At 37.4% G+C, this 101,524-nt stretch overlaps 2 protein-coding genes across 7 annotated transcripts in view; one reads left to right on the top strand and one right to left on the bottom strand.

Moving 5' to 3' along the window:
• Positions 1 to 5,219, top strand: part of PGRMC2 (progesterone receptor membrane component 2) — a 14,098-nt gene extending 8,879 nt beyond the window's left edge. The window contains exons 2-3 of the mRNA XM_054563267.1: positions 2,661 to 2,816; positions 4,004 to 5,219. Of these exons, the coding sequence (XP_054419242.1) occupies positions 2,661 to 2,816; positions 4,004 to 4,101 (254 nt within the window). The 3' untranslated portion in view covers positions 4,102 to 5,219. The remainder of the gene's footprint in view (positions 1 to 2,660; positions 2,817 to 4,003) is intronic.
• A 20,102-nt stretch (positions 5,220 to 25,321) lies between these two features.
• Positions 25,322 to 95,347, bottom strand: LARP1B (La ribonucleoprotein 1B). Of its 6 annotated transcripts, XM_054563280.1 has the most exons (20): positions 94,843 to 95,338; positions 86,434 to 86,492; positions 85,762 to 85,821; positions 83,785 to 83,959; positions 80,840 to 80,980; positions 76,144 to 76,287; positions 75,740 to 75,905; positions 71,795 to 71,939; positions 68,396 to 68,570; positions 62,996 to 63,168; positions 60,521 to 60,886; positions 46,597 to 46,677; positions 45,589 to 45,712; positions 34,362 to 34,531; positions 33,803 to 33,909; positions 32,379 to 32,536; positions 31,841 to 31,985; positions 28,968 to 29,077; positions 28,162 to 28,289; positions 25,322 to 26,620 (listed from the first exon to the last, which is right to left on the bottom strand). In XM_054563280.1, the coding sequence occupies exons 3-20, from the start codon at positions 85,801 to 85,803 to the stop codon at positions 26,384 to 26,386; spliced, it is 2,787 nt and encodes a 928-aa protein (XP_054419255.1). In that variant the 5' UTR covers positions 85,804 to 85,821; positions 86,434 to 86,492; positions 94,843 to 95,338; the 3' UTR covers positions 25,322 to 26,383. The 6 variants fall into 6 exon arrangements, 4 of the variants coding, with proteins under 4 accessions (XP_054419255.1, XP_054419265.1, XP_054419273.1 ...); XM_054563290.1 differs by lacking the exon at positions 46,597 to 46,677 and having other exon boundaries at positions 25,323 to 26,620; positions 94,843 to 95,337; XM_054563298.1 differs by lacking the exons at positions 25,322 to 26,620; positions 28,162 to 28,289; positions 28,968 to 29,077; ... (2 more) ...; positions 45,589 to 45,712; positions 46,597 to 46,677 and having other exon boundaries at positions 94,843 to 95,347.
• Between the last annotated feature and the right edge of the window lie 6,177 nt (positions 95,348 to 101,524).

Consider the following 101,524-nt stretch of genomic DNA (forward strand, 5'->3'; position numbering starts at 1 on the left):
GTTTGGAGAGTAGGGAAATAAGTTAATCACCAAAACACTCTTTTCTGTTCAAGAGTTAGCAAAGCGTTTTGTATCTGTTCAGCTTGAATTAGTAGTTGTTGACACATTCATTCTTACTAAGTTAGCCATCTAAAAGTACATGTTTTATGAAGTTTTGTTTTTATATTCATTCATTGCTGAGGCTTCCTTAGGGAAGCTGGCAGAGAATTTTACTAGAGAAGATATTGGTATATATTAGTATCTTCAAAGATGGGGGGTTTCTGATTGCTACTGTTATAATGCTCATCTTTTTTTTTTTTTTCCTCCTCTTTACCATTCAGATGTATTTTATGATTTATACTCTGAAGTACTCAAAGTAGGCTGAATTGTAGGCCAGGGTGATAAATACTACAAAATGCTAAGAAACACCGTTGGTGTCTATAGCTTTTTTTGTTAATTCTCTTCCATTTTGATTTAATAGAATGATTAGATAAATTCAGTAGGAAACATAGAACCATTAAATGACAACTGTGATAGTCACCTAATATTAAGTAGCAATATGGAAAACTTGAGGATGGGAAAAGCAGGATAAAAAATACAGTACTTTACTGGAAATACCACCTTTATTTATTAATGTACCAATACCTAATAATGCTTTTAAAATTTATTGTTAGTGACACTTCTGGTTGCATGCAGGAAACTTTTCAGACAATTAGTTTCTTACATTCGATGCACTTTACGGTGCAGTGCTTTCTATAATTCAAATTAAGGTTCATAACTCTTTAGATTTTTATCTATTTAAAATGTTGAATTCTACTCTCAAGGGTACAAATGCTTTTTGACCTGTAACCTTTAATTCCCTAAATGTTTCAAATGTGAATATGGGTATAATCATTTTGCTAACTTAAAAATCAAGGAATTTCCGTTTTTTTCTACTTGTTTACTTCTCATTAGTTCGACAGTAGCTCTCTCACTGACCACTCTGTTGCTCAATTGAGCCAATAATTACGGTTTTAAAATTATTTTCTTTTAATTACCTGTCATGTATGGGTAACTTTCAGACTCATGAAAAATATTTTTTCTTTTTAAAAATTATTTATTTTGGAAATATTATTTATGAGCACGTAATTCTTAAACCAACATTTTAAACAGAAAAATCTCCATGTTCTGCAGCCTAAGATGAAGACAGAATGAACACTTAGAAGGTTATTATAAAAGTAGTTTTTTCAATAGCCAGACTTTACCAGTTATATGAAGTAAATGTTCCCCTCCATTCCCCGGAAGCCTTGCCACTGTTAAGTGTTTGATCTGTATTCTTCCTGGTGTTTTTCATGTATATACAGAGTGTAAAATGTGCATACGTGTATATTCTTTAACTCAAAGTGAATCATCATATATGTACATTATACATATATACATAGATGTATGTACGTGTGTGTGTGCACACGCTCTTCTGAATTGCTTTTTCCAGTAAATACATCATAGACGTCTTTCTACGTCTGTACATATAGTCACCTCATTCTCTTTGATGCTGTATACTATTCCATTAAATTAACATGCTATAATTTTTTTAACCAATTTCTTGATATAGAAAATTAGGTTGTTTCAATAATAGTTATTAGTATTTGTTTTCAACTGAAGTGTCTTTTTAACCTCTATTTAGATGGAGATTTTGGTTACCATAAATGAATCTGTTTAAAATAAAGGGTCAAAACATAGTTTCTCTTTGTTTGGAACGGCAGCTAATTGGTGTGGAAGAAACTGGTTATGCCCCCACCTCACAGGCACAGGCACTGTGCGGGGCATTGCGGAGCCGGCGCAGCCGGGAGGGGCGGTGGCGCTCTCAGGGTCAGACTTGGGGCAGGGCTCGCGGGCAGCGCCGGGACCGCCATTCCTTCCCCGAGAGGGTGCTTCCCAGTTCCTTGGACAAAAGGATGATGATTTCATGTTGGTGAGGACTGTTCTTTATAGCCATGCTGATTCCCAAAAGTAGTGACAAATGAAAGCCATTACATTCTTTAATGACTTTCCTTAGTTTATGTAGATAATTGTGAGCATATTATAGTCAGCAGGTGATTCTTATTTTGAAAATGGGATGTACTTCTGAGGAAACCATTTATTCAGCAAAGATGTGTTGAACATCACCTGGGCCGGGCACTGAAGCAGTCACTGGGAGTACAAAGATGGACTCCGTCTCTGCCTCACAGAATTGCAGCCTGCACTGGACAGGAGGAAAAAAGGGTTTTAGACCCACAGTTCACTTGTGTCTTTGTATAGTACTTACCCAGTGGACGTTCTGTCAGTTAATCTTTATATGCCACAATTAATTAACAGCAATCAGTAAAGCATCACTCGGAAGCAAACTGGCTTCCAAAGCTAATGGCTCAAATTTCCTATTCTCCCTAATACCTCGAAGTCTTCATCTTTGAATACAAGCCTTGGGGTATCTGAAATAATTGAAATTTAAGGGTCAGATTATCAGTGAAAAGTTTTACTTTGGTCAAAAAGCAGATTTCCAAGAAATTTTTTCTCATTCTCCCATCTAGTATCTGTGCTTGTTTTGAAATTAAGGCTGTGTACCATATACGAGTCATTATGAGGTTTCTTTTATTTTACTTTTTCCTTTGAGACAGTCTAGAATATCGTTAGGTAATCTAAATTAATTTCTTTTTTCCCTCCAGCGGGTCCATATGGAATATTTGCTGGTAGGGATGCCTCCAGAGGACTGGCGACATTTTGCCTAGATAAAGATGCACTTAGAGATGAATATGATGATCTCTCAGATTTGAATGCCGTACAAATGGAGAGTGTTCGAGAGTGGGAAATGCAATTTAAAGGTACCTTCATTTTGTTGGGTTCTTTGGAAATACTAAATTTATGGCCAAAAAAAAAAAAAAAAGAATGCTGTTTCACATTCTTTCTGAGCCTAAGGATGTCGTATGTTTTCATCACCATCATTATTTGATATAATATAATTGTTACATAGGATTTATAAAATCTGTATTTAAAAATGGACTTGTTACAAACTATAAGTCTAACAAAAAATGTCACTTTACTGGTATAAGGCTTGTTTATTAAGGTACAGTTTTTTAAAATTACAGGTTTATATTTATAACTGAACTGATTACTACTAATGTGATACTCTAATTATAACTCACTCTAAATGATTGTCTTACCTTTGAACTGTAAGGAAAAAATGTCATTTCTCTGTATTACACCCTCATGACATCAGTTATTACCACCTGTGAGATACTCTGGACCTGGGTGACCTAATGGACCCCTTCTGGCTTCTTTTTGCTTGTGCTGGGTTCTACAGGATAAAGCAGTCCTATCTTCTCTTGGTCTGTCAGTTAATTCAGTTAACCTCGGTTCACATTCCTGACCAAGAAACAACTGAAGGTGTATCAACATGGAAATAAGAATCTTCTACATTAAACACCTGCTGACATGAAACCAAGCAGTGGAACAGATCTAAGGAGAGAATGTGATAGAGGAAAGAATAGGACATTTTATTTCATCTCCATTCTATATCAAGTTCAATATACTTATAGATTTTAAATAACTTAAAAGTGCTCTGTGTTGCCAACTTGTTTCTTTAATTGTAATACTTTGGGCTATTAAGATTTAAGGAACTATTCAGAGACTCACAGTGCACAACAAAGACCAGTTTCAGATTACGTCTCCAAACCTAACCCAAGAGCCTGGGATACGGAGCTCTGAGGTGGGTCCCGGACATTCATATATTTTTAAAAATTCTAAGAGATTCTGATGCTGCATCCTTGATTAATAAGTGGTAGTCTGGAACAGTCTCTTGCAAAGCACAATTCCCAAGCTTTGTAAGTTCCCTAATCTTGTTTTCTTTTGTTCAAGCTTTACATGAATACAAAGACCAGCCAAGGTGAGCAGTAGGAAAAATTTAGTTTATTCTGTGTGATTCCAGGAGAGGCAAATGCCTTCCCTGCTGTATAGTAGAAGAGTGAAACAAACTTGATCACTACTGATTTTCTTTTGATGTGTCTTTCAGAAAAATATGATTATGTAGGCAGACTGCTAAAACCAGGAGAAGAACCGTCAGAATATACAGATGAAGAAGATACGAAGGATCACAATAAACAGGATTGAACTTTGTAAACAACCAAAGTCAGGGGCCTTCAGAACTGCAATTCTTACTCCTTTTCACAGAATGTCCAGCGTCTTTGGGTTTGGTTCACCTGCTGCAAAAAACATTCAACAGATTGTGTACAAACTAAATGAGTCTAAGAAGATTTGAATACTAGACATTATTTATGCTGCCAAACTCATTTGTTGCAGTTGTTTGTAATGTCTGGTTGGGGCTTCATGATCCTGAAAAGGAGACAGGGATTATTTTTTTTTTAAAGAGCAAGAAAGTTACTAGGTTACTTTTTCTTTTAGGAAAAAAAAAATCAAAGACAACCAGATGTGTTTGCTACTTAAGTGTACAAATCTCAGAAACAGCAAGGGATTCCCGTTTCCTGTGCTGTGTTTTGTTCTAGTATTGGGGGAAGGAGGAAATCTGGGCAGAAGAGGCAGGGTGTGCATCCATTTGAGTAGTTTAGGCTACTGAAACATTACAGAGTGAATCCCAAAACTTTTCTTGTTGGGTTTTATCAGGGAAAGGGGGGAAAAACCCCTTTATTTCTAAAGAAATCTTTGGATACTAGGAGACGGGATTTCAAGTGGATTTAATAAGTAACCCCAATAGTAAGATCATTTGCAATAGTTTCCGTCCTGTTCCTTCCACTAGATCAAATCAATATTAATTGTGCCTTATTTCACTTACATAGACTTGAATTATTTTTAGGGAAAGCCCATGTATGAATTCAGAAGTCACTACAAGCAGCATTGAGACCGAAGTTGGAATATTCTGTTAACCATAAACCTTGATGTCATTCTGTGTATATAGAATGTAAAAGGAACATTCAGTGTTACTGCCACATGTTAATACACACAAACTCAATTAGCATTGTAATGGCCAAATGCAATTCCCCCATGCTTTCCTCTTTTCAAAAAATTGAAAACCAAATCGACAACTCCATCCCCCAACAGCTGCCTAATTTTAGGATTCTGACCCTCACAGCTCACTGGTGTGGGTGCATGGGGCCGTGGCGTGACTGTTGTATGGGTGTGCGTGAATGTATGAGAGCGCTTTGGAAGGGACTCTGCAGATACTGTACATACCAGTACCGTTTTAATAAAGCATGTATAATAAACCAAAATAAGCTTGAGTTGGACTTTCTGTACGGACTGTACGCCAGGGCATGATGACGTGGCAGTCAAGACTGAGCACTTGATTCCAGATAAGGAAGAGTCTCGGAACTGAAAAAGCAGGCACTGGTTAACCAAGCTGTACACATTGTACCACAGTCACTGTAACTAGGAAGAAATTCCACTTTGTGGGACACTCGTAAGAGATCTGAGATTATTCAGGTAAGAATCGATATATAAAAATGTACATATTTTTACTTCATATTTTGATGCCAACTGATTATTCTAGAAGTAATAGCACCCCAGGTGGTAGTTACTGGACTCAAAACAGTAAAGGCTGTTATACCAACAGGTATTAAAACCTATTGTTAGTTGGAAAACAAAAACGTGTCAGTTGCCCGATTTCATCATGACTGTTTGGTTCTTAGTCGGGGACAAGTTACACCAAAAAAGACATTTTATTTGTAAGTCATCAGTTAAAGTCAAGTCTCTGCTTTATGAGTAGAATTCATGCAAAAGCCATCAAAGAAAGGGGAACTTGTAACTGCAATAATAAGCTAAAGTATGTAAAATACAGCAGGTCGTCAAATAACATTTAATGTCATCTCATGATAAAGGAGATGTAGGAGCTTCACTCTTGTTTATATGTTAGCCTGTGGTAAAAATTGGTTTCATTATATGTCATTTAAAGTGGTAGAACCTATCAACGATGTTATGTGAGGACTTGCTGTACTACATCCTATTATATTCAGTCTCGGAATATTTTGTACAAAGTGATGAATTTCAGCCAAATCTTAGCTGAAGACTGGTTGTAAAGACAAGAGTATTAGTAAATGCTTTGTGTGTTTTTATGTAAAATATTTTCTAAACAAATTTGTTAAAGTACATGTCCTCTGTATTAAACTGATATATATATATATATATGAATCATTTGAGCCTAAAGTTCAGAAATAAACTTGTGAATACAGAAACTCTAAATATGCAGTAAAAATTATACAGTATGTTAAGAAAAAAGTAATTTTGTGTTTTGGACTTGAAATAAACCGTGTTCTATAGACAACTCCTCATTTTCAGTTGAGTGTTTCTGGTTCTCAGGCAGTATGTTGGGCAGGTGCGGAGTAAGGGCATGGAGCTGGGCAGGTGTTGCTATTGTTTTCCCCCTTCGCCACTACTTCCTGCCTGATTATCTGAATGACTTGGGGAGCTAAAAATATAAAACCTTAGTCCCCAATCCAAACCTACCACCCACTGAGCTAGAATCGAAAGAGAACAGATCTCAGAAACTCTGTGGGGAGTGCCTTGGGTAATTCTTAGGATCAGGCATGTTTGAGAAACACCACACTAATCTTTCATATTGTGCATCTCTGTCATCCATGTGAAAGAGAAATGGAAATGGAACTTACTCTTGGATAATTTTGATTTGGCTCCCTGTTAATTTCATTTTGTAATTATTCCCTAAATTATTTTTGTAATCATTCCCTAAACTTACTTTGAGTCAAAAGTCAGTTTCACATAAAAATCTAGTATTACTGAAAATAAACTTTTATTCAAATTTTTACATTTTGATAGCATCTCCAAGTTGGCATATTTCCCAAATAAAATCCTGTGTTGTACTAGACAGTTTCTCTCTTCAAGGAAATGAACCCATTCAGATACAGATCAAGTTTTTAAAACCTTGACATATTCTAAGGCTGCTCTTTTTTTCCTGACAGTAATTCTACGTGCCTTTTTATAAATCTGCATAATCTGACATGATACCTACCTCTACTGCAAACCTAGAAAACTAAGATTAATTTATTGAACCAGTACTGGAGAAAAATGGTTCTCCAGTAAATTTGACATTGAATCAGACTTCGTATCCAAGTATTCCGTTTCCCTCTTGGTAACTGAAAAGTAAAACAAATTGCTGGAAATATATGCCATTGTTATGGTAACAGTGTATAATCTTACAGGGCCATTATGGGTCAGAATAAACTGGCAATGCCACAATAAAGGACTTAGAAAATTTTTAAGTTGCTTTGAGCAGAGTGGAAATACGAGTCATAGAACACTGTAGTGATGGGATCTTTTTTCTTTAATGAATTTAAAGCAAATCCTCCCAAGATAGCTCTTGAGTATATATGTTTCATTGAAGTCAGCTATCAATTTTGTAGGTGATAATAATCACAGATTATGATGTATTTGTTGTGGCAAGAAAGTTCAAATGAAGACCACCCAATCTTTCTTTCCTGATTTTAGGGAAGACTCATCGTCCCCAGGCAATGCCAGAAAAGCCTGTCTCTCCTCTCCTCTCCACACTCCTGTGAGTCAGACTTTGAGACCCAGGGCTAGATTTCAGCTTTGCTACATTTGTTCTACCATCACTAGAGACAGAACGTTGGGTAGCCTATGATTACTCCACTCAAGAGAGCACTCAAAGTGCTATGAACACTGGTTTAATCTCCAGAGGTTTTTTTCTATCTTGCTGTATCTGCATAGGACCCAACTATACCAAATCATGAAGTTTGCTTAAAGAAGACTGGTAAATATTGGCGTATTTCTTTTGAAAACATGATTTTAATGGCTATGTGGTGTTGTTCCCAAATACCATATTTTGCTGTGTATAATGCACACTGTTTTGCCCACATTTTTGAGGGAAAAAAGGATGCACATTGTACATAGGCAGTACTAATTCATATCTATATAAATGTTTTTATGCTTACACATTAAAAGCTTAATCTAGAAAGAAGAATGATATCTGTATGCAAAATAATGCTCTGGAATACGATAATCGGCTTTGTTTCTAAATATAAATCACTGAATTAAAAAATTAAAACATGATTTTTTTCCCCCCTGAAAGTTTGGGCCAAAAACGTGAGTGCGCATTATATACAAGAGCACATTTATACATGGCAAAATATTGTATAATTTTTAGTGAAAGTGCAGGAAATTCCATATAGGATATGGTACCAATTTGTTTTAAAGAAAACGGGGGGAAAGCAAAGTCTGGAAGATAAATCAACAGAATTTAAAAAAAATATATGCTTTTGCCTAGTTATAAAGTAATACATGTTCAGTGTACAGAAAAGTATTAAGAAAATAATCAGAAGTCAAGAGTAAAGCAAAGTTAACCTTTTCCTACATCTCTCTCCATTCCCCCTCCATTTTACAGGATCATCACATGTTCTCCAAGGCTTCAGACGTGAGCTCTCCATCCAGTCATGCTGGACCTCTATCTCTACCTGGAACCCCAAAATGAAGCATAATGTTACCTCCAAATTGGCCCCTGCTCTTGACACTCTTGTCAGAGAGCTACAGGTAGGTCCCTGTCACCCTGCTGCTTGTCATCAAATTCATAGTCCCTGTTGGCGATCGCAAGCATAAATTTGACCTCACTGACCTACCTAAAGGCCTTGCTTGAGTGGCTCCCTATTTCCTGAAGACTCAGTACAAGGTGTAGGCCCTCTTCTCATTTCCCACTGTATTATCTGCTGCATAAAACAACTCGCACCTTCCATAATGTACCCCTAGCTACTAACCCACTCCATTCTTCAGTCTGGATTACACTCTTCCCCACACCTTCCCAAGTTAACTGCCCTCTGGGAAATTTGCTCAGTTTCAGAGACCCAGGCTCACAGTGATTCCAGGCCCCCATAATATGAAAGGTCCTGGCATTTCACTGAATCCACTATGTTGTGTTGTAATCATCTGTCTCCCCCATAAGCCAGGGACCAGAGGATACTCCTACTTTAGCCTGATATTTTTCCTAAGCCTAGTACAATGCTAGGTACCTAGTACTTGCACAAAATGTTATTAAATTTGTAAAATGAGTGGTAGACCAATATTGATAGCTTCTAAAAGGGGCTCCAAGGAAACACAAGGGAGCAGCATAAGAGCAGCTTTTGTTTTTGTTGGGTTTGCAAGTCAGAATTTGAAAGGTTTTAAAAATGCCATTAATGTTTATGTTGAATCATTATTGCTTAAGTAAAGAATTTATCTGCAGCCTAAAACTTTAGCCCACATTTTATGATGTGAAAGGACTCAAGTCTTTTTTAAATTAAACCATTTCAAGGAATTAACAGATGTTGTGCTACCAAAAAAAAAAAAAAAAAAAAAAATTGGAAAGCCACTGGGCTAAATGATTCCTAGTACCCTTTCAGTTTGTGACTCCAGCTCAAGGGTAGAGCCGTGCCATCTTCCACATACCTAGCATTATGATAGGAGTTGCCTTCATGACATATCCTGTGCACTCTTCCCTTCCTCCACTTTGCAGTGGGGTAAAGGGACATTTTCAGTATCTTTTTAGGTGGTATATAATTTTCTAATTTAGCAGCGCCATTGGAATAACCTTTTGTTAAAGTGATAGTCCTAAATCTGAAAAGTGTTTACTAGCTTTCCTACAATTTATCAGGAACAAAGTATTGATACATTTAGGAACAGCAACAATGTCATATTAAAGATCAGTTAAAATGTCAGGAGCCGTAGATCACATTTATTAATATTCTCACATGCCTAGCTCATAGTTTATTGAGAATGTGGACTCGCATGGGGTGGAGGTTACCCTGAAGTCATTTGCATAACTTACTCTCTGCATGAGACCTCAGCGGTGGAACTGTGGACTGTGGTACATTGAAGCTGTCTCATCACTGGGCACCTTCACTGCAGAACAGTAGACACATGGGGAGTAAGTCAACTTTAACTAGGAGCAAAATCGAAAATGCTACATTGCAGCAGTGAATCCAGTGCTGTTTCACAGATCTGTCTACCTTGTTTTAGTTAGCTTTATTTCTGCTGCCATACAATCGTTCAGAAACATCTCATAACCCAACCTAAATGAAGCAAAACTAGTGAGTAGAATAGCTAAAGTGTATTGCAAATATACTATTCAGAGACTGAACCTCTAAAGGAAGTTAACACTTCAGTCATCCTAAGTGAAAAACATCACAGACTCACACGTCTAACATATTCTCGAGCAGTCAGAAGTTAGTTCAAATTGGAATTCACTTATGATGGTTAACCATGTGTCAGCTTGGCTGTTCCATGATGCCCAGTTGTTTGACCAAACACTAGACCAGATCATCGCTGTGAAGGTACCTACCTGTATGTGTGATTAACATTTACAATCCGTAAAACAAATTACCCTTCACAATGTGGGTGAGTCTCGTCCAGTCGGTTGAAGAGAGCAGCGAAGACTGAGGTTTCCCAAAAAAGGAAGCAACTCTGTGTCAAGACTGCAACATGGAACCGCTGCCTGAGTTTTCAGCCTTCTGACCTGCCCTGTCAGTTTCGGGCTCAGCGGCCACATCAGCACCTGGATTTGCAGCCTGCCAGTCTCAAAAATTTCAGACTTGTCAGCCCCTACAGTTGTGTGAGCAGTTCCTAAAAATACTTCCCACACTGCCTATACTCCACAAAGAGTTAGATCTAGCTTCAAAAATTTAGATGTATCTATAGTCATATCTATGTTTATGTTCAAAGATTTAGGTCTACCTAATCTATTGGTCTGTGTCTCGAGAACCCTGATATACTACTATTTCCTATTTGTAAGTACATAAGAGATTTTAGTTTTACTCCCTTTTTATAATTAAATGAAAAATTCTGTCTTCAGTACTTAATACTTGATCTGATAAAGCCACCTGGACTTCAGTTTCTGAACTCGACATTTCAGCCCTGAAATGTAATACTTTTACCAATATGTCTCCCATTGTTCCAGATAAAGTCTGAGATAACTTTTCATCTACTCTCTGAAATAAGATTTCATCAGAGGTCACAAGACTGCCCAGGAGGGGAGATGAACCCAATCCTCCCGCCTGCAATGAGAGCAAACTCAATGTAAAATTAGTGGTTTTATTCAAAGTCACTTAAATTTAACCTAGTGTTGACTTCTGGAATATTTTTTTTAGATTGTAAAGTTAACAGAAATAGCATAAAATAACTTTCTCTGGAAGTGGGAACCCCTTAAATATTGCAGCTAATGTAATGTGGAAATGACCCTGCCCAACCTCCAAACTCTAGTTCCTGTCCAACGACAGCCATGGTTTTCAGTTTAGGTGCAGCTTCCTGGCCTTTTTTCTAAATATTTACGTTCGTACAGCTGTACTTATGGAAGGAGTGCAATGTTAAGTTCCAGAATCTGCAGACAGACTTCTGGGTTTAAATACTAGCTGTGTGACTTTAGGCAAGAGACTCAACTTGCCTTGTGCCCCAGTGCTCAAATCTGTAAGAGAGAACCATAGTACCCAATTCACTGGGCTGTTTTCAGGATCAAGTGGGTTCATTTCCGCAAAGCACTTAAAAACAGTGCTTTACTGGTACACAGCAGACACGATAAAGTATTAGCTATTATCATTTCCCCTCTCCTTTTTTTTTTTAAAAACAAATAACATCCTACTGTGTGTTACTTTGCAAACATGTTTAAGTCATTCATGTACTTTGAAGTTATTTCCATAATATTACAAATAAAATCTACCTTTTTAAAACTACTTTGTTTCATTTTCAATTCAATGATTTCAAGCAGCTACTTAGTACGTAGAATATCTACATTTACCCCTCAAAATTCTTTTTCAATATGATTCATTGAACTAAAGTGGTGGTGGGGGGGGCAGCGCTTGATAAGCTGAAAAGCAGAGAGATATTTGTACAGATATCTTCCCTGGGTCTCAGTGAGTCACTGCCTCACTGCCTTAAATGAACTGAAGCTGCATGTGTGTTTAAAGACAAGGGGTACAAATGACGGGCCTGGGTGAAGGTGATGTTGCCGCTGCAGACCTGCTTCCTTTTGAAGTTCCCTTTCCAGGGCACGTTCTCCTTTGGACCCAGATAGGATTAGGGCTGCTGCGCAGGGGAGGGGGTGAAAGGACAGCCACCAGGGAAGGAGGGGGCGCCGGGCGGGCGGGCAGGCGCTTCTCTGATCTTCCCGGCGTTGCCCTCGGGCTGCTCCTTACGTGTAAACACAGCACCTGAGGGGGAACCTGGCAAGCAGCAGGCATTCAGCAAATACTTTCTGCTTAAATAAATGGATGGATTAAACCTTTACTTTCCACAGCAGGGCAAAACGTATTTCACACTTTGAAAAGGTGGGGGAAGGGTTTCTAGATCATCAACATCTTTTTATGCCTCCATTCCCTCCCTTAGATGCTCTCAGAGTGCAAACGTGTTTCACGCCTCAGGGGAGGTGAGGGATCCTCACTCTGTTGCATTCTGTATTATCGACATTTATGTGTCTCATCCCTCCCTCTCTTAGATGCTCACCCCGTTGCAAGAGCTCTTAGAAGTAGAGATGGAAGCTTTGTGTATCTAGCCCTAGATAGTATCTGCTCATAAATATGAAGGAATGAAGAGCAGAGCTGAGTGCTGTCCTAAAGCAGCACTTCGTCCTTAAGCTTAGCTCCAGAAACACAAGCACCCAAGGATGCTCTGAAGGCCCTGACCTGAGGTGAGGGTCACTCCAGCCTCCTTCAGGGCAAAACCACCTTCTGGAGGCTTGGTCAGATCGAGTCAGTTTCCGAAGTTTGTAGGAATTGGGGACCAAGGCAGATGTGCCTGGGGCATTTGGGCCTTTTGCCATCCACCAGGCTGGGAAGGACTTCCACTTAACCAGATGGTCTTTGAGCTGATGCAATTGTGTTCCAGAGGTCATAAGAGAAAAGTTGGTGGCAATTGCATCTGGAAGAACCAGGGCCTTGTTTCTGTTTATGTGGGAAAGGTTTTCACAACAATCTGCCTTCTCAAGAAGTGTACACACAGCTTGCCTGACCAGGCCCCAGCGGGAGATGGAGCCGGAGCTGTGGTCAGGCGGGAAACACATTTGCACTCAAGAGAATAAAAACATCACCATCAGGACGCTCATCAGGACGCTCACCAGGGCGCTCAGAAAATGACAAACAGACCGTGCCTTACAAGAGAAAAGAAAAGAAATCCCGAGTCCTGGTCAATTTTCAAATGGATCCCAAGACTAAATGAACCTTGCGTTTCTTCATCTCAATGACGCTAGTAAAGGATAGGACATTCCAGTGGGCCCAGCACAGAGACCGAATTTTTCCTTTTTACAAACAGCCTTGTAGACGTGTCAGCAAAATCAGGATGAAGGTTAGAGCGGTGTACTTACGATCAGTGATTGCTTCCTCTGCTCAAGCCTCGTAGTGCCCGCATCTGTGTAGCTCAGCTGGCAGAAAGGAAGTCAGCAGCAAGCAATGGGCCCTTCCCCCAGATGCGAGTTCCCAGAGCATCCTGGGGAAGACGGGGCTCCTCTGTCAGGGCACAGCCAGGCAATGCCAAGAGAGCAAAGGGGACAAGAACATTTTTTAAAAAGAATTCTTTTCCTGCCTTTACTCTGAACAGCACAGACTTTTGCTTTCCTAAAAACCGACTGTGTCAACTCCAAAGCCTTAGGCGTCCGTTCCTCAACGGTTACAAGTTCCTCCTCGACCCCGCCTCATCTCATCCTGCACAAAGCGTTTAATATGGGAGCATTCCCAAGGCTGCTCCACCCTGGCTTCCTTTCTGAACAGTAATGCCCAGTCAGCAGGACTTTCCTTGCAGTTAGGTTCAGCAGGCACCTTTTCCTGCTGAAACAAACCATGTATGCTAAACTTCGCGTGAAGAAGGGGTAATTTCAAAAAAAGTCCTACCTATTTAGGATTTAGATCAATTATGGCCCTAGGTTAAGTCGTACTCTTTATAGGCCTCCTCACACAAAGCAGGGCTAAGTTTATGGAGCTCTAAAATGAGTGTCTTACCTGGGGTTTTCATCACGATGTTGAAGCAGCCAAGAAATAACTTGCTGTAAAGAGCCAGGCAGCCCATCCCCGGAAGCTTTCCGTCCGTTTGTAACAGCCCTCGCAAAGCTGTGAAAACTCTGTCCATCACAGTCCCTTTGTAACTGTAAGGAGAGGGCACATACTCCATCCATGTACTAAGAATACAACAGACAGAACTTCTTCCCTTTCCTTGTAACCCAACTTGATCTCTATTTTGAACTTGCATTTCCCTTGGCAATGGATGTAGAATGGCTCCAAATTCTTTGCAGCTCCTCGCATCAGGAGGTGAAATCTATTTCCCCACCTCTCACACCTGGACTGGCCCTGTGACTTGCTTTCACCAACATGGTATCCGAGAAGTGCCATGTGACTTCCGAGCCCAGCGTCAGCAGGCCTCACAGCCTTCGTTCCTGCCCCCTTGGAAAGCTCCCACCCGTTGTGTGAGGCAGACTGGGACGAAAAGCTTGTGGAGAGGGCCAGCTATCCCGTCTGAGGCACCCGGCATGTAAGTGAGGCCGTCTTGGATGGTCCAGCCCAGGCAATCCCAGCTAAACCCCGCCCAGTGCCAACCCACAGAAACTGTAAGCAAATGAAGGATGGTCATGGAGTACGGTAGGGTAATGAAGGGATGTAAGGAAGCCCCGTTAGGGTGCTGCATTGGAACCAGCACTTCATAAGACCACCAGAATCAGGGTTCTGGTTCCAACTCTGCACTGAAAAGCAGCCAGTGACCCTCAACAAGGCCCCTGCCTGCCCAGGGCTGTTTATTTCTGTTTGCACTGATCTATGAAGACTAGACTAGACCCCTGCGCTGCGTGCCTCAATGAGTGACAATGCCTGTGGCAGTCCTTGGCGTACATGGAAGCTGTTACGACGCACATGACGACCGCCATCCACCCACCAGAGCTATGAAACTGACCGTTTTTATGGCCAGGTCCTGCAAAGCTGTTAAGTAAGGTTTTCTGGTCATAAAAGGTCAGCTACTCCCAGGGTCATCAGTAAGGGTTTGTCTCGTTTTCGTGGACAGCTCTTTAAGCCATCACGCTTCGTGTCAGCCACCACGAGGAAGTTGTGCTCTGCCACAGACTGCTTCAGGTCCCCTATGGAGATGAAACTCGCAGGCACCGGGAAAAATTCTCATTCTACCTCCTGAACGTGAAAGGAAGTACACCATGGCTTATTCACTTACAAGGGTGCCTTTGGCGGGTGAAATGGCAAGGGCTACTCAGAGCAGGGGTCCTTTAAAAAAGACAAAACAAGCAAAAACAGCAAAGCCCTCCCCATGAGCTGTTGGTTTCACTTAGGAGCAGCTGCCAGGACTCTGGCAGCACGTCGTTTGGGTCCTGACAAGATTCACACGCGATCCACAGAAGGTAGATAGAACCCTCCTCATCTCTGCATGTTAATTAAGGAGGACAGATGGCCCTGTGATTATTCAACCATATGTAGGTCAAGACTAAATGAATTAATAAGCAACTTAATTCTCAGCTGCCTCCAAGAGCTTATGGGGCATCTATGAGCAAACAATTGCCACAGTATCCTGGGAAACACGAGACGGGAGCTGGGAGAGAGATTACATCTCCCTCATTGCATGCTGAGGTCCACAACCTGGGAAGGAACATCCTGGTTTCTCTGCCGCACACTGTCTTCTGTATTGGACTTGGGATGTTAAAACGAGTAGGTTATCTTAGTTTCCCGCATGTGAACCGTATAACTGCAACCCATAGATCTCAGTCTCTCTCACTCACGTTAGGCTTTCCTTAATCGATCATGTTAGGGCTGATAAGCAAAGGTAGTGGAGCCTCCAGCCATAAGGAAAAATGTAACAAGACAGGTAACACATGCCTGGGACCAAAGGAGGAGCTGGAAAACAAGTTCTGAACGGCCTCTGAGGAGCCAGGGCTGCCAGAGGCAGAGCTTAACTCTGGACCTGAAAAGGCAAACAGCAATAACTAGGGCAGGGGGGAGGTGCGGTGGGAGGGAGGGGGACCAGGAAAACCATGAGCAAAAGGCAACAAGCTGTGCAAGGTATGCGAGAGATGGCAATCCAGCCAGTATGACCAGGTGATGACAGGGACTGGGAGAGAGCAGCAGGGCGCCCTGGGGGCTGCAGTGCTGGGTCCTTACAGGAGGAACCAGTCTTTCCTCTTCCCAGCATTCCCTCCCAAGTCCACAAACAGAAACTAAACCCTCCAGGAGTCTGTACGGTGCTGGGAAAGTGGTTTCCCCCTCCTCTCTGCTCTCCACTCTTCCCGTGCAAGTGAGTGACAGTGAGGCCCGCAGCCCACTAAGCTGCCTGCCCCAGCCCCTCTCCCCCTCCCTCTTACCAGACCCAACTCCCTGTAGACCTAAGGGCCTCTCCCTCTTCCTCTCTGCTTCCTCTGCTCATTGGCGCTGAGGACAGGCCTGCATTTATCCAGCTGCCTCTGGATGGGCAAGGTTATTTTTCTGAGCAGAGGGCTGCGTGTCACACCCGGCGGTCAGGTCCAGGGTTACTGGGGGGTACTACGTATTTTGCCCCTTTCTGTCCGACTCCTGGGTGTATGTGAGTTGGTCTGCAGCACTGAAGGGGAAAAAAGAAGCATAATTTCTTATCTCCTGCTTAAAATCCAAACATTGAGCTGCTCTAATGATTTGTCTTTACAGCAAAAACAAAGGGATGTTAAGATCAGCTCACAGCCCTGGCGGGTGAGGCTCAGCTGGTTGGAGCACTGTCCTACAGACCGAAAGGCTGTGGGTTCAGTTTCTGGTTGGCACACACCTACGTTGTAGGCTTGGTCCCCGGTGGGGACACATACAAGGCGGCAGCCAACTGATGTTTTCTCTCCGCCTCTCCTCCCCCGCTGCCCACACCCCTGCAAAAACAATGAAAAAGAAAAAGGTCCTTGGGTGATAAAAAAGAAAAAAAAAGATGAGTCAATAGCAATACATCTTGATTTGTCAGCCTTGTGAAGCTTAGGAACTTTATTTAAAAAAAAACCACTTTTAAAAATACACGTACAGCACAAAATTCAAAAGGGATAAGGCAAAAAGTCTTCTTCCCACCTAACACTCCAGTTACCCAGTACTGCCCATGGGCAACATGATCGCTTTCGTATTTATCCTTCTATAGTTTGTCTACAAGCAGATAATGTATATTTTTAAATCAAAAGGTAGAATTCTAGACACAATGCTGTGTGCCTTGATTTTTTCATTTATTGTATCTTGGAGATTATTCCTTAAAGAATATCCCATTATTCCACATCAACCATTAAGTTACTGCGCTTCAGAGAATGCCATCTTATAGCCATACTATAACAACCAGTCTCTTATGGATGGATAGTCAACTTGTTTCTAATCTTTCTCTATTGAAAATGCTTTCATGGCTATACTAGAATATACACCTTTGCATATGTGTAAGATTATATTCGTAGGGTAAATTCCTAGAACTGATATTGCTAGGTTGAATAGTAAATACACTTAAAATTTTGAAAGCTATTTCTAAATTTTCAACCATAGAACTTTCGTACCAATTTATACTCTCCAAAACAATGGCTAACATTTTTCAAAATATTGTTCTCTTTCTCAGATCCGTTCCTAAATGCAACTGTAGTGTAAATCTGAATTTTAAGGTAGCTAATGAAGTAATAAAAGGTCAGGTGACATCAGGTACTGTTTTAACTGCCTCTGCCCTGTTTGCCAGGCATGAATTCTGCATGTTCCATGGACTTCCTCAGCTTCCTTCTGTTCCAGGCACGACTACTGCCATTCATCTGGTGGCTTAATAGGTCCACACTGTACTCACAGGTATTCTATTAGGTAAAGAAACTGCCATACTAATGTCTTGAATTCTCTAAAGGAAACAAACATTCATCTGGTGGTTGGTGACCTAGTTAACTCTCTGGTATCACTTTGGAGCTACTTAAAATAGAAGTCATGTGGAACACAAAGAGGGAGATTCATAAGGTACATGCTATTTATGGTACATATAAAATAATTACACCAACTTAAAAGCAATCTTTTGAGTAACTTTAAAACCTGAGAGCTATTTTAACTTCACGGTTGACTGGAATCAATTTAAGTTCAAGCATACTTATGCTTCCTCCTCATTTTTCCTTTAAATACGGCCTGGCCATCCTTCCTAGTGTTCTCCCAGAAAAGGCCCCTTCCCAAGCTGCCCTGCCACGTAACGGAGCTTCTTCCTTTGGTTCATGCCTCACATTCCAAAACTATCTCTTCTCCTCCAAATGGAGTTCATTCTTCTCTGCACCTAATTTTTCAAGATGATTTACTCTTCACCTGACAGGCTTGTTTCTTCACCTTCTAGAAATACTTAAGTTTTTAATAATAATAGTAAAAACAGAGTTGTGACAGATTGTAATTTACACGTATATTAAATGCTGTGGTGGAGTTAGGGCCCACAGATTAACCTCGCTTGCCTCGCTTGCCACTTCCCTGCCTTCCATCAGTCTTCAAACATTTTTGCTTGAAAAACCCCCAAAGTGATTTTCATAAACTTACATATTCCTCATGTTTTGACATGTAAAAATTTTCATTTTAATAGCTGCAACGGTCATAATTTCCAACGTCATTATAAACACTGATACTTGTAAGTAAAATTATAGACATTAACATCACTTTTTAAGTGAATCCAGTAAAACTCAAATGTAACATTTAAATCCACTGAAACATTTGAGTTTTAAAATGTATGAGTAAGGTCTTCTTCAACATTTAGAAAACTTACACCTTTCCCTTTTCTCCTTGAACTCACATTTCCATTCCACTTTCTCCACTTTTTATCCTAATATGTTTTAATGTTTAAGTCTTATTGAACACCAAATATGTATCTGCAACAAAAATAACTATATTAATTTAAGTATTTGTTTTCCTCTGACCCTAAGTGGTTCTACTTGATGTTTTTTTTCTTCTGGATTGAGTGATAATAATTGTTAATACACAATTGATCAAGAGAACGTATATACACATTTTTAATAACTATTAAATGCAGGCACTAAATTTTTTAAAAGGTAATACTAGCTCCTGTAACAGATAAACCCCAACTCTAGATGGCTTAAAACAAAAAAGATTATTTCTTGATAATCACAGAGTCCCAGAAGGGAGTGGGTGGTGGGTTGGGGCTGGCCCTGCTGACTTCAACACGGGGGCTTGCGTGGAGCCAGAAACAGAGAGGAGCAGGAGGGAGCTGGCTGTAGGTGGGCCTGGAAGTGGGCCCTTTGCTTCCTCTGCCCGGCGATGCCGAGCCCGTTATCCCGGCACACCTGGTACCGCAGCGGGAGCGGCAGGCAGTCTCACAGTGGACACCGCAGGGAGGAGACGTGGGCTGGATAAACAGCTTGAGAATCTCCACAAGTTTATTGGAAATGCTTGTCTTGAAAAAAATCGTGATCCAACTTTTTAAAGAAATCCAATGAAGGAATATTTTAGGCTGCTAAAAATGTCTGTCTGGCAGCTGTTTAAAAAAATAACTCATAAATAGGAAACAGAAAATTTTAAACATTTTATCAGATGATATGAGACTCAGTTATTTTAATACATATTTTGTTTGAATTAAGAAAAACATGTTCTAACTTTCTCATTGAAAAACACACTGAACACCAAACAAAAACACCCAATGCCTTACCCTTAGAAATATTTATAAAGAAGAGAAATTCATCAAGTCTTATAAGTTTATGAGAGCTCACTGGATCATTACACAGGGCCTCGCCTTTGTGTGGCTTTCACTTCTCGAGTGATATTTGGGGTGGGTAAGGGCAATGCCTTCCTTTTACAAAATGGGAAGAAGACTTTTAGGAACTTGAACATATTAGAAATCAACTTTGGGAAACAATACATAGGACGTGGATTATCTGAAAGTTAATTCCTTTAAAATGATCTACATGTGTGGAAGCTTCTCGGAAAGGATCCACGCACTCCTGGCGTACCTGCAGCCTGAGCACCGCTGCGCTACCCCGCGGGGCCTCGCCACAAAGGCGTTGCCAAAAGTGTGTTTTTGATAAACTCGCGAGGTATCCTGTTGCTTCCCTTGGTCCTCAACTACATACCCTGTTTATGCAAAAAGGGAGTGTGTGGCAGTGAGGAGGCCACTGCAGGGCCACTGAGCGCGGAGAGGCCGTAGGTCAGGGGCAGGCAGGTTCTCGCAGCCTCTGCTTTAGGGGCTGATGTTCGTCATGTGGCAAAAGTAACAGACAGTAGTGATGCTGGGGAAACGTGACGTACAAACTGTTCACTGAATAAACAAAAACGGAGACATTATAGTAGTGCAGCTGCATCGCTGCTTCATAGGAATTCCTACCTGTCCACTGTCTGGTCCGTAGAAAGGGCAGCAGCTGAGCACCCCACTGTGTGTCACATGGAGGTGAGCCACCGCCTCAAGGGCAGGTAAGTGTTCAGAACTTGATTATCCTAGGACCACCGGACGAGTATAAGGAATCCAACTTTTCTTCACTAATTACAATGTCATTGATTTCACATGAAGATTTACATCCCTGATGATGATAACCTGTCCAGTGCTTGGTCTTACTAACAGCTCATGTTCACTGAGTGCGGAGGGCACGCTGGACAGTGTGTCACATGCTTTACATATAATCTCCAGGACACTGGAAGGTAAGTGCATTTTGTAGATCAAGGACTATAACTTAGTGAGGGGAGCCAAAATTCAATTCATGTTTCTAGCAAACAAGTCAAATTTGGGATCATAAACCCTAGTAGGAACCTGATCAAAACTAAGGATTATCTCCCCAAAGAACCCATGGATGTACCAAGTTCTACATACTCAATTCTGGGGTCTCTCAGACCCTACCTTCTCAAAGCCCTTCTGTTGACTCATTAAAAGTCAGCCTTACCTTAGATTATACTCAAGGGCATTCAGGTGGAAACCAAGATAGTTTACCATTAACCACCACAGTACCATGATCATGTTCATGCTGTAGAAGGTCTAGTCTTTAATTTATCTTAAAGTATCCTGAGAAAGGTATTCAATTTTGTGGACTTGGAATATTATCTGAAAAAGAAAACCAGAATCAGAACAACAAACAGCACATTCTGTTGGGTTTTTTTGTTTGTTTGTTTTACTGAAACAAATACACATGTTGGTAGAAACCACTCTATTAACCAAATCATATCCTACTTGTCCTAGTTAAAAACAGGCTCATTGTAAAAAATATCATTCCCAAGGGTCTTCCCGTTAATTGGCCACGTAGCAAATTTCCTTCAAGCTTTAATTTTTAGAGTATCTTATTATTTATGAATAGTACTATAATATCTTCATTCACAATAACTCTAAAGTAATACACAATTTCTAAGCACATCCTAGATAAAATGTTCAGTTTAGCTTTTATTTTACCTTAACTAATTATGGGAAACCATTTATAAGAGTTAACATCTAGTATTAAGCTTCTCACATTTCAGGCAGGACCTGTTCACTGACTTACTATGTGATTTAGCTATACAGCTTAAGTTAGCCAGCCATTAAACGTACCTTACAATTTTCGTGTGTTTACATCCCGAGGGTTCATCAAAAATAATGCTAATGAAGCACTTCAACCTCTTAAGTGAAAGGACAAAAAAATAAAGCAATAGTATTTTCACCTTTAACAGTACACAAACCTTACTGTTGTTACTTTATTAGAATAAACTTAGTAAAGATTTATTTACTAATAACTAAGCACAATGTGGCATTGCCCTAACAAGGTAGTCAGGACTTGTTAGGAATGCAAAAGTAATGGATATAATTATATATCACCACAAGATGGAGTTAGAGTTCTCCAACACACACACACATAACCACACACACACACACACACACACACACCCCTGTCACACACACACACAAACACACCCCGCTCCCCCATCCCCACCCCCCCTTTCTGTCAAAACACTACAGATCTGACTTATTCCATTCTGCCATCTAGTGGCAATATAATTAGGCATTATGCTATTGAATCCGTCTTCCTATACAAGAAGAATAAAGACATGCAGTTGACAAGAGCTAAGAAATTAGGTGAAAGGCAAGATTAGGCACAGGACAGAAAGTGGTAATACTTAGTATAATGGCAAGAAGCATGAGATAACGTCAGAAAGGAGTATCAAAGTGGCAAAAAAAAAAAACCCCAAACAAATTAAAACTCTCTTCCCAGCTTCCAGTGAGAGGCATGGACCTTTGGAAGCCTCCCTTCATCAGGTGACTAGCACCGGGCCCAGCAGCTCGGGCCCAGCACTCGCCGACACTGTGGCTTGAGATTTACATTTGGAATTTAAGGGGCATACTTTTAAAAAATTTTACCAAAAAAAAATATACATACCATGTCAAATGTAAACAAACAAAATTAGAAAGCAAAGGGTTAATATTTCTGATAAGTAAAAAATAATATAGTTAACAAATACTATCACTCAGTAGTGTCCAGATGAAAATGATGACAGTAACATTAAAATAATACATTTGCTGCTCAATCTGTCAAAGAGAAAGATGTATATAATAAGCAGTGTTGGTGAGGATGTAGGAAAACAGATGCTGGTGAAAGTATAAACTGTGCGATCATCTTAGAGTACATTTATTTAGAATTTCAACTTCTAGGAATTTAAGCTCAGCAATAACTTGAAGTTTATACACAAAGATTTATCTGTAGGGATATTATTAAACTGCTGATTATGAGTCCAAACTTGGTCACAAGCTAAAGTTCAACAATAGACAACAGCTAAATAAAGTGTGTGCATCCACCTGCTGGAATACCATGTACTGTAAAAGTCCTGGTGTAGAGATATTAATGGCATCAGAAAAGGCTCACCTTATTATGTGAAAAAGCAGGTATTTATGTTCTATGTATAGCATGATATCAACTTTGTTTTTTTATGTCTCAAAAAGGTTATTTTCTTCATTTTTTTTCCTCCTTTAAAAAGGTTTTTCATTTTCTTCTATACGCTTTTCTAAATTCCCCAATGTACACGCATTAATTTTATAATCAAAATAATATGATATACATTTCTTGGCACCCGACCAGATGGAGGCATAGGTACATATGCTTTGCTTCCTCGCACAACCTAAAGAAGGATACCAACCAATTTAAAAACAAAAAACCAGACCACCAGAAAATCGAACTGTATGGAAGTCTGACAACCAAGGAGTGAGAGCAGCGGCATTCACCCGGACTGGTGGGAGGGCTGGAGACAGGCAGCCAGGACAGAGGGTGCATAGTGAGGTGGAGGCTGGCGGCCCGGGCAGGCTAGGCCACAGCGGGCGGACCGGTGGTCCCACATTTGCGTGTGGATAAACCAGGAGGAACAACTGGGGAGCCAGGGCTCCAGCGTGGGGAGATAAAGCCTCAAAACCTCAGGCTGCAAAAACCTGTTGGGGTGGCAGCAGCGGGAGAAACTCCCAGTCTCACAGGACAGTCTGTTGGAAAGACTCACGGGGTCCTAGAACATACTCAAGCCCACCCACCTGGGAATCAGCACCAGAAGGGCCCAATTTGCGTATGGGTAGCAGGGAAGTGACTTAAAGTGGGGTGAGAACCCAGCAAGTGACACTCTTCTCTCTCTAATTTTTCCCCCACATCTAACATCACAAAGCAGCAAAGAGGGTTGCTCCGCCCTGTCAAATACCTAAGGCTCCACCCCTTACAATGTATCAGGAGCACTGAGACAAAAGAAAGAACCAATCAAAACTCCAGAAAAATAACTAAACAATGAGGAGGTAGCCAACCTAACAGATGCAGAGTTCAAAATACAGGTAATCAGGATGCTCACAGCAATGATTGAGCACAGGTGCAAAATAAAGAAGTGAAGGCTATACAAAGTGAAATAAAGGAGAATATATAGGGAGCCAACAGTGAAGGAAAGGGAAGCGGAACTCAAATCAATGATTTGGAATAAAAGGAAGAAATAAACATTCGACCAGGACAGAATTAAGAAACAAGAATTCAAAAAAATGAGGAGAGGCTTAGGAACCTCCAGGACAACTTTAAATGTTCCAACATCCAAATCACAGGGGTCACAGAAGGAGAAGAGCAAGAAATTGAAAACTTATTTGAAAAAATAATGAAGGAAAACTGGCAAAGGAAATAGACATGCAAGTCCAGGAAGCTCAGAGAGTCGCAAAGAAGTTGGACCCAAGGAGGAACACACCAAGACATATCATTATTAAAGGAGACAGTTACCTACAAAGGAGTTCTCATAAGACTATAGCTGATTTCTCAAAACCTTATAGGCAAGAAGGGGTTGGAAAGAAGTATTCGAAGTCACAAAAGTAAAGGATCTACATCAAGGTTATTCTATCTAGCAAAGCTATCATTTAGAATGGAAGGGCAAATAAAATGTTTCCCAGACAAGGTAGAGTTAAAGGAGTTCAACATCACCAAGCTCTTATTATATGAAATGTTAAAGGGACTTATGTAAGAAAAAGATTAAAACTATGAACAGTAAAATGACAATAAACTCAAAACTATCAATACTGAACCTAAAAAAAACAAAAACTAAGCAAACAATTAGAACAGGAACAGAATCCATTTCTGGGAGGATTATCAGTGGGGAGGGGGCAGGGAGACAATGGGGAAAAGGTACAGGGAGTAAGAAGCATAATTGGTAGGTACAAAATAGACAGAGGGAGGTTAAGAGTAGTATAGGAAATGGAGAAGCCAAAGAACTTACATACATGACTCATGGACAGCAACTGGGGGGTGGGGAGGGAATGCTGGAGCGAAGGGGGGTACAAGGTGGAGGGGAATAAAGGGGAGAAAAAAAAGGGGCAACTGTAAAAGCATAATCAATAAAATATACTTAAAATTAACAAAATTACTAATTTATTACATCATAAAACTCTTGATTACTATTTTTTCATATAAAATATGCAATTTTTCCAATCAAATTTGCACTTGCATTTTTAGGTGAGTGCAAAGTCTTATATTAAATACAGGTTTCAAATATATGTGTTCAATACAAAAGAGGATATTGAGAAAAAATTTCAGAGCATTTCAAGAGATGACTTAAAGCATGGTTTGGAAATTTCTCAGAGAAAAACCAGAACTACATATCCACTTAAGAAAACATTAAAAAATGTATTATTCTAATTCATTAGTGGTTTTACATTATCTAGCCAATATCCCTTTCCAAGTAAAATTTTCTAAATATTCAAATCTAAATATAACATCAAAATGACCCCCCCAAAGATAAAATATTATCACTTATGCAGGAAATAACCTAATGAAAATCTCTCTTCAAATAGCCCACTTATCCAAACAAGATTATATGTATTTCAATGTTGCTGTTCTGTAAGAACAAGACACCAGAAATAAAATGATAAATTAGTTTATTAAACCAATACAAGAAAATATATGTGCTAAATAACAATGGTTATAAGTTTATAACTAAAACTTTATTCACAAAATATAATGGTCTTCTAGAAGCAACATTTGAATATTACAGCTTTTCAACTATATTCTAAACAATTAAAAATCAATTCAAATAATTTAGGGTAAGTGCTTTATTTCTTAATTCCCACAAAAAACTCAAACTATCATTTACATCAGTTGCAACAGCAATAAAAATCAGAAATCACTTTGCTGTAACTCTTGAAAACACGAGCATAAAACAAAACTAGAAGAAACAAAAAGGAAAAACTAAGTACCCCTCTTAAATGGAAATCTGTTTGTGACAGACCCACCTGCAGATGTACAAACAGCAGATGCATTCAAAACAGTGCAAGATTTAATTAATTTAGGACAAATTTCAACCGATTCCAGTCCAGTTTTTACTACTTTTCAATTATTTCTGCAGGTTAGTGTAGAGTCACAAAAAATCACTCCTAATATGTAACCAGCTAACGCCAGTTCACATCACTCCACACTAACAACTGTGGAAATCATGAGGTATAACTAGTAGGAGAAAAAGCAAAATCTAGCATTCAAAGTGTGTATATTTTAATTTAACTGCAATATATTTCCACTCCTGTTTAAAAAAAAAAAAAGGTTTCCTTTAAACTATGTCTAAAAGCAAATGTACCATTTCATATTCTTTTTCTGAATTAAAAAAATATACGTAATCTTCCTTTGTTTTTGATAAGTTCAAAATGAATTGATAGTGGGGTAATTGGATTATTTTAAAAAGTACTACAGAAGAGATGAATACAACATACTATATCTTCTTTAAGAAGTATGAGCTGAAATATTAGGCATTCCTTGTGTTGTTTTTGAACATATTAGGGAATGCTGTTCTTGTAAACAATGGTTTTGAAAAATAAATACTGAGACCAAATATATTACTAGAGGATCTCTATAAAAGGTCACCAAAACTATCGTTTGCTTTTAAAATTTATCTTGCTATGAAAAAAAGTGCTACCACTTTTCTTCCTTTTTCTTTTTTCTAATTATCACAACTAAACATCAGAAGATTTTCCCAACTAAATACTGATGTAAATGTTGATTTCAAGGGCAAACAACTCTCATAAGCATCTACTTCTCAGACACTTCACCGTTTGTGGAGACTGAGGCAGCACTTGAACTGTCACTGGGCGCTGGTGACGTATTCCTTCTGCGAGAATTTATTGGAACCTGAGGCTGATTGGCAGATGGAGGTTTAGCAGCATTTGGTGACTTTGTGGAGGGATTAGATGGAAGTCTATGACGATTACTCTCTGAACCAGAAGCAGATGAATGTCTTTTTCTTCCGAATTCCTCACTAATAGGGGGCTGCAAATTATGACAGACAGACATGAAAGAAAACATGGCAACAATTACACTATTTTTTCCTCCCTCTAAAATCTAAGGCCAGACTTTCCCAGTAAAGGGGAAACTGCTGGCACTTCAGCAGCTTTTTATTAGTATAATAAAACTTAACAGCAATTTAAGGTATTAAACTTAAAAGTCCTTCCCATCTAAACCAGCTTGCTAGTATTTTTCATTCTTTTACTCAACACACATTAAGCTTCTCTTATGTTTTAGGGCTTGAGCTACACTGTAGGGCATAAGCATAAGGCTGGGTTCCTTGCCTCGGAGAAAATGTTTGAGAGAGGCTATTCTCTGTCCTCAATCACCTTCTGTTAACTGCAAAGCATTTAAAACTCTAAAGCCTTCCTCAGCCCTAACCTCCTATCCTAGGCTTGCTTAAATGGTAATGTTTAACAAACAGAAAAATGAAAGCAGCAGGGGGAAAAAGAGATATCAAGTCAAATAACCTTTAGCAAGTTTGAAGGTTTATCTTGGATTTCTAGGGTAAAGGTACTGGAGAGCATTGTTGATGGTACTAAATTTGAACACTTTCAGTCGTTAAGTACCCATAAAGCTCCCCAGCCACCTCAGGCTGCACGCACACAGCAGGCAGGCGGTAGAAAGGCATACTGCCTTCAAAAACAGTCAGCCTTTTGGGCCTTCTGGTTACAGAGATTTGAGAATGATATGCCATCAAACATTTTTATTTGAAGACAAATTAAAATCATAACCCTTTTCGCCAATAGTACTATTTAAAGGTGGAGGCCTGAACTCTTAGCTTCTGTTCAGAACGGGCAAAAGTCAATATTACAGAGCAGGGACATCTTTGTGATAGATCTGGCCAGGCCCCTCTAGAAACAGAGCTCTCAATTCCATTAACTCCTCCTGGGTCATCAAATCCCTTTAGACACAAAACTTCCAGACAAACAAATCATACCACTAAGTAGAGGGGAACCTAGCCTTCCTTTCACCTCTCTTTTCTCTCTCCTTTGTCCTTTATCTTCTTAAGGCTTATCCTATTCCTTTTTTTTAAATGGTTTCCTTTTCCTTTTGATACCACATTGTTTAAAGCCTACTCTGCTGTTTCTATGTATGCATTAACATTCTTGCCTAATTTTATTATGTAGGGAACCTTAAATTCATGGTTTATCAGCCTGTGTTGAGAAAACTAGAGGATAAAAGGTGAAAATTTTTCAAGCTGCTAGTGAGAAATCAGCAATATAGCCACATAAAAGTTACTAAATGTATAATATGTTTAACTATACAGGCATATCAAAACTGAAGTGAATTGATAATTGCATTGTGGTTATGTAAGATGTTAACATTTGGGGATTTTGGGTAAAAGAGTACATGGGAATTCTCTGTACTGCTTTAAAGTTTGATTTCAAAACTAGAAAGTTAAAATTTCAAAATAAAAAGTTAAAAAATGAAAATAGTAAAACTACAGTTAAGAAAGTCACTGATAGCTCAAAACATAAGGGAAATTAATACAAAGAACACAGAAGAAAGGACTTAAAACTTACATCAACGCGGAAGTCTTCTAACCTCTTAAAGCTACAGAGGTATTCCTGAAGTTTTGGGTCAATAGATTGTGTCTTTGATTGAGAATATTTTAGATATGCCCAAAACTTTTCTAATCCATACAGCTGACCTAAATAACAAAGAAGAATACACATGATAAGTTATATAGAATTTTTTAAAAATGATTTATATTGAACATGATCCTGTTACAATAAACCATTTATCTTCCAATATACACATTATCTAGATCTTGAGAATAACACATTTTAATGAATAAAGGCAGCTAACACTGACTGAGCATTTGCTGGGTAGTTTATTATATAGTAAAGCATATACAGCCCTGGAATGTAGGTGCTTTTGTGTACACTACTGATGAGTCAACAGAAACTTACAAAGCGGCCCTGGGGCCCAGGGCCACAGAGCTACGAGGCAGTGGGAGTGGGATTCAGACCCCGCCAGGGCCTGGCTGTTGCCCACCCACCGCACCGCTCCGGGCCCACCCAGTGATGGTTCACAGGGTTTTCACGTAAGACGACATCAGTGGGTAGCCATGTGTGCCAACTGAATAATGACAAAATACAGCTCCGTAGAGGAAACGTTTGGGAGCAGCTATTTTCCAGCCTCTCACAGGAACAATCTCTTAGTTACCACACAGGGGCCCCATCCTTCATCAAGCACCACAAGAGAGCCTGGAGGTCTTAAGTGGTCTGCCCTGAAGGGGAAAGTTATAAATTCCCTATTTATTGATAGGTGCAGGTTTACAACTAACAAATAGAATAAGCTACTGTTCTGTTTTTTTTTTTTTTACCAGATTCATAGTCTTTTTTGGTTTCTTCTTGGAAATCCTTAAAAATTTCTTGTCTGAATTTTTTTTCCAGTCCATAACTATAAAACCTGAACAGACATTCTAATCCATACCTGTGGAAAAGAAATAAAAATGATTATAATAAAGTTTTTGCTATGACAATGCTAACATCTCCTATTTAGCAGCATTGATGCAAGCAAACATGGCACATGTTGTTTTAACCTTCACAATAACCTTATGAGGGTATGTACCCTAATTTTCCCCACCTTATAAAGAACCTAAAAGCTTAGGGGGATGACAATTTGCCATGGTCACAATAAATTAATGGGCTAGGACTCAAAACCAGGTCTCATTACAAAGCCTTCTGGTGCTGAATCACTGTGCTATACTAAGAAATAGCTAAATCCAGTGTAGCAAACAGACTCAAAATTATAAAAGTGTTAAAACAAGGTGTTAGAAACATACAGAGGAACAGAGAAGAGAAACTGTTCTCTGTAGGAACGGGACCAGAAAAATATTACAGAATCCTGAAGAACAAACACGTTGTTTGCTTAAATAGAAATATATGCTGAAATTAATTATAACAATACCGGGCTTTCAAACTTTTCTAAGTTCAATAGTAAGAAAATTATTTTAATTTGTGACTAAGTCTATACAATACTCATATATATTACATCTTTACATAAAAGCTTTAGTTTTTCAAACTATTCTTAAACTTGTATGCATGTATGAATTCTCAAACAATTTAACCTTACTATCTTCAGTGCTGTCTTACTATATTTGTTAACATATTTTTAAAGGCTAGTCGGAAGCACTAAAATGATTTCACAAACCACGGTGTGAATGAATACATCGAGATCAGAAATGGCAAATTTTGCCTTTTGTGTCAGCTCTGGTAAACTAGCTAGCAGTAGCTATTAAAGTTGTGATAAGAAAGACTATAAATCTGAGTTCAAGAACAGTATTTCAACTGGTGGGACTGATTAAAGATGTCAGCAATGAACAGAGGAGAGGAAAACAGAGGTACAAATGCCACACATCTGTCACTCCTCCTCAAGATAAAGATTCTAGATGAAAATTAAATGGGCTTTGTTTTTATAAGTCAGTGCAAATGTAATTTTTTCAGAAAAATTTACTTTCAGCAAGTTTTTTCCTCTTGAAGATCACAGTATCTGATTAACAATATATACTTATTTGACATTTATAAGAGGAATCCATTTTTAGAACTGGAAGAAGGGTAAATTTAGGAAATATTGAGAGGAAAATTATCCTTTTTCTTCTTTCCATCATTTCTCCCTTCTTCCTTTGCCCAGGAATAAATAGCTTGCACAAGTCCACGTTATGTTCCTTCTCACCTTCTTGATCTGGTCTTAACTCAGCCTTAGAGGCACTCTCACGATTCCCCCTGAACACTTCCCAAAAAAGCAAAGTCCAACCTGGACAAAAAGAACAACTGAGCAAAGCACAGGGAGGAAGAGAGCAAGCAGTTCAGTGCCACCGCGGCCCAGAGGACTAACAGTAGTGAAAAAGTGAGATTGGATAGGTAAGTGAGGGCATACGAGAGGCCTTACTTTTCCTTGGCTCACACATGTACTAATCTAGGGATGTATCCAAAAATACTGGATTGGCCAAAAAGTCCACTATGATTTTTCCATAAAATAAAAGACACAATTTTCATTTTCACCAATAACTTTATTGATTTGGATATTTTGAGTACGTTGGCTATCTCCTACTATTGGCTTCTGGTGGGTAGAGGCCAGGGGTGCTGCTAAGCATCTTCCAGTGCATAAGACAGCCAGCCCCACAGCGAGGAATTATTTGGCCAAAATGTCAATAGTACCAAGGAACTTGGCAAACCACTTCTGACACATTTGATCAATCACAGCACCTTCTCCACACACTGCATAAATCCTTTCTTTGCATTTCAGTTGCATTTTTACCTTTCTTGAAATAATAAAGCAAATATACCAAAAATGTTGTTGAAATAACAAAGCAAATATGCCAAAAGTGTTGCGTATCTTCTTTCGTCTTCAATATTAAAATGGCTGCACAAAAATTCACCAATTTTGATAAGTTTTTTAAAAAATGCCCACTGATACGACAGCTGTTACAATACAATTGAACAAAATTGTTCGGAATGAAATTAAAGACAACCAAGCACTACTAGAGCCATCGTATGGAAAAAATGTAGCACTGACTAACCCAGTACAAGGGAAGTCTGCAATGGTGGGGGCAGGAGAGCGAAATACCTCTCCTTCGAATTTCATTTGGCCTTTATGCGAGCCCCTAAGATGGTTCCAAATGATCCCACCGCCTGGTGTTCACAAGCTTGTGCACTGCCCTCCTACACAGTGTACTAGGGTGGGTCTGTGAAGCACACAATATGGCAGAAGGGAGGGTGTGTCACTTTAAAGTACAGATTATACAAGACACTGAGGCTTCCCTCTTGGAAGTTCTCCCTCTTGTGTAGCCCACTAGCTCTGAGTGGAGCCAGCTGGAGAGGCCTGCGTGGTGAGGAACTGAAGTCTCCTGCCCACAGCCACGTGAGGCAGACTGAAGAGCATGCTCCAAGCCCGAGTCGGGTCTTCAGGCACCGCAGCCCCATCCAACAGCTTGACTGCTATTTCACGAGAGAGCTGACCAAGAATGACCCAGCTACGCGGCTCCTGGAGTCCTGACCCACAGACTAGTAAAAGTTTGCTGTTTTAAGATTCTGAGGTAGGGGCAATTTGGTTATGCAACAGGGGAAAATTCGTACAGCAACCCCCTCCAGTTACATCATGCTACTTTCACAGTTCAAAACAGGGCTACTTTTCATTACTAGTTTTTATTTTTTAAAAACTCTCTCCAAGGGTAAAAATACAAAAATATGTGACCTGTAATTTTCTTTTGCATCTTCCCAAGCAAGTTGCTTGAACTCATCGTACATTTTTTTATTGAAGTGGTCTCTCAGGAAAAAGGACCAGAAACGAAAGAGGGTGTTCATTTCTTGGGACTGGCCAACTCCCAAGCGCTTCCTCTCTGGAAAAAGTTAAAATATTTTAAAATTAAAAATACTTATTAAAGTCAAGACAGCAGACATTTTACATAACTTAAAATAAAGGAAGATGAAGCATATTAATTAATACTCAAAACGTATTTGGGTTTCTTCTACATAAAGGACAAATATTAATCTATTTTCTGACTCACTGCTCAAAGTTAAGCATTTGTCAATAACAACAAGAAGATAGTAAACTTTATTTCTTAACGCGTCTAAGCTACAAAATACACAAATAAGTATATAAATATATTTAAATATTTAATTATAAATGTAACAAATAAAAGAATCTTAACCTGATATTTAATATCACAATTTGAATTTTTTAGAATTACGTTTTAATTTTAAATAGAGCTGTGTAAAGGCAAGCATCTTACCACTTAGGCATCTTCGACGATACTTGTGGTACACTTGCTGGGTAAAGCCATTTTCCTTCAGGAGTTCGTGAGAAGGGTGCTGGAACTTGGGGAATGAATGAGGGGTACATCCATAACTTCCTACCAGTTGTGGACCTTCTGAAGGCGAAGCATTTGAACTGTTGTTTGAGGAGGGGGAAAAAAGCCTTCAAACTAAAGTATCAAGAACCAAGTGTTTTAATGAATTTGCACTATTTGTTCATTACTGAAAATATAAGGAATGGAAGATATTAGTCCCCAAAACTTCCCTAAACTAATGTCATACAGATCTACATATGAGTTGCTATTTATGGTCATCTTAATAAACCATTCCACCAGAGAATTTTCCCTATAGTAGATATTGAAAAAATTTTGTCGAAGGATGAATAAAAGTGTAACCTTCCTATGGTGCACTTAATCTTCAAACTGCAGGAAAAAACCCTTTTTCCGCTGTGGTTAATTAATATTTTACATGTAAATTTCCAAGGCTAATACCACTTTTCTAACCAAGCAAAACTAGGTGAAATTTAGGAGTCTCTTAGTAAAGGATAAGCCTGCTTTGAAATGTCTCTATTAAGATTAGGAATCATGTAAACCAAATAAACCAGAGAAAAACTGGAGGTACGTTTTAGGAGAAGTTCTATACACAGCTCCATTTGTTCACACAAGGTTACATAAGTGCCTCCACATGCGGGAAGGCAGTCTCGTTAACCAGGCCATTTATTGAGTACCACCTATGCCAGGCACTGAGATTCTGCCATCCATGACTTTACTGTCTGAAGAAGACATACACAAAACCTTACACAATGCCTGTAAAAAAACATTTGGCACAGTGCCTGCCTGGGGCATTACTGAAAGAATATATTAGGTGATAGTTAGCAAAATAATTTCACTATAATGACTGTACCAATTACTGACACACATCACAAAAAGCCAGAAAAAAAGACCTTTTAAAAGAAGGGGCAGTGAGAGATAAGAAAAATGAGAGAGAAAGAATTCCTGCCACACAACAGAAGGGAAGTCACCTGCTGAGAAATATGGGGTACAGATAGGCTCAGGAGCCCCACTCCTGTGAGCAAGTCAATTAGAGATCAGTGAAAAAAACTGCAGATGACACATATCAGAAGCAAAGAGTTCCTTTGATGGGCTCATCAGCATACTGGACAGGGCAGAGCTGGGGAAAGAATCAGTAAACTAGAATATAGGTCAAATTTATCAGAAACAGAGTAGAAAAGAGATTCATCATCCAAGAACAGTTACTTTTCCCTCTTTGGTTTCTTTTTAGTATTTTCATTGTTCTATTATTTGCTAACAAATTAATGTTTAAATATTTCCAAATGTCTAATTTGTAACTGTTTCAACAAACTTAAAATCAAGAACAAAGCAATGTTGGACAAGTACAGTACCTGACAGAGGATGCTCTGGGCCCATGATCTCTGGAATCCATTACCCAACCAACATGACACTCCAGAGGGGGATTTGTACTATGTCTTGTTTTTCTCTTTCTTGGACTCTAAAGAAAAGTCAAACATCGCAATTACTTTCAGTAGTGTGAACTTCCCAAGTAAATTAAAACCCTCTGACTGTAAACCAACTCAAACATTTTCATACTGTGGATGACACATTATGAAATCACATGAAGTCACAAAACTCAAACGTATCACATACAAGTTACAAAAACTTAACAAACAAGGCCCTTGGCTGGGTTTCAACCCAAGGATTAAAGAAAATACAACTTAGTATAATTCTTCATTACACCTTCTGATGATCTTTAATTATACTCCCCAACTGTAAAGAAGTTATTCCTTAACCTGAGAAAACATCACTATGGTAAAATACCATTTTTTAACAAATTCTTACATTCTAAAATATTTATCTTTGAATGTGATAGAAACTAAAAAGACTCATTTCGTAATGTTACAGGGCACAAAGCACAAACTTTAGATTCCTGGTTGTTTTGTGTACCTTTACATCAATGGCTTTTGGTTCTTTAACAACAGGATAAAATCTTGGTGTTCTGTTTGGATCTTGCAACCTGGGTGTTCTAGGTATTTTGGATATCCTTGCAGGATAAATTCTAGGAGATTCTGGAACTGCTGTTGGCAGTGAAGAGGCCATTGTTGCCGAAGATACTTCTGAAACAACAAAGAGCTTCTGAGCTAATTCATCAGTTAGATCTGCAAAAGTAAGTAGTGTAGCAAGGTCTCATGGACAAAACCAAAGGGGAAGGATTGAGGGAGGGAGGGGGGAGGGGGCAGGGGAAAGTGGTGGGCGGAAGGCAGAGACAAATGTATTTGAAAAAATAAAGAGAACAAATTAAAAAAATAAAATAAAATAAAAAAAGTTCTTAAAAGTATTTAGATTCTAGGATAATATTTTGAGAAAAAGGATAATTCTTACATATTCTCAAAGGATTTCTTCTTTAGAAAATTTTAAATATATAAAAATAAAAAATAAAAAGATACTTGTCTACACATTACCTAGCTTTTCTAAATTTTAATTTTACTGTCTCTGACTTTTTTTATTAGGAGAAAAAATAAAATAAAAGCTGTCTCTAGCTTTTTTTATTTGTGTGTCAGCCTGGAGCCCACTGTCTAACCTTCCCTAATCACATTTTGCTTTTCCTCCTCAGAGATAACTTAGGGTCTTAAATTTGATATTTTTATCTATTATTATACATGTAATAACATTATTTTGCATAATTAACTTTATATAAGTGACATCATTTTGAAAGCTTTTCTGTTAATATTTTGTGACTTCAATATTCAAGTTCTATTTACTTAGCTTTGGTTTATTCATATTACTGCAGAATATTAAGCTGTTATACAGATATATTAAAATACATCTATTCTCCTGAAGATCCACCTTTATGTTATTTCCAAATCTTTGGTATAATGAACACTACTACTATAAAGACTGTTGAACATGTCTCCTGGTACAAGTGCAAGCATTTCTCTAGGGTTTATGCCCGAAATGGAAATGTTGAGACAAATGGCAAAAGCATTTTCTGATTTACTGCAAGCTGCTTTCTGTAGAGGCTTTACTAATGTATAATCCTGCTAGCAGAATGGAAAAACCCCAGCAATTTCTCCTGGTCAACATTGGGTTTTGTTCAGACTTCTAAGTACTCTTCCATCTCATAAGATTTCAAGGATATTTGTATTTCCTTTGTTATTAGTGAGGTTGGGCATATTTTCTATGTATCACTCTAAATTTCCCCTTCCGTGAGCTTGCCATTCACATCCTTTGACTGTTTTTCTACTGAGCTGATTCACTAATTAGTTTGTGAAAATCCGATGGTAAGATAGTAAGTAAGCAAGCACGTGAATCAAACAGGGGCATCAAACATGTAGGCTCCCTTTCTATGATTTTCCTTCAGACTTAACAACTTTAGATTCCCACAATAGCCTTTTGTTCATTCATTCAACAAATACTGAGTGCCTACTATATATGTCAAGCACTGTTCTAGACACAAGTTTGTAAACTCAAAAATGAAATTATCCCTCTATTACCTAATCTCCTTCTCTTGCTATCTCCCCTCCTAATCCATTTTCCTTATGTTCCCAGAATGATTACTCTAAGAAGCAAATTAAGTCATTTTGTATTTCTGTTTAAATTCTATCAGTGTTTCTCCTTTGCCTCATGTTGAGGTCTAGGCTCTTTATCATGAAGTGTAAGACTTTCCTGATGTTGCCACTTCTGCATTTTATCCATTTATTGTTTAATTTATTAAACTGAAATTTATTTTCTTACATATCATCCCATTAGATGCTAAGGGGACCTCCCTGAAAGCAAGGACCACAGTCTCAGGTTAGTACACCGGTGCCCACAGTAGAACCTAAGAAAAAGTATGCTCCCACCAAGTGACTGATCAGCTTAACTAATCTGTGTTAACGGTGTCTGTCCTTGCACATTAAAAAAACAAAAAAACAAAAAACCCTCAATGATAAAAATATAACCCTATACTGAAATATATGTAAAATCTGGTGCCTCTGTTAAAGATCTAGGAGCAATAACAACCTAGAAACAGTAGGGTTCCTAGCAACCAGACTATAGTCTCTAAATTCCATTTCCCACTGACTTGGTCTCTAAAGGAAACAAGGTCTGGAACACAAAGTATAACACAAGCCTGGGAAATCCTGAGCCAGGCAGCAATGAAGTTAAAAACGAAAATGCTAGCTTAGGTCATGAGGACACAATAGAAAACTTTAGGGGATTGCACCAGTAAAATGAAGTGATCTGGCCACTGAAAATAATGACTGCAATGAATTAAACATATCAAATAAATAAGCTCCGTAAGTTCATAATGGCACTTTAAACTGTAAAGGTTAAAGTTCATATTTGTAGGTTGCTGAGGCACTAACTCACTATTCTGAAAATTGCCCTTCCTTTCCTGTAAAAATTGAGCATCAGCGTAACCACAAAAAAACTGATTGAAGAATATTCTTTACAGAACTGAAGGTAAGAGATACAGAAGGAATGACAGAAAAGGAGTACTGAAAGTCCTCACTTGACATTATTGATAGGTTCTGCAACTTTAATCGAAACAACATATAACGAAACCAATTTTAGCAGAGGCTAGTTGATAAAAACAAGAGTTAAGTTCCTATGGCATCTCATCAACATTATAACAAAATGATGTTGAATGAAATGACATTATTCAAGGACCTGCTGTATATTGCAACTTAAATGAAATAGAAGATATAGGGAATATTCACAATGACTGCTTATGATCATTTGGTAAAATGTTGAAGGGAAATTCAATACCAAAGACATGACCCAGGAAAGAAATAATTGATAAGATGGGCTTCATTAAAATTAAAAATGTCTGCTCTGCAAACGGCTCTGTTAAGAGAATGTGAAGACAAGCCACAGAGAGAAAAATATTCACAAAAGACACAGCTGATAAAGCACCATTATCTGAAATAAACGAAGAACTATTAAAACTCAACAATAAAACAAACATCCCAATTTAAAAAAACCAAAGATCTGAACAGAAGACATCAAGATGGAAAATAAGCAATAAAAAGAAGTTCCACATCATATGTCATCAGAGAAATGTAAATTAACACGAGATACCACAACACACCTATTAGAATGGCCAAATTCCAGAACACTGACATCACCAAATGCTGGAGAGGATGTGGAACAATAGGAACAAACTTTCTTTCATTGGTGATGAGAATGCAAAATAGTACAGCCAGCACGGAAGAGTTTGGCAGTTTCTTAGCAAAACTAAACATACTCTTACTATTCAATTTAGTAATCGCCCTCCTTAGTACTTACCCAAAGGAGCCGAAAACTATGTCCACACAAACCCTGCACATGGACGTTTATAGCAGCTCTAGTCACAATTGTCCAAGCTTGGAAGCAACCAAGATGTCCTTCAGTAGGTAATAAATACATTGTGGTACATCCAGACAATGGAATATTATGCAGGGCTAAAAGAAAATGAGCTATCAAGCCATTAAAAAAAAAATGGAGGAGACTTAAATGCATATAACTAAGTGTAAGAATCTAATCTGAAAAGGCTACATACTGTATCGGTCCAACTATCCACCGTTCTGGAAATGGAAACTATGGACAGTAAAAAGATCTGTGATTGCCAGTGGTTGAGGGGAAGGAGGGATGAATAGACAAAACAGGGTTTTTTAAAAGGGCAGTGAAACTATTTTGAATGACAAGGATCATGGTAAATACATGCCATTATATTACATCGAAAACTCAAGGGATGTACACCACCAGGAGTGAAACCTATGGATACTACTAACTTAGAGTGAAAATGCTATGTATGATACTATAATAATGGGTACATGCCATGTAAATTTGTCCAAAGCCACAGAATGTACAACAGAGAGAAAACACTAATGTAGACTATGGACTTTGGGTGATTTTGACTTACCGATGTAGGTTCACTGATTTTAAGTCTGATGTAGAATGTTGCTATGGGGAAACACCCTTCACCAGATGGGTGATGGCCACACAAGCTGGGGACAGAGAGTACATGGGAAATCTCTGTGCCTTCATCTTAGTTTTGCTGTGTGGCCTAAAACTGACCTAAAACAAAAAGTCTTAAGAAAAAAAAGTTGAAGGGAAACTATGATGAATGGATCAGGCTGATCACATCCAAACCTAATAATCAATCAAAACAGGAGTAAAAGGGAGCCTGTAAGACATTGTGTGATACAATAGGCAGGAAACAACTTCTCTGAAGAGTCTAGCCAACAGAAAAAGAAAAATCCTGATTATACCATATCCTCTATTATCTAAGTAACAGTTCATAAGAAACAAAGGAAATAGACATATTAAATGATATGAGGATACAATGAAGTAAATCGTAAGAAATCCTATGCAAATTAACCTGTTTCTTTGACAAATCATTGGCACAGAAACACAAAAGAAGGGAAAATGATTATAGATTAAGAGTGACTTCATGGTCCTATCAATCAAATACAATGTGTGCACCTTGTTTGGGCTAGATTCAACCAATCTGGATATATTTCATACAAGCAGGGATAACCAAACATAAACTGGGTAGTAGATAATATTAAAAATTAATGCAAATTTTATGTGAAAATAATGGTATCATGAAAATTTATATATATATTAGTTTGCAACATGCAATGAATATTTATAGAACAAATGGTATGTTTGAGATTCATACAAAACAGATGAGGAACAAGGTACAGATGAGAAAAAGAATATGAAACGATTAACACTTGTTGAAATTAGGTGAGATAAGGACATGGGGGTTACAAAGCTCTCCCTGCTTTAATTTATATCTTGACACTTTCCTATCAAAAAGTACGATTTCAGTTTTGCATTTACGTTGTATCAGGTATAGCTTGGTGTGAATTTTACCCATCTTTAGAGTGAGTACTTCTGTTATCTCAAAAGAAATATTTTACAGAATTTTGACCGCATATCATAGACCAATTTACAGTATCTTGACATATCATCAAAAAGTAGTTGAGACAGTAACAGGTATAAAATATTTATAGATAAAAATTTAATTACTAGAAATGTAAGTAATTAAGAAACGTGAACATATTAAAGTTTTTTTTAATCAACTATAAGCCTCACATGGCATATGAACATCTAGATATTATAACTTTTTAATCAAAATCATGGGATATCTCTTGTACATGAATGTTCCAAATAGCATTTTTCAAAATAGTCAAAACAAGAAAAAATCCAAATATTCATCAACTAGATAAACAAAATGTGCCACATCCATGCTATAGAAAACTACTTAGCAATAAAAAGGAGCGAAGTACTGACATAAACCATGACATGGATTAACCTCAAAAATACATTTATTGAAAGAAGCCAGATACATGATTCCATTCATATAAAACCTCTAGGAAGCAGAAAAACATACACACAGAACACAGACCACTGGTGACTTCAGACTGGAGTTCAGTGTTGAGGCTGACTGCGAGGGATCACAAGGAAACTTTTTAGCAGGATGGAGCAATCCTAAAACTGAACTGTGGTGATGGTGCACAACTATACAAATTTACTGAAATGTATCAAGTTACACACTTAGTGTGGGCTAATTTTATGATATGTAAATTATGCCTCAATAAAGCTGTAAAAACCCTAGGCCATCTGCCCCTCAGGGAACCTCAATTGTGATTCTTTATTACACAGTTTCTGCTAAAAGTTTATCAGGGAAGTCTGATATTTCAGAGGACTAGGCTAAAGCAGTGATTTTCAAAGTGCATTTCCCACCAGTGGTATCAACATGACCTGGGAACTCGTGAGAAATGCATGCTCTTTGGTCCCACCTCCACTTACTAAACCAGAAACCCTGGGTACAGAGCCCTCTGATTCAACAAGCTTTACAGGTAAATCTGATACTTGCTAAAGTTTAAGACCTAGTGGACTAAGGGGCGTGCTAACTATTCTACTACTTAAAAGATTTTCCAGTCCTGGCTGGTGTGGTTCAGTGGACTGAATGCCAGCCTGCAAACCGAAAGGTCACTGGTTTGATTCCCAGTCAGGGCACGTGCCTGGGTTGTGGGCCAGGTCCCTGGCTGGGATGGGCAAGAGGCAACTGATCAATGTATCTCTCACACATGGATATTTCTTTCCCTCACTTTCTCCCTCCCTTCCCATCTCTTTATAAATAAACACAATCTTAAAAAAAAAAAAATTTCCAAAGCTTATTGCGACCAAATCAAATTGCACAATTGTATACCTGGGCCATATGAACTTTGCCCATAGTCCTCAATGGCTTTATAAACAGGAATTGCCTTTCTAAAACAGAACACAATAGTATGCTGTTTGTGTTCAATGAAGGCTGATAATAAAAATGCTACATGACAAATGACACTTTATTTTTTTAATAAATAAAATGCAAAAATTTCTGTAAATGCCACGTTAATATTTTTGGCTTTTCTGGTCATAAAGTCTCCGTTGAAACTGCTCAATCCTGCCATTGTAGCACAACTGTAAACCATATGTAAATGAAGGGTGTGGGTAGATTAGATAGACCATGATGTTCCAGTTTTTGCCTATGGATCATAATTTGCCAACCACTGAGCCAGAGTAGTCAGCAGTTATGGGTCCAAATAACAAATTTGCACTTTGTCTGCAAAAAAAAAGCCCCACACCAGGTGGGTTGAAAAACAGAATAAGCACTGCAGAAGAAAGAATAATCCACTTGAAGACAAAGGAGTAGAAATTACCCAAAACATAGAGAAAAAGAGACAAACAAAAAAAAGAACATCAGTGAGCTACAGGACAACTTCAAGTAGCCTAACATACTTGTAACTGGAGTCTTAAAAGAAGGCAAAAGAAAAAAGTACAAAAATATATATATTAAAAAAAATCAATGAATTGATTTATTTTTAAAAGCTTTATGTAATTTACATACCATACAATCCATTTATTTATATATTTATTTAATTTTTATCCTTACCCCAGGACATTTTTTTCATTACTTTTAGAGAGGAAGGAAGGAAGTAGGCGGGCGGGGGGGAGGGAGGGAGGAGGAGAGAGAGAGAGATTGGTATGAGAAAGAAACATAGATTGGTTGCCTCTCATTTGCACCCTGACCAGGGACCAAACCCACAACCGGGGTATGTGCCCTAACCAGGAATGTAACCTGTAACCTTTTGGTTTACGGGACAACACTCAAACCAACTGAGCCACACCAGCCAGGGCAAAATGTTATTTTAAAATAATGGCTGAAAGTTTTCCAAATGTGATTAAAAATACATAAACACAGTGATCCAAAACTAAAGTCTGAAGCACAAGAACATGAAGAAAATTACACAAAAGCAACCACAATTAAACTGCTTATAATAATAATGAGAAAATATTAAAAGGCGCCAGAATCAACAGCCTTTAACTAATCTGAACAAAGAAACAACTGGAAAAATTAACCTAGCCTCAGGAACCTGGAGGACAACCACAAAAGGTCTTAGGAGAGGAGAAAGTGTGCAGATTTAAAAACAATTTTTTTTTGAAGATGTAAGAGCTCAGAAACATCATACTCTAATTGCTGAAAACTTTAAAAATTCTTCCAAGTGGCTAGAGAAAAATAACTCATTTGTGTAAGGAAACAACCTGAATGATTACATTTTAAAAAAAATCAGAAACCACGGAGGCTCGAGAGAAGTGACTGACCATTTTTAAGTGCTCAGAGAAAAATGCTCTGTCTCCAGAGTTAAATCACCAGTGAAAACATCCTTTTGGAATGAAAGTGAAATAAAGACTTCATCAGATGAAGGACTAAGATAAATCGCAGCACAATTATTCTTAAAAAATTGCTAACGAAAATAACTCAAACAGAAGGAAATGAGACTAGCAGGAAATTCAGAATACCGCAAAACAGAGTAAGAACAATAGAAACAATAAAAAAATTTTAATATATAAGCATAAATATAAAATTTAAAATCTATATATTTAATAAATATGTATTAGACTATTCTCCTTTTAAGTTCTTTAAAACATACCAGATAATTAAAAGTCAAAAATATAACACTGTCTCATGGAATTGTCAATGTACATATATATTCCACTGAAATGATTATAGCACAAAAATACCTATATGGAAATAAGGTATCTATATTCCTATTGAAATAGTGAAATACCGATTCTAAATAAACTGTGAAAGTTAAGTGTGTATTCTGCAACCCCTAGAGCAACTACTAAAAAAATTATATGAAATGGATATATGGGGCCAAACTCACAATAGATAAATTAAAATAGAAATTAAAAAATTTACAGATTACCCAAAGAGGGCAGAAAAAGGGGAAAAAACAAAAAGCAGAGAATAAATAGAAAGTGAGTAGTGAATAGTGGATCTAAATCTAAACATATCAATAATTACATTAAGTATATGCAGTCTAAACACACCAAATTCAAAGACAGTCAGACTAAACTTAAAAAATAACCCAACTATATGTTCTCTATAATTAACTCACTTCAAAGATAATGAAATAGGTTAAAAGTAACAGGATAAAAAAATATATATATATACACCATACACCATAAAAAGAATAATCAAGAGAGAGCTGAAAAGGCTATATCAAAATCAGAAGAACTAGATTTCAGAGCAGAGAAAATGACCAGGAGAAAAGGACAGTTTATACTGATAAAAAGGTAAACTCGCTAAGAAGACACAGCAAACCTGAGGGTATTATACACCTAACAAAAGAGCTTCAAAGTAAAGCAAAAATGGCTGACCCTAAAGGAAAAATAGACATATTTACAGTTATAGCTGAAGACTTCAATGCCTCTCTCAGGAACAGAGGTAGCAGACAAAAAAATCAGCAGAGAATCATTAATACCACCAATCAACTGATTCTAATAGACATGTATAGAACAGTCAGTCCACTTAAAACAGCAGAATAAATATTCTTATTAAATGCACATGAAACATTCACCAAGAAAAAAACATATTGTGGGTCATAAAATAAACCTCAACAAATTTAAAGTAATTTAAATTATACAAAGCATGTTCTCTGATAATAATTGAATTAAACCATACATCATTAAGATTGGTTACAAAAAGACAGGAAATTTTCCAATTATTTGAAAATTAAACAACCTATTACTAAACAACCCATGGATCAAAGAGGAAGTTTTAAGAGAAATGAAAATATTTTGAAGGGAAGGAAAATTAAAATAAGACATATCAAAATCTGTGAAATGCAGTTAAAACAATGCTTAAAGGAAAATTGACATGATTAAATGCCTTTAACAAAAAAAGTCTCAAATCAATAATTTAAACGTCCCTCTGGCCAGTGTAGCTCAGTTGACTGGGCATTGTCCTGTAAAGCAAAAGGCCACCAGTTCAATTTCGGGTCAGGGTACAAGCCTGGGTTCAGTCCCTGGTTGGGGCGCCTACAACAGGCAACCAATGTTTCCCTCCCTTCCCCTCTATCTAAAAAATAAATAAATAGAATCTTTAAAAATATATCAGGAAAATATCCAAACAGAAAGAAATTAAAAACACTTCTAAATAACTGATGGGTAAAAGAAAAAATACACAATAATTTAGAAAATATTTGGAATTGAATGAAAATGAACACATACCAAAATCTGTGAGATGCTCCTAAAACAGTGCTTAAAATTTATAGCATTAATTGCTTATAACAGAAAAGAAGAAGGCTTAAATCAATGATCTAAGCTTCCGTCTTAAGAAACTAGAAAAGGAGTAGCAAAATAAACCCAAACCAAGCAGGAAGAGGTATTAAAGATGAGAGCTGAAAATAACACAACTGGGGAAAATAAAATATAGGGATCAATAAAAAGAAAAGCTTCCTTTAAAAATATGTATCAAATGCAAAAATTTGAGCCCCAATATGATTAAGACTTTGCATCAAAATAATACTTACAGAAAACTGAGGACCAGAAAACAGACTGAATGAACCCATGAGGATGCAATCAGTAAAATCCAGAATGTGAAAAATTCTACAGGATAAACAATCCTGTTCCTTCAACAATAAATTGCAGGGAAAAACAACAGTATAAACCTACGACTGAAAGAGCCATATCAACCTACTGCAATGTTTGGAACTTACATGGATACTAATCTTTTTTATAAAACGTGATGAATGAGGAAATTTGAAAATGAGTTATTTGATATTAAGAAATTACTGGGTTACTTATGTTAAAAGAGATAGTCCTAATATTTTAAAAGACATTTACAGAAATATTTAAGGACAAAAAATATGAATAATATGATTGGGAGTTTGCTTCAAAAGAATCAAGTGCGAGGTAAAGAGAAATGAGATGAAGCAAAACTGACTATAGTATGATAAAGTAGCTAATGATTAGGTAGTCTAAGTATATGGAGGTTTCTATATATAACTTGCTCTATTTTTGTATATGTTTGAAGATTTCCAAATTAAAAGCTTTTCTTTAACCTGAATTCAGAAAAGACTATAACAAAATCACTTACACTTGCCTGAAAAAGATTAATTTTGCGATCATTCCAAATGTACTTACATTTTTACACAAAGCTAACACCTTAAAACAAAAGAATGAGCTAGTAGTATATTCTTAAAAATCAGCAAGTCACTGAAAAATTTTCTTTAGTTCAAGAAGAAAAACATTCCCACAATCTCCAAATCAAGAGAGACACATAAAGAACCAACTGATTCTGTCTCCTTTTAAGTAAGCATCTGGGTGTGGTCTAGTGTTGTAACACATGGCTCCTATGTCACCTCTGTAACTACCCATCTATCCACCAAGAGTAAGGTGGGCGCCCAGGCGGGTGTGGTTAAGTTGGTTGGAGGGTCATCCCGTACACCAAAAGGTGAAGGGTTTGATCACCAGTCAGCGCACATGCCTAGGTTGTAGGTTTGACCCCTACTCAGGGTGTGTATGGGAGGCCACCAATAAATGTTTCTCACATTGATGTCTCTCTCTTTCCATTTCTCTCTAAAATCAATAAACATACCTGTCTTCATTAAACAAAAACAAACAAACAAAAAAAAGGTAGGATTCAAACTCTGTCCATTTACTACAAGCCTATCTTACCAATTTTACAATCTTCATTTTTACATCTCTATAATGTTTTGAAGTTCACCAAAAGATTAAAGAATTGAGTTTTAAAATTCTAGCCTTTTATCAGATACCTAAAGGTTTTCAATAAATAAAGGAGCAAACCTTAAAAATAATTAGAATTGCTTTAGTAGTATTCAGACACTTACACAAAAGCATATTTACATACCTTGCCTGGACTGCGAAGGTGCTACAGGAACTTCTTGGTTTGGCTCAAAAGGAAGTTCAGGTGTTAGGTTTTCAAACTGCTCTTTACTAATGAGATTTAGCTTCTTAAAGTTCTCAACTTCTTGCTGAAGTAGAATGGAGGAATCTAATTACTAAACTGGCTGACAGTGTAACCAACAGACAACAATTGATACCAATCTCAAAAAATGAGTTTTTAAAATAGATTAATTGCAACAGAATAAAAAAGATGTTCTAATAAAGAATCTAGCATTCCACTTAACAATATTCAGAGTCTAAAGAGCTACAGAGAACCCTGAAATATTAATATATTTTATAATTAAAATACATTATAAGAGCATACATTCTAATCATTATTTGCTGAGCATTGACACACTAGACCACTAGGGTATTATAACGGTTACTAAGTAGCCTAACACATGTTCCCCACTCATAAAGAATTTACAAGTTAGAAAGAAGGAAATGTAGTACATACAAAAATATTAGGCAGTACATGAAAAGTGATAACATTTGGCCTAAGAATTGAGATCAGGGAAGTATCACAGAAGAAATGAGACAAAAGCAGCTTTTGAAGAATGAGATTTTAGAGAAAAAGAAAAGCGTGCTAAATTAGGCAACGTGAGCAAGGATGAGAAGCTTGGCATAAGCAATCATTGATTAGAAGTAATCCAGTGAAAGAGAAAATCTGTGTAGACCCAGAGGCAAAAAGGCCTGCTAAGCTGGAGTAAGCTACTAGATTTTTAACACCTGGCCAAAAGTTTTCACTTTATTTTCTACCTATTTATTTTCAGGGAAACATGTAATAAAAGATAAATCTAGATGGCCCCAGAGATTCCGCTGCAAACCATTTTTATAAGGTGAGCTAGCAGCAAAGAGGTTCAGCAGGTCTGAGCTGTTAGTGCACAGGAAGCAACCCTGCCCCCCACCCCCCGCTTTAACTCTTGTTACACGGTCCCTTAGCTCTTCCCTGCCCTGACCTCCATGTACGTACAGCATCAGGGAGGTGGAGGCCATTCTCTACTGGAAGGCCACTCGGCCATGCTGTGTGAAGACCATCCACATCTGGCCTAAGCTGTGGAATAAAAAAAGAGAGGAGCTGCTTGCACTCTACTATTTCTTATAATTCCCCCCCACCCGAAAACCCTATGTCCCATCTACACCACTCAGTGCTAATGGGTCTATGACAGAGGGTTTAAGCAAGTTTTCTTTTAAAAAAGCAGGAGTTGTCAGCTGAAACAAATTAAATATTACAAAATGGTTGTAGTCCTTTGCTCTTAAGAGCTAATGGAACAATGTTTTCCTTCTGTCTTCAAACATGAATTGTTACTTGAGCTGTGACACAGTTTACTAGAGCCAGTTCACATTCAAACTAGGAGCTGTCTTCTTCTTATAAAAACGCCTTAAATGATTACTTCATTTCTTAACTTGTTTACCAAAATTACTTTCCTAAAAGTCTTCAATAAGCTCTTTGAGCTAATTCAGAATCCTTACTCCTCACTGTCCCTTAATCTTGCTACAGAGCTTGCTATTAGTGACTCTCACTTCAGTAAACATTTATGTTTATCACATGCCAGAGATAAATAACATAGCTTTTACTCTGATGGAAACACCAACGGTATGTTTGTTTTCAACTTTTAAAATTAATTCATTAAGATAATACATATACACAGAAGCATGCACACACTAGAGAAGTGCATAAATCGTAAGTATACACCTCCACGCGTAGTCAAAAGTGACTGTGTGACCAGCATTCAGGTGAAGATATTACTAGCACCCTAGAAGTATACTTCCTGTCCCTTCCCGTCACTATTCTCCCACTCTCCCTAAGGATAAGCAGTATGTTGACTCCAACACTATAGGTTCATTTTGCCTGTTTTTGAAATGTATAAAAATGCAATCATGATGAATGACTTAGTTTATGTAAAATTATCTTTATGAGATTCACTCACAGGGGTGTCCAACTGGTGGCCCACAGGCCACATGAGGCCCTGGATGGCTATGAATGCAACCCAATACAAAATCAAAAATTTACTTAAAACATTGAGATTTTTTTTGTTTTCATTAGTGTTTGTATATTTAATGTGTTGACCAAGACATGTGTTCTTCTTCCAGTGTGGCCCAAAGACACCAAAAGGTTGGACACCCTTGCATAGTTTATGGTTCTACAGAATAGTTAAGAAACTTGGCTAAAATAGACATAAGTGCATGCAATGTCTGCAGAATGCACATTTATCCTTATCTCACACAACACACACACACACACACACACACACACACACACAAACTCGAAATGTATTGTAGTTCTAAATGTGAAAGTCAAAATAAATTTCTAGAAGATACTACACCTCCATGATATTTAAGTAGGGAAGGGCTATTGAACAAAACAAACAAACAAACAAACAAAGAAACAGAATAAGGGAAATGATTGACAAAAATGTGAACAAATTTCTTTTCACCAAAAGACAGTGTAAGATTGAAAAGGCAAGTTATGCAGTTGACATTCTTACAAATCAGTAAGAGAAAGAAATTCTATAAAAATGAGCAATAGAATTGAATAGTCACCTCACAAGAGAAGCTATCCAGATAAAATATATTAAATATATAATATTTTCACCATTATTAGTAATCAGAGAGATACCAATTAAAACCACAATGAGGTAACACATTTACCAGAGTGGCTATATATTTAAAATTTTGGATTTTTTGAGATAATTATAGGGAACATATTCCCTAGGATGTATAAATGATCAAATTTAATAAATATTAAACTGTTTTAAAAGAAGATTGTATCCATTTAAGCAGTGGAATCTGTGGATCAAAGCACTGTGAAGTCCTTGGCTGAAGGCTGAGCCACATGCTTGGAGGACAAGCTCCCCTGTGCCATATCCAAAAGTGGCTGCTATGGGGCTGAGCTGAAGAAACACACTAAACGTCCAACAGGGTTGCAAGATGGAGCATCCTGACCCAGAATACAATAGAAACCTCTTGTTAACCATGCATTGAAACCCAGATATGATTTAAAATTTAGGCCATGCTATAGAATAAGGCCATCATCCTATAGTAAGACATAATTTAGATTCCCTAGCAAAGCCTAACACAAAACCTGACAAGATGTTGAGAGGGACAGAGTCTTTTAGTTGTCAAGTCTTTACAACCCTATGAGGTAGAGAGGACAAGAATGATCCCCATTAAATGACGTTCAGAGAAGATACTTTTTGGTCCAAAATTGCACTTAGTGGAACTTGCACATGGGCTGACTCCTGGTCAGGAATAGGCCCCAGCTTTGCCAAAAGAGTTCTCAACTTGGTGTTCTTCTCTGGTGAGGTGAGGGGGAACTTTGGGTACTCTCTTCTTGCCAAATCAGTTAGTTGCCACTGTGTCTGCCTGCCAGGTGATGATGTGGCATCTCCTGGTGAATTTGTACATCATTTTCATTTATGTACCAAAGACTCTGCACAAGTTCCTCTCACCGTCTGCAACAAAAGGACCTGCCTTCATTTGTAAAGGGAGACGCAGCAGGAAACAAATGCAGACAGCACCTGTGCACATCGGTAAGGGGGATGCAGCAGAAGACAGCAACATGGTCAGCAAAGTCAGAGTGGGTAACAGTCCTCTGGTCTCCCAAGACTTAAGGGCTCCGCAAACTCCAAAACACTGCCCAGGTCAAGGCAGAAGAGAGAGAGCCCACCTCCAGTGTAGCCTCCCAATAATGTGCCTCTAGATAGCCTGGACCACCCAGCAGCTGGAGATGTTTTCTCATGCAATACAAAGCCAATAAATCCAAGGAGAACTCTGGGACTTGACACTTAAACCACAGGCGGTAGCTTCACGTAATACTCCAAGGACCAGACAAAAGCTGCACACTGCGTAAGAGCAGATGCTGAGCCTGAAGATGAGGTTAACTGCCTGACCACTGAATTCAGAAGCACCCAAGTTGAAGGTTTTTTTTTTACCTGAAATTCTGAGGAGGGGAAAAACCCTGAGTGCATCTGGGTTTCCACACAAGCAACTTGGACAGAGGATACAATGACTAAGGAACTGGTTGTAATGGTTTCTCTCCCTGGTTCTGCAGATTCAAACTGAAAGTTTCTACTTATGGGGAGGTATCTGGAGAAAGGGACTTGGCAATTCCTGGGCCTCACAAGCCCAGAGGCGGCCCAGCAATATGAGTGATAAGATGCAGAGGCCCAGCATCCCTGGGATGGAAGTCCTATAGGCATATTCTCAGTTAATAGAGCCTTCAACACCGTACAGGTTCCTAACACCCTCTGCCCCCCCACCCCCGAGAAGACCACTGGACAGGAAGACAACTGGGTACAAAAACACAAAGACAGGTTCAACCTACCTTGACTTTAGCCCAAGGAGCAACAACCCTGAAGCTTCTAGAAGTAAGTCGGCTTCAGCTTGCTCCTTCTAGTCCCACATAGCCCCGTTCATGCTAGTTTTCAGTATTGCTATGATATGTGTCATACAGGAGACTGTGTTAAGCGTACATGGGCAGCAACTACTAGAAACACAACACTGTTAAGCATATTAGAACCCCTGCGTGTCCTACTCCTTTCCCTCAAAACCACCCCAAACCTGACTTGCGGTCATCATTCCTGGTTTTTCTTTGTATTACCTTCTATATATGTATATAGTTCTGAAGAACACATTGTTTGATTTGACATATTCTTAAGCTTTATGGAATCATACTCTGTATGTAACCTTATTTAACTTCTTGCACTCTGCACTGTTTTCTAGATTCATTAGTAAAGATGTGCATAGCTGTCATTCATTTTCACCAGTATATAATAGCACATTACTATACCACAACATATCCAGCCAAAATGAATGACATTTGGTTATTTCCAATTTGTGAATTAATGAACAATTCTGTTATATTGTTATATTATTTTTTTTAAATTTTTTATTGTTGTTCAATGTTATATATTATTTCTGATGAAGAACACTTTTAAGTTCCTCTAGGGCAGTGCTGTCAAATATATACATAATGAGAAGCACAATTTTAAATTTTCCAGTAGCTACACTAAAAAGTTTTAAAAAGATGAAATTTTAGTATTTCATTTAACCAAATATATTGTTTCCATATATAGTAATGATAAAAATTGAGATTTTATATTCTTTGTTTCTTACGAAGTCCTTCGAAATCCATATTGCACATTAGAGCACATTGCATTTTAGTCCAGGCACATTTTGAGGGTGCAATAACCACATGTGGTTAATGGCTACCATGTCTAAACAATGCAACTCAAGAGCATATTACTGAGCAGAGATGGTGAGCACAGGGTATGGTTTACATTTTTTATTCCCACACAGGTTAATAAAATTCTTGTTCCAAATACTCTCAGGCACTTCTGGCTGATATTTTAACCTTGCTTATGTGAGTTTTATAAAATAGTTCATTAAAACTCTTAATTGCACCTTCTTGATTAATGCTAAATACTTTTTCATGGTTTCAATAATTTGGATTTCTGCTTTTGTAAAATGCTTGTTCATGCCTTATAACAAGTTTTTTTTTTTTACTGAAATCTTATTAATTTGTACTTCTTTATATACAAATTAGTGCTTCAACACCCACAAATTGTTAATAGAAAACAACTTTGTGCACTATGTGTCCACTTTTTTTTTATGTTTAATGAAAAATACTTTATGGTGCATTTTTTATCTTGCCCTTTAAGATTATGCTTTTTTGTCCACTTAAAAAATGTTCCCCACTCTAAGATCATGAACATCTTTAGCTGTTATCCCTTGACACTACAAGGCAGAGATCTATAATTTTGCCTCTTCCCTACACAACTTTTCCAGAACCATGTATTCAATATTAAAAACCAGATCTTCTCTTTGATCAGCAATTCCACCTGTTATTTACCAAGCATGCATATATACATACAACTGTTTCTGGTTTTCCTATACCATTCATACAGTCTACCTTATACCTTTACTCTGCAAAAAAAGTTGTTGTGCCTTTAGGAGTGTGAGGAGTTTCTTTTCCCTTCCATTTCCATATAAATTTTGGAAATCAGCTTATCAAACTCTTAAGAGTTGAGGGAGGGAGGGAGGGAGAGAGGGAGGGGGCAAGGGAAAGTGGTGGGGGGAAGGCAGAGACAAATAAATGTAATTGAAAAAATAATTAAACAAAAACCAAATCTGTTAAAATATTTACTGGAATTGGAGTTTTGAATCAATTTGAGGAAAACTACCCTCTTTACCACAAACATTTTTATATTTTTCTCCCTATTTATGTCTTTACTAACACCTTTCAATTATTATAATACTCTCCTTAAAAGTGTACTATATCCTTTTAAAGATCTACCCCTGGGGTAGGCGGAAGTGCCCCTCATATATGTCCAGATCCCAACTCCTATAACTGTGACTACATTAAATACATGGCATGAAAGGATTTTGCAGTAAGTATTTCTAATAAGTGGCCTTAAGATAGGGATCTTACTGTGGATTATGCAGAGACCTTTCTCCAACCTCAGGCATAAGAGATGCAGAAGCAAATGTCAGAAAGATGCAAAGCAGGGCTCCTCCACCAGTTCTTGCTGATTTAAAGACTGAAATTTCACCTAGAATGCAGGTGGCCTAGAGGGGCGGGGAGGCTCCAGACAACCATAAAGAAAAATGAGACATCAACTCTACCTGTAGCCATAAAAAACTGAATTCTGCAAACGAGAATGATCTTGGAAGTGATTCCCCCATAAAACCTATAGTAACAGCCCAGGCAGGAACACCCGCATTTCAGTTTTGTGCACCCAGAGTAGAGAAACCAGCTGACCTTACCTGGACTACACACCTACAAAAATTAACAGTAAATCTGTTCTTTTAAGATGACAAATATGTGGCAATTTCTTATGGCAGCCATAGAAAATACACAGATTTTTACTATTGTTTTCCATTATTAGAAATAGTATCTTTTAAGATCTTATTTTCTAACTCCTGCTTAGTACAATTTCCTGAATTTAAAATAATTACCTAGAAAACTTATTAAGCATTTACTAATTCTAATCAGTCACCTGTAAGATACTTTAGGATTTTCTATTGATGTAAGTTTTTACTTCTTCCTTTCAAGCTCTTATCTTTTTGTGTTACTGGTCTAACAAAGATATTCAATATATTAGAAAGATTTGACAGCGATGACAAGATTAGCTACATTTCACCATTCAGAATGTCCTGTTTGTTTTGTTTGGGATTTTGCAGAAACACTTTATAAAACTAAACATATTCGCTTTTATTCCTATGTTGCTAAAATCTCATGTATGCATGTTGACTTTATCAAATGAGTTTTCTGCATTTATTAAAGTGATTATAACCTTTCTTCAATCTGTTCATAATTGTATTGACCAATTTTTTTTTAATGTTTATGGACGCTTTATTCAGATGGCTGGCAATCTGAGAAGACAGTGGGTTTGTACCCTAACAGACCATCTTTGTATTGACTGACTTTTCTAATGTACAACTTGCATTATTGGAACAAAAACTTGGTTACTTATTTTAAAAAAAAATACAGTGCTGATCTTGTTGCTAATATTGTTTTACAGTATTTGTACCTAGGATTACCTGTAATGCTTGATTCTCATGAACTGCTCATTCATGTTCTCTTATCAGTATAAAGGTTATATTCTTCTCATAAAATTAGTCAGGTATTCCCTCTTTTCTCCTCACTCATTCAATAGCTATTTGAGTCCTTATTATTAGCTTTATTCACTGGAAATATTTGTGCATGGCTACACTTATTCCGATATTTAGAACTTGCTAATAAAGCCAGTTATCTTCAGGCTTAAAGATTTTAAAAAATTGTTTAAAGCAACTATTTTCCAGTCAGTTTATTAAGTTATATATGTCTAGAAAAGTTTCCTATCTAAATGTTCAAATTATTGGTCTAAAATACTTTTAAAATTTTATCATCAGTAATTGCATTCTATTTTCATTGCAGAGATAATGTGTATTTTCCTTTTTGTCCTAAATTTTAGTATTTTCAATGAATTAAGTGTTGGTATGATTAATCCTCTACTGTGTTAAATCTAAGTAATTAAATTCTACTCTTCAGTTTTTCTTTCTTTTTTTTTTTCCTTCTTGGAGTTTCTAACTTCTAACTCCTTGGAAGCTGTCAGAGATTATATTATTGTTCACAGCCTGCATCCCCTAGATTATGGGATTATGAATATCTACCCACTGTAATCACCTTTCATGTCTTTTGAGAATATACTACAGCCCCAGCCCATGGGCATAACAATGTGATTTGTTTTTAGCCAATGGAATGTGATCAAATGTACATAAGAACATCCAGGCAGCTCCTCTGAATACAATTCTGCACTGCAGCTTAGCCTCTTGTTGATCTCCTCTGCTATGTGAATGAACAAGTGCGGTAGTTGGGCTGGTCTTTAAGGATGAAACCCCAAAGTGAGAAGACAGAACTCTCTCCTCGCCACCCCCCGCCGCCCCGTCTTTAAAATGAGAAGACAGCGCGCGTGCACACACACACACTCACTCACTCACTCACTCCCTGTCTGTCTGTCTCTCTCTCTCTCTGCTGCAACAGTTAACCCACAGCTGCTGTCAAATATCTTTAAGCTTTTGAGATTTAGGGAAAATTTTTTATACAGCTAAGGTAATATTGGGGATTGACTTATTTCAAGCATTTTTTCTAATATATTTTTGCATTTAAGCCTATGTCTTTGGGAGCACCTCTTAAATTCAGTTATCATTCTCCTTAGACTTTCTTATCTCCACTATTTCTTCTTTGGTGAGTTATTTAAAACGTATCTTTGTTTTAAAACACAGTTTTATTATTTTGCTTCTCAATTTAAATACTAACCTACTACTTATGTGTTTTACGTAATATCGTTGCTTTGAAATTTGCTTTATAAACTACGCTGGGTAAAGTACTATAGACATGCTCAAAAAGAACATGTATTTGTAGTTGTTAGAGATGATTCTAAAAACAATTCTAATATTTTGTTTACTTAAGTGCTAAATTAAATCACTCATTATGACTGGATTTTTTCTATCGGTTTTGCTTCATACATTTGAATATTTGATATTAAGTACATTAAATTTTAAGTTACACTCCCCCTCCGTGAAAGTTACACTTTTCTGACGGACTTCTTCACTTGTAATCATTATGAAAGGACACTCTAGCACTAGTAATATCTTTTGTCTTTTAGTCTACTTTGTAAGCTTGCTCTTAACATCATACAACAGCCTTTCCTGGTTACCGTATTTGGTAAGTAGCTCAGTTATCTTTTATAATTTATACTTTTAATTGGGTAAAAATATGTAATGTAAAATTCACAATCTTAACCACCTTTAAGTATACAGTTCTGTAATGATAAAGTGCATTCATTGTTGTGCAACAGATCCACAATTTTTCCATTCAGCAAAACTCTACCTATTATACAAAACTCATTTCCCCCTCCCACCATCAACTATGGTACTGTTTCTCTGAATTTGACCCCTTTAGTACTTCATTTAAGTGTAATCATACTGTATGTCTTTGATGATCTTTGAAGAGAAGCGAGTCACAATGTGGCATATGAAAGATTTTTTTCCTTTTTAAGGCTGTATAAACAACATCTGGGTTACTCATTCATCTGATGATGAACATCTGAACTGTTTTCACTTTTCAGCTGTTGTGAATACTGCTATGATTATGGGTTTACAAATCTCTCTTCAGTTTTTTGAGGAACTAGCATATTGTTTTCCATAGCAGCTATATGTTCCCAACAATGAACAAGGGTACCACACTTTCTCTATATCCTCTACAGCACTTACTTTTGAAGTTTTGCTTTTTGTCCATTTTTGTTTTATTACATGTACATTTGGTGCCATGTCCTAGAAATCACTGACCAATCAAACGTCTTCAAACTTTACCCCCATGTTTTCTTCTAGAAGTTTTATCATTCAAGTTCTTCGGTTTAAATCTTCACACTTTTTTACAAGTGGTCCAACTTCATTCTTTTACATGTGGATACCCAGTTTCCTCAACACCATTTGTTGAGAAGATTTTCCTTTCCCCATTGAGTGGTCTTGGCACCCATGATGAAAACCACTTACCATATAATAGTCAATTCAAAGGTTTATTTCTGGTCTCTCTATTCTATTACCTTCGTTTTTGTCTTTATGCCAGGACCAGTGTTTTGTAATATGTTTTAAAATCAGAAGTATGAGATTTCCAACTTTATTCTCTGTAAAGATTGTTTTTGACTCTTATGGTCTTAATTCATGAGATTACATATGAATTTTAGTACTGATTTTCCTATTTCTGAAAAAGATGACTGAGATTTTGATAAAGTTCCTCTGAATCTGTCAATTGTATTGGGTAGCACGTTGCAGATTCCATGTACATGGATTGGTAGGACTTCCAATCCATGTACACGGAATACCTTCCCTTTTACTAGTTTTTCTAAAAACAGCTTTAAGATATAATTCACATATGGTACAACTTACCACAGTGCACAATTCTGTTGTTTTTAGTATACAGTTTTGTAACCATCATCACAATCAGTATTACATTTTCATCACTCCAAAAAGAAACCTGTACCCATTAGCAGAAGCAACTAATTCCTGCTAACCATCCAACCCCAGCCTTCCCTCTCAGGCAACCCACCAACCTAATTACTGTCTCTTCTAGTCATTTCATATAAACAGAATCATACAATATGTGGTACTTTGTGAGTGGTTTCTTAATGTTTTTAATTAATGTATCAGTAAATTCATTTCTTTCTAGTATCAAATACTTCATTGTGCGGTTGAGAATGCATGAATGTGGGGTCAATTACATGTTGCCATTTTATAAAAGGAACTTGAACATCATGAATTTTCTATCTGCAGGGGTCCAAGAATCAATCCCCTGCAGATACTGCAGGACTGCAGTTAAGTTTTACATGGACTTTCAAATGCACAGAGTCAGCACCTCTGATCCCCAGAACCAACTGTATACTCATCCCAGTAGTTATGAAACGGTATCTCATGAGGCAGTTTTCATTTTAATTGGGTTGTCTTCTTATTGAGTTATAAGAGTTCTTTATCTATTATAAATGCAAGTCCTTTATTAAATACACGATTTGTAAATATATTATCCTGTTTTTTTAAAATAGACAATCTTAAAGCAGTTTTAGCTTCACAGGAAAATTATGCAAAAAGCTATATATTTACACTCGGTAACTTCCCACACATACAACTTACCCACTACCAACATTCTTCACCAAATGCTACTTTTTCTTACAATCAGTGAACCTACACTGACATATCACCAAAAGTGCACAGTTTACACAGGTCTCTTGTACACTCCATGCATTTTGATACATGTAAAATGACACATATCTACCATTATATATACCATACAGAATAGTTTTACTGCCCTAAAATTCCTATTCTGCCTATCTGTATTTCTCTCCCCTCAACCCCTGGCAATCACTCATCTCTACTGTCTCCATAGTTTTCCATTTCCAGGATGTTGAATAACTGAAACCATGCAGTTCATATTAATAATAGCCTTTTCAGAATGGAATCTTTCACTTAGTTATATGCGTTTAAGGTTCCTCCCCTGTCTTTTCTGGCTTGATAGTTCATTTCTTCTTAGCACTGCATAATATTCTATTGTCTGGATACATCAGTTTATTTATCCAATCACCAACCTGAAGGACATCTTGGTTGCTTCCAAGTTTGGGCAATTATGAATAAAGATGATATAAACACCCATGTGCAGGTTTTAGTGTAAACATAACTTTTCAGCTCCTATGGGCAAGTACCAAGGTGGGTGACTGCTAGATCACATAATAAAGAGTATGCTTAGCCTGGTAAGAAACTGCCAAACTGTCTTCCAAGGTGACTCTACCATTTTGCATTCTCACCGCAAATAAATTCAAGTTCCTATTGCTCCACATCCTTACCAGCATTGTGTGTGTCATTGTAATAGATTTTGGCCATTCTATGTGTAGCAATATTGTGTTTCAATTTGCATTTCCTTGATGACATATGTGGAATATCTTCTCATGTGTTTAATTGCCATCTGTATAAGCTATCTGTTCAGGTCACTGGCCCATTCTTCAAGTTGTTTTGATATTGTAGAGTTTTAAGAGTTCTTTGCATATTTTGTATAATAGTCTTACTGGATATATCTTTCTGCCATTCATTGTGAGGCTTTTTTTCTCATTCTTGACAATGTCTTCTGCAGAATAGTTTTTGGTTTAATGAAACCCAACTTATCAATTTCTTCCTTCATTGATTGTGCTTTTGGTGTCCTATTTGTAACGTCACTGACTAACCTAAGCTCATCTAGATTTTCTCCAAGGTTACCTTCTAGGAATTTTATAGTTTTGTGTTTTACATTTAGGTTTGTAATCGATTTTGAGTTAAATTTTGTTAAAAAAAAAAAAATAAGGTCTGTGTCTAGACTCATTTTTTCCCCATGTGGATATCAAACTATTCCATCACCTTGTTGAAAAGACTATTTGCCTTTGCTCCTTTGACAAAGATGAGTTTACTATATTTTTGAGGTCTATTTCTGCAGTATTTTGTTCCATTGACCTATTTGTCTGTTCTTTCAACAATACCACCCTGTCTTGATCACTATAGTTTTACAGTAACTTTTGATGTTGCCTAGTTTTGGTCCTGACTGTTCTCCTTCAATACTGAACTGGCTATTCTGGGTCTTGTGCTTCTATAAATTTTACAATCAGATGGTCAATATTCACAAAATTAATTCCTGAAATCTTGATTGGGACTGCACTGAATCTATAGATCCAGTTGGGGGAAACTGACAAGATTAAGCATTCCTAAATGAAACAGTTCTCATTTACTTAGTTCTTCTTTGATTTCTTTCATCAGAGTTAGAATATTCCTCACATGAATCTTGTACATATTTTCTTTCTATAAATTACCTCAGTATTTCATGTACCAGAGTGGTAATGTAAATGGTATTGTTTTTATTGTCCTTTCACTGTCTTCATAGTGTACAAAATTTTAAAGTTTTGATTATATTCAATTTATGTATTTTTTTTTTTAATTTTATTGCTTGTGCTATTGTTGCCATAAGAAACCACTGTCAAATGTTTTCTTGCAAAGAGTTCTATAGCTTTTGCTTTTATATTTAGGTGTTAATTAATTTTATTGTTGACACTTTTACAGATGTCTCTCATTTCCCCTGCTCTACCCAGCCCCTGGCCATTCCTGGCCTTCATACTGTTGTCTATGTCCAGGGGCTATGAGAGGTGTTAATTTGAGTTAATTTTTATGCATGGAAAATTACAGGGGGCATCTAACTTATTCTTTTGCATGTGAATATGTACTTGTCCCAAGACTACTTTTTCCCTATTGCATGGTTTAGGCACTTTTGCCAAAAGCTATCTGACAACAGACACATGGGTTTATTTCTAGACTCTCAATTCTCTTCCACTGATCTGCATGTCTACCCTTATAGTAGTACTAGTGTAATTAAGGACTGTGTATAAATCCTTTAACTTTGTTCTTTCTCAAGATAGTTCTGGTTATTCTAGGTCCTTTCCTGAATTTCCAAATGAATTGCAGATCAGCTTATCAATTTCTGCAAAGATGCCAGTCAGAATATTGATAGGTTACAATGAACCTGTAGTTTAATTTTGGTTGGTTATTACCTTATGGTACGAATTTTTCCAATCTTTTCCTTTCAATGTTTCTACTTCATTTTTTTAAAAATATGGCATATGTAAATAATAAAACTTGGCTGTATTTAATATACATTGACAATATTTATTCACTCTTTTACTTAAATATTTGAGCTTAAATCTACCACATTATTTTTGTGCTGAAGGTCCTCTTTCCCTTTTTTCTTGTCTTATTCCATTTTCTCTTTCGCCTAGTTTCAATATTATTCCCTCTAATTTTATTTTTATATGGGTGTCCTTCAAACAGCAACATAAAATCTTTAAAAACAATCAATCTTCTTTCCAGACTAAAAAGTACCTTTAAATACTACTAATTTATTGTTCTCATTTATAACTGTTCATGATACTGTAAATCTCTGAGACTTAATTGCGTAATGCAGTTAATATTTCTTTAGATTTATTCATATATTTAACACTTTCTTTGCTTTGCTGTCTGTTCTGTATCTTTGGTGTCTGGAATCACTTTTATACTACCTTTGGAATTTCTGCTGGTTGCAATTACTCATATTTCACCCTCTTACTTGAGAGCTATTTTTTAAAGCATACAATTCTAGGGTGATAGTTATGCTTCCTTGGTATATTAACACTGTCCACTCTTGCATTCAACTGCTGCTGGTGGGAAGTTGGCAGTTGGCTGGCTGCCCACTCTCTTTATACCTGGCTGTCCTATTCTGATACCTCCCCTCTCTTTCGAAAAGGTTCTATCTACTACCTCTTAAAATAATGACTCTGGCCTATTTTCTTTCTCCTTTCCTTCTAAAATTCTGATAAAGTGTCTATCTTAGGCCACATTTACCACTTAGTATTTCTCATTTTATGCCTATTTTACCTTTTTTCCAACAATAAAAACCTTTAAATAAAATCGACTATGTTAAATTATACAACTTAATTTGCAGTATACCAGACTATCTATACTATCATTCCATACCCTCTTTTGTATATGCTATCTCTGCCACTCTGTGCTTGATTTCTGAAGTTTCTTGTAAACTGTCTTTTAAGCTGTTCACTTTTCTTATAAAAATAATGAGTAAATTCTTTCAGGTCTAAAATAAAGGTGACTGTCTTCACAAAGGGAACTACATTTGTTTCTGATAGGATTCTGGAAAATTAACAGGCCAGAATCATCCCTTTAAATTTACAACTAGTGGTTACGTTCATAAAATAAAGACCCATGAAAGTAAAAGAAAAAAAGTTTCAGAAAATATAAGCAACAACATACAATCAAGCCAGAGTATCAGCAGAAAGTTGCTGGCCAGACACAATTACCTTTATGGCTGTGTATGTGTTTTCATTTTCTTCCATCCACAGATCCTGTTCATAATAATATAAGCCATCATTGATAACTTTAGCAAGTTCAGATGTAATTTTTGCCTGAGACACGTGGTTGCCTGTTCGATCTCCTCCAGGATGTTTTCTCAAATAAGGTGGTGTTTGAGTTACAATCAAAATCTTGTTTAAATCCTGGTCATCGATTTCATAATCTGAATCATTATCAGACCAATCAGTACATGTGTTTTTTCGCCCTTCTATTTGTTCCATCTCATCATCAAATAAAAAATCAAGTTGTTCTTGTTCTTGTTCGTCTGGAAGGTGTAGTTGATTTGATGTCTCTTCAAGTAGAGATGCTGGTTCCTGAAATAAGGAATTGGTATTGTGAATAGAAAATTTTCTATCGCTTTGAAGATGTCTCATAACAACGTAACAAATAATATCAAGCTTATGTGCTCAGTGACTAGTTCAGCAGTCAAATTGCAAAAGAAAATCAGTGTTACTTTGAACTGACAAATGGGAAGTAGTGTATTTTGCCCATGCTATGCAATCATCACTCCCATGTATACTGTGCATCCTTATTTTTCCCTCAAAAAATCTGGGCAAAAAATGTGCATTATACATGGCAAAATACAGTAACTGAATAGCACTAAAGAAAAAAAAGTTGAGCAAAGAATTAAAGACTCCATTAGAGTTAGAAAGATCCTTATGCTATCAATTTTAAGATGAAGCATTATTTTTATTTTCATTTTTGCAGAGAATAAGTTTTTATTTTTACTTTCCCAAGGAAGCTGAAGCATTATTTTTAAAAGCAATGTTTAAATGTGAAGACTCTGAATACGAAGGAAAAATGTAGCTCTTGGAATAAATGAAATAGGGTACAAATTTCTGTCAATGAGCCCAGGACACTATTCTCCCTCCCTAGTTACCCAGGTTTGCCATGACAGATAAAAAAATTCATTTGGGTCTTTAGAAAATATTGTTTGGAATAGCTTTGTTATGCTTTTAAAATGCCCCCAAGGAAAAATAAACATTTAAGTATGCTACATTTAACTACCATTGCAAATTAAGAAGTTACCTTTGATCAAGATTTCTCAAATTTTACACTACTGACATGCTGGACTTGGTAACAGTGTGTGTGTGTGTGTGTGCAGGGGTGACCTGTGCACTACGGGATGGTTAGCAGCTTCCCTGGCTTCCTCTCCCAAGATCAGTAGCGCTCTCCCACCCCAGTCTGGAGACCACCAAAAATGTTTCCAGATAGTTACCAACCGCACCCTGGTGAGGCAAAATACCAACATCTACCAGTCCCTTAGAGGAGAGCCACTCTTAAATCCTGCGTGCCTCCCCTTTTCATGCTTTGATCTTAGGCAGAAGGAGCCCTGTTCACAATAATCTTCAATATGAGGTGGCCTTCTTCATCTTTTCCCCATCTATGCCCAAATATTTTTAGTGAGCTTTTCCTGACACAACTTATTTTCAATATTTGAATCATCTGAGTGGCACTGTTTACAGGTTTACTTCTAGTAAACTTCTTTAAGATAAATGTACATTCGCATACAGTTATAAAAATCAGTGATCTCCTCCATTCTTTACCCAGTTTCCCCCAATCTTGCAAATTACTAGAGTGCCCAACCTGCAGCGGCCCACAGGCCACATGCAGCTCAAATGGCTGTGAATGTGGCCTAAGGCAAAATTGTAAATTTACTTAAAGCATTATGAGGTGTTTTGGATTTTTTTTTTTTTTGTGATTACATGTCACAATGTATTTAATGTGTGGCAAAAGACAACTCTTCTTTTTCCAGTGTGGCCCGGAGACACCAAAGGGTTGGAGAGCCCTGCTGGTATTGTACAATATCACAAACAAGATGCACATTGATAGAACCCATCAATCTTATTCAGATCCCCCCCCAGTTTTACTTGTATTCATTTGTGTTTGTGGTTTTTATCATCTTTTGAGACTTTGTGTACCCAACCACCAAAAATGCAGTTTTACCACGAGGATCTCCCCTACTGTTTCCTAACCAGGAATGAGACCCATCTCATTTCCTCATATGCCACCAATAAATCAATTCTCTTTTGCTTTCCTATTGTACTTCACCAAAACACATATAAAACTTGACGTGCACCCTTTACAAATGGTTATTTGTATAAGAACTTTACAAATAATTAACAAGGTTATGAATAACATAGGGTTATAAATTCAAAATTTAGACTGTCATCTTCTAAGAAGCTAAATTATGGAAATTTAAATTAGTCACATGTAGAAAGGCCAAACCTTACCCAGAAAAGATAAATTTTAAAAGCTGATACCATATAATTTATTTTTAGATACTGAGTAACCCACAAGTTTTTACTGAAAGCCAATAGTACCAATTTTTACAATTTCTAAAAACTTTTTGTAGTTTTATAGATGTACCTAACAAACTCCACTAGAATTTATTACACTTCACTTGGTTTACGACAACTTACCTTCAATTTCACTGGGGATGGACGATGTCTTTTTTTTGTTTCTATCCAAGGTTCTGAGTCCAAGTCAGGCAAACTAGTAGACAAAACTCTAGATATTGATTGAAGATTACTTGTTTCAGTATTTTTCTTTGGGTTCAGTGGACTTCCAATTCTTGGAGAATTGGGAGCAGACTCTAAAATTTTAAGTTAGTTCTATAGTTAAAATAATAGTTTTATTACTTATAAAACATTTCATTTTTTCCCTTGGGCTTGACTTTTTTTTACAAAACATAAATCAATTTCAACTATAACCTTCCCAATGATTTCCAAACCTGAAGACCTTGTAAGATGTATTCAAGTGAAACCAATGAATAATAAATTACTGCAACGTCACCAACCCGTACAAAGACCACACTCATTAAGCTTCAAGAATATCAATTAAAGTTACTAATTTATGACAATGTATCTCTTTGGGAATCAGTTCTCAGAATCTATTAATTACAATGAAATTATGGAATCTTCAATGCTGTTAAACCAGTTAGACTAAATGCCTATCTTATTCTAGGTAAAAATCAGTCCTTCATTGTGTTTGCCAGGATTTATACGAAGGCAGCCATTACTCCTACTTTTCACATTTCCTTTGCCTAACAAGGTTTACCTGAATGCAGAGGGCACACTTAGCTCATACTAAATAAAGAGGTAGAATGTCGTTTCATTAAAGTGTACTGCCTTGGTGATAACATTTAAAATGTTTTAAAACTCTGTTGGAATTAAAAAGGCCTCTTTCCACACTATCTTTGTTTTTAATCAACATATACACTCAGAAGTAAAACCCAAACTGATTCCTTTATGAATTTCTTTTCTAAAAGTCAAAGAATATTTGTTATAATGCAGTACAGACTTGCTTTGGACAAACAGTGTTTTAAGAACAAATTTATACCGTAGAATTCAAAACATTATTTACTCCAGCTAATTCCTTAGGAATTTTGCAAAGTTGAGTATATTACTTAGAGAAAACGGACGTAAATGAACAATTTTCATTTTATTTATTAAATGAAAACGCAAAGTCACACTCCATGAACCCGGGTTTGAGAAGAACATTCCAAGACTTTTTCATTTACTACATGATAGAGTCAGATAAATTTATCTTCTCCATGGACATACAGTTAGATCCTAGATTCAACCACTAGATTACTATTACTGGAAAAAGAATATATTGTTGCCCTGACTAGTGTGGCTCAGTAGGCTGGGTATCATCCCACAGACTGAGGGGTCACCGGTTTGATTCCCAATCAGGGCACATGCCTGAGTTATGGGCTATGTCACTGGTTGGGGCAGTGCTGGCACTTAACGTGACTAGTCCTCAGGATAAGAATAAAATAACAGATTTCAAAGACACAATACAAAAAAAGTCAAATTGAACCATAATTATTATACTAATGTTATAGTAATATTTAGATACATTAAAATGTTTAAAATATTAAAATTTCTTTTTGTAGCTTTAAGGCTATTAAAATCAGTAGGATCGCATGGGTAATAAACATTAGAGTTCTACTGAACATTGCTACTCTATACATTCCTTAATTAATGGTACATGTACCATCATTTGATGCACTAAAGTGGTGTGAATAAAATACTAGTTTTGGGCTGTCATCATTATCAAAGTTATAGAGGGGCCCTGGCCAGGTAGCGCAGCTGTTTGGAGCATCGTCCCTATACGCCAGTCCCCAGTCAGGGCACATGCAAGAATCAACCAAAGAATGCATAAATGAGTGGAACAACAAATTCATGTTTCTCTCCCCACCCCAATCAATGAGAAATAAATTTATAGTAAACCCTGTTTCTAATACTATAAATCATCTATGTGCATGCAGTGAATAAAGTTTTTAAAGTATACTCAGAACCACCACCTTAGAGTGAGAATTAAGTAAAGTACCATTATGCACAGTGCATGTATAAATAATTAGAACAGCACCTGGCATGTGCTGGGGAAATCAGTTGACACTATTTTCAACAGAGAAATGTAATCTTTAAACAACTACTTAAGTTTATTACATAATCATCTCTAAATGCTTTTTAAGCTTGAATGCTTCTCCCATGAAGTGTTTCACTATATTCGCAGTATGTCTGCTTATAAAATAAATGACGTTAAAACACCAAAGAATTTCGGTAAGACATGAAAATTTGGTTTTTAAAGGGCTTCACACTATAATTAAGCTACACATACACTATGCGTGATTGCTTTCTCTAATCATGAAAAGATTTTAAACCATGTGTGTTAATTTTAATGGTAATAGCAAAGCCCTAATCTTCCAAGACCAAAATAAATATGAATGTGACTTTGACATTAAACTTATAAGCAAAAAAATTAAGACACATACTCTGACAGTTATGGCTTCTTGTTTATAAGAACTCAATAAAAAAAAATTCTTGCTATTTCCATTAATTGCCAATTGTCAACATGATTCTCCAGAGAGAAATCACCTTATACAAAGTGGGGCTAAAGTAAGCTCTGACTGGTGTGACTCAGAGTTGAGCATCATCCTGCAAACCAAAAGGTCACTGGTTCGATTCCATGTCAGGTCACATGTCTGGGGTGAGAGCCAGATCCCTAGTTGAGTGGTTCAAGAGACAACCTGATGTTCCTCTTGCACAACAATGTTTCTCTCCCTCTCTTTCTCTCCCTTGCCCTCTCTCTCTAAAAATAAATAAAATCTTCAAAACAAAACAAAACCCAAAACAGCAAACACACACCAAAGTGGGGTAAAAGTAGGTTTAAAGTTAGTGTGGGAAATAATAAAAATAATTTAATAATGATACAAGAAAATTTCATGTACTCAACAACTGTAAACCTACTTTTTCCCTACCCTACACATTCCATGATATTTACCTGACATGACTTTTTTATCCACTCTGAATCACAGCTCTGGGTAATTATATAGACTGCTTTAAAAGGATTCTATATTTTATGTGCAGCGCATTCAAGAATACTTCTGAAGATCAGTTATTTCAAAGAAAATCTCACAGTTTAGTTAACAATTATTAAAGATCCCATTATACATTTTTTAAAGCCAAATACAAGCAAGCAAACAAACAAACAAAAAAACCCCCAAGATTGTCAGATACCTGACGTCTCAATTTTGGTGAACGAAATTGTTTTACTGTTGATAAAATATCTAAATTTCGAAACACCTTACCATTCCCATAATCAACCTTTTCTGGTGTATTATGGTCCTCTGTTCAGCACAAAGGTCAATCCGTGTTAGACAATTCAAGCTCCATAGAGGAAAAAATAGAAATTTTATTTTTTTTGATGAAAAGAACGAAAAAATTAAAAAAAATTTTATCACATGAATCTCTCTAGGTCTATACAAAGGGTTATTATGTTTTTTGAAATTTAAGGTCTAATAATGTGAGTAAAAAGGGTACAGATAAAAGTTTCACTAGTTTATCTGTACTCATGGGTACAGATAAACACAATCCATATTTCCCATTCCATACTTCTGTTTCAAATATTTGGTGACAGTACTCTCTACTGAAGTTAGGAAATTAAGTCTTTTGTATCAAAGGGAAATCATTATGGTCAGAAATTTTGGGATTCGCAGGGAAAGGCTGCATTTACATAATTATTCCTATGATGCGATGTGCCAGCATAACTCAAAAAACATCTTTCTATAATGCCTCATCATCCATCTTGTTTCTGATGTATGATGTATAATCTAAAAACACAAAATTTTTTTAACATTTTACAGATGGATTGGTTTTTTCCAGGCAATGTGTATGTGCATGTAAATGAGTACATATTTTTAAAAAAAACACAAAAATGTACAAAGACATTGTGGTTTTATTCCTGTAATTTTATTAATAATGCATAAATGGCTAATAGGCAGGCATCAGCAACTTGACTGACCTATCTTAGCTACTCTACGGAAGAACTGTTTTCTATTTTATATAACTCAACTAATGCCTGTTCACAGGCAGGTTAAAAATGTGATCTTGGACCCCACGTTTACACAATAAATTAATCTAACTTACATAGATATCATATCTTTATTTAAAAACCTAAAAAATGTCACTATTCTTCAAATTTTAAAACACTTGCCCAAATTGCTTTCTAGGTTTAGAGGCAGAGGGCTGACAATCAAAGAAACAATAAATAAAAATGTGAGACTGTCCCCATCAGTGCTTTACTGATGGCATGTGTCTCATAATAATGTATCAAAAATAAATTTTTTAAGAGTGAAAAAATACTTTTGTTCATTTCTTAAATTTATCTTAGTGTCCACATTAATAAATCTTTTTAAAGTCCATGTGAAATATTATGACATCTAGGTTATACAACATACACTATATTGAAGAGCAAATTAAATAGCAAAGGACCTAACAATCTGGGAAATGCCACTCAAGCCTCTCTATTTTGGCTTTATTGATCTGGACACAAGTACATAAGTCTAAGAGGAAAAGACAGAATCTTGTAATATTTCCAGAATGAAAATGAACTTTCCCACCGTGAATAAAAGTAGCACATGCAGCCCAGGCTAATTACACACAAATGGGCAGCTCCTATAAAAACAACAGCAGTCCTCTGGTCTGTCTCTCATCATCATCACAAAGGTGTTTATCTCCACTGCAGTGCTGGCCCAACTGCCTCCACAAAGAGTTGGGAGTAGACATTCTTGCACAGAAGTAACTCTGGTCGCTTTCATTTCTGCAGCACGATTTGTTCCAATATATTTAATGATATTTCAGTGAGTCACCTATTCCTCTGCATATTCCGATCAAATGACATCCAAGAGCATCAGTAGATCATCACCCTGACTGAAAAAAGTTTAAGCACACATATTTTTTTTTCCCAAGAGGGAATGTCTTTAAAATGACCCAGGAAAAAAATCTTAACATTAAAGCAGTTTTTGGAAATCCTAAATACCACCAATTCTTTAATCAATAATTATAATACCTTCATAAGAGAACCTCAATTCTGCATTAGAATATAGGTAGGTCATCTCACCCTTTCAAGACCAGGTTGAAGCACATCAGTAAGAAAATTAAAAGAAGTCTACCCTAATCTTGAGTATAAGATGTTTAGACTATCCCAATCCTACTATTTCAAGCTTACGAGTGGAAAATGGCATAATATATCTATAATCATATAGTAAAATTAATGACAAGATAGGTAGAAACTCCACACATAGCAAAGTTCACAAATAATTTTAGGAACAGAGCAGAGCTTCACTCATGACTCTTAAATCCCTATTTAAATTATAGCTCTGTGTGGCAGACAATATGAATAGAATTTAGAGCATCAAAAGTTATTTAGTTATCTTTAATTTTCCTACTGAATCTAAGTAAACTTTATAAAGATAGGTAAAATGCACCAGAATCCCACTGCTATGCTGTTTGCTCCAGAAGAAAAGCAGTTACCTGTATGTGAACAAAAGGCTTGGCCTGGTACAAACTCTGGGCAGTCAATCAACTGAGAGAAGTCTGTTTGTGGCACCCGACGTGGAGGAGGGCCAGGAATTGGCCATTTTTCTGGTTCTATCTTTTTTCTCATTTTCTCGTCCACAATTTCCACTTCTGTGCTATCTTTCAGTGCCTATAAATAGGAATTTTGATCTATTAAAGAACTTTCATTAAAAAATTTTACTTGCACATCCTATACTTACAAGAGCCTAAAATTCTAAAAATTACTATTTCACAGATGAGGACACTAAAGGTTAAAGAAATAAAAATAGCAGTCCCCTCATCTGTCCTCTATCTGCAGCTTCACTTTTCACAGCTTTAGTTACCTGTCGTCAACTGCAGTCCAAAAATATTAAATGAAAAATTCCAGAAATAAACAACTCATAATTTTAAATAGAACACACTGCTCTGAGTAGCATCATGAAATAATCGCACTGGACGTGAACTGTCCCTTTGTCCAGCATATGCACCCTGACTTTTAGTCACTCGGTAGCCATCTGCATTATCAAATCGACCCGGTTAACGGTATCACAGCGCTTCTTGCACATCATTCTTATTTTCCTTAAAAATAGCCTAAAAGCACAAGAGTAGTGATGCTGGCGATTCAAATGTGCCACAGAGGAACCACAATGTTCTTCCTTTAAGTGAAAAGGTATGTATGTATATAAAAAATATAGTACATAATATAGGGTTCAGTACTAACTGCAACATCAGGCACCTGTCAGGGTCTTAGACTGTATCCCCAGAAGAAAAGGGGGGACACCACGGTAACTCGATAAAGAGCACAGATTTAGTATGAGTTGATGACAGGACTCAGATCATTTATCTGTCCACCAGTGAGCCTAGCCACTAGGCTAGGGTGTTTCTTAAATAAACTACAAGCTGTAGTTTAAGAATAAAATAAAACTAGAACAAAATTTTTCAAAATAAAAATTAAAGGTTTTTGACCTGAATTTTAACTAAAAGTCAAGGGTACTCACCTATTAGAAATTAAAGAACAATGAAAATATGACACAAAATTTCAATATACATACTTGCTAACTTTAAAAAAACTCATTGTATTGTAGTTGGTGAACATATTTCATTGTTTCAAAAGTAATAAAGATATCAGCCAACTTTCCTCAAAAAAAAAAAGTCTTACATTTGTATGCCCTTAATAATAGTATAGTAGTTACTTCTCAAGCTGTATTTTCCATAATGAACTTTCTTTACTTTAAAATCAGTATTATTTCTTAATGTATCGACAGTAAATGTGTCAAAAATGCTAAACCTAATAGTAACACAGAAGTTCTTTTAAACATTCCTTCCCTCCTGCTGTAAATTTTGAAAATATTTGATCTGAAAATGCTGCGTGAGGACTTAATGGGAATAAGAACATACCAAAAAGAAAAAAGAACTGACCCAAAAAAGTATACAATACATTTACAACCAGATCCTTACAGAAGTAAGGAGTGAAGGAAATTGGTAACTTCACTGAAAATGACAGCTGAGCTGGATCTTCGCTACAGCACAATGGCAGCAGCAGTTAATAAACTCATTCTACTATGAACATGATCATAATATTTTGCTATAAAACTAAACATAATTTTCTTCAAATTGTAGTATACAGAACTTTATTTAAATACCATCTATAAATAAATGCAATAACAACATTGCCTGAAATATTTTTTTTTCCACAAAATAACCCTTTAATCACAAATCAGGAAATAGAAAATCACTGGTTTTTAGTGTTTTGAAAACCTGGACTTTTCTATAGCTAATTTTTAAAGCATGGAGTACATGTGATCAAAAAATTTGCTAAAAAAGTCTATTTAAAATGTGAAAGGATGACTCAAAGACTAGGAAAAATTATTTGTTAAATACACATAAAGGATTTGTAGCCAGAATAAAGAACTCCTGCAATTCTAGTACTAAAAAAGAAAAAACCACTCCAATAAAAATAGGCAAAAGATTTGAACAGAAGTTTTAGTAAATAATGTATACAAGAAGTTTCAGTAAATAAAGAATACACGAAAAGATGCTCAATTTCATCAGTCATTAGCGAAATGCAAATTAAAACTGCAAAGAGAAACCACTACAGGTTATTTAAAAAAAAAAAACAACTGACACTACCTAGTGCTGATGAGGTCATGGAGCAAATGAAACTCTCACACAAAATAAAACAGTATACAAGATGTTCAAACTCACTTTGGACAATAGGTCGGCAATTTCTTATAGTATAGATCACTTACCATACATCCAAGCAATCACAATCACCATTATTTATGCACTAGAAATGAAAACATATGTCTACACAAATACCTTTATGCTTTGCTCATAATCTCCAAAAAGCAGAAACAATCTAAAATAGCTAAACACAAGTGATTGGATAAATTGTGGTACTGTGGAGTTAGTCAACAATAAAGAGAAAACTACTGATAGATGCAACAACATGAATCAACCTCAAAAGCACTAAGAGAAAGAAATAAAAGGCTACAAAATAGAATTTATTTAAATGATATTCTGGAAAAGGCAAAAGTAGAGGGACAAAAATCAGGTCTGTAGTTCCCAGGTGCTATGTAGAAGGAAAGGGATTGGCTGCACAAGAGCACACACAAGGGTGTAAATCTGTCAAAGCTCACAGAACTATACATCAAAAAGGGCAAAATTGATTATATGTACGTAACAGAAAACCAAAAACATTGAATGCATTTCTACAACCAGACAGACAAGAGACTTAATAAAAAACATTAAGAACATAACTGGAGCCCTGGCTCATGTGGCTCAGTGGATTGAGTGCCAGCCTGGAAACCAAAGCGTCATCAGTTCGATTCCCAGTCAGGGCACATGCCTGGGTTGCAGGCAGGTCCCCAGTGGCAGGCGCATGAGAAGCAGCCACACGTTGATGTTTGTTTCTTTCTCTCCCTCTTTTTCTCCATCCCTTCCCTTCTCTAAAAATAAATAAATAAAATCTTAAAAAAAAAAAAAAAGAAAGAACGTAACTGGAAAGACTTTTAAATTAGCTTTTCTGTCTCACAAAAAATTCTCAAAAATTTAATACATGGGAACACTATTATAGAACAACCTGAAGAAGACTAAAGAACCAAGAATGGCCAAGATGTTCAAGTTTTAAAGGATCAGGGTAAAAATAGGTGGAAACATCATTAGCAATTTCAGAGGTTTCTAAGGTTAGAAATTTATTTGGGCTTTATAAAATGGAAGAAAGCCATAAATACAGTCTAAGTCTTAGGCAACTACAGGTTGTTTTCACCTTTTTTCCTTAAAAATGTTAATAGAATTTCTTTAGAGTGGTTTTAGGTTCACAGAACAAACAAAAAAATGCTGACTGCATCATTTGTTTTGTAAATGTGTCATTACCTCTAGAATGAGGCTGAGGTTTGTAGTGAGAGCCTGGACACGGTGGAAACCAGCAATCAGGGAAATGGGCAAGAAGCCTTGCTCATCCATCTTTCTCCGAAGAAAGAAGTCCCGTTCCAAATTCTCTGTGCTGAAGTAATACTCACTAAAAAGGGAAGTAAGGCCATAAATATAAATTCACCCATTTATTCAATAGGAAACAAAAATATCTATTGCTTTTAACATCAACTACTAAAAAACTATTTTAATTTATTGGTAACATTATATATTCAATACAACACAGGGAAAATATAAGAAATAACAGCACTTACATGTGGAATCTAAAGAACAATATAAATGAACAAAACAAACATGCACTGATACAGAGAACAGACCGATGGTTGCCAGAGGGTAGGGGTTTAAGTGACTGGGTGAAAGAGACGAAGGGATTGAGAGGTACAAATTGGTAGTTAAAAAATTGGTAGTCACGGGGATATAAAGTACAGCATAGGGAATATACTCAATATTGTAAAAAATTGGTAGTCATGGGGATCTAAAGTACAGCATAAGGAATATACTCAATAATATTGCAATAACTGTGTATGGTGTCAGGTGGACACTAGAAATATCAAGGGGACACTTTGTAAAGGATATGATTATCTAACCACTATAATGTATACCTGAAACGAAATACAAAATAATACGCATGTAAACTGTAACTGAGAAAAAAAGAAATAACAGCAAAACCTTACTGAGTTAATAAATCCTTTTCCACATGAGAAAAAAGATTAGAATACCAATTATCTTCCAAAAATCTTAACAGTAACTTCTATTTAGATCACCTTCACCTAAGTATAAAGACTGGGAGTAGGGGGGTTAAGGAATGAGCAGTGGGGGAAAAGGCGGGACAACTGTAACTGAACAACTTAAAAAAAAAAAAAAAGCAAGCTGGTATGGCTCAGGGGATTGAGCACCCGCCTGTGAACCAAAGGGTCGCCAGTTCAATTCCCAGAGTAGGGCACATGCATTTATTTAGGGAGATACAACCACGCACTGATGTTTCTCTCCCTCTCTTTCTCTCTGAACAAAATCTTAAAAATAATTTAAAAAAAGGATTAACCAGCATTTTACTTTAAAACTTCAATAACTGGTTTTTTAAATGAGTCAATTAAGTGAAAATTTCCATTACAAAGGCACTTTTACTTGCTTTGTTTAAACACACCAAATAACAATGCTAAATGCATGTCAACAGACTGCCTTCCAACTTTTTCCCCTCACTGAGAAGAATGTTATATTGGAAGTAATTTTGCTAAATTTAGAGTAGATTACAGTTTGTCCTGTTTTCTAAACTGACATTGTTTAATACTCTGAACCCTAGTAATTAGCACAATGCTTAGTTAAAAACTTAGTGACTGAAGGGACATGGGTGCACACACAATTATATCTGAACAATTCAAAAAACTCTCCTTTCTTTGATGGACAGGATTATAAACGACATTAGGAATAATCAGCAAATAGCTAAACAGAGACTATCTAGACACCATGAAGTACATGGGGTGAAAATAAAAAAAAAAAAAATGCTTAGACACCTTAATCTTTTCTAGGAAAGTACAGAAATGTAAATGGACAAACTGTAATCAATAACAAGTTTCAAGATAGAAACATGAAAGCATATCACCTCTTATGTTTGGGTATAAGGCTGGGTGACTAAAGATACTCTTGAAGTATTTAGATCAAATCTAACTTTGAAGAAATAATTACCTATAAATGAGAATTGGCTTTGACCTACTTTTTACTGGGGGAAAAATATCTTATTTTAGAAATGTAAATACCAAAGTTGTTTCTTTATACTCTGATATTTATCCAACTATCACAGTGCAAAGCTCCCTTAGGTCAGTGAACTATTACTGACATCTCAGCAACACTGGTAAACCATCTACTCTTATCGAACATTTAAGAAAAAACCTAAGTCTTGAAAGACTGAACATTCTGATTTTTTTTTAATACTTCAGTAGCCCTTTCCACAGTTCCTGGAATGTGGTAGGCACTAATACATATGCTCAAATTCTAAATTTTCAATCATTAAGACATTTACTCACAAGTCAAAACTGTTCTTTAGACAGAAGCTTCTCTGACTCATTAATATCTTTTAATCTAGTACTGTGTGAAAACCATGATATCTAAATAAAATCATAAACCACCCTATTGCCTATAGCATATATATTTTAAATCTTCTTATAAACATACTCATATCTAAACCTGAATGCCAAGGACTGCCCCAGTGAGAAATAATCAAAAACAAAAAATAATATTTTCAGTTAAAATTATTTTAAAAACTCAACCACACATAATCAGCTAAGCCCCTTAGTTCAAAATTCATTTAGCATAAATTCCCACAAGTGTAAATTTTTCAGGAACTGCTCAAAGGGAAAAATCTAAACCCTAATCAATAAGCCTGCTATGTATGAGAAACCTCAAAGACTCTTCAAATCCAGATGTCCCCCACTCGAAGAATGGTAACAGTAAAGAGCCATTCAACTGGTGTTCTACCATCTGCCAAAAACACTACTGCTAAAACAACAACAACAAAAGGAGTTATGCCCAATGCCACGTCTGACATTTCCTTCACTGTCCTTGGGAACCTTATCACATCTTTCCGTAAGAAGTGGATCCTATACTGCATGATCAGAACTTGTGTCAACAGTGAAGTAGCTTTGCTCCTCCCTCACTAGTACGAGCACATGTGAGGCTGATTATCCTGAAAGAGTACATGTCCACTACTGGGTCTCAAAAGGGACCTGGCAGCAAGAGTTACAAAAAGACAGGAATAGTGGTTTCAAGTTGATAGCCACACACTAGGCACTTGCTGCCAATAAAAAGGCCCTTTTCTTCCGTGTTTGCATAACTGTAACAAAGAACAAAATAAACCTGTTGCTTCATAGTGTAAGGCAATCAAATCCACCATGAAAGCATCTCAGGGAGGATGTCTGAGTGATGACGATGAAAAAATTGTTTTCTAGTGACAGTACAGGGTCACCATTTTCGTTCTTAAAAAAAAAGATGTTTTTAAAATGTTTACGTCCTTTATAAAATAGCCTTTTACCTTCACCTTGCAAGGATACAAAAACTAAAATTTCAGCAAACTGGTTTTGCAAATCACTTTGAAAACATTTTTTCACCATTAGATAAATACTATATAAATACGCAAAACGTGCTATACTCTACCAACATGCAGAGGGGTTATATTTTCTTAAAGACAACAGGAACAAACTAATATTCTCCTAACCAACTTCAGTATTCAGAAAGCTACTACTCTGAGAACTAGATAGACTAAGGAGTCTGAACTAAAAAAATTAGGCAGTTCTTATTTAATGTGTCACAAAGAAAGAGAACTTGATAGTTAAAGAAGAAACTTAGAATCCTGAAATCAATTACTAAGAAAATCAAAAGACAATCTCTCTTTGTGTAAAGTATATGACTGTCTAACCATGCTGCTGTACACCTGAAACTAATACAAAATAATACTGAATAAATGTAAACTGTAACTGAAAAATAAAATTTAATTTTTACAAATTTTGCCAGTCATTTGCAAGTTTTAATGTTAACATTTATTTGCAAATAAGCCAAACTTCACTTACACAGTTTCAAATATAGTCTCATATTCTTATATTTAATCACTCATTTCCCACAACATTGTAACTAATATCTGGTAAGCACAGAAATACCTAAACAATAGAAAAAGCAGTAGTCATATAAATAACATGAACCAAATATAAATTTTATAAAGTACTTATTTTACCAACATTTCCTAGAAAAAATATAATACAAAAATGCTATAAAAATCCTCCAATTTTATTTATGAATAAACAGCTTCGAACATGTGTTAGAACATATTCACTATCAGTGATGTTGAAGTTTATTATTGCAACAGATATCACTCCATCTGCTCATGTCTGATGAACTTACATTTGGCGCTTTATATATTCTTTAAGCAATGCTTCTTCCACAGGATATACCTGTACGCCTGTACCATCATCATAGAAATACATCATACTGGTATTAAGTTCTGTTTGAAATAGTTGATCAGTCCTTTCACCATGTTCTCGATAACCATATGAATAATCAAAGTTCACTTGATGTAAATAAAGAAAAAGAAAGGTGGTCACACATTTTTTAAAAAACAGAAAAAAGAGTTACTATAAAGAAAAATCCAAAGTACAGTATTTCAAGGGGTAACAAATATAAAATCACCTGTATTATTGGATCAAATAACTTAGTTAAATATGAGATGGTGGGAAAAACTAACAGAGAGGCCTTGCACACTTTTTTCAAAGTTCATCTAATTTAAATTTTAAAAAATCATGCCATACGTCTAGAATGTCCTCTGCCTCGTCCTCTTCCCCGCCCTCGGCCTCGTCCTCGGCCTCTAGAGGAACCGCGGATATTGCCGCCTTCACTTCTCACACTGGAAACTTCATCTTGATCATCTCTCTTTTCTCTATCACGTCTCCAACCTTTTAAAAATAAAAACAGTTTTACACATCCCAATTTGCAGTTATGAATAACATGATTATCTTTAGGAAAACATAGTTAACCACCCCTCCCCACTTTGTAACTAGTTGTTAGTAACCTCGCAATCGTTAGATAGATACAAACTTAAGAGATCTCATAGAAATTTGTCAAAATATCTCCAGCATAAAAAAAAAAAGAGCCCATAAAAGTACTGACAAATTAAAAAAATACTTTATTTATTTATTCCTTTATTTATAGAGAGAGGGAAAAAGAAGGAGGAAGAGAGGGAGAGAAACATCAGTGTGTGAGAGAGATGGTACATCGATCAGTTGCCTCTTGCATGCTCCCAACTGAAGACCTGGCTTACAACCCAAGCATGTGCCCTGGCAGGGAATCGAACTGGTGACCTTTTGGTTTGCAGGCCAGTGCTCAATCCACTGAACCACTCTGGTCAGGGCACCAAAAAAAAAATAAATAAATATATATATATAGTAAGTAAAAATAACATACTAAAATGATAAAGAAGTCCCTAGCTAAGACTGTACTTTCAAAGAATCAAAAAGTTCTAAGACAACTAAGTTTATATTATATGAACCTTTTAAAAGTACTTATTTTTCACAAAATGTGGAAAGGTTGTTTATATTTAAGTAGAAGACATTTCTTTTAAAGAACAAAGGAAACAAAGGCAAAAACAACTGAGATAAGGTATTTGCACTACAATGTAAAAATTATATCCAGAACACAGAGAATTTATACAAAGCTCTTATGCACAAAAGCACAAATACAACAACATACAAACGCACACTGCAACTCATGGGAATGTGGCTAAAAAGACAGGTAGGGCAAACTAGGAAATGCAAATAAATAATAAATATAGAAAATGGTGCTCAGCCTCATTGGCGTGAGAAATGCAAGTTAAGACAATGAAAGAGCATGTCACCACTCTGACAAACACATTAAAGTCCTGCAATATCAACTGTGGACCAAGACAGTAAAGACAGTGCATTGGAACACTACTAGTGAGAGTAAAAATAGGCACATCCTCTTTCAAAAAACGATGTGAACTAATTAATATATTGAATGTATATATATCCTAAAGGGTTTTCCAACTTTGGCACTAGTGACATTTTGAGTAGCTCTTTTGAGTGTGTGTACGGGGTGGGGGCGGGGTGCTACCTTCATTACTGCAGAATGTTTAGCATCATCCATGGCCTCTACCTACTGAGATGCCAGTAACACGCACTCACCCCCGCACCCTCTGCCTTCCCAGTGTGAAAACCAGTGTTATCTCCAGAGGGTGACAAATGTCCCCTTAGAAGAGAGAGAAAAAAAAAAGAATCACTCCCATTAAGAATCACTAACCTAGGTCCTGCAATTTCTCCCAATAATAGTCTTTCCCAAATATTTCTGCCTGAATCCATAGTAAGCCTATTTTATGCCATATCGCTGTTTAAATTATAAAAAATGTTTACTTGTTAACACAATTATCATAAAAAATATTTACTATGTGAAGTACTCTATCAATGTTTTGACACACTTGATCATGTCCCAATACACCATTTTCATAATGCATCTCACTAGCTGCAGTCTGAAGAAATTACCCTAGAGAACCTCTTGTACATGCTTACTGGAAAACATGCATAAGAATGTTCATGGTTGCACTCTAATATCAAAAAATTGGAAACAATTCAAAATATCCACTAACAGAACAGATTTTATCAAATAGTGAAATATCCTTTAGCAGGTGGGGAAAAAACCCCAAATCACAGCAATATAACCATCATGTATAAATCTAAGACTTAGTATTTAAAAAAAAAAAATTAAGTGTCAAAGAATATGTAAATAAATCTTAAGAAATTAAATGAGGTAAAAAAAAAATTAGTACCAAAGAATATGTAAATGGAGTCATACTAGATGTCAATTGCAAAAACAAACAAACAAATAAATAAATAAAATTAAAAAATAGCCAGACTTTTTCCCCACCTCTGAGAAGGGCGGCAAAGAGATGAAACTGCAGAGGGCACACAAAGAATTTAAAGGTAATTCTAATATGGATTTCTAATGTTATCTTTCATACACTTATATACTGGGGTGGGCAGAAGTAGGTATACTGTTGTTAGCATGGAAAAATATATAATACAAAAATGAATAATAATATAAGAATAAACTGTTTTGCATACTCACGACTGTAAACCTACGTTTGCCCACCCTGTATTTTCTTATATACTCAGTGTTTAAGAAAAAAATTTTTAATTATGAATATTACTTTTAGAATAAAACATTAAGAAGATATAGTTGGGAAACAATGAAACAAAAAGTAAATTTTTCTATAGATAGCTTTTATAAATTTAAAGCCATATATTGTGAAAAATTAACTATAACTACTAAATTTTATTTTCATGACTAAATTTTAGATGAAATTAGTCATTTAATGTTGATTTCCTTAGATGCTGCATTTTCTTAAGACATCAGTGCTTAAGTGTCATGATATTTGCAGCAAGGTACTTTCAAATGACTCAGCGATGGATGAATCAAATATAGCAAACTTACTAAATCAAGGCAGTGGTAAAGCATGTATTCATAGTACAATTCTTTCTACTTCAGTGTATTTAAAGCTTTTCATAATACAATTATAAACTTTTACATGATATGTTTCTAAAATTTTCTTAAGTCTTCTCCATTCACAGGGCAACATGCCTTAAAAATGACCAGATTTAAAAGATCTCAGCAGAAAACTATAAAAACCCCAGAAAATGCTCATCTAATTGCTGATATTTTCCTGTCTTCTTTCAGAAATCTGAGCAATCCCTGTTGAAATAATATATCTGAGGAATAATTTTTAAATGAAAAAATTGATGGGACACTCTTATGATGGGTGGATAAGGACAACACCACCTGAATCAAGTCAACTTTAACAGAACTGAATGTGAGATACTTGAACATATTATTCCCACTGCTGTAATAAACCAAGGCACACACACTGAAGTATTCTACTAAAACAAAAACAAAAATAAACCTGAATCTAACCAAACCTCTGGTTCTTATTACCAGTAATAAGTGGAAAAGATAAAGGCACATGTTAAAGAATATCATGACCAAAGCAATTAGCCAAATCCAAAATATGTGAAGTTCTCTAAGACACATGACCTAACAAATAGCAATGGATGGGAAACATTGATGGCAGGAATGTAAAATGGTACAGCCAATTTGAAAAACAGTCTGGAAATTTTTTATTAAGTCAAATTTTCACTTCCCATAGCACCTAGCATGCCACTCCTAGGTGTTTACCTTTGTGACGCATATGCTAACACAAAGACTTTTACACAAATGTTCACAGCATCGTTACCCCTAATTATGTAAAAACTGGAAACAAGTCTAACATTCATGAATAGATGAATGGATAAAGGGGTGTATCAATTCAACAAAAAACTATTCCACAGTAAAGATGTAGGAACTACGGACACATGAAACATTACTGATGAGTCTGAAAAACATTATATTGAGCAAAAGGACACACGAGAATGTATACTATATATTATATAGTTCAATTTATATGAAATTCTAGAAACAGCAAATCTAACCTAACAGAAAGTTAGATTTGTGGTTGGGGGAAGTGACAGTAATGTCAGTATATTTTAATATACATAATTTATAGCTCAGTAAAGTTCGTTGTTTTTTTTAAAAAAAAAAAGACCAAAAACTATTTAGTAATGGCTCCCACTAGCCATATCTGAGACAATTTGAATACCAATTGAATAATCATGGTGATAGATCATAATTCGTAGAAAAAATGAGAGTCCATAAGTCCACTCTGATCATAAAGGGAAGTTGTTCTTTAGAGTAGAATGTCAACTAATATAGAAGGAATAATGCAGTAAGAAAATCAGTATTTGCAAGTATCATGGTAATAACTCAATCAGGTAAGACTCATCAATGAAAGCTATGGCTCATGTGAAAAGTGTTATGACTTCTCACATCTCAAAGTCTCGCCCCACAAATAGCATTAATTACAAAGGAGAAGAGTATTTTTAAAGAAGCCTGGAATACATCAACTTAATTAAGTGTTCAAAGTTACTATCGCCAATAGGATACACCAAGATTGCGAGCAGTTCCATGTAATACTCTGAGAAGAGAACCATTTAACTTTCATAGTATTCCTGCCAAAAACTCATGAGCCGATCCAGTCATAAGGAAACACCAGAAAACCCAAAGTGAGGTGTATCTGTTCTGCAGTCTTCAGGAAAAAATTTCAATGTCATGAAAGACAAAAGCAAATGAACTATTCCAGACTAATGAGACTAAAGATGAAAGTCAACTAAAAGCATGTGTGATACACATGAGAGCCTAGAAAAGAGAGGGGGAAAATCATAAAGGACATTATTGGAAAAATCTGCCTGTGGATAGTCACATTGTATATATTCTGAAGGTACTCAGGGCTAAAGAGGAATTGATGTCTGCAACTTTCAAACAGTTTATACTATATATGGCTACTAAAATAATAAGCAATAAGACAAAGTTCTTCAGTCATTTTTTTTCTCTTAGAATGTAACTTACTTCGTGTATCATTTCTTCGATTGTTATGTGATGATTTATTTGTTTCAGGTTGACATCTTGTGCTGTTGCGTGATCCTGGTCTTTCTTGACTATCTGGTCTTACATCATCTAAGTGGAGTGGTACCCATTTGTGCTTATTAGCTTGAAGGAAAAAAACATAAAATCATTAAATGACAATGCACAATTTTGAATGAAGCTCTGTATTTTGAAAGGACCCTAAATTTTAATTAAATGAAAGACAACTTGTCTTTAAAGGGACTACCTGTAGAGTATCAAAATAATTTTCTTCTCAAACAGCTCCTTAATAATCTATTCTGTGCAAAGAATATTCCTAAAAAGCAAGTGAAAAACCAGTAATGAAGTATCATTGGAATTCTTTTGCTTTGAAGTGGTATTTCACTTTTCTGTTTAATTTTGATGAGTAAGTTATTCAAAAATAGTATGTGTACACACTACTCCCATCTAATACTTGATTCTTAGGCTTCAAAATGGGATGTCCTGAAAAGACATTATAATGTACACACTGCAAAGCTTGGCTAGTGATTCAAAATACTTTGTTTCAAATCACTGTCTAAAGTACTGATTTATCCAGAATTACTACTAATGAAAGAGGTTTCTGAACATTAAGTTTAAGTGTAAAATGTGTCTAACTGCATTTGATAAATCTTTTTAAAGCTACTACACACATTTTCTTAACCTCGTTTAAAAATTTTTAAAATTTATTTTTAGAGGGAGGGGAATGGAGGGAGAAAGAGAGAGAGAAACATCAATGTATTTCCCTCTTGGATGCCCCCTATTGGGGACCTGGACCGCGATCCAGGCATGTGGTCCGATTCCCTCACTGGGAATCGAACCAACGACCCTTAGGTTCACAGGCCAGCACTCAATCCACTGAGCCACGCCAGTCAAGACAAAACTTATTAAGAGATATAGGTAATTTAACTTTTCTTGTTGACTAAAAGATAGTGTAATTGTTATAGTATAATTCTCAAGATTACCTATTCACAGACTCCACAGTTAAGGTTTCAAAATGTTCAGTCCTCTGACCAATATATATTTTTGACTAAATAAAAAGACTCATGAGCAAGGGAAATACTACTAAGATAATTAAGGGAAAGGGAACAGTATTAGTGCATAACTACAGTACAGATTCTTTGGCACAAACCAGCTTTTAATTTGAAGAAAAAATTGTGTGCTCTGAGGAGACTCAATTCATGAAAGGAGTATATGAATTACTCTAAATATAAATACCTGGATTTTAGTGTTGGTTGATAGTTTTACTGAAGCAATGAAAAAGAAGACAAATCTTAGAGCAGGATGACAGGTCTGCCATCTATATGAATTCTAGACAGCCAAAAAGACTACTTATATGTCTAAGAAGCATGAAAAGGGTGTAAGAACTGAGGAAATTCTTTTCTAATAACCCTATGTTTGTCCTGTTGGCACCACTTTTGAGCAATTAGCCTTGGCGCACTATACCAAGGGAGCCTAATGCTTCCTCTGCAGCTAAGGATTAGATAAGCATTAAAATAAAAATCAAGTAAGTGCTCAAGACCTGTTAGGTTGCTACTTCCCCTATTAAAGCAGCTGGCCGGCAACTACCGCATCATGAAAGTCCCCTCTCATGATGTATAACCTCCGTAACTTACAATGCTACAATATCTTTCCAAGGAACTCAAAATGCTAATTCCAAGTTTGAACCCCGCATAACATGGACTGTGCCTACCTCTCCCATAGCATCTCCTGCCACTCTCCTTAATGCTCAAGACTTTCTGCCAAAAGGCACCTGCAGACACTTTTACCTAGGCTCAGAACACTGATGAGTATATGGTTTTACAAAGGGGTTAAATCGTAACATGTCCCTAGGCACATGAAAAGCTCTGGAAAGAACATGGAGGCAGTATTTTTTTTTTCTTCAAAGTGTAATTTAATGAGGGCATGCTATGAGGAAAAAAAGTTGACCAAAATTGTTCTCACTTTTCTCTTAGAAATCATGTCCTCCGAACTCCAAGAAAGACAGGGAGCAGTTCCAATGCAGATTTAAAAAACAATAGTTATCACATAACTTTCCAATCATATGTTTACACTAATTCCTGTAAGTGGACACTCATTCCATTCTCACATAAAAAAGAAGCCAAAAAAAAGAGGAAAGCCTAATAGTTCAGAAATGAATGTTATGAAAGCAAATCAGTTACCACTGCAGATGGTATCATGAAGAAATCCAAAAACACTCATTGGTGACTACGAGGAATCAATTGATTAAATATATTTCTTCATTTCTACAACTTTCTTACAGAAAATAAAACTAAAATGAACATATAAACTAACCTCTCTTTCATCAACTACTTGACAGCCTCATCCTCACTGATATTTTTACCAGTACTATCTAATTTACAATAGTCTAGACATGGAAACAGTCCACTGACAGATAAATAGATAACAAAAATGTGCTGTGTCTATAGAATGGGATATCATTCAGCCAGGAGAAAGACAATCTGGTCATTCACAACAACAGAGATATACCTTAAGGACATTATACTATGAAATAAGTCAGACAGAGAAAAACAAATACTGTATGACTTCCCTTATACGTGGAACTACAAAAACCAAACTCAAACTGAACACAGGAGGGGGATGGGAGGAATGAATGAAGAGGGTCAAAAAATACAAACTTATGGTTATGAGATAAATAAGTTCTACAAGTACAGTATATAGCATGACAACAACAGTTAACAATACTCATATATTTGAAAGCTGCTGAGAACAGATCTTAAAAATTCTCATCTCAAGAAAAATATTGTAACTGTGAGGTGATGGATGTTAACAGTGTAGTAATCACTTTGCAATATACACATACATGAAATCACTGTGTTCTATAACTTAAACTAACACAATTATATCTCAATACACTGGAGGGGAGGAGACAAAATTATAGATGAACTAACCTTTCTTTCGTTGATTACTTGACTGAGCTTCATCCTCACTGACATTTTCACCAGGACCATCTAATTTTGTTTCCCGGCTTTCTTTGCTTTCACTGTTATTTCTCTTTTCAAATTTGTCTTCTCTTTCTTTTTTATTTTGCAGCTTTTTATTTCCTTGGTTGATGACACCCTGACACTGAAAAAAAGTATTACTGAATGAAATAATTTTCAAGAACATTTTCACTAACATATCCAGAAATCTACGGCATTATACCTCACCTAAACATGGCAGGACAAATGCCAACTTTTAAAAAGTAAAAAAACTACTTTTCAAAAGAAACCATTAAGAGAAAAGTCAAACCACAGACTGGTAGAAAATATTTCCTAAATATCTGATAAAGAACTTGTACCCAAAATATACCTGGTTAGGCAAAAGTAGTTGATGAAAGAGAGGTTAGTTTATATGTTCATTTTAGTTTTATTTTCTGTAAGAAAGTTGTAGAAATGAAGAAATATATTTAATCAATTGATTCCTCGTAGTCACCAATGAGTGTTTTTGGATTTCTTCATGATACCATCTGCAGTGGTAACTGATTTGCTTTCAGGTTTACAGTTGTTCATATGGAAAAGAATACATTAATAAATAATAAAACCAGAGTAAACTCTTACGTTTTGCATACTCACAACTATAAACCTTTTATCCCATCCTACGTAATGAACTCTCAAAATGCAGTTGAGAAAACTCAATTTTTGAAAAAATGAGCTAGAGTTAAACAGGTACTTCATTAAAAAGATGCACTAATGGCAAATATATATGAAAAGGTCCTTGACATCTTTAGTCAGAAGAACGCAAATTAAAACTACAATGCATTACTACCATATATCAAGTAGAATGACTAAAATTAAGACTGACCAAAGAGTATTAGTGAGTACGTGGAGTAAGTAGACTTCTCATACACTGATAGTAGGGATGAAAAGTTTGGTAGTTTCTTGAAAAGCTAAACAAACTGCTACCATACAATTTAGCCATTCTGCTTGTAGGTATTTACCCAAGAAAAATGAATGCATATACCCACGCAAAACTGTTACATAAATGTTTATACAACAATTTTATTGCTAACAGGCAAAAAACCAATTAAAACGAACACAAATGTCCAGCAGTAGGTGTGAACAAACAGCATTACATCCATACAATACTGCTACTCAGCAATGAGGAATGAATTACAGATACACCTAATACAAATAAACCTCAAAATAACTAAGCCAAATGAAAGCCAAAAAGAAAAACAAAGAACATACTGTATGACTCCACATATATAAAATTGTAGAACATACCTGGGATGATGGGCAGATGTGTGACAGGGAGAATTACAAAGGTGTGTGAGGAAACTTTACTAGTAGTGGTTAAGTCTTACAGTGATTGTGGTGATGGTTTCACAGGTTTATGTAAGTTAAAATTATCCAATTGTACACTTTATATATTTGCAGTTTATTATATGTCATTTATATACCAATTAAGCTGTTTAAACTAATAATATATATCATCTATAACCACACACCAATACTATACAAATTACAAATAGCGAAATATGCTGCCAAATGAGAACATGTATAACTATATATGCTACTCCTCTAAAAATCCACTTGATAAACTATCTCAGAACCATCTTTTACAGCATCTTTCATAGTTAAAATTAAAATTCCATTCATTAAACATTTCTTGACATAATACATATGCATATATGTACAAATATATAGCTAGCACTTAAACACATATTGAAAATATTTTTCATAAATCAGAACACATAGCATAAATTCTGAAACATAAAATAGGCTTTAATTAGAAACAAAATAGATAAAACTATGAAAAGGTAGCTGCTGAGTTTTCAGCATCTCTTTATTAATGTAAGTCTCTAAATTTGAAGTAAAATAAATTCTGCATGTTGAAATAACAATTCTTTTCCCTCTATATAAAGAAAGCCTTAAAGCAATACTTACTCCAGTATTCACTAATTCACTTGGCGTAGGCCAATTCGCCATATCACTGAAATCACTAGCCTAAAAAGTAATAAATAAGTGTTATGTCTGCAAATTAGATATTTTAAATAGAAAAAAATATTTTCTAAAAGTGAAAGCAACTTTAAAAAATCACCTACAGCCCTTGCTGGTGTGAAAAGTTGCCAGTTCAATTCCCAGTCAGGGCACATGCCTGGGTCGCAGGCCAGGTCCCCAGGTGGGGACATGCAAGAGGCTACTGATCGATGTTTCTCACACACATCGATGTTTCTCTTCCTCTCCCTCCCTCCCTTCCCATCTCTTTAAATAAATAAATAAATAAAATCTTAAAAAAAAAAAAAAAATCACCTACATTCAATTATATGCAAGCATTTGCCAAATTAATCCAAAAGCTCCTCCAAACAAAAGAACACTGAAACAAGAATGGCTTGGTCTTATGATCTAATTTCTAGCACTATTTGATGACACTGACTAAACTGATATAAACAGGATAACAGCAGCACACGGTGGTTTGCCTAAGTGATACAATTCTCTAGCATATTAACTTAAAATTACCATCAATAATACAACTAGAAGAAAAGCATGCAATAATCTAAGAGCATAGCGATTTTCAAAATTTATAGTAGTTAAGAACTACTTTGTGTAAAGACATACCTTGCTGGACTTCTTTGTCTTGAGTTTTCCTGCTTTTATAATTTTGGGGGAACTGAGCTCTAAAAAAAAAAACACACACACACACACACACAGAATTGTTTTTACAACCACTTCATTCAATATATTTAACAAAGTAACCCTCTTGCACCTCCGCCAGCAACATGCCATCCAGACTGAGGAAGACCTAGAAACTCTCGGGGCCACGTGAGCTATGGCCACAAATACATCACTTTGTAATCCTACAGGCAAGCACAGAAAATACCCAGAAGGCCAAGGTGATGATGGTAGCTTACATTATTACAGGATCAACTTCAACAAATATCACCCAGGTTACTTTAGGAAAAGTCGTTATGAGGCCCTACCACTTAAAGAGGAACCAGAGCTTCTGCCCAGGTGTCAACCTCAATAAATTGTGGACCTTGGTCAGTGAGCAGACAGGTAAATGCTGCCCAAAACAAGACTGAACTGCTCCTATCATTGATGTGCTATGATCGAGCCACTACAAAGTTCTGCAGAAGGGAAAGCTCCCAAAGCAGTCTGTCATTGTTGAAGGCTAAATTCTTTAGCAGAAGAGCAGAGAAGACTCGTGTGTGTGTGTGTGTGGGGGGGGGGGGGTTGGCACAGGATGACACTGTATCCTGGTAGCTTGAATCCACATGGAGGGAAGTTCATTGAATGCTGACAAGTGCTTGTGAATAAAAAGAGGGTAACTATTATAATACTTATTTCAGTAAGTCAGTAGAGAACTGTATTACAAAAAAGACATGTTTTTTCCTAAAAAAAATTAATACATGTTCATTAAGGAGCATCCAGAAAATAAGTCAGACTTCAAACTCTTTGTTCTTAAAAACACATGTTTGGCAACTCTAAGTTTAGCTGTAGAAAATAGGTCTCTGTAAAAGTTTGTACAAGACTGTCATGGAATCACCACTTGTTCCTATCTGGAATAAGAACACAGTGGTTGAGATATATATAAATACTGTCTACAAATGAAGTTTTACATTGTTTTTTAGTTTAGTTCATTGCTTAGCAAGATAACCAGATGGCAGTATCATCTAGCTAAATATGACCCAAAGTAAACATTAAGTAGAATAAACTTGGGATCTGCATTTATAATAGACACAATAATTCAACAAAACATAAATCCCAAAAACCACACAATGACCAATTCATAGAATACAATATCTGAGTTAAAATCCAGAAGCAAATTTAAGTAAGATACATATGGCGCTGGCTCAGGTGGCTCCGTGGATTGAGCACCGGCCTGTACGCCAAAAGGTCGCCTGTTAAGATTCCGAGTCAGGGCACAGACCTGGGTTGCGGGCCAGGTCTCCAGCTGAGGGCCTGCCAGAGGCAACGGGTCAATGTTTCTCTCCTCCTCTTTCTCCCTCTCCCCTCTCTCTAAAAATAAGATCTTTTAAGAGGGTTTTTTATTTTTTAATTTCTTAAAGATTTTACTTATTTGAGAGAGAGGGAAGGAAGAGAGGGAGAGAAATATCAACGTGGTTGCTGCTCGTGTGCCCCTTACTAGGGACCTGGCCCACAACCCAGGCATGTGCCCTGACTAGAATTCAAACTTGGGAATTCAGTTCTCAATCCACTGAGCCACACCGGCCAGGGCAAGAGTTTTGTTTTGTTTTAAGTTTATCATTCAAGAGAGAGGAGAAGGGAGGGGAGAGAAGAATGAGGGGGAGAGGGAGAGAGAAACATCTATCTACTGGTTGCCCACCCCGACTAGGGATCAAACAAGCAACCTGGGCATATGCCCTGAGCAGGAATTGAACCAGTGGCCTTCTGGTGTACAGGACAATGTTCCAATCAACTGAGCGACACTCAGGGAAATTATTAAGATATTTAAATAAGATAGAGATTGTCCCCGAATTATAATGGTTTCACTTATGGTTTTTTTTCTTTTTCATGGTACAAAGGCAATAAGCATTCAGTACAATTATACTTCTGATTTTGAATTTTGATATCTTCCCAAGGTAGTGATATGCAGTGCAATACTCTTATGATGCTGGGCAGTGAACTGCAGCTCCCAGTAGCCAAGCAATCACAAGCGTAAACAACCAGTACTCTATAGTGCAGTATTGAATGCTTTTTTGACAATGGTATTTTCAACTTACAATTGGTATCGGATTATAACCCCATTGTAAATCGAAGACCATCTGTACTTATCAAAAAAGAAGAGATGAAGGACAAAAGATGAAGATGTCACCAGAGATGACCTTAAATATTGTACTAATTCTAATTTTAAAGCAGAAGAGTGAGTACACAGGTATTTGTTTGATTCTTCTTTATACTTTGGGTATATGTATATGTGTGTATGTGTAGACATTTGTAAATGTGCACAAGAATAAAATACTTCATTATGAAAAATTAGATACAGTAGTAAAAAAATATGGGAGGAGGAAAAAAATACAACTAAAGAATATTTTCCTGAACATTATCGAGAATTTCATTGAAATATGTTCTATAAATACTATGTATATTTTATGAAATATAGTATAGAACATTTGGGGAACTTTTCCTGCAGCAAAATGAAAAACACGTCCTAAAATATTGCTAAGTTAAGTAAATAAAGTGCCTGGTAATTACAAAATACATTCTTATACAAACTATTTGATATAATGAAAAGTAATAAGGAATAGACCACACAAGCAAGTTTTACATGGCTTTATTACGAATAAATTAGACATAATCACAAAATTAAGGTCAGGAATTAAAGACAGAATTTATTCTCGCCATGTAATTTTCCCCTTTTTGTTTGGGAGCTAGCCGTCTACAAAAACAAGTGTTGTGGTCTGTTCCTTCATGCTGTCAACTTCTCAGGGGCAGGCTCCCCAACAGAGATATGCCACTTGTGCAATGCCAACTGTGTCAACACGTTTGTCTAATTCCAAAGTTCCACATCAGGAAGTCCTTTGTGCTGCTTGCTTGGACCACCTCATCAACCCAGTCTTTTGGAGTTAAAAAGATGATAAGGAGCTTTAAAAAAAAAATCTCAGTAAAAAATGAAAAGATGATTAAAAAAAAAAACACAAATAGTCAAACATAAAATGGTAATCAATTGCACTAATAATATGCAAACTAAAACAGCATTTTTCATCTACTGTATCGACAAAAAAGAGAATGCCCAAAGGTTGGCTAGCCTATTAAAAAATGAACATTCTTCTCATGGTCTTGGTCTTGGCAAAAGGTGGGTAGTAGTATAATCTTTCAAGGATAATCTGTCATTTAAAATGTATATACCTTTTAATAAAGCAATTCCATTTCTGGGAAATTATCTGGGAATCAAGACAAGGCACACAGATGTCTGTATAAATGTTTACTGTAGCTTTGCTAATAGCTGTATTTAAATAATTCCTACATTCATTAATATGGAAAAGTTATGCTATAGTACATCTATATAAAATAATGTAAGACTTTTAAAAAAGATAAATCTGTATGTACTGACTGATATGGAAAGAACTTCACCGGGTTTTTTATTTTATACACACATGTAGAGGGCAGGCAAAAAAGACGAAGGGGTTTGGTTTTTTCATTTTCCCATGTTTTAACTAAAATAGAAGAATTTGCCCTATATGTCAAAACCTAAAACTGGAAAAAGCCAACCTATAAAATTAAATTTATTTTTTTTGAAGATTTTATTTATTTATATGTCTTTAGAGAGGAGAAAGGAAGAAGAACGAGAGGAAGAGAAACATAGATGTGCAAGAGATACACTGATCAGTTGCCTCTCACATGCCCCCAACTGGGGACCTGGCCTGCAACCCAGGCATGTGCCCTGACTGGGAATCGAACCAGCAACCTTTTGGTTTGCAGGCTGGCATTCAGCCACACCAACCAGGGCATAAAATTAAAAATTTTTATTTAAGAAGATATATATCTCACCCTGGCCAGGTGGTTCAGTTGGTTGGAGCATCATCCTACACACCAAAAGACTGCAGGTTCACTCCCTGGTAGGGCCCTGTATGGGAGGCAACATTTATGTTCCTCTTTCTCCCCCCGCCCTCATTCTCCCCCCATCCCCACAAAAATCAATCAACATATCCTCAGGTGTGGATTAATATACATCTTTTCACCCAGGCTGGTGTGGCTCAGTGGATTGAGTACCGGCCTGCGAACCAAAGGGTTGTGGGTTTGATGCCCAGTCAGGGCACATGCCTGGGTTGTGGGCCAGGTCCCCGGTAGTGGGTATGCAAGAGGCAACCACACACTGCTGTTTCTCTCCTTCTCTTTCTCCCTTCTTTCCCTTCTCTAAAAATAAATAAATAAAACCTTTTTATACATATATATATATATGTATATATATATATATATATCTATCTTTTCAACAGATGAAACCTAAGAAACAAATTTAAGCTACTAGTGGCTCCAAGCATGTGCGCGCGCACGCGCATAAACAAACAAGTATGTGATCTTCATATCTCCATCTTTCAAACATCATTAGTGAGATACTTACTATATCAGTATAACTTCTTTGATTAGGATTCCAATACCTTTAAAATAATATTTGGCTGCCCAGTCTGAGCAGTAGCCTATTCTCTATCTCACTACTTCACTAATAAACTCACTTTCACTTTTAAAAAAGTATTATTTAACCCTGAGAATCTATAAGGAAATAATTCTAAACTGGTAAGAAAAACAATTGATTTTAAGAGCTTGGATACTAAAAACAAAAAATGCAACATAACCAACAATTTTACTCACTTTAATTTTCATTACCACAATCTTTAGCAAAGTGTTATTAAGAAAACACATCGACAATTATAAATATTTCACAATTTTATTATGTTTAAGACAAATATCGAGCAAAATGTCATTTCGCTACGCTGCTTTAAAAAAGGGGGAAGAAAAACCCCCTTAATCCTCACTTTAAAAGTGTGAGTATCCATGTATCCATTTGTACAGTCACTTTAGAGAGCAACTTGCTAACTAATAAAACCCTGTGATCTAACAATCCCATTTACCTAGCCTAGAAAGTCAGACACAGAAGAGGTATATATAAAAAATGTTGTTTGAACCAGGATGCTGCTGATCAACAGATAAATGGCTAAGTTAACTATGTCAGTTATACTTATAAACCACTTCTTGGCAGTTTTTAAAAGGGGTTTAGATTAAAAAGGACCAACCTCATTATAAGGAAAAGTTGATTTATGTATGTATGGGGCCATTATAATTAGGCTTATTGTGGAGATCATTTTGCAATATGTACAAATATTAAATCATTATGTTGTACATCTAAAACTAACATTATATGTCGATTATAACTCAACAATAATTTTAAAAACCCCACTAATGGTAATGAGAAAAAAAGATCAACAAACACTCTAAATGACAAAAGAATGGTATTACGTTCTAAATGCAAACACAAAACACTATTTGGAAATACTGGCATATGTTTAAAAGGACATTTGGTAAACACTATTATCTCTTTTTTTAATCTTTCCTGAAGGATATGTTTACTAATTTTACAGAGAGATGAAGACAGAGAAACATCTATGTGAGACAGAAATGTTGTCCGGTTGCCTCCTGTATGCGTCCCAACCAGCGATTGAACCCGCAACCTAAGTACATGCCGTGATCAGGAATTGAACCCACAACCTTTTGGTGTATGGGATGACACTCCAGTAAACTGAGCCGCCAGCCCAGGCTGATTATCTCATTTTTGAAGGGGACATCAAAAGTTCTGTTTTTACAAGGAGAATATATTTATGCATCATTTATATAACTAACTTAAAATGTTACCAGGATGATAACAGCTGGGAAGCAGATGGAGGGAGAAAATAGGGTTGAGGGGGTCAGAGAAAACTATAAGTAAGTGATTTTAATAAAAGTTCCCAAAATAAGTAAAACGAGGTTAAGACAGATAGAGAAAGGCTTTGTTTTAAGTTTCCTGACTAAATTCAAAAATGCAGCGACACTATTTTAGGTCTCTTGGGTGGGCCAGGTTTAGGTTGAAAAGAGAGACTTATCTGGATTACCAGAAACAGCAATACACAGGCTAGAACTAGCCCCAAAGTAGACGAAAGTGTCTCAAAAGGACTGAAGCAGCAATAATGCCTCACCTGCAATTCCTAACATAGAAATTTCATGATTAATCCTGAAATACTCCTACATTTCCTATAATGTTTCTGTCTCTGGTAAGTAACTTTCTGGCAGAATGTTGTGGATGGAATCCTCGTGTCTTATTAGGAGGGTGACAGTAAATCCAGGTTTCGCCAAGACATGGTTTAAGTCTGTTATTCCAGCATAATTAATATCCTTCTCTTTCCCTCTCAAGAATATCCTGGTCTGCAGGAAAAATTATACAGGCCTACTAACAGATTACTGTACTAATTTAACACTCCCCAGTTTTAACCTACTCTGGACACTAAGGGTCCTCTGCTCCTATTTCATCATTCTTGAAGTTAAAAATTTACTTAGGAAAATAGGAGGCCAAGACACTCAGTTAAATGGATTGTGCTCTGGTATTAGGAACCCAGAGAGGTACATCTACTTCATTTACAGAGCCCAGAAATTTTGCCCAAAGTCCAGCTAGTTAGTAACAATATCTGGACTAGAACCCTAAGTCTTGAAGAACAGTGCATTTCCACACCAGTCTCTTATCTAAGCTACCTAAGTATTCAACTGCAAATAAAGGTTGTGATAGAACAGTGCAGAGTCAGGATTGGAGAGGCTTTAAGTTACTAAACTACTCCAAGTCTGAAGACAAATACTTATGCGGGAACAGAATGGATTCCAAAAACAGAATGAGATGCCTACAGAGAGACATCAGCAACGTTCCCGGGAACTGCACACCATACATCAAACATCAGCTTGCTCTTAATCTCCAACAAAGATTAAGATACTCAGTGAAAGCACCTGTAGGTTAATTATATTAAACTGTTAAGGCCCTGAACGGGTAGCTCAGTTGATTAGTGCTTCCTCCAGATATACCAAGGTTGAGGGTTCAGCTCCCCCATCAGGAGACATGCAATCAATCAATCAATCAATCACTGAATAAGTAAGTGGAATAAATTGATCTCTCTCTCTCTCATATCAATAAATGAAAAACAAAATAAACTCTTACATGTTTTTCACGAGGCCATTTTCAATTTAAAACTCCTGAGCCTTACCTTAATGGTTTAAAATCCTGTCAAATTGATTTTACAATGAATAAAGACTTTGGGTTTTTTGGGAATTCACTAAATGTGAAACTGTAAGTCTCAAAGTGGGGAGTTGAGATAGCCATTAAGATTCACTAGGGCTTTTTCTCTTAGCTAAAATTTTATGGAGATTTTGTGTTTAGATTTTTGTTTTCTTCAGTTAATAAGAGTAGTAAACAAATCTTTGCAGCTAGAAGAGAATGATGGCAATATTAAATTTAGAACTGTTTAAGTAGCTTTTTTTCCTGCAAGTGTCAAAACTTATTAACAATGATTAGTATTACTGTACAAAAACTAAAGAAATCAATTAACACTTATCTCACTTCACTGGAGTTCCTCTGAAATGTTACATACCTGGAATAATACGTATGTCTACAATAATTACCTTGCATTTACACCATCTGCTTTATCTGAATTAATCTTCGCAGACCTACAAACGTGCTCAAATTTTCCCTATCCCCAACGTTAACCTTTAATTTTAAGAAAAAGTGAAGATTTCCAAGTAAACAGCTATCATTTCTATATAAAAAGTTCAATTAATTGGCTGCAACTTAATTTAGAAAGCGAAACTAGGAGATATTGCTTGTCTTGATTTGTATTTGCTATTTCCATTTAAACTTTCAAAAGAAAAAAAAGACAAGGTGCTACCATCAAAATAAAGGCAGTGACAATCTAATGTCCTCTAAAGGGAGATCTGAATGTTAGACTACCATTTACTTACTTCAATTATTTTCCACAACCATCGTAACTCAAAGCATTTTAGTAGCAACTACGGTCTAGAGCCTCACTTTTAATCCAACTACTTAAGTGTTTTGAAAACACTGGTATTTCCAGCTTATCCATTATTTCTCAATAAAAATAAAACAAAATGGCCCTCCCACATATAAATAAATCCCCTGGCTCCCCCTCTTTTGAAAAAACGCCCATAAAAACGTCTCTGGGGGGGGGAGTTGCATGCAATAACTACCTAAACTTAGCTCTCCCGAGTCCCCGCACCAGCGCGGGGCACGACAACCGAGGCCGCGCCCGCCAGCCGCTCCGCGGCGTTCCCACCCGTCACGGAGAAGCGAGGTCCCACCTCCGCCGGTCGCTCGCGTCCAGATGTCCATTTATGTAAATAGGCAGAGTGAATGACACCTTGGAACAAACACCTCTGACGGACAGGGAAGGAGGCCTGCCCTTCCCCCGCCAGCCTCGGTCTCCTCGCGTGCCGGCCGCTGCACACACCCCCCGTGCCCACCACCGAGGGGCCACAGACCTGCTTCCGGGGATTCCAGCGGGGGCGGCGGCTCCGACCCGGCCGGGGACAGGTGCTGCGGCGGCTTTTTGGTCCAGGGGTTCTCCTTCGGGGGCAGCAGCGGCTGCGGCTTTTCTTCAGGGCCGGCCGCCGCCTCCTCCTCCTCCTCCCGGGTGTCTTCGGCCGGCGGCTCCCGCGGCGGCGGCGGTGGCGCCAGCGACTCCCCTCCGAAGGGGGCCCCCGGCCCGCGCGCCCTGTGCGCCAGGTGCAGCGCCAGCGGCCTCACGGGTACGGCCGCCTGGGGCACGCTGTGCCCCAGCACCGGCGCCGGCGACGGCTCGCCCCGCGCCCCCAAGCTGGTGGCGGTCCCGGCCCTTTCCTCCCTCGCCGCCGGCTTGCCCTCCCGTTCGGGCGTGGGCACCCGCTCGGCTTGCCTGCTCGCCCCGGGCGACGGCGGCTCCTCAGCAGCCGCCGCAGGCGGCTCCTCCCCAGAGGGAGCGGCAGGCACCGGGGCGCGAGCAGACATCGCCCCCTTGCCCCAGCCGCCCCAGCCGCGGGGTGCTCGGGGCCAGGGAGCCCGCGGCCAGGGAGCCCGCGGCCAGGGAGCCCGGCTGCCCGTCTCTCCGCCGGGACACCCGCTGGCTCCGGCCCGGGGCACAGAGCCCGAGAGCCCGGCCGCCGTCGCCGCCGCCACAGCCGCCCGCGTCGGCCGAGGCCGTGCAGCGCCCGGCGTGCCGCCCCTCCCCGCGTCGAACGGAGCGCTAACCGCCCGTCGGCTCAGCCCGCCTCGGCGACGCACGTCCCGAGCCAACCAACCCGCGCCAGGCGCCGCAGCCGCGAGCCGCGAGCCGCGAGCCGTCAGCTGGGACGGACAGCAAGAGGCACGGCGAGCCGGGCTGGAGGATCTCAGGCGAAGTGCGGGAGGCGCGCGCCCCTAGAGCCAGTAACTGCTCGCGGGGAGTGAGGAGGCGGTCCGAGGGGACGGCGGGGGCGGGGCCTCCGGGAGCAGCGTGACGTGGCTACTCACCGGCTATCGCTGTAGCCCGGCCGCCTCCCGCGGAGGCTGACGGACGAGCCCGCCCTAAGGGCCGGGCCTACCTCAGCGGCCCCCCGAGGGGAGGGAGGGCGAGCTGGGCGATTCCGGGCTCGCGGGCTGCGGCAGTCGGGATGCGGGCACTTGGGCGGGGCGCGCCCCGAGCTTCTGTGACTGGGGAGGACTCCCACGGCCGCGCCGGCGGGCGAAGGAGGGGCGGGGCGGGCTACGCACGTGGCGCCCGGGCGACGCTTTGCCCGGGGGCAGAGGGGGGGGGTAGTTCCGAGAACTGGCAGGGGAACCGGGGTCGGCCGCCTTGGGCTGCTCCAGAGTGGGCTGGGCCCCACCCCCACCCCGGCCAGGTCGCACAGTCCCCTGCGTCTGTCTGCTCGCCGGGCCGGTGAAAAAAAAAGCCCCCCCCCCCGGTGTTTTGGGGTAGCGTGGCGATCAGTAATCGAGTCTCGTTCGAAATGAAAACGGTGTAATCTGTAGGTAACGGATTAGGAAATCTTTGCCCAGGCATTTGGTATAGTGCGCTTCCCTGCCCCTAGTCCCGCGCACGAAATGAAATTTTTTTCAAGGGCTATTGAGTAAAACAAAAAGTATTTAAAATGTCTTTTAAAAAAGTAAATTTGTAAGGAGAACACTAGTTTACAAACTAACGATGGTCCAAATATTTTTCTAGGAATGGATCTATGTTAAAAAGGTATAAATACGTTTTGATTTTTAAAATCCGCTAAGAGCTTTACAACTGGCACTCAGATTCAACAAGTGACAACATTGGTTTCGCGTGCGCGTATTTTTATGAGTTAACGACGTTTCTGTTCTGGGTGCATGGTTGCTGAAAGCGGATTCAGCCTCACGGCTATCAAAGTAGCCGTTGCTACAGGACACCTCCCTGCGTCTCACTTCAATCACGTTAAAGTCGAGATTATTTCATTTCACAAAGCTAATAAACTATGCAAATATTACAACAGTATAAACCAGGGGTGTCCCACCTTTTGGTGTCTCTGGGGCCAAAGAGATTTGGTGTTTGTAAATGTACAAACACTAAAGAAAACTGATGAGCAAAAAAAAAAAAGGTCCGACCATAACAAATAAGCAGAGAAGCCCTCAATATAATACCCTAATTATGCAGTGGTCCTTTTCAATAATCTTTTAAAATCGTCAAACGGGTCCCAAGATTGTGACCACCAGCATAGAAAATGCACCCCATCCTCATTGCCTAGGAACAAGTTATTCTGTTCAAAACGCTGGCATCAAGGCAATGAGGATGGGTAGATACATAGAAAATGGATCTAAATAATACAACTTAGTAATTAAAGTAAATAAGGCTTTAAGTAAATTTATGATTTTTGTGTTTGGCCGCATTCTTGGCCATCCTGGCTGCCCGCAGGCTCGCTGGACACCCCTGGTATAAACAATAAAGCCTCCCTTGTTTTCTATATAACTAGTGCCCAATTTACCTGACCTAAGCAACCTCCTAAACCCTTTTCCACAGGTAAGTAGTGGTTTTTACTTCTACCCAGAGGGGCACCATCTTTCCTAGCCCCTTTATTGGTGAAGGTTTGTGTTTTTAATGACCAACCAGCTTCTGTTCCCTGTGATCAGCCTTTGGGAATCCTGCCGGGTAATTCCTGACCCTCTTTTACAAAAGCCTATATCACACACTGTACGAGACTCAGACAACACTTTCCAGTTTCCCTGTACCTGCCGAACTACAAGCTGCGTGAAGATGGGGATGTGTTCTGAGAAACGTGTCATTAGGCAGTTTCATCATTGTGTGAACATCATGGAGAACACTTACACACCTGGGCTGTGTGGTACAGCCTTTTGCTGAGAGTACAGGCTAACGATAAAAAGTATAGCGTAGTAAATACATACACCAGTAACATAGTCATGTATTATCAATATTATGTATTGTAATAATTGTATGTGCTATGTTTTATAGGACCGGCAGTGCATTCGGTTTGTTTACACCGCGTCGCCACAAATGCAGTGTTCCGCTACGTGATGATGATGGCAGTGAGGTCACTGGGCGATAGGAATTTTTCAGTTCCATTATCATCTTAGGGCACCTCCTGCGTACGTATGGTCAGTCATTGACAGAAACATTGTTATGCAGCGCATGACTGTACGTGAGGATTAAAGGCTAATTCAGTCGAGGAAAAGGTGATGTGGAATGACTTTGCAAAGTTACATTTACATGGGCTACTTAACCATGATTGGTGGTATTTCAAAACAAAGTACAACCAAGTAAATATGAAGATCTAATTAGCTTTATTAAGCAATTCATGAATCAGGCAGCACCCCATCTGACAGCTAGAAGGGCATGCTGATGGGCTTGGGTAAAATGAAAGGCTTTTATAGGAAGAAGGGTGTGGCAAGGAATTAATCACCAAGAGAAATGGGCCAGGACCCATTTCTTTTTTGGAGAAAGCTTTTTATCATGCAGATTGCCTCTTCCTTCTTTGGTATTGACCAGGAAATTCCAGAGAGATTCATTAAGATTATGTTTCTGGGAAGCTGGAAACTGCAAGTAGATCAGATAACTTAATCTAGGTTTGGTATCACAGGATTTTGTCACAAGTGACACCATTTGGGGCCTGTGGTTTTCTCTTTAATAGTAGTTTTGTGTTTTGTTTTTTTTTTTAAGTGAAAAATCATAAAGGTACTTTATTGAAGACACACAGGAGGACTTTCTTGGAAATAGGGTGTGCTTGCAGAGTGAGAACTGGAGGGTAAATGCGTTCTCAAAAGGTCTCTGCAGAACACAGCAGTAAGTGTTTGGGGTCTTTTTTTAAAAAATTAATTTATTTATTTTAAGAGAGAAGGGAAGGGAAAGAGAAAGAGAGGGAAAGAAACATCAATGTGTGGTGGCCTCTTGCACGCTTCCTATTGAGGACCTGGCCCACAACCCAGGCATGTGCCCTGACTGGGAGTCAAACCTGCAACACTTTGGTTCACAGGCCAATGTTCAATCCACTGAGCCACACCAGCCAGGACGTGGGAGCTTCACCCTAGTGCAGTACCTATACTGTTAGTGAAAGACATTGGCTACTTGTCAGTATTTTAAACACATATTAACATCTCTGCTTCCACATCACTGCCTCTTGGAAACAACTTCACCTGTCTTCTATTTGTCCCTCCGGATCTACTCTCCACCCCCTTCCTGCTTTCATGCCAGGGAAGGCTGACGTGTCAGTTTGTGCAGAGGGACTCCCTCGTCCTCCTTTGTATCTCCGTAGGTTCAGGCGGTAGGAAGTATATGCAGGTGATTGGAGGCTAGAAGATAGGTCACAGTCCTTATTCCCCCCAAGTCATTATCCATCCCGTGGATTATCTGTCCTTGGGTAGGGTCCTCACTATCTTGGAGGAACAAGTTATTCTGTTCAAAATGCTGGCATCAAGGCAATGAGGATGGGAGAACCAGATGTCAATAGGAGAGTGAGAGAGCTGCATCCTTTAACCAGGTTTCCTTCTCTTTTCTCAATTGTTAAGAAAAAGAAACTAGGTGGTGCCACTTGCCCGCCCTCCACCCAATAACAAGCCAAAACTTAATTGCAGTTTTCAGCCCCGCCCAGGAATGTGACCTTAAACCTGTCTGGTTTACCTACACCAGTGAGGTAATCTGCCCTCTCAGGACCAGGGCTACCCTTTCCCAAACAAAGATGACCCTGCCAGAAAGAATTCTCTTTTCTCTTGCTAATGACTTCCTTGTCCTGCCCAGTTTCAGCCTATAAAAACCTTCCAGTTTGTACTTCTTCGAGCACCTTTCTGTTTACTAGAGGGGATAGTACCCAATTCCTAAATCTTTCAGTCCAATCAGATCGTTAAATTTACTTGGTTGGATTTTTGTTCTTTAACAGATTTGGTGACAGCAATGGTGGGATTTAAAGGGAAGTTCTGACGGCATCTGGGGATATGAAACACAAGTGTGATGCCCCAGAACTTCTTGCGCTCTCTGCCTTTGCTGTTTCTAAGGGCTCCTGGTGTTCTGCTCCCTGCTCGCTTTTCCTGGAGCTCCGGATCTAATAGCTGTCCAATCCAGGCATTAGCAGGTCAGCTCGAGCTGGCCGATTATTTCACCCAAAACACAAGCCCCCATAGCCTCTGGTTCAGTCCACAGTTCCCCAGTTGTTTGAAATTCCCATTCCCATTCACTGGTCTGCCTGTTTACTCCGCACTGGGTGCTGCTGATCCTGTACACAGCCTTCTATCAGCCAGTCCATAGTAACATTTCTTTAGTTACTGCTGGTGGGTTAATGTGTATGTTTGCTTTGTTTTGTGTAGATAAAGCCTAGTACAGCATTTTCCACATTGAGAATTGGTGGTGGTTACCAGCTAGAGTTGGACTGGGTCCAACTTGAAAACCAGACTGGTTTTGGGATCAGATAAAAACCTATAGGAGACCTCAGGTGAATAAAATTTTCTTTTAAATAAAGGCTAGTTGCTAATGGGAATCTCAGAAATAAAAACAAGCTGCACACATTGGTGGGCACAGGTCCAGCATGTAAAGGTTGTTAGAGCTCTCTTCACTTTGAGAAGACTCCCATGATAGGCTCCCTTCCATATTAGTTTGGCTCTGGAAAACCCAAATGCCTGAGCTAAGGAAATGAGATTCTTTATATCCAAAGAGTTGAGCACGCCACATTCCAGCTTGTTTTATATTTAGTAACTACTGTTTAGCCCCAGCTGGTGTGGTGCAGTGGACTGAATGCCAGCCTGTGAAACAAAAGGTCGCTGGTTCGACTCCTGGTCAGAGCACATGCCTGGGTTGTAGGTCAGGTCCCCAGTTGGGGGTGTGTGAAGCAAGCAATCCATGTTTCTTCTCTAGCACATCTTTGGTGTTTTTCTCTCTCCCTTCCCTTCTCTCTAAAAATAAATAAGTAAAATCTTAAGGGAAAAGAAAAAAACAAACTACTGTTTAATGCCAGAAGCTGCAATATATCTAGAAAGATGGCAAAATTTACTGAAAATCTAGAATTATGATGGCCATTATGATAGAGTCACTCATAGGCCTAAGCGATTAATGCACGTGGAAAGCTGTTATGCCAGGAACTGGAATGCATGACCTGCGTGACTCCAGGAAATGGACAAGCAACTCAACCTCGTGCCCAGACGTCTGCAAGGGGAGGAGATGGTATCTGAGCCATTGTGTTCTGGGGAGGGAAGGCAGATCAAGGATTGTTGACCAACAGATAAAGAAGTGCTAGGAAAATCTCTGACGGACTGGAACTCTTATCCCATTAACCTTTTTTCTAAACCCCTTTTCCCTTTCCTCCCCTTATAAGAAGGTCAGCTTGAGATGAGATCTTTGAAAGTTTTTGTAAATGGATTACCTTCTGAGCCTAGTTAAGAGAGAGAAGTAAAATTTCATGTTGTTTCTTCCTTTCCAAATCCAGACCAACTGATTATTGATCCCTTCTTTACCACCCATAGTTATTGCCTTCTTGTTTTGTTTTTATGACTTAAGGACTTGGCTTGGATTTCTGCCAGTTTGGGACATGCCTGTTTTTGGTTCTTTCTTTTTGCTATTTTTGGGATTGGCTCTAAGTCTTATGAACATCATATCTTTTTGATCTCTTTGAGGTTGCCACTTGGGTCAACAGGGTTGTGTAATACTGTGAGAAGTATTTGCAGTTTGTCTTGGCTGAAACCTGGTAAAAT

The sequence above is a fragment of the Pteronotus mesoamericanus genome, unplaced genomic scaffold (assembly GCF_021234165.1).
Source record: "Pteronotus mesoamericanus isolate MK-2021 breed Mesoamerican mustached bat unplaced genomic scaffold, CSHL_Meso_final contig_163, whole genome shotgun sequence".
In the NCBI taxonomy this organism is placed as follows: domain Eukaryota; kingdom Metazoa; phylum Chordata; class Mammalia; order Chiroptera; family Mormoopidae; genus Pteronotus; species Pteronotus mesoamericanus.

Excerpts from the sequence above, each read along its gene's own strand:
- LARP1B (XM_054563280.1), bottom strand. The coding sequence starts at position 85,803 with ATGGCGAATTGGCCTACGCCAAGTGAATTAGTGAATACTGGA. Across the intron at positions 46,678-60,520 it reads ACACATACACAGCCATAAAG|CTTAGGCCAGATGTGGATGG; the intron begins GTAATTGTGTCT and ends TTTATTCCACAG. Across the intron at positions 26,621-28,161 it reads TAGAAGACTTCCGCGTTGAT|CCCCCTATTAGTGAGGAATT; the intron begins GTAAGTTTTAAG and ends CATAATTTGCAG.